At 39.2% G+C, this 144,179-nt stretch overlaps 1 long non-coding RNA gene across 1 annotated transcript; it reads right to left on the reverse strand.

Annotated features, from left to right (window-relative positions):
• Nucleotides 1-26,010: 26,010 nt before the first annotated feature.
• On the reverse strand, nt 26,011-109,110 carry LOC138835427 (uncharacterized). The gene is made up of 3 exons (XR_011374620.1): nt 109,018-109,110; nt 26,994-27,035; nt 26,011-26,123 (listed from the first exon to the last, which is right to left on the reverse strand). It is a non-coding gene; the product is annotated as an uncharacterized lncRNA (long non-coding RNA).
• Nucleotides 109,111-144,179: the final 35,069 nt, after the last annotated feature.

Here is a 144,179-nt window from a genome sequence, read left to right on the forward strand (position 1 = left end):
ATCAAGCCTTGTAGCCTCCTCCTTTGTTTCCCCATGGATTTCTCTTTTGAACCACGAAATATTAGATGAAGTTTATATAAATCTAATATTTGACAATGTTAAAAGAAGAGAATATGTCCAGCAAAGAAACCATACCTTAAATAACTCAACAAAAGTAGGTGCACTGAATCATTTTGGAATATTTTTTTTTCTACTTGAGAAGATTACTATTCACTTTGTCGTTCCTTTTGGGGAAACTTAAAGCCATATTTGCACTTTTTGTTGGTCATGGGTCTTTAACTCTGATACTGGACCCTATCCCTCAATTCTTCAGCTCAAGTTGAGAACTCTGCCACTTTTGGTACAGTACCACTTCTGGGTTTCATGTGGTTAATTAAAGATAAGAGTCTCATGGACTTTCCTGACCAAGCTGGTTTTGAACCACAATTCTGTGGTCTCATCTTTCTGAGTAGCTAGGATTACAGGTGTGAGCCACCAACATCCATCTTATATTTGCATTTATGTGCACTTATTGCCACTATGTAGACAAAGAATGGAAATTTATATCAAATGATGACATTGTAACTTTTTAGGAAAATCGAGGTAACAATAAATTTATCCCCCTTTTCCATGTTGTTACATTAATGATTCATGTGTTATGGGACTCTTATATTAGCATCTTCTTCTGTCTGCATTTGTCGACTTAGTATCAGAAATTGTTCATAGAGAAATAAAAAAGACTGAGATTTTTAGAAAGCAAAGAAGTTCAGGTATGAAAGTACAGCATAGAAGGATATACAATTTATCACACAGAGATAAAGATTTAGCCTAATTACTAGAATGCTAAAGGCAAGGAGGAATAAGCCTAGTTGATGACTAGTTCTTTAATAACCAAAAATGGTTCCCTAGAACATTTTGTGGTATAACTTAGTTATTACCATTTATTCCTTCTATCTAGAGTTATTCCTTGTCTTCTGTAAAAAGTATAATTAGCCTCTGCCTTTTTGGTGCCATATCTTATCAAAAAGATTTACAAATCTCACTTATACTATCCTTCTGATTGTGATTAGCAGTGACCACTCAAAAACCTGGAATCTTTGAATTTCCAGAATTAATCTTCACCTGATATCTAAGCACATTCCTGGCATTAATTGCCATGACTTAATGAACAAAAGTTTTTGGGTTTTTTCAATATTGTATACTAATATAGGTAAAGTACATGAATTAGGGACTATTGTCAGGTATCAGTATGGAAGGAGCAATTATATATTCTAAGTATGAGTTGTTTATTTTCCATTTACTAACTAAATATTTGTTGTTGTTCTTGTTGTTTTGCCAGTCCTGGGGCTTCAACTCAGGGATAGGGAATTATTCCTCAGCTATTTTTGTTGTTGTTGTTCTAGGCTAACATTCTACCACTTGAGACACAGCGCTATTTCCAGTGGTTCTTTTTCTGTTTATGTGGTACTGAAGAATTGAACCGAAGTTTTCATGCATGCTAATCAATCACCATACTGTGAAGCCACATTCCCAGAGCCCAAAATGGCTTTCTTAAGATGACATTACTTTTTCATTCCGTAACTATGTATCCTAATTTTAGCCAGAAATTTTTGCTAGAAAAGGACATTGAACACAATACTGAGTCCAGTAAGGCTAGATGGACAAGGAATAACCGTCACGGTCTAGCCAGAGCACAGAGGGGCTTACCTCATGGAGCTGGAACAACAGACTGAGCGAGACAACTCCTAACTCACAGCCCACCTCCAGAATGAGAGGGCCACATTGGTTCCAGCCACATGGGGATGCTGGGCCACCTCCTCTAGCATCCATTAAATAAGTTCTTCAGAGAGAGAGAGAGAGAGAGACAGAGAGAGAGAGAGAGAGAGAGAGAGAGAGAGAGAGAGAGAGAGAGAGAGAGAGAGAGAGTCATAATTACACTTAAGCCAGGTGCTGGTGGCTCAGGCCTATAATCCTAAATACACAGGAAGCTGAGATATGAGGACTATGGTTTATAGGTAACCTGGGCACAAACATCTGTGAGACACTTATCTCCAAAGAATCACCAGAAAACCAGAAGTGGTGCTGTGACTCAAAATGTAGAGTGCTAGCCTTGAGCTGAGGAGATCGGGGACAGTGCCCAGGCCCAGAGTTCAAGCTCAACGACTGACAAAAAGTGGACTTCCCACCACAAGAAGTGAACTGAATAGCACCCATTGTCCTAGGGAGCATGGCAGAAAAGTCAGGCTGAGCTTCCTGTCAGCTCTCTTATTTTTTTTGTTTATTTTTATTATGAAGGTGATATTCCAAGGGGTGGGTTACAGTTACATAAGTAAAAGTACTTTTTTTTTACAGTGTTATCACTTCCTCATTTTTTCCTGCTTCCCCCAACACTGATATCCCATTTCCCCAAAGTTGTAAAGTTCATTTCTAACATAGTGCTTAGTGTATATCACTGTTGCTTTGGTTAATCTTTGTCCGACCATTTCTGTGATTTCCCTTCCCTTCCCCAAATCAGATAAACTTATATGTAAGACAAAGGGTACAGAAATCAAAAACAGTGACTACAGGGAATAATCCAAAGGGGGAAAAGTAAATAGAAATATCTAAAAGCAGTTCACTATACAATCATATTATATCCATGTCTTGGAGCTCATTTCAATAAGGATCATTTTCTATGATGACATGCATATAACTATTGAGCTGTTGTGATCTTTTATAAGAATATCCTAGACATATTCTAGTTCTTTTAAATGAGTGAAAACATGTAGCCTATGATTCTTTGGGTGTGGTTTGTTTGATGTATTATGTTTTCCAAGTCTTTCCATTTCCTTACAAATGGGGCAATGTCATTCTTTCTGACGGAAGCATAGAATTTTGTTTTGAATATATATGACATTTTCTCGATCGATTCATCTACTGAGGGGCATCTGTGTTGGTTCCATATCTTTGGTATGGTAAATACTGCTACAATTGACATAGTTGTGATGGTAACTTTAGTGTGGCCTTGTCTTTGGTCATTTGGGTAATTGTCCAGGAGTGGGATTGCTGGGTTATAGGGGAGATCTTCTGAGGAACCTGTATACTTCTTTATGGAGTATTTGAACAAGTTTACTTTTCAACCAATTGTGTAGTAACATTCCTGTTTGGCTACATTCCCACCAGACCAGCCTCTGTTATTATTAGTTTTCTTCATAATGGTCATCAAACTGGAGGGAGGTGGAATCTCAATGTTGCTTTTATTTGTATTTCTATGGCCAGAAATGTTGCATATTCCTTCATGTTTCAATTGGCCATTCATATTTATTCTCCCGAGAGGTCTCTCTTTAAATCTTTAGCCCACTTATTAAGAGGGTTGTTTCTTTGAAGATTTGTTTTTTGGGGGAGTTAACTGCTAGGGCTCTAAATATATTTGATATGTAATGCCATTGCCTTTTGCAGAGCAAGTAACGAACTTCTCCCAACCAGTGTGCTTTCTATTTATCTTTCTATCTATGTAAGTTCTCTTCTTAGATTTGGTAAGGGTCTGCCAAGTCTGTTAATTTATTGAAACAACCAATTCTGTTTTGTTGATCTTTTTATTTTTTAGTTTGTCTTTATTTAGTTATTTCTGATTTAATTTTTTTATTTGTTTCTGTCTTCTGCTTTGGGTTTGGCCTCTTTCTTGTTTTCAAGAATTTTCAGGTATATAATTAAAACAAAACTTCAGATTTCCCCAATTGCTTGATGTAGGCACTTAGAGCTATAAATTTTCCTCTAAGTACTGCATTTACTGTTTCCCAGAGGAGTTGTTATTTTGTGTGTTCAATTTGTTAAATTTCAGAAACTTTCAGATTTTCATTCTAATGTATTCAGTGTCTGGTCATTCAGCAATGTGTTGTTCAATCTTCATGGGTTTGGGAACTTTTTTTTGCTTTAGCTTTTTTAATTCTAAGTTTATTCTGTTGTGGTCTGACAAGATATGGGAATTCAAATAATTTTTCTTTCAATTTGGATAAAATTTCTATGTGATATAGGATATGTTCTATTTTGGAGACTCTTTCATGAGCTGCTGTGAAGAATGTGTATACTGATGCTGAATGTATATTCTGTAGATGTCTGTTAGGGCTAGACATTCAATGTAGTTATTTAGGTCTTCAGTTTCTTGGTTGAGTTTTTCCTGCATGACCTATCCATGCATTTCAATGATGTGTTGAGAAATGTTTTTTTGGTTAAGTAATATTTGGTTGATGAAGTGGGGTGCTCCAGCCATTGATACTTAGACTTGATATATATACCTAATGGAGATGTGCTTTTATCAATATATAATGTCTCTTCCTAGTAATTTTATTTTGAATTCTATTTTATCTTATGTTAGTAATTCTACTGTGGCCTGTTTATGGTGTTCATGTGCTTGAAAATTTTCCTTCCAGCCTTTCAGTTTGAGTATGTGTTTTTTTTTTCAATAAAATGTGTCTCTTGTATATATTACATGCATGCGTCTTGTTTTATTATACTATTTAGTCTGTTTTCTAATTGGAAAGTTAAATCCATTGATATTGAGAGTTAAGTCTGTGAAATATCTCATAAGTCCTGCTATGTTATTCACCTGCTGTTAGGCTCTGTGTCTCATCTACTCTAAATATATTTACCTTGTTCACTGGTAGGGAGCATTTTATATAACCAGTTCCTGTTCTTCATGAGCTTCTCTATGTAGGATATATTTGATTAACTTCTATCCTGTTGATTTGGTGGAGATACATTGTTTCAAGATTTCTTTGGCATGAAATATTTTTATATATCCTTTTAATGTAAAGGAGAGTTTGGCTTGGGACCATATTTACGGTTGGTAGTTGATTGCCTTTAATGTTTGTCATATATCATGTGAGGCTCCCCTTTTTACCATATCAGCTAAGAAATTTGTATTTATTCTGACTGTATATCCTTTATATAATCTGTCTTTTCTCCTGACATATTTAAGAATCCCTTCATTGATGTCTAATGATCCTCTAATGGATTATGATGTGATGGTGGTTTGTTCTGTTCTTATACTGTTTGGTGTTCTAAAGGGCTTCTCTTATCTTAATTAGCCTCTCTGCTTGATTTCCCTGTCTTACAATTGGTTATTTTTTTAGGGCTTCTATCTCTTTATTAAAGCTTTATTTTAGGTTTGTATGGATTTTCTTTACAACTTTTTATTGGATGGTGGCTTGGGAGGTATGTGTTTTAGCTGTATGTTCTCTCATATCTTTTAACTTGGCATCCATTTTTCCCTTGGACTCTCTTGCCTTCTCAGAATTTATTTTTCTTTGTGTTTGGAGTCTCCATGAAATATTTTGCTGATCTTTGCTTGGTCTCATCTTGTTCTCAAATTTCCTTGCAGAGGTTTTGTATCTTTTCATTAATCACATTTTTCAGCAGTATTTGTAATGTATTTTGAAAAATATCTTCTAGATAATTGATTGTTCTAATGCCCGTTCATTTACTGTGTGAATTATATTACATTGGCATGACTTTTCTCATAATTTTCTGATTTGTTCTGTCCATTTGAAGTGTTTCTTGGCTTTCATTTGGGGGAATGTATGATTTTAATAGGTGACTATCTATGTTCTTGGATGATTTGTCAGGTGTTTCTTTGGTCTTCTGTTGTGATTTGTTTTTCAGGAATTAGGTTTTTGTCTAGATCATTAAGTGTAGGAGAAGAGATCAGTTGTGAGAGATGTTGTGAAATTAATACTTGTGGTTCCAACGACAATTCTGACTATCCAGTGGTAAGGTGAATTGTGCCTGTGTTTATATGTGACTGTCTCTCTGTTCATGATTTTTTTTCCCAAGTGGCCCTTTCATTTCCACACTGCAATTGTGTTTTTGAATATGTTGGCCAACACAGTCACAGCAGTCACCTTCCTGCCTGGGTAACTTTTCATAGATTTCTGTTTTTTTGTGAAGACAGTATAAAATATTCTTTTGAATTGTGTATCAATATATAATTATGCCTAACTTGGTGTGACACCCTAGAAATGGAGTACCTTCTAGGACTCTAAATCTCTGTTTCGTTAGGGAAATCTAGGGTACATTCCTGTTGTTATTCTGCCACTGTTTTTCCCCTTCCTCTGGTTCATTTATTATATTGTGGATTTTTTTCACATAATTTAGGATTTGTGATGGTTGTATCAAGTTATTTTTGTTTTTCAGTTTGTGTTACTTTTACATAGTGATTTCTGGCTTGTATGAAGAGACAGTAGTAATATGAAATGTGAAGAGCTAAAAGCTTAAAGAGGCACAATGAAGGCCTAAGTAACTACATTTCAGGCTAGCAACCATCTTGTGAGGTATGAATTATGAAAATAACCATGGGTTGGACCCAGAAATGACACAAAAGAAAAACACTTCCTGGACAACTGACACATAAACAATCCTCGGGAAAGCCACAGGAATTTTCTCCAAATGCATTGACCAAACATTGGTTGGCCATGCAGGACACGGTGACCCAGTGGCCAGACACTTCTTGTCAATAACACCTCAATAATATTAGCCAATCACATATGTATAGCTTAGTTTATTTAACTGTTAATCAATCACGTAATTTCTCATTTAAAACTTCCATAAAGTTGTTTGTTCAATACTATAAAAACTGTGCTGATTCTATGCTTGGGGTCTCTTAGTGTCATGGGTTACCGATTGCACAGAGCACCAGCCTGGAGCTTGCAAATAAAAGATGCCTTTGTTACTTGTATTGGTTGGGTGGTCTTCGGGGGGTCTTGAGTCTAGTAAAACAAATGTAAGTTATTACATTGAAAGAAAGAGTGCAGGCATTTTAACCTATTTGCCACAATTAAATTAATATTAAGCAAAGCTACTTAACTCTTATTTACTCTTCAGAGGATGAGTATAGTACTGTTGGATATCTTGGAGGAAAAGACTTTAGACTGATTACAACTGATGCCTTTCATTGAAATTACTGGCTAAACATTCTCCTTCAGAAAGGCAAATGCTCCATTTTTTTTCGTATTAGTATTATAAAATCATAACATCTGCATGTTGAATTGATTTCCTCTGCTATTTTCAATACCATTCTTCATCTATTAGGTATCTAGGGCTTGGAATGACCCGTTCTTTAAAATACCTATATTGCTTATATTGTGATATAAATCTCAGTAATATTAATATGAATTTATCACTGAGTCTCATCTTGAGCTACATTCATATGTAATTTATGCAGTCTCAAGCAAGAAACCTATTTTACTCTTTTCTATTCTTTAAACAATAAATCTATTATCTTTAGAAATATGTTCTAAAGAAAATATGTTCTTTTATATTGTTCCAGTAAACATCATTTATTTCTAGTACATTTACTGAAATAAATATAAAGTATGGAACATGCAGACAACCCCCCCTTATCACTTTAATGTATATCCTTGGGGACTATGTTATATATAAAAATAAAAAAGTGCAATGCACATGTTTATACATGAATCATCTAATGGTTATGTCAATTAGACACAAGAACTATCATACCACATCAAGTCTCAGTTTACTTAAAGGCACCAACATATTAGTGTTCATGAATATCACTCATCTTTAGAAAATGACAAGTCACAACAAAGTTTATATTTCAAATTTAAGAAATAAAAATTACACCCAGATTTGATGTGAATATCTTGTTTCCAGGAAAAGAGTTATTCAGCAAACAGGGAAACAAAAAATAAGGGCTTGTCATATAGAAAGAAAGATGTAAAAGCATATTGTCTTATTTTAAGATGATACATACATGCAAATCTTTATTCAAAGATACTATAAAAATTCATGAGCGGATTTGTGATCAGAAGTGATAGGTAAGCAAAGTAACTGGAAAACTGTATTTGTAAATAGTGCTTTCAATATATGATTACGTTTTCAATAAATACGCCTATAGATGATGATTTTGTATCTGTAACACATATCCAGTATTCTATATTTTAGACATACTCCCATTCTCTTACCTCGTTTCTTGATCAATCTTCTTCTACTTTCATGATGTCAATTTCTACTATAGTAACAAGGTGGGTGTTCTCTTGGTTTCTACATCCAAAAAATTTTAGTATTTTGCAACGGTGTATAAACTCATGGAGTTTTACTGGGATGTGAAGTTTGAGGATACTGTATTCAGGGTATTAATTGGCTTGAAGCAGGCAGGAACCTATTGTGAATACACAGACACTCGGTATACTAAGAATTAGGGACTTGAACTCGGGGAAAGATAAAGGTCCAGGAAAGATCTTGAAGCTGAGATAAAGCAATGCAGCAAACATTAATCAACAATCATTACAAGGGAATGGAACATATATCTGATGTGTCTGGGTGGAAGTGGTGTGTCTGTGTGCTTGTTTGTGTGTGTGTGTGTGTGTGTTTGTGAGTGTGTTTGTGTGTGTGTGTGTGTGTGTGTGTGTGTGTGTGTGTGTAGAGAATTTTAGTGTGGCTTCTATATTTACAGTCCATAGGGCATTAATTGTTAAGGAGAAGGTGCCCTTACCAGAGCTCTGATACCATTGTCATCACTTTTTACTGCAAAAAAAAAAAAAAAAAAAAAAACACTTGCTTAATCTCTAACTAAAAAGGGAAAAATAAACTAACATCTTACATGATTGTTCTGAAAATTAATTGGCAAATTGAAGGCCAAAGGGAGAAATTGGAGATTAATACAATCTTTTTCCTCACTTCTGATTACTAAACTGTAATAGCTGTGATTTTCAGGAATCTCCTGTAATGTACTTACTGCTTAATTATTAATATGTTTAATAATATGAAACATATGATAGAGAAATAGATCAGCCAGCAAGCACAAAGACCTAGTGATAAGATTGAGCTTTTGAGCAGGGTTGCCACATCTTTTAGTAAAGCAATTCCTTCATATGAATTTCAAAGGTTATGGCTTTCCCTGTGTGATTAAAAGGTAAGAAAGTACTGTAGAAACAAAAATTCCTGTTCAGCCAAGTAGAAAGTGCTCATGTTCTCATCCTCATGTTGCAAATTTCCATTCCGTAAAGACTCTTTGTTAGTGTGCTTTCATTTAATATACTTCAGTACATCATCCTTCCCTGTTGGAGACGGAAAAAAAAGATAATTTTTTTGAATATTATCTTACATAAGTTAGTGTGTACCGGCATGATTTGTATAATTACAGAAGTTTGTAATTAATATAAGTAGGGATCATATCACAACTAAAAAATATAATTAAAATCACATAAGACTAGAAGTTACAGAATTTTGTGCATGAAAACATACATTAGATTAGTTGTAGAATTTCTATTTTGAGACAGACTTTATATTAAAGTATAAAGCAGTTTACTAAAGGTTAAAACATTTTAATAAAAAAATATATTCTTAAAGATATTTTTGCTTCATATTTTAAGAAGAAAAATGGTCCCAAAGTAATTATTTTTAAAAAATTATTTTCTTGTTTCCATGTGATTAACCTCCTAATTAGAAATCCAGATATTTAATTTAATTTAATTTAAATTAACCAAAAATATTTATTGAGTATATGAAACTTCTGCTCTCTACATTCTTCACACTAACTTTACCAAATATGATGAGTCTGAAATAATCAGTCTCTTGGTGACCTGTGTTGATATTATTTACAATGTGAGCAAAATCTTTAAAAAGTAGTATATAGTTTAGCTTAATTTCTCTGAAGAGACAATAAATGATATAATCAAAGGCTGAAAATGATAAGATTTAATTTTCAGAATTCAGGAAATGTTTTGACCACACTGGTTATTGGAGCCTTTGCAACAACCTCATGAGATAATTTATATTGATGAAGCAAAAATCCCAGTGGTTAGACATTTATGAATACAAAAATTCTGTCATTCTGAATATGTGGAGCTACATATCAAACATAGAATTTTTAACTTTTAAATACTTGAATATGCTAATACATTTAATTGCAGGGTAAATACTTGTTTTGAAAGGAGATAAAATTGCATTTACATTGAAAAGTAAACCTAAGTATTCATTTGAATGAAAGACAATGTTTAAACATCACACATTAAAGAAACAAGATATACAGTTAGTTGTTTGTCATGCCAATATGTTCTCTAAAATAACTAGATTAGTAAACCTAAATTATTGCTTCATAGAGAAATAGAAATTTAGTTTCCTAAAATTCATGACTATAACTTTTTCTCAATTACTAAAAAACTGTTTTATGATTTTTTCATGGAATCTTATTTGATATATTTTTCTTACTAATAATTGACCAATAACAATATAAAATATGCATGAACAAAGTTTATCTAACACAAGTATTTTATTCACAAGACATATCATGGCTCTCTTAAAAAATACTAGACAACAGTGTGTTCTTTATTAATTTTTAGTTATTTTGTTAATGGTTATTAATGTCAGAAGTGGCAATTCCATAATATGTTTAAAGCATTTGATTATACTCCCACCTTCTATTTTCTTTTCATTACTTCTTCTTCCAAAGATCTTCTGTATTTCACATAAAGTTACATCTTTATATATGCACATATAATCTAATTTGGAAAAATAATTAAGGTAAACTGCAATTTAATTCAACTTGTATAGTGGATTAACAAGATGAATAAAAACTTGAATATTTTTATTAACTTCTGAATTTAGCTATCATTATTATTATGGTTAGATTTAGGATCCCAGACAAAATTAGAATTAAGGTTAGTGAAATAGGTTCAATACAGGATGACTCATTGCAACAATGATACTCAGAAGACCCTATGTTGTAAAGGGATTTTACACCAAGAGGAGGGAGGATTAAGGGAGGGGGGCTAGTAGGAGAACAACAAAGAAGGGTGTAACAATGCTCAACAAGAAATATACCCATTACCTTACTCGTATAACTAATCTGTCTTTAAAGCATCTTTACAATAAAATAAAATTTAAAAATATAATAAAGATGGGTGTCAGTGGCTAACACTTTTAATCCTAGGTACTCAGGATGCTGATGTCTGAGGATCAGAGTTCCAAGCAGCCCAGGCAGGAAAGTCTGTGAGTCTCATATCTCCAATAAACTACTAGAAAACCATAAGTGGCGCTTTGGCTTAAGTGGTAGAGCACTCGCCTTGATCTGAAGAGTGGAGGGACAGTGCCCAATGCCAAAATTTAGGCCCCATGACCGACCAAAAAAAAAAAAAAAAGAAAAAGAAAACCTGACAGGAAATAGAAAAACACTTAAAAAATGTAGGCTCAAAATGCAAGTAAAATTTAGACCTACATCCTGAGCAAGAGAATTAAAGTGCAATAGAGGCTTGCTATTAACATTATGATTCGGTTATATGTAGGTTTAGGATTAGGCAAGGTGTTCCAGTTAGAGCTGGGGTTAGCATGAGAAAAAGATGTAAGATTTAAAAAGGTGCAAAATTGCAACATATTTTAAGAAGAATGAATGGCATCAAGGTTAGAATTAATGAAAACCAGTGTCTTTGTAACTTTAAACATTTAGACATAATTTGGCTTAAAGGTGAATTACATTTTGTTCTCCTTAGGTTTAGGGAAGGATAAGCTTTAGTGTAAAATTTAGTTTTCCAATAAGAAGTAGAAACAAAAAAATGTGTGATTGAATAATCTAGACAATTTTCCTTACAGTAACTATTTGGTGTTAAATCAGATTTTGATTAGGATTAGGTTTCTGGTTAAAGGGGGTTGAGAATAGGATAAATAAATTGGTTAAACTAGTTTCTCGTGCCTATTATCTTAGCTAGTCAGGAAGCTGATTTCTGAGGATCGCAGTTCAAAGCCTGCCAGGGCAGAAAGTCCATGAGACATTTATCTCCAATTAACCACCAGAAAACCCAAAAGTGGTGCTGTGGCTCAAGTGGTAAAGTTTCACACCTACAGCTAATGAACTGAGGGATCATGACCTAGAGTTCAGGGATCATGCCCAGGCCCAGAGTTCAAGCCCCACGTTGGACAAAAAGAAAAAGAAAAGAAATGTGTTAAATGTTAAGTAAATCTGAACTTATTTTAGGTTCTAGGAATTCAGGAAAAGCTTGGATATTGGAAGTATAATGTATTTCATAATATCAGGATTTGAGATCAATGGATATAATGATTCCTGTTAAGGAACAAGATAGATTCAGAGTTAAAAGTGAGAAAATCCATAGGGTTTAGGAAAACCTGCAATTTATTTCAAGAATTACAGGTGAAATTTCAATAATGATGACACAAAACAGGCATTTTTCATCAATTTTAGAAGTGAGATACTGTTAGTGTCAAGGATATGGTTACGATTCTAGCCATGATTGGATTTAGAGTGAAGGAGAAAAAAATGAGAGTCAAATTGAAGGTAAATTTTAGAATAAGCCTGGCAGGAATTAGAATGAATGTGAACTAGAGTATTGCTATTAGTATTAGAATCTACTTGCAATTAGGGTTATGGTTATTCTTAATGTTCCAGTTAAGATTAAGTTTAGGGTTAGAAAATGACTAAGATATTGGAAAAAAATTGAAACATATTTTTGGAAAGCTTATTTGAATCAAGTTAGGATGAATGAAAACAAGTTTACTTGTGTTAGTGTTAGTATTGACATATAATTTGGATTATCATTAGGGTCAGTATTTTGTTCTGAGTATGAATAGTGTTATGAATAGTAAAGTTTTTAGTATAATATTAAGTTTTCACTAACAAGTGGAAGCAAAAATATGAGATTAAACAGTAACTAGACCATTATCATTATATTTATTTCTCAGTGATCATTCTTGTAATGATTAATGAGAGTTTTCCAGCCAGGTTTAGGTTGAGAGTTAGAGTTAATTAATGGACTAGATGGTAAGGAAATCTGATATTGTTTTAGGGCACAGGGGTTCAGGAAAAGGTAGGATCATTGGAAACTACAGTATTTTTCCTGATTAGAGAATGTGAGGACAACTAAAATAATGGTTCATGTTAGGGAACAAGATAACTTCAGAGGAAGAGTCAGAAAATTTGTGGGAATTAGGGCAAACAAACTCATTTCCAGAGTGCAAACTGGAGTATTCATTAGAATGAATAAAAACTAGAGTATTTTTCTTAAACATTAGAATTGGACTATCATTAGTGTGAAAGTTAGGTTTTAGTTCCAGCTGGAGTTAGTGTTAGCATTAGGGAAATGGAAAGTTTAGGGTCCAACTCAAAGTAAATCTTCGAATAACAAGTCTAGTTAGAATTAGGATGAATGTGAGATAAGAAACTGCTAATAATATTAAGATTAGGGTATGGTTATTGTGAGGGTTAGCTTCAATATTCCAGTTAGGGTTATGGTTACAAAAATGGCAAGATAATGAGTAAAACTACAAAGTATTTTTAGAAGGATGAGTTAAATCAAAGTTAGGATGAATAAAAACTAATGTATTTTTATGACCTTTAGAATCCAAAGGCTATTAGTTCTAGGGCTTGGGTTGCTTTTCTAGTTCAGGTTAGACTTAGGCTTAGGGAAGGGTAAGCTTTCAGGTAAAACTGAGTTTTCTGCTAACACTTTCAAGTAAAATAAGTGTGAAATTTAAAGAAAACTACAGAGTTTTCTTAAGTTTATTATTAAGGGTTCAATAGGGTTAAATTTAGAGTTAGGTTTCTAGTAATGTTTAGATATATAGTTAGGGTTAAGAACTAGAGTAGATTTTAAGTAAACCTGAAACTTCTTTTTGGAGATAGAGGAGTTCATTAAAAGTTAAGATTAGTGGAAACTACAGAAGTTTTCATGATATGAAGATTTGAGGTTAATGATTAATAATAGGGAACGATTTCAGAGTCCAAGTCAGGGAATCTGTAGTATTTGGAGCAAAGTCCAAATCATTTCAAAGACAATGAGTATCTGTTAGGATATATTTTCCATTAATTTTAAGATTGGGTTACTATTATCATCAAGGTTATTCTTAGTGTTCTGTCCAAGATTTGAGTTAGGATTAGGGAAATGGAAGATTGAGAACTTGAGTGACTTACTTCCCCTGTGTTTGTATATGCACTATTCTAAGGCGTGAACTTTAGGATTGGGTTCTGCCTCTGAGCTTTTTGCTGTAGGCCAGCATTCTACCACTTGAACCATGAGTCCACTTCCAGCTTTCTTTGGCAGTGTGTTGGAGATGAGAAACTCACAGACGTTCCTATCTAAGCTGACATTCAACTGAGATCCCCAGATCTCTGCCTTTTGATTAAAGGTAGGATTAAAGGCATGAGTTACCAGTGCCCAGGAAAGTGCCTGAATTTTACTGATTGTTTGTACTTTTGTTCGAGATTGAGACTTGAATTCATTATCTGACAGCTTTGCTCACTAAGTAGCATTTTGCCACTTGAGCCATATCTCCAAAATGATTACTATAAATAACTGAAAATCATTAAATTTTCTTCAGGTGATATGTATCATTGGTGTTGTTCTAAAACTTATCCTAACAAAAAAAACTTATAGACCCTGGAGTTGATCAGAGCAAATTTTCATTCTTTGCTTCTAATTGCATAACAGTTTAGGGACATGATTTTTTTATTATTATTTTAAGTAGAAAGAAATTTTAAACAGTAAGAAATTATCATTAAACAAAGCATTTTATGCGTACAATATACCTTGATCAGTGCCAACCCTTTCAATGTTCTCATCCATCCTTCCTCTATGCACTTCTTCCTTCACTCTTCTTAATATTGTAGGATGTTTATTGGATTCCTTTCTGCATTTTCCCCCTTTTCTCCTGGTCATTCATCTACCTTTTAACCCTTCACCCCTCATTTGACTACCCACTTCCATATGATCCAGCAACTCTACTCCAGGCATTTACCTGAAAGATTACAAACCAGGATATAGTAAAGGTTTCATCCAGACCATTCTTACTGAATATGCCCAGATAACCTTCAAGAGAAAAAAAATCAAGAAAATGTAATACACACACACACACACACACACACACACACACACACACACACACACACACACACACACACACACACACACACAGAGGAAATTCTACTTACCCATAAGAAAGAATATTTTAACATTTGTATCTCTCATTTCTAATTTCATCTGCCTAGTATCCCACTGTTGTCCTACTGTCCCTGTACTGCAGTAACTGAAACATGCAAACTGATGTAAAAGATTTTCAGGGTTATGGGCTAGCCATAATTTCCTGAATATGAGTTCTTTGCTCATTCTCTTTGTCTATTCATGCCTTTGAATAGTGATTATACAGATTCATTTGTACCATTTGCTACACAGAATAGAGATGAACCACTTGTATGTATGTATGTATATATACATACATATAAATACATATACATATATGTATGTATATATACATATATATACATACATACTTGGATATACATATATACATGGACATATGCACACATATGGATATATATTAAATACTTGAGTACATTTCATGTTTTCAAGAATTACAGAGCTAACAAAAATCACATGTATTTTCCTTTTCAATTTTTTCAAAATCTAAATAACTTTGTCTCTTTTGAATACCTAATTTTAAAGAGAATGTCATCATCTCTGATCTGTCAGGCTCCTTGAAATTAGATGTTCAAATAGGCTAAAATTATTTAGGATTTGGTGGAAGGGTTCTATTCAGGGGTTCCCTGTTTGCTAGATAGGACTCTGGTTGAATAGCATCAAGAAGCTCAACTACTTTTACCATACTTCTAGTCCATTTAATTACTTGAGGTCTTGAACTTTTTGCCCGGGTCTGATCTTAGATTGACTGAGACTTTGCTACCTATGCCTCCCACATAATTAGCTAGGAATACAGATGTGAACCACTATGGAAAGCTCATTCGTTAGGATGGCCGTCTTGGCAGTTTTTTCTCTGGCCTGGCCTCAGACCATGATCCTTGTCATCTCTGCTTCCCAATCAGCGGGAATTACATATGTGGGCTGCTATACTTGGTGTACATGACACCTTCTGTTTTATAAAAGAGGTTTTTACTGTAAAAATATGGTATAGAGGGGTTATAGTTACATGAGCAAGGTAATGAGTACATTTTCTATGAGGTATTGTACCTCCTCCTTTGTTTTTCCCCTACCCTTTCTTCCTCCCACCTCCACAACTACACACCCCCCTCTCCTCCCTTCCCTGCTTCCCCACCCATATTGTAAAGATTCTTTTTCAACATAGTGTCTTGTGCATCTCATTGTTACAACGGGTCAGCCTGCCCTATTTAAACATTTTGTTTTTTCCCTTGCCCTACCCAAGTTAGAGAAATGGTGTATACAAGATGCAGGGCACATACATTAAATACAGTGAAAAAAGGAGTTATACCTTGGTGGGGGAAAATACAAAAACAAAAACAAAAAGAAATCACATGGTAAATTATAAAGCCTATCTTGGGATTCACTTCGCTTAACATCATCTTATCTGTTGGTATGTACATAGCTTTTGAACTCTTATGCGTGTGCCAGATATACACTAGTTATTCCAAATAAGGGAAACCATGGGACCTATGTTTCTTTTGTCTGACTTACTTTACTTAATATAATTTTTTCCAAGACTCCACTTAGAGCTCCCCTATACCCCAGCAATCCCACTTTTGGGCATTTACCAAATGATAACACACAAGTCCATACTAAGCTACAGGCACAACTATGTTTATTGCAGCATTATTTACCATAGCTAAATTATGGAACCAACCCAGATGCCTCTCAGTAGATGAATGGATCAAGAAAATGTGATACACACACAAACACTGGAATTCTATGCCTCCATCAGAGAGAATGAAATCGCCCCATTTGCTAGGAAATGGAAAGATGGGGAAACAATTTTATTAAGTGAAATAAGCGAGGCTCCAATAACCATAGGTCCCATGGTTAACCTCACTTTCAGAAAGTAGTACATGGTACCATATAACCTTATAAGAGAATGTTATGTGAAATAAGATAGGGACACAAATGATTGTTTTTATTCCATGAGATTCTTATCTCTATGTTATCCCCCAAATAAAATTCGAAGGAGAGCTGTGGTTGAAATACAGAGCACCACCCTTGAGGGAAAAAGCTTAAGTGAGAAGGTAAGGTCCTGAGTTTAAACCATAATATCAGCACTAAAAAAAGTGATTTCTTTTCCTGGAGGTTTTTATTAAATTGCTCAGAATATAATCAACGTTGTATTTATGTTTAGCATTATTATTAAAATCATGTTACAATTATTGATGTTATTTTCTTAAATTTAACTTACACATTAATATCCAATACTGATAAGAGATGATTACTGTTTCACAAGTTTTTATGTCAGCTGAATATATGGATGAGAGGTGTATACAAGGAATTTGGGCTGAAAATAGATGTTTGAAAGCTCTTCACATAAGTAAATGATTGCTGAAGAAGCTGTGGACAATTATGAAATAAACCAAAGAAATTAGCAAGGAAAGATAAGGTATGATTCTGGAAAGCACACAATTTTGGAAGAAAAAAAACACAAGGAAAATATGTAACTTTTGGTAATAACGTTGTAACCCACCTACTCATTTGATTCCTTATTTCTAGTGGAAGGCATTTCAGTTAACTTCATTTTACAAAATTAAACATGATTGACATTTAATATTAACTGGCCTCTGTCTCAGGTAAGCAAAAAGCCAGGTGCCAGGGACTCAGGCCTATAAACCTAGCTACTCAGAGGGCTGAGATCTCTAGATCCTAGTTCAAAGCCAGGTTGGAGAGGAAAGTTGGTGAGACTCTTCTGTGCAACTAATCACGAGAAAACTGGAAGTGGCACTGTGGCTCAAACTGGCAACCCAATCTTGAGTAGTAAATCTCAGAGACAGAACCCAGGCCCTGAGTTCAAGCTCTCTGAAATTATTCTTAAAATACTTGTTATCAGGATTTCTTTAACTTGTTTAGAAGAATGTTTTAAACTTAGGGATTTTTAATTTCATGTTGTCAGCATTGATTTTTAAGATGTGCAGGGAAAAAATTATTTATAGTCAGAAAGGGTTTGTATTGTTTTGTATTACACATTGCCTCTACATCGAGAGATCAGCTAGAAAGCAGATGGCCAAATCCTGGCTGTTGGCAATGAAGATGGATAGGTATTTCTTTTAGCAAAGAAAAAAACTTATGAATTGGTAGCCTTTATATATAACACCTTAATAGTAACAATAAAATTAATATTATTACTATTACTATTTTTTGTCAGTTGTGGAGCTTGAACTCTAGGCCTGGGCATCGTATCTCAACTCTTCAGCTCAAGACTAGCACTCTACCACTTAAGCAACAGTGCCACTTCACATTTTCTGAACCTTTAGTTGGATATAAAGGTCTCACAGACTTTCCTGCCCTGGCTGGATTCGAACAGTTCTCAGTCTCCTTAGTAGCTAGGCCTGGCAGTAAAATTATTTTGAAAAAGAACAAACCCACGATTGTATACTTAAAAAAATCACAGTTTGGCAAGTGTATCTATAACATTGTTGTATCAATTAACTATAGGCACCAATCATTTTTACATCTCACTATGTTCTTTCCAATGCCAGATAATATTTCATTAATTTATTTTAATTTTTCCTAACAAAGTTCATTATGAATTCCCAACAGCACTATTTTCTAGTGAGTATAAAAATTCTTCAACATATTTATTTCAACAAACAGCATTTTGCACTTGTTTTTTTTTTTTTAATTTTGCCAGAGCTGGGGCTTGAAATCAGGGCCTGTGCACTCTTCCTAAATTTCTTTTGCTCACGGCTAGCACACTACCAATTGAGCCACAGCACCACTTCCAGTTTTTCTGCTTACGACATACTGAGGAATCAAATCAAGTGCTTCTTGCATGTAAGGCCAGCATTCTACCACTAAAAATACTCCCAGTCACTGGGTCTTTTGTTGTTGTTGTTTTAAGATAGCATTTTACTATATGTCCTTCTGATTGCCTAAAACTTAGGCTGGCCTCAAGCTAACTTCTAAATCAGCCTCCCAAGTTCGGAGATTACAAACATTGACCACTATATTCAGCTCATGATTCTTTGTGAGAGAATACTCTTTTCAGATATAGAAAGTTATTCGGTCTTCCTTTGGATGGTTTTTGCATTCAGCAATTTTAATCACATTTCTTGTCCTGGTATGTTTCCTCTTCTAGATGAATAGAAATATTTCAGGTTCTTAACTTGAAGCTGATCCCTACTATCCAACAACATCACATTCTGGTGAATAGCACCAGCTAGCCTCATGAGCATAGCAGCCAGCTGGAGCTCAGCTATCTGATGGCTTTGGGCTCCAATAATGTAATTATTTCTGTGCACAGAATGAAAACTGTCATAGGTAATTTTGATTTATTCCATTCTGTTCTCAGCTACTTGCCATTCTCAGCTTTGTATGTTTTAAATTCTGTTAAACGTTAATGACTATTTCCAGTCACTCTCAAATGTAACATATATGTATTACTTTAAAATTCATTCAAACAGGCAAAAATATTAACGTAGTTGATTTCCACCAGTGGCTCATATTTTAAAACCTATCTACTTTAGAGGTCAAAAACTGAGGATTCAGGTTTAAAGCAGCCCATGCAGAAAATCTGAGATATTTCTCCAATTAAGAAAACAAAATCCAGAAGTGGAGATGTGGATCAAGTGGTAGAGTGTCATCTTTGAGCAAAAAGACCAAGCAAGAATAATACATTTAATTCTAACTCCAATATTACTCATGGAAAACACACAGACACAGACAGACAGACAGACAGACAGACAGACAGACAGACAGACAGACAGACAGACAGACAGACAGACACACACACACACACACACACACACACACACACACATACAATCTACATTTTCCTAGATTCCCCTTCCTGAGCAGTATACAATGCCATTAACTTAATGTATGTTTTCTCCAAATTATTTTGGTAGGGATTAAACTACATTTGTATTTATGATAATATTTGTTTTGTACTTTTTGTTTTACAATTTTGTGTACTTATGTGAGAGAACAGTGTTTTGTGAAGACTAAACAGAAATCAATGTGTCAGTAAATAAGTAGGTGACAGGTAGACTGAAAGATGCAGATAAAAGCACTTGAAATTTTATTTCTACAAGTTTAAATATATATGCATATGTATGTATTTAAAATTTCTGCCAAGATTTTATTTTTATTAATAATGATCTATTTGTTACATTATATAAATTTAACATATTGTATGTTTCATAGTAGATTAATATTTATAGAATTTCTTTCCTTTGGAGACCAGGTTTTGCAGCGTAGACCAGGCTTTCCTCACCTGCTTATTCTCCTGTGTCAGGTTCCTGAGTATTGGCTGGTATTACCATGTGGTAGGATCGTACCATATCCAGTTATATTATTTACATTTTGTACAGTAGAATATTACTGTGAACAGCTTTAAGCCAAATATCTTCATGAGTATGAATGAATTTCTTGCTAATATGTTATAAATAGAGTTACTGAGTGAAGGCAATTATAGTAGGCTTGCCTGTACTCCCAGTACCCAGGAGGATTGTAAGTTTAGGAGCAGCCTGTGCTACACAGAAGTCCCTTTTAAAACAGAAAAAATCAGGTGAGCTTGGAAAAGGAAATATATTGTTAAGCAGGGTGATAGGAACACAAACAATTTAGTGTGTGTGTGTGCTTGTGCATGTGTGTGTGCTTGTGCTGGTCCTAGGGCTTGAACTCAGTCCCTTGGCACTGTTCCTGAGGCTTATGCTCCAGTATAGCACTCTACCACTTGAACCAAACTCCACCTCAATCTTTTTTAGACATCATTGGAGATGAATCTGATCCAGTTTCCTCCAGACTTAAAACCTTGATCCTCTTTTCTCAGCCTCTTTTGTAAGTAGGATTACAGGCATGTTGTATTACTCTTAAGTAATATAGTAAACATCATGCCAGTTTTTACTCCTTCCAGCAATGTTTGAGTGTTGCACACACACCAAAGATAAAACCGCTCCATGTTTGATGACAACCAGATCTCATAATGCTGTGAGGTACGTATTGTTATGCTCATTTTACCTGTAAAGAATTTGAGATCCAGAGAGTTTCAATAATTTTGAGCCCCCATCTAGTATACAGTGGAGCATGTATTCAATTCCAACTAGTTCTGTTTATTTCAGAAAACGTGGAGTCATCAAGTGGTCTAGTAAACATGTGTTCTAGTGAGTACTGCTCTTTGCAAGTACAGTTCTGTGCCTGACAGATTACCTTTCTCTTTCTTTAACTGCACCCCTTTTCATAAGCTAAGGAAAGCACAAGTGATAAGAAGAACCATTTTTGAAGGAGAAATTGATAAGGGGGTTGACCTTGGTATCACATACATATTAGTCTGACCTCCCATTTGAGTTATGGCTCCAGCACTACATTTCTGTTTTTTCTTTTGTATTGTTATTATAAATGTGAATTACACTGAGGTTACAGGCATATAAGTCAGGTATGGATATATTTCTTTTTGAAAGGTCAGTCCTTCCCTTGCTCTCTCAATTTTTCTCACTGGTTTGGTTTTTTTTAACTTCCTTCTTCTTCTTCTTCATCATCATCTACTTCTATCATTATTATTATTATTATTATTATTATTATTATTATTATTATTATTATTATTATTATTGTGCTGTAGAGGTTTTAGTTACAATCGTGTGGTAAGGATTACATTTCTTTTTTCTTGTTTTTGTTTTAGTCAGTAATGAGGCTTGAATCCAGGGCCTGGACACTTTCTCTGAGCTCTTTTGCTGAATAATGGCACTCATATTGCACCACAGCTCTAATTCCCTGAGTGCATTTTTTTGGACAATTTTACCCTTTCACTTTATCTCTTTTTCTGTTTTCCCATTCTTCCCCCAAAACAAATTTCATAGGTAATTTTCAACATAGTACCAATTGAATACCAGTGTTGCACATGTTCATTCTTTGTCCCTCCTTTTCTATGACCCCTTTAACTTCTGAAAAAAATGACAAAAAGGAAAGAAAATATATATCATCTTGTTTCTGTTTCCTGGTCACTGGTTATTTTTGAGAATGTGTGTGTGTGTGTGTGTGTGTGTGTGTGTGTGTGTGTGTGTGTGTGTGTGTGTGTGTGTGTGTGTGTGTGTGTGTGTGTGTGAATACTGGGGCTTGAATTCAGGGAGCTGACATTTAGCTTTTTTAATCAAGGTTGACAGTTTAAGACTTGAACCAAACTTCCATGTCTTGATTTTGAATGGTTAATTAAAGATCAAAGTTTCAGTGGATTTCCTAACTAGTCTAACTTCAATTCACTTTCCTCAGATCTCAGGTTTCTAACTAGCTAGAATTACAGGTGTGAGCCACCAGTGGTACTTGGCCTACCTTCTTTTTGTTAAGTAGTTGAAATGTAAAAGACAGTTGCAACCATAGTAAAAAAGAAATCAATTTAACTTTCCCAGCTTCATTAATTTTTAATATTTTGTCACATTTGATACATACAGAAAAACATTTTTTGTAAATGCTCCTGCAATTTGGTTTTCATATCAGATTTTTCGTCATGATGAACTTGATTTTTATAGCTTTTTACTTACTAAATATTGATGAGAATATGTTCAGAGGGCATTGATGACCTTTTGTTGGCTTTCATGCAGAAATGTTGCAAGCTAACACTTGATAAATTTGTGTGCAAGACCCCGATGATATATCCACATTCTTAGCCAGAATACAGTAGTGCCTGTTACAAATCATCTATATCTGACAAACCCTGACTCAGGCCTTGTTACCACCTTCATGAATGTCCTCTTAGTGTGCAATACTGACTCTCCAATGACCATGACAGAGCCCTGCTGCACGTTCTCATGACACAGCCAAGGTCACCAGTCAGGCGTGGCACCTACAGTATGATGGGAGACTGGTGACTGTTCCTATGGTTGAACGACACAGGAAATGTTAGGTCCTTAAGCTGTCATCAGTCCCCAGGGTTCTTCATGAGTATTCGATCCTAAGATTTAAGGAGACATCAAACTCTCTCTTCCTTGTGCAAGTTGTGGACAAGTTTTTCTTCTGGGGCTGTCATCTTCTGTGGAAAGATATGATCTGAGCTCTATAAGCCATTTTGTTTATTCTAGGCCCTTAGGGTAAGTCTGGCATGTATACTTAGACAAAAAGAAATGTAGTGATAAAAAATAGGAGACAACATTTTTCCTAGTCCATTTATTACTCAAATAGGTTTTCAGATTCTACCAATAATTCTTATTAGTAAGAAGCACTATCTCAAAAATAATCAGTGACCAGGAAACAGAAACAAGATGATATTTATTTTCTTTCATTTTTTTCATTTTTTTTACATTTATCTCTCTTTCAGAAGTTTAAGGGGGGCTGGGAAGGTGGCTCAGTGGTAGAGCGCTTACCTTGCATGCTCGAGGCCCTGGGTTCGATTCTTCAGCACCACATAAGAAAAAAGAAAAAAGCCGGAAGTGGCGCTGTGGCTCAAGCAGTAGAGCGATAACCTTGAGCTGAAGAGCTGAGGGACAGCGCCCAGGCCCAGAGTTCAGGCCCCATGACCGGACCCAAAAAAAAAAAGAAGTTAAAGGTGTCATTGAAAAGGAGGGACAAAGAATGAACATGTGCAACATTGAAACTTTGATCTCTAATTAACCATTCAAAATCAAGACATGGAAATTTGGTTCAAGTCGTAGACTGTTACCCTTGATTAAAAAAAGCTAAAGGTCATCTCCCTGAGTTCAAGCCCCAGTATTCACACACACACACACACACACACACACACACACAGACACACACACACACACACACACACACACAGACACACACACACACACACACACACACACACACACACACACACACAAACACAAACACACACACACACACACTAGTCCTTAGTGCTCCGGATCCTGACATGGAGATCAGCCTTTTCCAGCTCAATTTATCCTAGTTCTGGTAAGGACAGCTATTTAAGCTGAAGTTTGGTGGATAATAGTCATTCCTTCTCATTCTTTTTGCCTGTTGGTGTTGTTGAGTCCACTTCAGGGCAAAATCAGTGCCTGACACCTACTTGCTGCCATGGCAAAGTTGGCTGTGACATCCTAGATGTTATGGCCATTTTATTGTGAAGCCGTGTGAGGACACCCAACCCCACACAATTTTCCCCAAGGTATGTGTCTCCTTTGCCCAGAAGTGCATTCAACAATTCAGCAACCAAAATATCACCCAGTTCCTGATAAACTCAGAGTATGTTTCTATTTCCTTTAAAAAAATTCGACATGCCTTTGATAATTTGTCATTGAATTACTGAAACAGAGTATATAATTTTATGTATTTGTAAGTCTTTGACCATCTTTCTTTAGCTCTTGTCATATTTCTATGTGTTTGCAGCTTGCGAAGGGAAAAAGATTTAATTCAATATAGTCAGACTATCGTTCAGAAGGATCTTTTTAGAACCTTGTGGAGGGAATGCCAACTTTCCATCTGGTGTTCTAAAGATGGCCTTCTTGGTACAGGAACTGAGTACACAGTCAAGATAAGAAGCTTGTCCTGATTTCTACTGACTTTCCTCTGTGGTCAGGGAGTTTGATCCCATGGCATATGTTTGTTTGCTACACTGGAGGGCCCATGCCTCCTCTGAAAAATCTAGGGCTTGGGGATAAGAGATACTAAAACTCAAAACCGAGCTTCCTACATCAGTAGGATTACAGGTTTGAGTCTCATGTACTCAACTTTTTTATACATACTAAACTCAGTTTCATTATATTCACTTTCATTATATTCACTTCATAGACAGATATATACAAATATATGTATATAATATTTATGTATAATCAGTGTTATATCTAGAAACACACAAATATATATTCATATAATTATAATCAAATTATATCACTACTTTCTCCAATAACATTTACACTAATGTTTTGTGCAAAAAACACGCAATTCTAAAATTTTAAATGCCTTTTTACTTTGAAAAATCATATTGAATCTTATATATTACATAATATACTATGTAGAACATAAAGAATATAACATGTATTTACATATAACTGATTTAATTGTGGAAATTTTTCCTGATTTTGTGTTTGTTCATCTATGTAAGCCTTCTTTCTTCTATTGATGATGGCTTTTACTTTCCAGTATACATATCTCCTATATATTGTGTCAAATATTTTCAGCCCAAAGTAGACTTTTTATATTATTGGAGCCAAATTTTCCTTCCATATTTGCTCAAGGCAAATGAATGCAATGAAAATGTATACAGATTTGAACTCATTGTTGGAAGAGAGTCCCACTTAACGCTATAAGTATTGTGGTATTTGTCCCAATTTACAGAATAGCTTTCTAGGACATCTGATCTGCTATGTCCTAGACCTTTTGTAGCCACCTTATCACCCCATACAGGCATGGCCTGGCTTCCTTCTCACTCTTGTTGCATTTAACAGCTCCCATTATATCCAGTAGGCTCTCTTCTACAGCCCCCTGTCACTCTGCTTCCCCGCCTCCAGAACAGGTATGCACGATTCTTCAGTTTGTAGGTTTAAAAAGAAATATATTTAGGATTCATGAATTCTAGAATATGTCAAAAATATTTACATATTAATAAAGTTAGAAAAATAAATAGAATGAACCTTTTACAAAAATCAGAAAAAAAAGAAAAATAAGGATTTTCTTAGGAAGGGGAGAAGGAATCTCAAAATCTAGATTGGTCTCTAAGTTACCTTCAGACAGAAATTCTGCCTCAGAGTCTTCAAAGGGATCTACTTCCTCAATAAAGACAGGATTTTCTTCCTGAGTCCAGGGAGGGACAGATTCTAATTTATCAACTGGAAATTGGATCCCTTGCAAGAAGAGAGATTGGTCTGGGTATTCTGTGAGGAAAGATTCCCTTTCCTCAACTGAATCTAGATTTTGGACCTCACTTATTGGTTTTCCTAAACATAGACTGGAGTCATTTTCCATTAGCACATATTTAACCATCACACCAAGAAGTGTTTTTTTGTTGACTGATTTAGAGCTGATCTAGCTGGATTGTGAACATCAATGGAAGACATTCTGTATCGTCTTCTTCCTTGGTGGTATGTGTAGATACACCTGCATCACATGTGGGGTTCAGAATCAGTGGGATGTCCACAGGACTCAAAACCTACTTTGGCCTTTCTACAAATTGAAAAACACCCTCTACCTTCACAGGATTTCTGGAGATCAGCGATGGCTTCCAATCTCCATCAGTCACCATAGACGACATCACTGATGGGTTCTTTACCTGGAGTTCTGCAGAAGCTTTTCTACGGTGATGCAAACCTGAGAATGAAAATAGGTACAGGAGTCTTTGAGTAGACCCTCGTAGTTAAGGTGTCACTAAACTTCCAAGATGATCTAATAGGAGAAGCAGTAGGATTTGAGTTGGGACTGAACACTGATGAGGAGGTAGGCTTTTTCTAATGAGTGGCTACTTCCAAGTTCTTTCAAAAGGAGAACAGACATTACCTGGCAAAGAATATCCATAAAAGGAAATTTTGCCAAGCTGGGGAGTACTAAGGGCTCTTGGCCAATCAGAAACATCCCTAGAGACTCAGGTTCCATCCCTACTCACAAGCTCTGGGGCATCTAAACAAGGACTTCTTCCTCTTTTTCTTGGTCTCATGGGTTCCTCCAGCTGGTCCAGAAAAATATGTAAGCGGAAGAGCAGGTCTGAAGAGGCCATGATGAGGTTGGCATTCTGTGTAAGTTCTTTCAGGGTGTCATTGTTCTTGGGCTCATAGAAATCATCAGGGTAGAAGTCCATCCACATGGGGAGGATGAAACAAACAACGCTGTGGGCAGATTGAGTGTTGGGAAGTGGAAAGAGACTCCTGCAAGCAGGATGCTCCTCACAACCCACTTCTAGTAATTTCTCAAATATAATCCTCTAAAATTCTCCCTGTAATAGGAAGAGAAATTTTTTCCCCACTGGATCTGACTTGCTACACACAGCCCTCCCTGTCATCCATGAGAGTCCAAAAGCACAACCACAAACACAACTGTGTAATCTGCTATCCACTGATGTGCCAAGCCTCAACCCCCTGTTGAAAATCACAACTGGTGTTCAAAGAAGAAAGTTGAGTTTGATTCAGAAACGTCAAAGATACCAAGTTTTCAAGGATAGAATTCTTTGTGCCAGCGTCCATTTACTTCTTCACTTGTTCATCTTCTTCTCAGTTATGGTAGAAGTATCTGTACCAATGGGAGGAGAGAAGGAAGTTAACTCTATGCTTCTCCTTTTCTGAACTAACAGGACACACATAGGACTCGCTAAGTCCCACATGGTAATGTAAACATGACACACAAAATTGCAGATATGTATATACAACTTCATGGTAATTCTGTGAAGATGCTTATGTGCATCTGTCCAAATAAATGCACAATGGCTCATGCCTCTAATCCTACTAATCCGGAGGGTGAGATCTGAGAATCACAGTTTGAAGCCAGTCTAGTTTGTAAAAATCTAAATATACTTATCTTCAATTAACCAGTCAAAAGCCAGAATTGGACCTGGGGCTCAATTGGTAGTGTGTTAGAAATGGAACAGCACTCAAGCCCCCAATTAAAGTAAAAGTTGCCTCCTTTCTTCTGTCTATATTCCTTCAAAGGCCTCAAAGATAGTGATTTCCTAGGTGAGCGTTGACGTTGGGTGCCACTTGCTCCTTCCTTAAATCCTTTTCTCTCAGCAAGCAAATTACTAAGGCTCCACTAGCTTATGAGGCACATGAAATATTCTGGCAGCCCAGTCCTAAGGAATTAGCCAAAGACTGCACTTCTTTGTCTCAAGCCAAGCTCCTTTGACTAGACCCCAGTGAAACTGTCTCAGAGATGTACCTAGTATTCCAATATTCTGCCAGGGGGTATCATCAGCCCTGGGTTTGAAGGAGGAACACTAACTTCTTTTGTTTGTCATGGGGCTTGAACTCTGGGCTTGGGTGCTATCCCTCAGCCTTTCAGCTCAAGGGGAGCACTCTACCACTTGAGCCACAGCACCACTTCTGGTTTTCTAGTGTCTTATTGGAGAGGAGTATCATGGACTTTCCTGCCAGGGCTAGCTTTGAACCGTGAACCTCAGATCTCTGTCTCCTGAGTATCTAGGATTACAGGTGTGAGTTACTGGTGCCTGGCTTAGGAACACTAACTTTTTTGTTTGTCAGGGCTTGAACTCTGGGCCTGGGCCCTGTCCCTCAGCTCTTCAGCTCAATGCCAGCACTCTACCACTTGAGCCACAGCACCACTTCTGGCTTGTTTTCTGCTTATGTCGTGGTCAGGATTCGAACCCAGGGCCTCATGCATACAAGGCAAGCTCTCTACCACTAAGCCACCTTCCCAGCCCAGGAACACTCACTTTCAGAATATCCAGCAACTGCTCCATTGTCCTACACTCTGTGAAGTGGTGGAGGAAGTTTCCCACATAGAAGGGATCAGCTTTCTGGTAGGCAGGGACAAGGTCCATTACCAGAATTTCCAGAAAGCCTGAGTCCAGGCTCCATACATAATAAGGCACATTCAGGGTTTGGATGGACTCATTGTCACACTCAGGTGGTAAAAAAGAATGGATCTATGAAACATGGAAATGAGAGTACACTTCAAACTGAGTAATTGTAGTAGAGTGGATTGAAAAGTGCACAGCAAATATTTTCTGTCTACACATATAAAAGCACATAAGAAGAAGTTTCTAGTGTGGGCTAGGATGAGATTAAATAGGTTTACTGTCATAGTTATACCTGGCCTGAATTTCCTTGTGATTTCCTTGGTTTCTTCTTATAAAAAGTCCTGAGACATTGGATTCGTGGTTGGGCACTGATCGAATGTCTGCAGCATCGAGTGAGGCACTCACACCTCTCATGCTTGAGACCTGAGTCTCTTGACTTTGAAAACAGTACAGGAACATCTTTCTTGTTCCTGAGCCACAGGCCAAGTGAGCTGGCTTGAGCTAACTGTAGGTTATAGTTGCGTGGCTCTCAGAGATCTATATTCTATTCCATTGTGAGTGAGGTAGTGTCATCTCTCAGAGCCCAATGATCTAAGCTGCTTGCTCACATAAGACCATCCCCAAGACAAACTGGAGGCTGAAATCTCCCCTCCCACATCAATTTATACACATGTGGACATTGTCAAATCCCAATAGCCTCAGCTAGGCCTAGATACAGGCATGTCTCAACCTCAAATAGCCCTTCCTAGGTCAGATCCAGGCCTTATTTGTCACTATTCCTCTCATCCTGCACAAATCATTTTGCCTCTCAGGGCCCCCTCGGCCTGCCATGTGCTTCTTGCATCAATTTTTGACATCTACTTCCTAAGACATTATTAGGTTTTTGTTTCCTAATCTTACTTGCCTTTGAAACCCCAGTGTGCTTTCATCTGGAAAAAAGGCAAGTTCTTAGCGGTGGGAAAATCAAACAAGTATTGGAAAACACATGTATTGTTACACATATAGACAGACATTTTTACAGGTGTACATTCTTGTAAGATAAAAGAGTATTTTTGAATCTTTTGTCATATTTTATGACAGAGGGGAAGGGGAGAAGGGAAGAGGTGCATTGTTTTCTCATAATTCAATGATTTTTTTTAAATAGTATAGTTGAAGGAATGTAAGATTTAAAGATAAAAACCCTGCTCCTGTTCTTTTTATAAGCTAGTCGTTTATAAAGTATTCCTCACTAAAGTCTTGTCGTCTGTGTCCCATGAACTATCCTCCTCCATCAAAATAATCAAGGAAAATCCTTCACAAGTAAGTAGACAGTTGTCCGATCTCTGGATAAGTATTTAAGGTACAACTTTGCCTGGTAATTTGTGCGTGTACAAGTGTGTGGGAGTATGTGTGTATGAATGTGTGTCTGTGCATATTTGTGTCTTAGGGCTTGAACTCGGGGGCTATATGACAATCCCATGCTTCTTTCCCTTGACCTTATTGCTCTACCAATTATACTACAGTTCAGCTGCAAGCTTTTTTTTTAGTGAACTAGAGAGGAGAGACTCATAATATTTCCTGCTCAGGCTGTCTGAACTAAATATCAGTTATCAACCTCCTGATTAGCTAGAGTTATAATTATCAGCCTCCAGTACCTGGTGATAAAGCATTGTTAATGGAGGCAGTGGAGTTGCAAGTTTCAGTCCGGCTTCAAGACACTATATCATAAAACAGCAACAGCAAAATCCTATATCAAAATACAATAATAAGATGTAATTACAATACAATATAGTGATATAGTCTGCTAGCATAACTTTCAGGAAACCTTGGTTTTAATGATTTAGCAACACAAAACCAAACAAAATGTGCTAATTTTAGGAGACTCAACGATTTTTTAAATTCCATCTTAATAATTTCAAAACATAAGAAACAAGAAAAAATTCATACTTATGAGAATGTAAAAAGATTAAAAGATGGCAGATAATGAAATGGAAAATTCTACACTGCAGGAAAATTATTGTCATGGTGAATATATGGTGGTATTTTTATGGTGAATATATGATAATGTTCTTCAAAGCAGCAATAGATAAATATATATTTACTACACATAGTCTAACTTGTCTATATCTATCAACATTTAATCTTCTAGTGCACATTATTAATGTATTCATGTTTATGGTATATTCGAAAAAGTGACTAGCAGAGTGAGGAAGTTACCAAAATATATTAGCTGCAATGTTTTAGGAGATCAACTTGCTAATTATATTGACTATTCTATATATTAAACATGTAATGTGTTACCATTTTATCTCTAAGTATGTACAAACACTACTTCAAACTGAAACGGAATACAACAAGGTTTTGAAGGCATATGCCTGTAAAGCTAGCCTTTTGGGACATCATTTCAAGACCAGTGAAATTTTACCTGCAATGATCCCCACCCCTGGCTGTGCATGATGGAATACTTCTATCACCCTGGTCCATGGGGAGGTGAAAGCAGGAGGATTTCAATTACATGCCATACAAGGCAAGAACTACCACATGGCTCCCTCTCAACCAAAGAAGGCTAAACACTGGCTAGAACCTATATCCCCCACCAAGGTAAAAATAAAAATAAGAGCATTGTAGTATAAGAAACAAACGATATTAAATCATGCCAATGCAAAGCATCATGAACAACGCACACTCGGTGTTTGTTTCTCATACCTTTATTCTTAACTATAGCTTGGATTATATATGTGAGCCAGAGACACTAAGCAGTTCATCATTATAAAATGACTATTTGAGTGTCTGCTTTGACTCCAAGGTCTTTGATCCATTTGGAGTTGATTGTGGTGCAGGGTAATATATAAGGATCTAGCTTTATTTTTCTGCAAGTAGTAACCCAATTTTGCCAGCACCATTTACTGATGAGGCTGTCTTTCTTCCATTCTTTGTAAAGCTACCTTATCGAAGTTTAAATGGCTATATGTCTGTAGGTTCATTTCGGGGATTTCAGTTCTATTCCATTGGTCCTGAGGTCTGTTCTTTTGCCACTACCAAGCTGTTTGGATTACTGTGGCTTTGTAGTAGAGTTTGAAATTTGGTATTGATATTCCTCCAGCACTGTTCTTTCTGTTAAGGATAATTTTTGCTATTTGAGGTCTTTTATGATCCATATGAATTTTTGGATTACTTCATCTATTTCCTTGAAGAATGACGTTGGAATATTGATTGGTACCACATTGAAGTTATAGTCTTGGGAAGTATTGCCATTTTCATGATGTTGATCCTTCCAATTCAGGAGAATGGGAGGTTTTCCATTTTTACATTGTTTTGATTTCCATTAACAGGTTTTTAAAGTTTTCACCATAGAGGTCCTTTACTTCTTTGGTTAAGTTAGTTCCCAGGTATTTTTTGTGGTGCTATTACGAACGGAGTTGCTATCCTAATTTCAGCCACGCTTTTCTCATTGTTGGAATACAGAAAAGCCATTGACTTTTGAGGGTTAATTTTATACCTTGCTGCTTTGCCAAAGGTTTGAATCACCGTGAGTAGTTTAGGAGTGGAGTCCGTGAATAAGAGACTACCTAGGTCTCCTTGGCACACGCCGAAACTTTCTTAAGACACCCAGAAACACAACGAATCAAAGAAAGGTTAGACAAATAGGATTGCATGAAATTGCAGAGCTTCTGCATGGCAAAGGACATAGCTAGCAAGATCAATAGATCAACCACATATTAGGAGAAGATCTTCACTAACCACACAACGGACAAGGGCCTCATATCTAAAATATGCCTGGAACTCAAAAAATTAAATCCCCCAACAACAAACCCTCAAGGAAACAACTGCCCAATAAATAAGTGGGCTAAAGACTTAAAGACATACTTCTCTGAAGAGGAAAGGAGGATGGCCAATAAACACATGAAGAAATGCTCAACCTCCCTGGCCATGAAAGAAATGCAAATCAAAACAACATTGAGGTACCACCTCACCCCAGATAGAATGGCTATAATCAAGAACTCTAATAACAACAGATAACAACAGGGGATATGGACAGAAGGGAATCCTACTGAATTGTTGGTGGGTCTGTAAACTTGTTCAACCACTTTGGAAAATATTATGGAGGTTCATCAAAAGACACCACATAGAGCTCCCCTATGACCCAGCAATCCCAGTTTTGGGAATTTACCCAAATGATCACAAGACCATACCAAAGCTACCAGAACAACTATGTTTATTACAACATTATTTACCATAGCTAAGATGTGGAACCAACCCAGATGCCCCTTAGTAGATGAATGAATCAAGAAAATGTGGTCTATATACACAATGGAATTCTATGCCTCTATCATAAAGAATGACATTGCACCATTTGTTAGGAAATGGAAAGACTTGGAAAAAATTATATTAAGTGAAGTAATCCAGGCCCAAAAAACATAAGTGAAAGAAGCATAAGTCCCTTGTTTTCCCTTGTTTGCAATAACTAGTATATTTTTGAGACATGCAGAAAAGGTCAGATAAGTTGATGTTGGATGAGATATACCCCTAGAGAAAGATTCAAATACTTTTTTTCTTTCTTGCGATTATTTCAAAGATATTCATAAGATGATTTCTTTGTTGTTTTGTATGTCCTTTCCCCACAGTATATCCACTGCTTTCACTGTATTTGATGTTGGTATAATTTGTGGAGGGGAAGGAAAAAACACATTTTTAAAAAAGGATACAGGTGGACCCATTGCAGCAATGAAATATACAAGCCAATATTTTGAAAATCGAACTTTACAACTTTGGCCAAGAGGGGTGAGAAGTGGGGGTGGGGTGGGGAGGTGTGTGGTGGAGATAAAAAGGTATGGGATGGAGAAACAAAGGACAGGGCAACAATGCTTGATAAGAAATTTATTCAATAACTTGTCCATTTAATTGTAACTTCTCTGTATGTTATTTTCACAATAAAAAAAGTCTATGTGAAGCCAGGTGCCAGTGGCTCATGCATGTAATCCCGGCTACTCATGAGGCTGAGACCTGAGGATAGCGTTCAAAGCCAGCCCAGGAAGAAAAGTTCCCATAAGACACTTATCTACAATTAACAACTCAAAAGCTTGAAGTGGCTCCATGGCTCAATTGACCCAGTGTTAACTAACTTTGGCACAGAGTCTCAGAGTCAGTGCCCAGGCTCGGAATTCAAGCGCCACAACTGACAAAAAAATAAACATATAAATGTCTGAATTTCTTGTGAATTAAATTGACAGCTCTGGTATACAATTCTACAGTATACTACAGATTTCATTATATTTACGTTTAGAAAAAGTAGCAGCACTTGAATAAAGGACACTTTTTCATAAACTAGGGCAGATTGGTCTCTAATTAGAGGAAATTGCTGGGCTCATACATAATACTTTTGGTTGGTTTTTGTTTTGTTTTTAGGACAGGATGAGAAATCTTATTTCTACCAATGGCTATTTGGATATGTATGACATCATTCACAGGCCATGCAGAATTAATAGTAAAGACAGGACACAGTAAACTTGCAGTAAACTTATTTGTCTTTATGTGATATTCCGAATGATTTGTTTAGCTTATTTTTCCCTATGGCCTATAGTTTCCTATTCGTGCCTTCCTCAAATACAAGCATTTTCCACCAATTCAGATTTGAGCCAGGCAATATGTAGTATTAGTGCCAAGAGGTGAGGAAAATTGTAACACAACCAGGAAAGCATGAAACCAACTCTATATTAGCTGGACACTGGGGACTCAGGCCTAATCCTAGCTACTCAGGAGGCTGATGATCACTGTTCAAATCCAACTGGAGTGAGAAAATCTGTGAGACTCTTCTCTCCAATTAACAACCAACAACCATAAATGGAGCTGGGGCTCCAGAGGCAGAGTAGCCTTGCTTACAAAAAGTCAGAGGCGAGGGCTGGGAAGATGGCTCAGTGGTAGAGTGCTTGCCATGCATGCATGATGCCCTGGGTTCGAGTCCTCAGCATGTCATAAGCAAAAAGAAAAAAAAAACATAAGTGGTGCTGTGGCTCAAGTGTTAGAGCACTAGCTTTGAGCTGAAGAGCGAGGGACAGTGCCCAGGCCCAGAGTTCAGGCCCCATTAACGGACCCCCCCAAAAAAAATCAGAGGCAGCACCCAATCTTGAGTTCAAGCAGAAGGTCAGGCACAAAAACAAAAACATTCAACACACACAAAAAAACAGAAACTGGAGAAAGCTCAGGAAAGGATGGCCTTGTCTACAAGACAAATGTACACATTACATGAATTGTGAAATGGTAACCTCACTGTACAATTAGTAATAATTACATTTTTAAAAAATCTGAGAAATCCTGTAGCCATTAGCCCTTATGATGTGCATCTACTTTCTAGGATTTCAAAGTACCATCATCTGAGCTGGCAACACACAGGTTGTAGCCCGGGGTGATTAGAAAATATGAAACCAGAGATCCTTTCATATTGTCACGACAACTCTTATTATTTTAAGCAAAAAAAAAAAAAACACAGAGGAAAGTAAACAAAATAGATGTTATGGTGAATTAAGCTGTTATTAAGGATTCCTGGCAGAATTATAATCTTAAATGATGAGTTAATGCATGTGTTTTCTAGATACTGAACTCACATGTGTCACTAAAATATCCATGGATTCATAACTAGAAATTCTGAAGTGTAAAGCATACTAATTAGTTGAATTTCATTAGGTAACCAATGCCGAGAACACAACATGGTATTAAGCCAGGTAAAGTTGTTTATTTACTGAACTGCTGCCCATGCCATACATGGTGGAAAGGGATGTACAAAAAATAGGGCGACTCAACCTCGGGCCTGGATGTATCTAGGCAAAGGATCGGATGAGGTGTGGCAAGGTAGGGGGAAAGACTAGCAATACTGCATCTGGATGTGACTTCAGGGCCTGGGATTCACCTCCAGTCAGATGGAAAGTGTGATCAGAGGCTGACCAGGTCGTGACTTAGTGAGAGGAGGAGGTGGCTGCCTCCAGGTGTGCCAGATACCTAGATAACACATAAAGGGTGGAAACTTAGCGAAGAAGTGAAAAGGCATCTGCATAGGGTCTGCATGGCCTGGGGCAGACCTAATATTAAATACACGTAGTACTGCCATGTGACTCCAGACTCTAAAAAATTCATTCTCAAACATTTTCTTTCTCTCTTTCTTTTTCTTTCTTTTTTTCTTTTTTCTTCCTTCCTTCCTTCCTTCCCTCCTTCCTTCTCTCTCTTTCTCTCTCTCTCTCTCTCTCTCTCTCTCTCTCTCTCTCTCTCTCTCTCTCTCTCTCTCTCTCTCTCTCTCTCTCCTTTCTTTCACTCACCCTCTCTCTCTCTCCTACTTCAGTATTCTCAACTCTCAAATATTGAACACTTGCTGAGTTGAACTCACAGGCTGAGAAGAGCAGCTCAATTAGTGAATGTGAACTTTAATTTAATGTTCCTTTATACCTCTACCACAGATCACTGGAATCAAATCATGAACACTCAGCAGCATGGAATATTAAGGCATTTAGGGGAGTAAGTAAAGCAATCAAGCTTACTGCATTCTGTGAAGTCCAACCTAGGAAAGTGTGGCAGACTCCTCCCTCCTCTTGAGCAATCTCAGCCCAGTTTCTGCATCAGGAGAGTTGACTGGCTCCATGTGAGCCAGTTACCTAAGTGGCAAAGGTACTTGACAGAGACTTAGTCTCTGGTTGTGCTGAAATTAATGGCATGCTTCAAAATGATCCACTAATTTGTTGAGATTGGGACTTCCTAATTTTTTGGTTAGCCTATGATCAAATGGTGATCTATTTATTTCTTATTTCTAACCACGATCAGACCACTCAAAGTCTTTATCACACATGGAAGACATGAAGTTGATTTTCCCAAATGACATACAAGTTGACAGACAGCAAAAGTAAGTCCTTAATTTTGGTCGAGATGTGTTTTTAATGTGAAACAAAATTACTTAGCAAAATATCTGACTACTGTGATTATACTTGCAAACTCACCCTACATTTTTATATCAAATCACCTATATTAATCAATGATTAACTCAAATTACCTGTAATCATTTATTTCTGTCATATCTTTTAGAAGTAGGCAGAACTCACACCATAAAATAAAGTGGTAGAATTTGAGAGGATCACAGTTCTGAATCAGTCAAGGAAGGAAAAGAAACACTCATATCAACATACTAGGTAGGGATATTGGAATGCAATCATAATCCCTGCTTTCTGGGATGGGTGCAAAAATTGCTACTATAGGAGTAAAGTAACTTAAATGAGAAAGGATTGATGGAGTGGCTCCAGTGGTGGAGTACCTGTCTGGCAAACAGAACATCAAAACTCAAATCAACTTCCTAATGATAAAATAAGAAAAGGAAAGAAAAAACAACAATACTGACCATGTGTTCAATGTAAAGATTTACACTAAATTATCATAGTAATAAATGTCATCATTTATTTCTAGGGCTAAACATATTTTCTGTTAAGCCTAAATGAAAAAATAGCACACTATATATAAATCTTTGGTAAAACACAGGTCTAGCTTACAATGATGAACACTTAAGTTTGCATGTCCAGTGGTGTTGCAGGGTTGTTAAGGTTTATGGAAGTCCATCCTTTTGATGAACTTGACATGATGAAATTACCTAACCATACATAACCAGACAGTTTACTGGACAGATACTGCTGATACACACACACACACACACACACACACACACACACACACACACACACACACACAAACACACACACACACATACACACACACACTTGTATGTATTTATATATTAACATGTAAATAAAAATAAAAAATTTGTAATGAATAAATTAATTGAACAGATACCTTTCTTAAAGAATTATTTTATCTGAACCAATTCATGTCTTCAAGTCTCTAATGCTATATCACATTTACATAGTTGCTGATCGCTTTCAGCTTTTTTAGGATATTGTTTTTTCTTTGTTTTTCAGATGAAAAAAGCCTGCCAATAAACATACTTGTATGACATTCCTTTCTTTAGAAAATGAAAAGCACGTTGTGTTATGTGGCTCTATATGAATCATCAAAATATATTTTTTATAATTTCAAGTACATATTGTCTTAGACTTAAATCTCATTCATTCTCTTCCAATAGTATCTATGGGAAGGAGAAAATGAAGGATCATACTGTTACTTTGGGAGCTTTGGTTATTAATCACTGAAATAAATATTATGAAAATGAAAAAATTATTAAAAGAGATGACTTGAAAGTTATCTTTCTACACACTCATGCTACTCCCTCAACTATATCATAGAACTTAAAATAAGTACCATTTTAGCTGTGTGCCATTGGCTCATTCTTGTAATCCTAGCTACTCAGGAGCTGAGGTTTGAGGATGGTAGTTCAAAGCTATCCCTGGCAGGAAATCTGTGACACTCTTACTTCCAATTAACTACCAGAAAACTGGAAGTGGCACTGAGCCCAGGGACAATGCCCAGACCCAGACTTCAAGCCCTATGACCAAGAAAAATAAAAAAAAGGAAAAAAGAAGGAAAAAGTAACATTTTTACAATTAATGTGCACATATAACATATACACAAAAATTTTCTAGAAATAAAACTATAACAGTCTCTGGACTGGCAAAGAAAAAGAGATTAAAGTGAAATTGCCTTTAATCATTCATTTAGACAATCTATACTGAGGGCAGGCTACTGGAACTCACATCACTAATTGAAGAGCTATAACTTGAGAGCATCACAGTTCAGAACCAGTGTGCAAGGAAAGTAATAAGAGTCACATATCATCCCAAATCCTGGCATGTTGGAATGGATTTGTAATCCCAGCTACTTGACAGACAGAAATGAGGAACTTAGCCTCTGTTTGGCCCTAGCAAAATTGATAACCTATGAGCAAAGTAACTAAATCAAAAAAGAATGTTCTAATGGTAGAATACTTGTTCAGCAAACAAAATATCAAAATTCATACTCATTTCCTAAAAGAGGAAAGAAAAATGAAGAAAGAAAGAAAGGAATAAATAAAAGAAAGAAGGAGGAAGAAAGAAAGGGAAAAAGAAGTATAAACAAAAACCTCAACATGCGTTAGATGTTAATAATGACTTTAAGTAATTTTAGCTATAAATGTCATCATTTAATCCTGGACAGAGACATTTTGAATCAAGCCTGAATAAGCCATAGCATGCCCCATACAAAGCTTTGGTAAAATACTGGTCTGACTTACACTGTTGGACCAATAGGAATGTAAGTCTAGTGGGTGGGTTCTTCATAATAAATGTGTTATGATCTCAAAATGCGTCTTTATTTCTGGCATTTTACCTGAGTAATCTCACTTAAGTCTTTTCCAAAGGGCACTTTATTGGAAGGAGGAAAATCATTGATTCTGGTAGACAATTTCTGTTACTAAAAACTCCAGTATATAGTAAGGGAAGCAACTTCAAAATTATTCATTAGAGAGATGAGTTGAAAGTCATCTTTATACACACTAACTGTTTCCTCAACAAAGCCAGAGGATTTAAAATAACTAATATTTTTAAGTTAATGGGCACAAATGTGCATGATTTTTCCAGAAATAAAATGATCACTCATGAAACCTTACTAATACTTCAACGGATGTTTTCCAATTAGAGGAATCATCTTGATACATTTTCACACAATGTGTATCTGCTTGGTAACAGAACCTACAACTAGTCTAAGGCATCTAATAAAATTTATGAGGTGGTGTGTGGTTTCTGTCTGGTTCAAAGGAAGAGTTGGTATTGGCACAGTCCCTGCGGTGGAGCAGGACGGGGTTTTGAGGATGAAGGCCAGTCTGTGTAGGACTTTGAGAGAGTAGGGAGGGACAGGAAGGACTAGACTTGTGGAATAGGTGGGACTTTAGGATGGAGGCTGGCAGGTAGATGGGTTTTCAGTGTAAGAAGACTGGGTCACTGGGGAAGAGGCTGTTTGGGGAAGAGCTTTGAGAAGGAAGAACAAGGCTACAAAGAGGGAGGTTACTTAGAGGAGGGGTTCTGGTGGAGCACTGTGAGCTCTAGTAGGATATGTAGGGTGGGGTTTCCCATAAGGCAAGGAATGGAATGGAGGCAAGAGGCTGACAGAAGGTGGGGTTTCTGGTGCAGGAATATGGATCTATGAGGGAGAGGCTTTTCAGTGTCTGGCTTTAAGAGGACAGGGCAGTGCTAGGAAGAAGTGGGCTAGTAAGAGGCATGGTTTCTGGTGGAGAATGGCAGGTCTTTGGGAAGTGTGTTAGGGAGGAGGTGGGGTTTCTGGCGGAGCAGAATGTATTCACAATGTATAGAGAAGCTTTTCAGTACCAGGGCTTTGTTAAAGCAGGGATAGGATCCAATGGACTAGATTAGTTAAGACGGTTTTCTAGTGTAGCCAGACACCACTTCGAAAAGAGGAGTAAGGTTGGGTGGGGATTTCAGTGTTACAAGGCAGGACAAGGACTTTGGACAGGGTTTCCAGTAGTGCAAGGCAACTTTCAAAAAGAGACTACGGAGGGACAGGGATTTACAGTTGAGCATGGTGAAGCTTCCAGAAGGGGGCCAACTGGTGCAGTGGTTTCCAGTTAAGCAATGTGGGTGTCGAGAGATGGGATAGTGTGGTGGGAGATATTTAATGGGGGTTTTGTAGAGCAGGTCAGGGCTTACAGCCATGGGGCTAATTGGAGGAGGGGCTTTGAGAAGGAGTGGAAAGTCTACAAAGGTGTAGGATAATTATGGGCAGGGTATCTGTTGGAGTAGGGTGTGGATCTGAGGGAGCATCCAATAGGGTTGGATTTATCTGGGGAGCAATCCAAGGCATTGAGAGAGTAGGAATGGGAGGTGGAGAGACTTGTTGTGAAGCAGAGCTGGCTTTCCAAGCAGGAGATGGGCTATGTGAGAAGCTTCTGGCCAACCAAGGCTGGGCTTCAAGGGCAGTTATACGGAGGTGGAGGGTTTTTGTGTAGCATGATTGGCATTGTGGAAAGAGGTAGGGTTGGGGCTGTGTTTGACAAGTTAGGCCACTTAGAAGCAGACAGAGAGGGGCAGAGTTTCTGATGAAACCAGAAGGGACTGGAGGGAGAAGTCTGGTTGTGGGGTGGGGTATGAAAGAGAAGGGAGGAGCTTGGAGGTACTATGATATGGGATCAATGGGTTGATGAGGAAATAGTGTAGTTAGGGGCTGGGAATCTGGTGGATAAAGTGAGGATTCAAGGGAGAAGCCCGATGTAGGCTGGGTTCTTGTTGGAGCAAGGAGAGATTCCCCATTTGTTAGGAAATGGAAAGGCTTGGAAAAATTTATATTAAGTGAAGTAAGCCAGGCCCAAAGAAACATAGCTCCCATGGTTTCCCTTATTTGCAATATCTAGTATAGGTGTCAGTCAAGCCGAAAAGGTCAGATAATGTGATGTTAGGAAAACAAACCCTTAAATATGTATTTTAATGTTTTTGTTTCTTTCATGCATGTGTTTCTAACGCATTTATAAGATTATTTCTTTGTTGCTTTGTATGTCCCTCCCCCACAGTGTAACCCCCGCTTTCACTATATTTGATGTCAGTATAACATGTGGAGGAGATGGGGACAAACAAGTCGTTTAAGGATTCAGGTGGACCTGTTGCAACATTGAGAAGTACAAAATGTCATGTCAAAACCAGCTTTACAATGTCGTTGTGTGGGGGGGAGGGGGGTATGATTGGTTGGGGGGGAGGGAGGAGGCTGGGAAGGGAGGTGAAGGGCAAACAAAGGAGGAGGCTGCAATGCTTGGTAAGAAATGTATGCATTATCCTGCCCATGTAATTGTAACCCCTCTGTACAGTATGTTCTCAAATAAAATAAAATAAAATAACAAAAAAAAGTTGTTGAAGTAAAAAATTTTTTTTAAATGTCTCACAGTAATAATGGACACTCTATTGTCTTAAAATTGTGAATGAATGAAACTTTTACTCTGACCATTTTAGAAATACTAAAACTATGTAAGTAGTAATAATGTTTTAACTTTTTATAATATTGGAAGGTATACAAAAATTAATTAGGAAAATATAAACTGTACACAGATTGTTCATTCTGCAGCATCAACTTTAATCTAAAAGAATTTGAAACAATAAAATTGCCATATAGTGAGATTGTAGCATGGTTTTTTTTCCAGTCATCAAAATGGTGACTTAAACGATGTGTATTTATCTTTGGATGCATCGCTGTTAAAACATATCTAAGAAGGAAAACACTTCTATAGAGACCCTGAAGAGACTCAGAAGGATCTGTGAAATGATGTTGGAATAAAATTAATGACTAATTACAGTAGGAATTGATTTTCTGTAGGCCCAAAAATAATTTCCAGAAGAAAAGGCTGCATTGAAAAATAAACAAAACAACGAAAAGGAAGCAGGCAGGCAGACCTTGAAGTAAACATTATCCAATGAGCAATACCTATTGAGGCATGATTGCAATCTTCTTTTATTTAAGTTACAATTACTGACCTATGTTCTTCCCTAATGCCAAATAATAAAGCCATGAAAACGCAATAATCCTTTTCAAGGCCTTATACTTTACAAAAAAATTCGATGAATGTATTGCTAGAAAGTATAGATAAATGTCTGAGATGAAGAGTGAAGAACATATCCCCAATTTCAGGCTTCTCAAGATGAGAGGGGTACAAGCCAAAGCACAAGGGGAATGGACAGAAGTACATTAGTGCATACCTGTAGTTCCCAAGATGAAATAATTAATATAACAGGGGAGAAAATCAACATGACCATCACAGGATTTAACACTGGAGAGTAGAGAGAAGAACAGTGAAAAGGAATGGAAAATTACAAAGGATGCCCTTGCATATTTGGCAGAAGAGTGCGTGGCATTGAGGTCTAAACTATGTGGAGGTGTTATAGGAAACTACCTGTGCTCATTTGGTGCCACATGCAGTGAAGAACTTACGATTTACAAGACATTGAATAATCATAAAAGTCTTGCTTCAGTAGTACAGAGTTAAACCTTGATAAATTCTGTTTGGAAACACCTAACAGACTATAAAACCAAGACCAGAAGATTCAAATTGTATATAAGTAACTTGACTGTTCACAAAAATAGAGTTCAAAAAATCAAATCATATAGTGTGGATGCAAAAGCATAACATTATTAAGGTAACCGTTAAACCACACACATTTTATGGGAGTAGTCCTTATTATAAAAGATTTATTTTCCTTACACATTTTGGATGTACAAAACCAACAAAAAACAAAAGCAAAACAAAGAAAAGACAATTGGCAATAGAGCTGGATGCCAGTGCTTCCTTCCTATTCCTAGATAGTCACGAGCCTGAGATTGGAATATCATGGTTCACAGATGTCTGGGGTAGCAATCCATGAGACATTTCTGTTCAATTATTCAATCAACGACAGAGTTAAACCTTGGTTCAATACTACAGACTCAGTCAATCATGAGTGAAAAAAAACAAGCAAGAGTTTGAGGCTCTGAGTCAAGTTTCATTAGTGTACATGTGTGTGCGTGTGTGTGTGTGCACACACACAAATGGAATGAGAGAGGAAGAGGGAGAGAAAACAGGGAATATTAAGAGTTTAAGGACTATCCTAACCATATATTAATAAAAATGAGGGAAACCATGGAACCTATGTTTCTTTGAGTCTGGCTTCCTTCACATAATATGATTGGCTTCTAAGTCTTTCCATTTTATTATGAAAGGGTCTGTGTCATTATTTCTGATAGATGCATAAAATTACATTGTTTCTATATACCACATTTTCCTGATCCATTCATCTCTTGAGGGGCATCTTGATTGGTTCCAATAATGCTCCCAAAAACATAGTTGTAGATTTAATGGGTTTTAGCTTGAGATCATTTCGACAAATGCCCAGGAGTTGGATTACTGGCTCCAGAGCTAAGTATATTTGACCTTACAAAATGAAGCTAATTAAAATGAACTCCAAAACATGGTAAAAACTGTCTTTTTTCAGATGTCAACCTTGATGTCCGTAGAGTATCTAGATCTTATTTTATTTCATTTGTCTTTTACCATTGGTTTATCCCTGGCAATCTCTGTCTTGATTCTGGTTCCTTCCATCTTGTATATACATTTATCTGATTTGGAGAAGGAAAGGGAAAAAATATAATGATGAAAGAAGTAAAAAGAGTAACTCATTACAACAATGATATTCACAAGATACTATATAATGGAAATGCACTTTACAACTTTGGAGTGGGTGGGAGGTATAGGTGTGGGAAGTGATAGGAGAACAACAATGGAGTGGGTAACAATATTCAATAAGGAATGCAACTTGCTCATGTAACTGTAACTACCCTGTATAGTATTTTTGAAATAAAATAAAATTTTAATATTGAGCCTATCCTAGACAAAATATCGTTTTCAAAATAATACATCTGTCACAGACCTTGTGAGTGATTCTAAAGTCAAGCTATTAGACTTGGAAAAGGATAGATTGGGAAGCCATCTCAAACAGCAATCGAAAGGCTGAGAGCTGTGCTCTGTAAAGGCCAAGCAGTCAAGGGAAGACAGGGGTATGATTTATTACCTCAAGAGTATTTAAGTTCGAGCTGTTGGACACTAAAAGATTAAGACTTCGGAGACACAATGGATGTCTGTGTTATGGTTAGAATGACTATTGTTCCCTTCTGCTCCCTAACAATGAGGGAGTCAATTGTCACTATGTCTACAAACAATACTTCATGTTAATAGTTGTAACCACAAGCTATATTGATGTCTTTGCGGACATACCTGCAGCCACTGACCACCACCCCCGGTAGTAGAATGAATATAAAGTATGTCAAGCAGGATTTAAGGATCCAGAAGTTGGCAATGACGCTTTGGGTCCTCTAGTGTCTTCTTTCCTATCACTTCCTGTGATTTCTTAGTTCTTTGTTCAGGTATCCCATCATCTTGGTTGTCCCATAGTTGCAGTTAGTGACAGTACTGATATTCTGAACACCTCAAAACAAACTATGACAAACACTTCCTCAAAGAACATTGACAAATGTATAGGAGCACATGGAAAGATACCAAACATCAGCAGTCACCCTATGATCCTCTAGCAAGAAAGTACAATTCAGGAGTATCTTTACTTCTGATAATATGAGATAGATAATTGTCCCTAGGTATTTGGTATTGCATACATTTTCAAAAACACATATACATTGTGAAATAATGTCATTCATTTCATAGATCACAGACCATGTGACTGGAGTGATTACCCTAACATCTTATCTCAGTTTCCTGATTCAGAATTAGATGAGTGTGAATTGCCTAATTATGAGCATTTCTCCAAGAAACTCAAGAACACAAAATGAAGTGTCAGGGTCAGGCAGTTACATACCTGTAAGGATTTTACATATATTAGAGTAATATACGCCTACACTGATCAGCATTCATGGCACATTGGTGTGTTAAAATGGTATTCAGATCAGAAATATGCTAAAGCTTAAAGTAGGATGATGGGCTATACATTTTCAACGCAAGAGTGATGATCACCCTCTGCAATTATTCTCAGTGGAGAATCCTTCCTGTACATTTTACTGACTTAGCATCTATTCTGGGCTTTACCATTATCAGGCAGGGTCACACTGTACTGAGCTACAATACTGCAGCAACCTTAGCTGCCTTTGAATTTTATCTCCAATATTGATACCAAGGTCAACTCTGCAACTCTAATCACATAGTTAGTGAACACCTGGACTTTTCATGTGTGGCTAAATATTCAGCTAACACTGCTCATTGCCAGTGTTAAAGATCTCACTCCTTTAGATTTATTTTGTATCTTCTTGTATTTCCAACACTGCTTTAGATGTTGGAGTTTGAAATAGAGCTTTTAGTTTGCATTTGATTTATGGAGGTGCTAGTGGTGCCAGTTGAACTGCATATATTATAATGTAAGTAATTTGATGTTTTGACATATAAATTTAATTTTGGCAATTGAGGAGGGGAATATACATGACTCACGCAAGTTTTTTATGTGTATTCGTATTGCTATATTGTGAACTTCCTAAAAGCCATCCATGGGAGCACATGTCCCTAATCCCATCACTTCTGTCACTGAGATAAGGCTTGAAAGGTCCAGACCACTTGGCGCTTCATAGTGAGAACCTTTCTACAAAGAAGAGGGAGAGAACAGCGAAAAGAGAAAATGAAATCTTCCAACTGTTTCCTTACATTTTCTTTACACTTACCCATTGAGACCACCATAATAGTATTGTTTATGACTTCTTTCCTACACTTTTACTGTTCTTTGCTTTTTTATTTATGGATCTCTAAAAATCATATAAGAAACACATAAAAAATGTATATAAATCATATAAGAAATCATAAAAAATAGTTTGTTAGGGATATATAATCCAAAAAGAATAATTTTAGGAAAGTAGTAAGCACATAAAATGTAATGCATTGTCATTGTTGAAAACTTCAGCAGTTGTATTTTTTACTCTCATAACAAAGTTTATAAACTAAGTTACAATAGTATTCCAAATGGAAAACAGAACTAGAAACATGAAGGGTAGCACTAAAGAATGCTACTGCTACCACTAATAGAGTAAGAATGAAATTTAGGCAAAATTCCTTCAGAGTAAAAGCCACAGGACAGCCCCAACATTACTTTCATTGTTCATATGAAGAAAAGAACTTTTTTGGTAGAAAAGACAAATTTTCACAGATATTAATATCAATTGGGTATATATTTCTTAAGGCCTTCAGGAAGGATGCTGTGACCATGTTGGTGGAAACTGACTTCTTTGAGACCTACTTCACAATGTGCAGACACCATTCCAAGCACTGCACTTGCATTAGGGTAATTTTAGTGCTCATGTCTGTTGTTCAAGTTAGGAAATGAATTAAGTATTTTATTAAAAACAGAAGTAGGCAAGAAGGCCAAACAAATTTCCCAAGTACCTAAGACTGATCAGTTGTCGACCTATAATTCAAATCCAGGTTTCCACCAGGCATATCTGAGGCTATTTTCTGTAACATTCATTACCTTTAAAGAGTTATGGAGTGGATGAACTCACATTATCTTCCTAATTATGGTTATAAGGGCAATAACAATGCTACAGAACATAAGCATTTTTAAATAAAAAGGGTGTGGATAATGAGAGTGTAAGTGATCTTTATACCAAATAAAGATCGGTTTAATTTCTACAAAAATACCTGAATAAACATCACTCACCGTTCACTGTTTATTATTCCTGGAGTAATTCCTTAAGGAGAACAAATCCCCTTTTTCTGATGAACACAGGCTTTTATCATTAAGTACCTTGAATACACAGGGAATAGTTTTTATGGATATATAATACAAAAGAAATAATTTTTGACTAGTTACTTTCTTGTTGTACTAAAGAAAATCTATTCCCTATTCTAAAACTTATACCAATTTAATGGATATTAGTTTTATCAGTATAAATTAGGTGTGCATAATATATGTAATGTATTCTATTACATAACATATAAATGATATATTTATAATACATGTATCATTATTGATATACTATAAATAATATTCTATAAATATTATAAATAATATATGTATAAAACTGGTTTTAGTATTATACTGTGAAGGATACAAGGAATGACAACTTTATTTAACTAAATATATTTGTATGTTTTAGTCACATAATTTATTTTTGTGCCAGTACTGATACTTGAACTATGGTCTGGGTCTTGTCCCTGAGCCATTTCACTTAGACTGGCTTCATATAGCTATCTTCATATCTCAGCCCCTAAGTAGCTGGGATTACAGATATGAATCATGTTATATATTTTTTTTATTGTGAAAATACTGTACAGAGGGGTTACAATTGCATGGGCAAGATAGTGAGTAGATTTGTTATCAAGCATTGTAGCCTCCTCCTTTGTTTACCCTTCCCATCCCTTCCCATCCTCCCTCCCCCCACACCCAATCCTCCCCCCCCCCAAGTTGTAAAGTTCGTTTTTGACATGACAACTTGTACTTCTCATTGTTGCAACAGGTCCTCATGTTATATTTTTTGAATTCCATCCTTGGCATGTTCCTACATAATTATTTCTGAATGTTCAATTATGTTATGATATTCCATTTCTAAACCAATTCTGAATAAATAACTATTTATTGGGTAAAATGCTATGTTGCAATCGAACTTGTAAGGACCATACTTTACTATCAATTTTCAAAGACATTTCTAATTTAATTCCTGGACAGATGAGCAGAGAAATTAAATTATGTATGCATAATATACATAAACTACTATATTACATAAAATATAAATGATATATTTATAATATATGCATAATTAGGGATATTCTATAATTACTATAAATATTATATTATAAAACTGGTTTTAATATTATACTGTTAAGGATACAAGGAATGTCAACAACCCTATCTTAACTGTCTCATTTTCAACAGTATATAAACTATGCTATGAACATATAACTCAAGAAAGCACACACCTCTGTAATCACGTATTCACCTTCAAATATTCTCCTCAACATTATGAGGACAAGAAGTGGCACTGTGGTTCAAGTGGTAGAAGGCTCCCCTTGAACTGAAGAACTCAGTGATATGTTAACACCCAGGTCCTGAAATTAAACCCCAGGACCGACAAAAATACAATTTGAAGAATTAAAGCATTAGGGCTGGGTAGGAGACTCAGTGGTAGAGTGCTTGTCTTGCATTCATGAAATCCTGGGTTCAATTCCTCAGCACCACATAAGAAGAAAAAGTGGAAATGGCTTTGTGGCTCAAGCGGTAGAGCACTAGCCTTGAGATGAAAAGTTCATCAAGGACAGTGCCCAGACCCAGAGTTCAGGCCCTCCTACCACCACCACCAACAACTACAAATTAAAGCATCAAACAACCTGAAGTTGTTATCCAGAATAATGAGGGCAGCATTATCCGTTTACATGACTTAGTGACTTTAAGCCTAGTTTACCAGGGGAGGTAGTGGACAATTGTGTGTTTACCAAAACCTGCAAAATTCTTTTGTACTTTCCCAAGGAGGGAGAAAGGAGGGAATGTGAGGAGGAGGGGAGGTGTTTGGTGACCTTGCCTTTTGGTGCAGTGATTGTTTTCTAGAATAAATTCAGAGAAATTCTGCTTGCAATCCTAGTTGCATGGGGAATGAAGAAGCCATGCCCTGGAAGTGTTTTTATCCTGTCCTTGGCCTGGTTCCAACCACCACTGTATAATCCAAGTACCACTTCAGGACCAAGAAGCTGTGAAGACTACTGATCCACTGGACAGGTAGACCTAACCACAGCCAGAAAAGGCAAAAAATGCAATGCCCAGGGCAGCACTGGAAATCTACACCAGGGAAAGATTTTTTTTATATTTTTTATTGTAAAAATGCTATACAGAGGGTTTACAGTTACATGAGTAAGGTAATGATTACATTTCCTATTGAGCATTGTTACCTCCTCCTTTGTTTTTCCCCTACTACTTCCCTCCCCACCTCTCCAACTCCTTCCTCCTTGACTCCTGCCCGACATTATAAATTTATTTTCGACACAGTGTCCTGTATAACTCATCGTCACAATGCATCCCCATTTCAGCATTCTGCTATAACCTTTCCACTCCCCAAATTACAAAAATGTATATAAAAGATGCAGAACACTAAATCAAATACAGTGAAAACAGGAATTATACCATGGGGGTATGAACCTACAAAAGAATCGAATAGTGCATTATAAGTATATTAAAAACAAAAGGCAAGAAAAATAAAACCACTTGTGTCTCTGACTTGGGGTATATTTCGCTTAACATCATCTTATATGGTCATATGTACATAGCCTTTGATCTTTTGTGCTTGTTCTAGACATGTACTAGTTCTTGCAAACAAGGGAAAACATGGGACCTATGTTTTTTGGGCCTAGCCTTACTTCACTTAATATAATACTTACCAAGTCTTTCCATTTCCTAAAAAATGGGGCAATTTCATTCTTTCTAATGGAGGCATAGAATTCAATTGTGTGTGTGTGTGTGTGTGTGTGTGTGTGTGTGTGTGTGTGTGTGTTTGTGTGTGTATCACATTTTTTGGATCAACTCATGTACTGAGGAGCATCAAGGTTGGGTCCATATCATAGTTTTGGTGAATAATGCTGCAATAAACATGGTGGCGCTTGCAACTTTGGTATGATCTTGTTTGTGATCATTTGGGTAAATGCCTAAATGCCCAAAAGTGGGATTGCTGGGTCATTGGGGAGCTTTACCTGGAGTCTTTTCAAGAACTTCCATACTGGTTTACAAAGTGTTTAAACAAGTTTACACTCCCACCAACAATGCAATAAGAGTCTTTTAGACACATCCCCTCCAACATCTGTTGCTATTATATTTCTTGATTATAGCCATTCTAACTAGAGTAAGGTGCAATCTCAATGTTGTCTTGATTTGCATTCTTTTGTAGCTAGAATAGTTGAGCATTTCTTCATGTGCCTAATGGTCATTTTTATTTCCTCTCCAGAGAATTCTCTAAGTCTTTAGCCCACTTAGTTATTGAGCGGTTGTTTCTTTGAGGATTTGCTGTTGGAGAATTTAAGTTTTTGAGTCCTAAGTATATTTTAGATGTGAGACCTTGTCCATTTTATGTCTCATGAAATCTTCTACCAGAATGTGGGCTTTCTATTGATCTTGCTAACTATGACCTTTGCTTTGCAGAAGCTCTGATGTTTCATGTAATCCCATTTGTCCAAATTTTCTTTGATTTCTGTTTTTTTACTATTATAATATGTTTATTGTATACAGACTCCATTAGCACTTGGAATTTATAATTCCATCGCATCTTGTAATAGCAAATTACTAGTTTCATAAAGAGATTAATTAAAAAATTAATTTCTTAACTTATCTTTCTTTACTCTTTGTTTCTGGCTCTCGATAAAGAAATTTTCTGCCTGTACTAAAAAGCTCTCGAGTTTATCCTATTCCTTCATGCAATGTTTTCATGGTGTCTTCTTTTATTTTGAGGTCTTTGATCCATTTGGAGTTGATTCTCATGCAGGGTGATATATACGGATCTAGCTTTAGTTTTCTACAGGTGTTTAACCAATTGTGCCAACATCATTTACTCAAAATGCTGTCTTTCTTCCATTCTATTTTTTTGCTCCCTTGTCAAACATTCGGTGGCTATAGGTCAGGGGACTCATTTCTGACTCTTCAGTCCTATTCCATTGGTCCTCAAGTCTGTTCTTGTGCCAAACCAAGCTGTTCTTATTACTATGGCTTTTTCGTAGAGTTTGAAATTTGGAACTGATATTGCTCCAGTGCTGTTCTTTCTGCTAAGGATTGACAAACCTAAAGCCATCATTATACTTAATGGTGAAAAGTTAAGGACATTTCTTATAAATTCAGGAATGAGATAAGGATGTCTGCTCTCTCCACTACTCTTCAACTTAGTATTAGAATGCTAGATGGGGCAACAAGACAAGATGGGATCCAAATAGAGAAAGATGAAGTAAAACTATCCATCTTTGCAGATGAGCTGGTCTTGTATTCAAAGAACACCATGTACTCCACTCCCAAGTTACTTGAGCTGATCAGAAACTTTGGCAAACTAGCCGAGTATAAAATTCACCCTCAGAAATAAATGGCTTTCCTGTATTCCAATAACGATATGACTGTGGCTGAAATTGGGAAAGCAACCCCGTTTTAATATCCACACAAAAAATAAAATACCTAGGAATTAACTTAAGAGGTGAAGGACCTCTATGATGGAAATTTAAAAACCTGAAAAAGAAAATGAAAGCATAACTCAGGAAGTGGGCAACCTCCCACGCTCATGGATTGGGAGGATTAACATCATGAAAATGGCAATACTGCCAAAGGCTATATCCAAATTCAATGTGATACTTATCAATATCCCAATCTCACTCTTCAATGAAATAGAAGAAGCAATCCAAAAAGTCAGATGGAACAATAAAAGACACCGAATAGCAAAGAGGTCTTTGTGATAACCCTGCCTGTAGCTCACAAAACACTTAATTCTTAGGTCTGGACGATTGTTCCTAGATAGTGAATTACTTAAGTGTAATTTGAACGCATAAAACATGCATATAAAAATAGCATAGTTTCATCTCATGCGAAAACAACCTTTTTTCCATCTCAAATTTATTTCCTGAAAGGCATTTTTAGAGTGAATCTATTTTCATTTTTAGATGAAAGGCTTGTAGGAAACTATGTTCATAATCTGGCTCCTCCTCCCGCACCTCAACACCTAAAACACAAATTGCACAACGTATTTACAAGAAACAATAAAAAAAACCCTGGGAATGCTCAGATGCTGAACGTTTTTACAAAACCCAGAAGAAAACTCTGCTGACTGAGGGAGGGGCTCTCTGAATAAATTAACAAACAAACTCAAAAAAGCAGCCAGGAGTACAAGATGTGAGTGTCCCTGGTTGCTACTCCATGGACAAGGAGCATGGAAGGGCTTCCTGAGCCTACTGGAGAGAGCATGGAAGAAGTTTCCTTGCCAGCCTGAGTACAAAAGTTGGCATCACCCCTCCTGGGCCTGCCTTTCTTGTCTTCTCCCCACAGCAGAACAGAATAGTTCTGTGCTCCATGAAGGATAAATATTGTACAAGCTGATCCACAGACTGGCTTCTGTTTAATCTGTACTCTTTCCTAGGTGGGCAGCCCCTGCCCTGTAGTGTATGTGTGGTCCCAGGGGCTGATCCTCAGGGCCCAGGCCCACGGAGCAGGCATGTGCTAGATGTGAGTCAGTGACATTGTGTCATTCACGCAGCAGCTGCCGGGTTGCTGCCCTAGCCCAACAGCAGGTGCACCCTGATCTTCTCCCACAGTCCCAGGAGAGGTGCCCACAAGGGTCCGATATGGTCATGCTGCCACTAGGATCCTACTTCACCAGACAGATCAGCATGCCAGGTGAAGTGGCTGCCACCTGAATTACTAATTATTTTATAGAGCAGTATTAAACAAAGTGATACACATTACTGTATGATTTGTAATGCTCTATCCTTGAGTCTCTAGTCAAAAATCATTGAACTTTATACTAGCAAGAATGGATTTTATTGTTTGTATTCATAAAGCCGTAATGTAAAACTGAAATAAAAGTACAACAAATCTCTTAACCGTAAACACGTGATTAAATATCAGAATTTGAAAAATAATTGTATGTAAGTAGTACAAATAAAGTTATACTAGAATAGTAAAATACACACAAAATATATTACATTAGTTGTATTCAAGTGTAAAATAAGTAATTACAGACAGAATTCCTACTGGATAAAAATATTACAATGGTTTAACAAGTTGAAGTGATATAGTTTATATATTTTGTTTTTATAAAACTTATTTATATCTCTCAGTTCTGTTTATCTCAATGAAGGGAACTGTTAGAAGTAGATATTATATGTGGCACATCTTGCTTCCAGTACCATGAAGGGGAGTGGCACTTCCTTTTGGGAGTCCTGGGATGAAACCCACACCGGGCCCATGTAGACCGATCAGTGGTCCATGTGGTGACTCTAAGGGGTCCCAGGACACTGCATTGCTGCTGCAGCAAGTATAGCACTTGTTGCGGTGGGCTGTAGCCAACAAGGCTCCATTAGTGACCAAACCAAGCAACCCAGATTCAGATGTCAAAGCCAGGGGGAAGGCAGGGCAGACGCCAAGTCCTGCCTTCCATCAGTGCAGCCTACACTGCCAAAACTAGGCCCATTCCCCTGCTTTGGAGAACAACGATGGTAGGGGGTGAGCCCTTTGCCTCCAAATGGAGTATCCCTGGAATGGTACCCAGAGCTGGGCCCATATGGGCCAGAAGGGTGATGGAGGAGACTACACAGCAAAGCAAACGGGGCTTCAGTCCCTCGGTGCTGCAGCTGGTGTGCTGCAAGTCCAGGCTCCTCTGGCACGGTTGGGCATATGTAGGGTTGGCCCTGTACCTGACTCCACAGGGTCCAGAAAATGGAGGTCCACAGAGATGCTGAAGGGGCTCCAGGTTGCTGAGCTGCTGCAACTGTCACAAGCCAGCTGGCAGAGGGGCCAGCACATGGCTCCAGTCCCCCGCCCCCCTTAAAGCCTGATGATGTGAACCAAGGCTAGGCTACCTAGCCCTAAGGAGGCAGACTGCATTCTCAACCTTCCTTTACCCATGGACTGTGCAGTGTACAAACATGGTGTCCCCCACCCCTCACTCAGGGGACAGGCAGTGACCCCAGAACAGAGTCTCTCTAGGATGGGCCACACACTCAGGAGCACAGAAGACAAGTACCAGCACAGCTGGAGGAGGAGAGGGCAGCAGTGGCCTCAACTCCAGCCCCATGGCTGCCAGCTGCTGGGTGAAATGGAGCAACTGAGACTGGGAAGTTAGGTGGGATGCGTGGGCGGGGTTCATCTAGCAATTCTGGGGAGCATGCACACACATCCATTCACTGCACATCCACCATAAGGGAGTTGGCCCCACATCTCAATGGGTGACCTAAGAAGGCATCCACACCCATAGGGACTACAGAAATGGAGTTTCACATAATGACTTGGAAAGGGCTCCAGGGCACAGCCTTGGAGCAATGAACAATTGGCAAAAAAAAAAAAAAAAAAAAAAAGAAAAGAAAAGAAAAAAGAAAGAAAAACGAAAAATGTCCTGGAAAACTATTCATCAATGATAACCTATTACACTTTAAAAACAGTTTTGCTTTCCTCTTGTCCTATATTTTTGCATGGGGACTTCTGAATTAGTGTCCTGTTTCCCTCTTCCTTCTCTCCTACCTCTACTTTCTCCCTGTGCTCTCCTCTTCTCTCTCGTGCTATGACCTTTCTCCTCTCTTACCCCTTCCTCCTCCTGTCCTTTCCTCTTTCTCCTACACTTTCACTTTCTTCTACATCTTTATCGTCCTGGGGGTTGGACACGCACTAAGCAAATGCTCTGCTGCTCGCTACAGACCTCCAGTCTGGACTTCATTTCAATGACACTCTATTTCTTTGCTAAAAACCCAACAAAGTCTTTTGATTCAGGATTTAATTCATTGTACATATTCTACATCATGAATATGTGCTACTTCATACAGTGTGGCTAATAGGCTTGGATTATGCTTTGGGCTTCAGTTAAACTCATCAGAAACAATGTCTTTGAAGGCAAACTAACGTGATACTGTTAATCCCACATTAATGAAATGGTTACTTTGTATCTTGCACAAGTACTTCCATATTGATCCCAGTTTAATGAACTGTCACTTTGTGGTAGCACCCACAGTAATACTAACCCAAGGATTGCTGGGGATCAGAAGATTAAGTCCAGACAGGAAAATCCATGAGATATGCATCTCAAATTAACTATTGAAAAGCCAGAAGAAAACTTGTGACTACGCGGTATAGTGCCATACTTCCACAGAATAAGCTGACGACAGGACGAGGCCTGAGTTGAAGACCTGTGGTGGGTGCACACACACACACACACACACACACACACACACACACACACGCACGCACGCACGCACACACAATTTCCCAGCTAGAGCAATACAATATCTGTTTTCCCAATGACATATCTGAGTTCCAATCCTATGTGTTTGATGTTTTTGAAAGCTGTGTCATAAACTTACCTAATTTTAATAAATGACACCCTGCTCACTATTATTTAATCCTGGTTGGAAAATATTTTAAGACACATTTTCATGTAGAAAATTGAGTTTTTTCTCCAAATTGTGACTGTCTTGGTTTATAAGAAAGAAAGAAATGTGCCTTTAATTTATTAGTTCATACATTAAAAAAGTAACCCTAACCCTAGAACAAGTTGCCTCTGCATTCAAAAAGCCACACAATATATATTAAATTTATACATCCTATCTTTGATTCAACTCATCTTTCTTAAAATTATTTCTAGTTTTACTCAATATCTTGTCATTTTTCTAACACGAACCCTAACTGGAACATTCAGGCTAATCCTCACACTAATCATATCCCAATCCTAATATTATTAGCAGTTTCCTATTTCATATTCATCCTAATTCTATCTTGACTTGTTATTCGAAGCTTAACTTTCAGTTTGACCCTAAATTTTCCATTTCCCTAATGCTAACACTAAACCCAGCTGGAACTGAAACCTAACTTACAACCTAATCATAGTCCAAAATTAATATTAAAAAATACTCTAGTTTTTATTCATTGGAATGAATATTCCAGTTTGCACTCTGGAGATGAGTTTCAATTTGCCCTAATTCCAACAAATTTCCTGACTCTACCTCTGAAGTTATCTTGTTCCCTAACATGAACCATTATATTATTTGTCATCAGATTCTCTTATCAGGAAACACTGTAGTTTCCATTGATCCTACCTTTTCCTGAACCACAGTATTCTAAAGCAATTTCATATTTATTTATCATCTACTTATCAATGTTAACTCTCAACCTAAACCTGGCTGGAAAACGCTCAATAATCATTACAAGAATGATCACTGAGAAATATATGTATATATATATATATCATGGTAATGCTCTAGTTACTATTCATTCCCACATTTTTGCTTCTACTTGTTAGTGAAAGCTCAATTTTATACCAAAACTTTCCTATTCATAACACTAATCATAATCAGAACAAAATACTGACACTGATTTTAATCCAAATTATACGTCAATACTAACACTTACTAGTTAGTGTTACAATAGTTTTCATTCATCCTAATTTGATTCAAATATGCCTTCCAAACATAGGTTTCTATTTTTTCCAATATCTTAGTCATTTTCTAACCCTAAACTTAATCTTAACTGGAATATTGAGAATAAATATAAGCCTAATTGCAAGTAGATTCTAATATTAATAGCAGTACACTAGTTCACATTCATTCTAATTCTTACCAGACTTATTCCAAAATTCACCATCAATTTGAGCCTCATTTTTTTTCTCCTTCACTCTAACCCTAAACGTGGCTGAATCCTAACCATAACCTTAACAGTAATGGTATCACAATTCTAAAATTTATGAAAAATGCTGGTTTTGTGCAATCCTAACTGAAATTCCACTTGTAATTCTTAAAATAATTTGCAAGTTTTCCTCAACCCTACAGATTTTCTCATTCTTATCTCTGAACCTATCCTGTTCCATAAAAGTAATCATTAAACCAATTGATCTCAAATCCTGATATTATGAAACACATTTTACTTCCATTATCCCAGCTTTTCCTGAATTCCTAGAACCTAAAATAAGTTCAAATTTAATTAACCTTTATCCTATTCCTTTTTTTTCTTTTGGTTGATTGTGGGATTTCATCTCTGGGCCTGGGCATAATCCCTGAGTTCTAGGCATAGGCATGATCCCTGAGTTCTTTAGCTCAAGGTGTGCACTTTACCACTTGAGCCACAGCACCACTTTCTGATTTTCTGATGGTTAATTGGAGATAAAATTCTCACAGACTTTCCTGCCTGGGATGGCTTTGAACTGCGATCCTCATAAATTAGCTTCCTGAATAGGTAGGATAATAGGCGCGAGCCACCAGTTTAATATATTTCTTTACTCAATTCTCAACCCCCTTTAACCAGAAACCTAATCCTAATCACAACCTGAATTAACAACAAATGGTTAATGTAAGGGAAATTGTCTGGATTCTATTCAATCACATATTTTTTTGCTTCTACTTCTTAGTGGAAAACTTAATTTTACCCTAAAGCTTATCCTTCCCTAATCCTAACAAAAACTAAAACAGTAACACTTTAAACCAAATTATATATGAATGTTTAAGATAACATGCATACTTGTTTTCATTCATTCTAACTTTGATGTCATTCATTCTTCTTAAAATATGTGGCAATTTTACACAATATCTTACATCTTTTTCTCATTCTAACCCCAGCTCTAACTGGAACACCTTGCCTAATCCTAAACCTACATATAACCGAATCATAATGTTAATATCAAGCCTCTATTTCACAATTATCCTATCTCTTGCTCAGCGTGTAGTTCTAAATTTTACATGCATTTTGAACCTAAATTTTTAAAAATGTTTTTTTATTTCCTGTTGTTTTATTTTTCATTTTTAAATTTTATTTTATTGTAATGAGGCTTACATAGGGATTACAGTTACATGTGTAAGGTAATGAGTACATATCTTGTTGAGCATTGTTACCCCCTTCTTTGTTGTTGTCCCACTATCCCTTCCCTCTCCCACCTCCATCACTCTTCTCTCCCCATGTTGTAAAATTCATTTTCAGTACAGTTTTATTTTTGTTTTTGTTTTTGGTTTATCCTGATAATCCACTGTACATCTTGAATTAAGTTGCAGTTTAGCTTAAATCTTCCAAATTACTTTATATGTGCATATATGAAAATATAATTTTATGTGAAAAACAGAAGATCTTTGGAGAAAGGAGTAACAAAAAGGAAATAGAGGGAGTAAAATCAAATATTTTTAATAGATTATGGAAAGAGCATAATTAAACTGCCACTTCTGAAAATTAATAACCATTAACAAAATAACTAAAAATAAATAAATAAATAGCACACTGCCTTCCAGTGTTCTTGAAGAGAACCATGATATATCTTGTGAAAGAAATAATTGTGTTAGATAAACTTTGTTCATGCATAATTTATATTGTTATTGGCCACTTATTTAACTTAATGAATAAAAATTTATCAAATAAGATTTCATGACAAAAACATAAATCAGTTACTTAATAAATGTTTGAGAAAAAGTTATAATCATGAGTTTTAAGAAGCTAAATTTCTATTTCCCTACAAAGCAATGATTAAGGTTTACTAACCTAGTATTTCTAGTAAGTTTAGAGAACATAATTGGCATGTAAAACAATGAACTGTACATCTTGTGTTTTGGATTTTAAACGTTGTCTTTTATTCAAATGAATACTTAGGTTTAATTTTCAAAATAAATGCAATTTTATCTCCTTTCAGAACAAGTAATTACCCTGCAATTAAATGTACTAGGATATTCAGGTATTTAAAAGCTAAATTTTCTGTTATGTAGCTCTACATATTCAAAATGACATGATTTTTCTATTTGTAAATGTCTAACCTGTGAGATTTTTTCTTCATTAATATACATTATCACATGAGGTTGTTGTGAAGGCTCCAGTAACCAGTGAGGTCAAAAACATTTCCTGAATTCTAAATTTTAAATCTAATCATTTTTAACCTTTGATTATATCATTTATTGTCTCTTCAGAGCAATGAAACTAAAATAAATACTACTTTTTAAACATTTCACTCACATTGTAAATAATATTAACATAGGTTAAACAGAGACTAATCATTTCAAACTCACCATATTTGATGATCTTAGCGTGAAGAATGTAGAGAGTATAAGAACCCTATACTCAATATTTTTGGCTAGATTAAATTAAATGATATATCTGGATTTCTAAATTGGAGTAAATCACATGGAAATAGGAAAACAAGAAGAAAAATGATTACTTTGGGATCACTTTCTTCTTAAAAAATTTTTTATTGTGAAAATATCGTACAGAGGGGTTACAAATATATGGGCAACGTAATCAGTTCATTTGTTATCAAGCATTGTTGCCTCCTCCTTTGTTTCCCCTTACCATCCTTTCCCATCTCTACCCCTTCACCAGCCAAAGTGGTAAAGTTCGTCTTTCGACATAACGTCTTGTACATCTCATTGTTGTAATGGGTCCAACGGTATCCCTAAAATTATGAAACAAAAACTTCTCCAAGAAATGTATTTTTCAATAAAATGTTTCAATTCTTAGGTAAAGTGCTTTATCCTTCAAATATTGAGGGATAAAATTTTTCTCAAAATAGAAATTCTGCAAATAATCTAATGTATGTTTTCATGCACAAAATTCTATGACTTCTAGTCTTGTTATGTGATTTTCATTATATTTTTATTGAGAAATGATTCCTAATTATATTTATTACAAACTTCTGTATTTAAACAAATCATGCCTGTACATGCTAATTTACATAATTTAATACACAAACAAAATTATATTTTTTCCTGTCTCCCACAGGTAAGGATGAGGTGCTGAAGTATATTAAATGAAAGCACTCTAAAAGAGAGTCTATGTGTCTTTCCCCTTCTCCTCCACAAATTATACCGATATCAAATACAGTGAAAGCAGGGGTTATACTGTGGAAGAGGGACATACAAAGCAACAAAGAAATAATCTTATAAATGCATTAGAAACAATCGCATGAATGAAAAAAAAAACATTTGAATACATATCTTAGGGTTCATTTCCCTAACATCACCTTATCTGACCTTTTCTGCTTGATTCAGACATATACTAGATATTGCAAATAAGGGAAACCATGGAACCTATGTTTCTTTGGGCTTAGCTTACTTCACTTAATGTAATTTTTTCCAAGCCTTTCCATTTCCTAACAAATGGGGCAATGGCATTCTTTCTGATGGAGGCAACAATGAGAACTACAAGTCGTTATGTCGAAAACGAACTTTACAACTTGGGGGGGGGCGGGGAGGATTGGGTGGGGGGGCGGAGGGAGGATGGGAAGGGATGGGAAGGGGAAACAAAGGAGGAGGCTGCAATGCTTGATGAGAAATGTACTCATTATCTTGCTCATGTAATTGTAAGCCCTCTGTACAGTATTTTCACAATAAAAAATAAATAAAAATTAAAAAAAATAAAAGAGAGTCTATGTGGACTGGAAATTTGCAACATGAGGATGGGACTCATGAGCACTTTCTACTTGGCTGAACAGGAGTTCTTGTCTCTACAGTACTTTCTTGCCATTTAAGCACACAGGGAAAGCCACAAAATTTGAAGTTCATATGAAAGAATTACACTCATAAAAGTTGTGGCAACCCTGCTCAAAAGCTCAATTTTATCACTAGTTCTTTGTGCTTGCTGGCTGATCAATTTCCCTATCATATTTACATATTATTAAGCATATTAGTCATTCAACTGGCAGTACATGGCAGAAGACTCCTGAAATCACATCTATGGCTGTGTAATATTTAGAAGATAAGGAAAAGATTATATTGATCTTTAATTCCTCCCTTCTGCCTTCAATATAGTAATTAATTGTCAAAACAATCGTATAAGATGTTAGTCTATTTTCCAAATTTAATTAGAGTTTTTTTTTTTTTTTTTTTTTTTTTTGTCAGTCGTGGGGCTTGAACTCTGGGCCTGGGCGCTGTCCCTCAGCTCTTCAGCTCAAGGCGAGCGCTCTACCACTTGAGCTACAGCGCCACTTCCGGTTTTCTGGTGGTTTATTGGAGATAGGAGTCTCACGGTCTCTCCTGCCCGGGCTGGCTTTGAACCACGATCCTCATATCTCAGCCTCCTGAGTAGCTAGGATTACAGGCGTGAGCCACCAGCGCCCAGCTAATTAGAGTTTAAGCAAGTGTTTTTTGCAGTAAAGTGATGACAGTAGTATCAGCTCTGATAGGAGCACATCCTCCCTAACAGGTAATGCTCTATGGACTGTAAATATGGACGCCACACTAAATTCTCTCTCTCTGTCTCTCTTTTTCTCTCTCTACTCACACACACACACACACACACACACACACACACACACACACACACACACACACACACACACACACACATAGTGCTGCCACCCAGACACATCGGAGATCAGTTTCATTCCTTTGTAATTATAGTTGATTGATGTTTGTTCCCTTGCTTTTCTTTGATTCAGGATCTTGCTTGGACCTGTATGTTTCCCCGAGATCAAGTCCTTTCTTAGTATACCGTGTATCTTTGTATGTTTCATGCCAATTAACAGTAACTTGAATACAATATCTTCAAACTTGACATTCAAGTCAAACTCCATGAATTCATGCTACTATTCCAAAATATTAAAATGTATTGGATCTAGGGACAGAATGCCCACCTTGTTATTTTAGAAAGAATTGACATCATGAAAAATAAGAATATTAATCAGGTACTGAGGTAAGAGAATGGAAGTATGTGGGAAAATGTAGAATACTGTATGTGTGTTAGAAATAGAGAATAATAGGCTCATTTATTGAAAACTTGTCATCCTATATTGAAAGCTCAATTTATGTATACAGTTTTCCAGGTACTTTTCTTACCTATCACTTCTGATCACAAATCTTCTTATGAATGTTTATAGTATCTTTGAATAAATCACACAATTTGCACGTACTTATCATCTTAAGGAAACACAGTCTGCTTCTACGTTTTTCATTATATGTGACAAACCCTTATTTTTTGTTTCCCTGTTTGCTGAATAAATGTATTACTGGAAACAGAATATTGACAGCAAATCTGAGTGTAATTTTCATTTTGTAAATTTCAAATATAATATAAACTTTGTATTGACGAGTTATTTTTTTAAATGAGTGATATTCATGAACACAATATTTTGGTGCCTTTAAGTCAATTGAGAATTGCTGTGGTAGTTCTTGTGTCTTTTGACTTACCCATTATGTTATTCATGTATAAACATTGCATTGAACTTTTTTATTTTTATATATAAAATAATCCCCAAGGGTTTACTTTAAAGTGATAATGGAGGGAGGTTGTCTTCTTGTTCCAAACTTTATATTTACGTCAGTGAAAGTACTAGAAACACATGATGTTTACTGGAGCAATATAAAAGATGAGAACGTATTTCTAAAGAGAATGGATTTATTGATTAAAACATAGAATAGAGTAAAATAGTCAGGTTTCTTGTTTGAGAGTGCATAAATTTCATATGAATGTAGCTCAAGATAACATTGAAAGATAAATTCATATTTATATTACTGAGATTTACATCAAAATATAAGAAATATAGGTATTTTAAGAAATTGGTCATTCAAAGCCCTAGATACCTAATGGATGAAAAATGGACTTGATAAAAAGCAGAGGAAAACAATTAAACATGCATCTATTATGATTTTATAATACTAATATGAAAGCAATGGAGCTTTTCCCTTTCTGAAGAAGAACGTTTAGGCACTAATTTTAATGTAAGTTATAAATTGTAATGAGTCTAAAGTCTTTTCTTCCAAGATATCCAAGAGTACTATACTCATCCTTTGAAGAGTAAATTAGTAATTATTTTCATTAGCTTTGCTTAATATGAATTTATTTGTAGTAAATAGGTTAAAATATCTTCTTTCTCCCAAATTTAATAACAAACATTCTGTCTCTTTCTGTTTCTTCATACAAGCCTGAAATCACTACTTCAACGTAATATAAGCAGAAAAACAAAAATAACCTGATACAACAATCGCAAATCCTAAATTATGTGAAAACATCCATAATATAAAAATAAATCTGAGGAAGAGGAAAAACAATAACAGAATAACAACAGAAAATTACCCTAGTAATCTCTAATGAAACAGAGGTTTATAGTCCTAGCAGATACTCCATTTCTAGAGGGTCACATTAAATCAGCTATAATTATAGATATGCTATAAATATGTCTATAGATATGTCCATAAATATAGAGATAATTATAAACATATCATTCATAAGAAGATTTTATACTGTCTTCACAAGAAAATAGAATTCTATGAAAAGGTTCCAGCCAGGTAGTTGACTGCTATGACTGTGTTGAACAACACATTCAAATGCACATCTGCAGTGTGAAAATAAATGGGCAACATGGAAAAAAGCAGGAACAGAAGCGTACATCAGAGAAAGCCACATCAATACACATAGACAATTCACCATACTACTGGACAGTCCGAACTGTCACTGTAACCACAAATATTAACATCACAACATCTCACCACAACTGTTTTCTATTCCTACACTTAATGGACCTGACGAAAATGCAAATCCAGAAAAGCAAATCATAACAGGAGACCAAACAAAGACCTGGCAAATCAACCAAGAACATAGAGAGTCACCTATTAAGATCATAGATTCCCCCAAAAGAACACCTCCAAATGGACAAAAGAAATCAGAAAAATACAAGAAAATAGATGTCAAGGTAGTATAATTCACACAGTAAATAACCAGGCATTTGAACAGACAATCAAGGACCTAGAAGAGAGTTATCGAAACTTATTACATATACTGCTGAAAAATGTAATTAATGGAAAGATAGAAAACCTCTACAAGGAAATTTGTGAACAAATGAGACCAACCAAAGATTAGCAAAATAATTCATGGAGACTACAAACAAAAAAATCAATAAAGTCTGAGAAGTCAAGGGAGTTCAAGAAAAACTGGATGCCTAGTTAAAAGATATGAGAGAAGACACAGCTAAGAAAACAAACCTTGCAAATCCCCCACCCAAAGAAAAAATGTACAGAGGGATGGGAAGGTGGCTCAGTGGTAGAGCACTTGTCTTGCCTGCCTGAGGACCTGGGTTCGATTCATCAGCACCACATAAGCAAAAAAAAAAAAAAAAGAAAGAAAGAAAGAAAGAAAGAAAAATCCTGGAAGTGGCACTGTGGCTCAAGTGGTAGAGCGCTAGCCTTGAGCTGAAGAGCTCAGGGACAGTGCCCAGGCCCAGAGTTCAGGCCCCATGACCGGACCCCAAAAAATGTACAGAAAGTCCATAAAAGACCTAAAACAAAGCTTTAATAGAAAGATAGAACTCCTAAAAAATTACCAACTAGATGACAGGGAAATAAAAAACAAAGTAGAATGCCTCCACAGCAAATAGATGACATAGAAGATAATCTCAGGGCCAAATACAGAATAGATCTAATAGGAAAGAGGAAAAAATCACTTAGAACAAATCCAAGAAATAAGAAATGATCTTGCCAGAACGTCAAGACTCAGTTAGAAGATCAAATTTCGGAGAGATTGGTATCAAGGAGAAGAGCAGGAAACTAAATGGATGGGAAACATATTACAGAATTCTATCAGAGAACATGCCAAACATCCAAACAGATAGGCTCATTCAGAGAAGAGAAGCCTTTAGAACAAACACAGAATTCTAGAACTGAACAATCCACCATGACATCCTAATCCATTAGAGGATCATTAACGATCAAGGAAAGGATTCTTAAAGCTGCCATACAGAAAAGATTGATTATTTATAAAGGATATACAGTCAGAAGAAAAACAGATTTCTTAGCTGATATGGTGAAAAGGAGAGCCTGGAATGATATATGACAAACACTAAATGTAAACAACTACCAACCGTGAATAAGGTCCCACGCCAAACTTTCCTTTACATTTAAAGGATAAATAAACATATTTCATGACAAAGACAACTTGAAACAACGTATCTCCACCAAATCAGCATGATAGAATTTAATCAAATATATCGTACATAGAGAAGATCAAGAAGAACAGGAACTGGTTATATAAATGTTCCTTACCAGAGTTCAAGGTAAATTTATTAAGAGTAGATCAGGCACAGCTCCTAACAACTGGTGTATAACATATCAGGACTTATCAGATATTTCTGTCAACTCTCAATATCAATGGACTTAAATTTCCAAATAGAGGACATAGATTAGGTTGCATTTAAAAACAAGATGCATCCTTCTAGTATCTATGAGAGACACATTATCAAACACATTCTATGAAGCTAGAATTAGACTCTTCCCCAAATCACATAGGGACTCACCAAAGAAAGAGAACTATGAATTCAACTCTTTGATAAGCATTAAAGAAGAACTTCTTAATAAAATTCTCACTAACCAATTTCAGCAACTACCAAAGAAAAATCATATGGTATGATCAAACAGGATTCATCTTAGATACAAGTGGATTTAATATTCTTGTGAATAAACGTAAAACAAACTATCAGCAGAAGCAGGGACAAGAAACACATGATCTTCTATAGGGATGTAGAAATAGCTTTGAACAAGCTCCAGTACCGCTTTATGTTTAAAAGGTCTGAGAATCAATATAATACTGAGTATGTATATGACACAGATAATTAGCATTTACCTCACGGTGGAAGCCTAAAGACATTAACATCAGGAATGAGACAAGGATGTGCACTCTCTCTACTACTCTTCAATATGGTAGTGGAATTTCTTGCAAGAACATTAGACAAGAGAAAAACATAAAGCAGATCCAAATATGGAAGAAGTAAATCTATCCCCTTTTACAGATGAAATGACCCTGTATTTAAAGGACCCTGCGGCTTCCTCCCTCAAGTTAGTTCAGGTGATGCTACCCTTCAGCAATGTACCAGGGGGAAAAACCACAAGAAGCATTAGTTTTTCTGTTACCAACAATGGGAAGATCCATGGGGAAATCCAAAATACAACCTCATATGTATTAGCCTCAAAAACAAATCAAATCTAAACAAAACAAAACAACAACTACAAAACTAGGAATTAATTAATTTAACTAAAATTGTGAAGGACCTATATGTGAAAACTTTAAAACTATAAAAAGGGAAATTGAAGGAGATTCAAGGAAATAGAAAGTCTTTCAATGTTCCTGGTTGGAAGAATTAACATTTTAAAAATTGCAATACTGGGCTGGGATGTAGCTCAGTGGCAAAGCGCTTGCCTAGCAAGTGCAATCTCCTGGGTTCGATCCCCAGTGCCAAAAAAGAAAAGACACACATAAAAATTGCAATACTTCCCCCAAACAATTGGCAATGCAATACTCATCAAAATCCCAACAATATTCTTCAGTGCAGTAGAGAAAGCAATCCAACTTTAATATGGAATTACAAAATTACAGATGATACAAAATGCTTAGAAATGAATTTATGGGCCTATAGTCATCTTACACACATACACACACACAGAGAGACACACAAATACACACACACACACACACACACACAAACAATGGGATTACATTCAACCATCAGAAAGATGACTTTTCACCAGTGGTAAGGAAAATGAAAGGTTTGGGAAAATTACATTAAATGAGAAAGGAATGCAGACACAGAGCAATATAGGTTTCATGGATTCATTCACTTATTGAAACTAGAAGGTGCATACAAATCTATAAGTAAACAAGACAGATTCTACTTCGTCCCAGTTAATATGGCCATTACTAAGAAAACTAACAGTAGCAAATGCTGGCCAATTGGGAACTCTATTACACTGTTGGTGGGAAATTAAACTGGTTCAACTATTGTGGAATGCAGGACGGAGTTTCCTGAAAAGACTAAACCTATATCTCCCTTAAGCCCCAGTAATTTTCCTCCTGGGCAGTAATCCAATCAATAACAAACAGCCTCACATGAAAGCTCCCAGTATATCCATGTTCAGGGCCCAGGCCCAGAGTTGAAGGACTGGAAAAAATTTACCACTGCTGGTATTTGTTTCCGCAAATATGAACCGTTTGATATAAGATAACAAATGAATCTATTTCCAATAGCTAGTTTAGGACTTAAAGGTAGTGGGTGATAAAATGGCTCCTTTGTTGAGTGTTAAGAGAAGATGTAGGCAATCCATGAAATGGGGATATGTTGTTGTTGTTCGAGGTGCTTGAAGTCTGGGCTTGGGCACTGTTCTTCAACTCAAGGTGAGTGCTCTACCTCTTGAGCAACAGTGCCTCTTCTGGTTTTCTGGGGGTTAAATGGAAATAAGAGTCTCAGGGACTTTCTTGCCCAGGCTGTCTTTGAATTGAAGTCCTCAGATCTCAGCTTCTTGAGTAGCTAGGATTACAGCTGTGAACCACTGGCACCAGGTAAAAATGGGGGATTTTTAGAAAAGAAAATCGCCCTCTTCACCTGTATCTAAATCTCAGATATTACTATTAGAACACTTCACCTTTTACTCATTTCATCAGATATTTGTAAATTTTCTCTTTTCCTTCATGTGGGAATACTGCAGTCAGTATCAATTCAGCTGGGAGACTGGATCAATTGTATGGTAATTACTAGCACCTAATTTAAGAACTTTTACATCAAAAGAAATAAAACCCTCATTTGGAATAAATGTGTTTTCTTTTTATTACAAATCTGTGCTGGATTACTTCCTAATGTGATATTGGACCTTCTATGAGAATGATGCCATTTTCTTTCTCTTCAGTCTTCTCCCACATATGGTCAAATATTTAAGAATTCAAAGATTTGAATTGATAATTGATTAAGCTGACTTCTAAGAAAATGTGAATTTCTGGAATTTGGTCTGCTGTCTTTTTTTTACATGCACAGGATTTCTATGATTTATTTGTTCTACAAGGAATTCTACTTTCTAATCTTTGTGTGACCAATATTAGTCTCTCTGATCAGACTTTCTGACCCTCTCTCTGGAGTCTCATTTGAGTTTGCCTCATAAAAATATTTTAGCTATCGGCTAAATGACTCTCAGCTTCAGTTTTTTGCCTGACTTCATGTAGGCTGTAATAGCAACCCTGCTTGGCTGTGCTTACTGGAGTGCTTTTTGTGTGTGTGTGTGTGTGTGTGTGTGTGTGTGTGTGTGTGTGTGTGTGTGTGTGTGTGTGTGTGTGTGTGTGTGTGTGTGTTTTGTTTTAGAGGTCTAGGATTACTATTCAAGTTAGTAGTTTCTCTTGGCCCCTGTGATCCCCTGGCCTAGAGTCAATGGGTTTTTTTCTAAAACTACAAAGAACAGCTTACTAAATTCCTGTTTTAATTGTCCCACAATGAGGCAATCAGGCATCATTGCAAAGCCATCAATAGTGCTTTGTAACCACTTACAGAAGTTGTCTATCAAGATGGCTTTCCAAGGTTGACTGTGAAAATTGTTCATTTCCAACTAGGCACCATAAAGTACATCACATTCCTGGGATCAAACTTTTGGAAGGAAGGGTCCTCTTCTTTCCTTCTCTTATGATAAATTAAACCGTAATATTATTCAGTTGTGGAGCCTGGAGCACATTTTCTCAAGAATATTCTGTAGTGTAAAAAAGGACCAACTTTCAAAATAAAGGTGAAAATACTTGTCTACTACAGACTGATTTATCTTGTTTATATCTGTTGATATTTTCATTACCTCAAACACATGGATAATTTATATTGGTATTAGACAAGTGGCAAAGGATTAATGGAATAAGCATTCAGTTTACTTTTGTATATCCAATATAATACATTAGCCCATTATGGAAAATTAACTATAACTGTAGAAAAATGTCAGGAATATAAAATAAGCCTCAAGATAGGGTGTGGAAGATGGCGGGGGAGAAGCTGGAGGCTAAACAAACTTTAGCATAAAAAGCAGTTTTAGTGTTCCAGTGAACAGTACTAGGCCAGAGAATTACACCAAGTGTGCCATCACAATACAGAGAGTTTGGCTAGAGAGGGAAAATCAAGGCAAAGAGACAGATCTGAGCACTTGCCAGGAGCTGTGGCAGCGGCAGCAGCTGTCACACCTGCCACATGGTCTGGGACAAATGCACCAGATGCAGCGGGCAAGCTGATTCTACACAACACCAGCAAGAACTGACAAGGAGCAGATATCTTCACACTGCAGATAGCAGATCAGAGATAACCCAGGAACCAAGACTCTGGCATCATGAGTAGAAGCCTGACATACTCACTCCTTCTCATGGATCAGAGGAGGGAAGGCATTCATCCCCCACCCCACTACTGGAGAGCTCCATCTTTGATACTGACAAAGGCTCTGCTGAGCTGCCAGTTCCAATTCAGCCTTGGGAGATAACAAGACAGCTATTTGGCAGGTCACAGGAACCTGCCCAGACCTGCCAGGCTCAACTCCACCCAGGAAAAAGTTACCCACCCCAGGCAGAGGAAATCTGCCACCTGGGAGTGGCTTTCTTCACTGGGTAAACAGAGCCAGAGGCTGCCCCTCCCTATAGCAGCCTAGTCAGTTGAAATTCAGTAAACATAAACTCTGAGAAAGGCTCCAGGCTGTGCTCTGTGAGTGTCTCAGAAGCTAGCCCCTCAGGGAAAAGCTACTGTTTGCTGAAAGGCCTCAACTCAACCCAGAACCTAGCCTCATCAAAGCATCACCAAACAAGAGAAAACAGATATCTCCCTCTTTTGCAATACTCAAAAGAGATCCCTCTCCCACTGAACTAGCCTGAGAGGAGGATCACAAAATCCTCGCTAAAGCAGAGCATTATCTGCTTGCCCAAACAAACTGCCTTAACTAACCAATCAAGCCACAGGAAAACCAAACACCACAAGCAGACCAGGGACTCCACCAAGAGGCTCGTTACTGACACAAGGGAAATACAGAATCTTCCCATCCCTCAGCCCACAAAAAAAAATCAAAGTACTTTCTTATTGTTTTTGTACCTTATTTTTATTTATTTTTATTTTTTTGTTTTTTAAAATTTTTGTTTTTATTGTTTATTGTTTTCTTCCTCATATAATTTTTATTTTAGGTGAATATATGTGTGTGCTTATTTTTTAATCTCTACTGAACTTTTGATCCTTTTCTTTCTTCCTTTCTTTCTTTCTTTCTTTCTATCTTTTCTCATTCTTTTCACTTCTTCTCTTTCATTCTTTTCTGCATGACTTAATTGCTGTTCTGCTTAACCTCAAATATACCTGTCGTCGATTATTAGATCTTATACTCCATTGTGTACACACTTAATCCAGAAATTTATTACTCAATTCAAAACCTCATAGACTTAAATTCTTTAATAGCAGTATTACCTCTTTATACCCATATAATATTTTAAAACATTTTTATTTTTCTAGTTTTTCATATTTCCTTTCTATGCCTCCCCTCCTCTCATCCCATCACCATTCTTCTCTGAATACTGCTTCTTCAAACTTGCAGTTTTTAAGGGTTTCAATTTTTAATATTAAATTTTTGTTTTTCCATTTTTTCTTGTGATTTTTTTCCTTTTTCTTCCCTTTTCTTACTCTTTTTTCTCTCGCTGCTATCATTCTGTCCAATCAATTTCCCTCTTTGAGATGAGGACATGGTTAAATCCACTCTTCCTCACCTTCCCACATCCCTCCAATCCTATTGTTCCCCAAATTTTACCTAAACCTAATAATTTCTGGTTGCCAAATTCTCCTTTGCTGTTCTTAGTCCATTAAGACATAGTTGTTTGATGTTCAATAGATTGCATCTCTTAAACCAGATTGTATCTGCAGACTTTTGACTGTGCAACTAGGGACTTTGGTTGATGCTTACCTTAAAATAGTGTTCTAGCACAAAACATGTTATTCTCATCCCAAATGGGCAGAACAAGCCTGAAAAACACAAGAAAAATGGCAAGCCTGGGGTTCTCAACTCCCATTCATGACAATCAGGGGAGAGAATAGATAAATAATAATCCAGAGGAGAGTTCCCAAAAAGCTCTACAAACAATACAGGTAAACAGGGTAAATGAAAAGAGTTAAAACCTGCAAAACTCTCAGTGTGAGTATGATAGCGAGAGAGAGAAGGCAAACCAAAGATCAATACAGGAGACTCATGAGCTTGAGGAAGCTACTCAAAGATTGATACAGGAATTTCGTGAGCAGATTGAGAACACTCAAAGAGAAATAAAGGAATGGTGTGAGCAGGTTGAGATCAGACAAAGAGATAGACAGGAATTGTGAGTGTAGGTTGAGATCAGTCAAACAGATAGACAGCAATTATGTGAGCTGGCTGAGAACAGACAAAGAGAAAGTCAGGAATGGCGTGAACAGGCTGAGAACACTCAAAGAGAAATACAGGAAATGTGTAAACATGGGGATCTTAATCAAATAGAAATACAGGAACTGAGAGATCGGGATGAGAAAGGACAAAGATGAATGGATGCATTCATGGAATACAGAAACAGAGAGCTGAAAGAAATCAGGTAGACAGTAAAGGGAATGCTCATTGGAGAACAACAGAAGGAATGGGAGTCCTAGGAAACCATAACAAATCAACTAAGTGATTTGAGAATAAATACTGAACACCAAATTAAGGAAATAAAGAACTTCTTACAAGATCTAGAACAAAGGTCCAACAAAGAATTTGAAGTCATCAAAGTCGACCAATTAGAAGGAGAAGAAATAAAAAATGAAGTAGAAAGTTTGACAGTAGGTTAGACCATGTAGAAGATTGAATCTCAGGGATTCAATACAGCCTAGATACTATAGAGAAAGAACATAAGCCCATCCAAGACAAATCCAAGAAATATGATTTATCTATTCAATTCTATTTGGAAAACACCATCAGAAAGCCTAATCTGAGGATAATGGGTGTAAAGGAACACCTAGAGTCAGAAGTTAATGGTCTAGGAAATTTGTTTAACAGGATCCTAGCAGAGAACTTCAAACATGCAAAAAGATAGGGCTATTCAAATACAAGAAGCTTTTAGAACTCCAAATAGACCAGACCAGAACAGGACATCCTACTGTCAAATTATTATCCGCACAGGATCAATTCAGACTAAGAAAAAAATCCTTAAAGCTGTCAAGGAGAAAAGATCAATAACCTATAAAGGGAAACTAATTAGAATCACCTAAGATTTCTCAGCAGAGACAATTAAAGCAAGAAAAGCCTAGAATGATGTATGCCATAACCTAAAGACAAGCAACTATCAACCAACAATACTGTATCCAGCTAAACTCTCCTTCATAACTGAAAGTCAAATAAAAATCTTCCGTAGCAATGAAAAATTGAAACAATATATCTCCACCAAACCAGCTCTACAAAGATACCTAAAGATGTCCTACACATAGAAAACCTACAAGACCACAATAAACACCAAGAAACCACACCCAAACTGAGAATCCAAGAACCATAGGAAGAACCCTGTTGTGGCAGCCACAAAGAAGGTGAATAAAAGGGCAAGAACTCCCAAATACCTCTAAGTCCTACCTCTTAACATTAACGGGCTTAACGCTTCAATTAAGCGACATATACTGTCTAGTTGGATTAAAAAGGAAGATCCTTCTTCCTATTGCCTTCAGGAATCCCACCTTGTCCATTAAAAACTACACATTTTGAATGTGAAAGGCTGGAACAAAATCTATCCAGCAAATGGGTCCAATAAACAGGCAGAAGTTGCAATACTAATATCAAATAAAATAGACTTCAAATTAAAATTAGTTAGAAGAGATAAAGAAGGTCTCTTAATACTAATTAAGGGATCTCTACTTCAGGAGAGATTACAATTCTAAATCTCTATTCCCCAAACAATGGAGCATCCGAATTTATCCAAGAAACACTACTTTCTCTCAAATCTCATATAGATCCAAATGAATTAATTGTTAGGGGCTTTAATACACCACTATCCCCACTAGATAGATCAACTTGGCAAAAACTCATCAGAGAAACCACAGATATAAAAAACCGCATAGATCAACTAGATTTAAAAGACACCTACCAAATATTTCACCCAGCAGCATCAGAATACATGTTCTTCTCAGCAGCACATGGAACATTTTCCAAAATAGACTACATTTTAGGTCACAAAGCAAACATTTCCAAATTCAGGAACACTGAAGTAAAATCGTGCATTCTCTCAGATGACAAAGGAAAAAAATTAGAACTCAACACCAAAAGCAACAAAAGAAAGTCCTGTAACATATGGATGCTGAGCAACACACTGTTGAACCCCCAGTAGGTCATGGAAGCGATTAGAAACGAAATTCATGTGTTCATGGTATTCAACAAAAATGAGCACACAAACTACTAGCTCCTCTGGGACACAGCAAAGGTGGTACTCAGAGGCAAGTTTATATCTTTGAGTTCTTACATCAACTAATTCGATAGATCTGAAACTAACAATTTAATGAGACAGCTGAGCCTCCTTGAAAAAGAGCAAGATAAACCCCAAACCAGTAGATGGAAAGAAATAATTAAAATTAAATCAGAATTAAATGAATTAGAATAAAAAATAGAAAGAATCAACAAACAAAGAGTTGGTTCTTTGAAAAAAATCAACAAAATAGACAGACCCCCAGCAAATCTTATCAGAAAAAGAAGAGAACACACCCAAATAAACAAACTCAGAGATGAGAATGGAAATATCACCACAGAAACAAACAAGATTCAGAAAATTATAAGGGAATGATTCTCAAACCTTTATGCTAATATGTTTGAGAACATGGCAGAAATGGACCTTTTCCTAGCAAATATCAACATGCCAAAACTAAATCAAGATGAGTTAAACCATCTTAACAAGCCCATACCAAGCATTGAAATAGAAATAGCAATAAGAGACCTCCCAGCTAAGAAAAGCCCAGGACCAGATGGTTTTACAGCAGAGTTCTACAAGGCCTTCAAAGCAGAATTCACACCAATGCTCCTTCAAATTTTTAATGGAATTGAAAGAGAAAGTTTACTACCAAATTCATCCTATGAATCTATAATAACTCTCATCCCAAAACCAGGCAGGGACTCATCAAAGAAAGAGAACTATAGACCCATATCTTTGATGAACATTGATGCAAAACTTTTCAACAAAATTTTGGCGAATCGACTTCAACAATTTATCCAAAAAATCATAGGTCACAATCAAACAGGATTCATTTCAGGGATGCAAAGCTGGTTCAATATACGCAAACAAGATAACGTAATTCACATCAACAAGAGCAAGAATAAGAACCACATGGTTATCTCAATAGATGCAGAGAAAACACTTGACAAGATCCAACACCACTTTATGATGAAGTTTCTGCAAAGACTAGGAATCCATGCAACCTTCCTCAGTACAATAAAAGCTGTATATTAAAACCTCAAGCCCGTATTATGCTCAATGTTGAAAAATTAACTCCATGTCCTCGAAACTCAGGAACGAGACAAGGATGCCCACTCACTCCCTTGTTCTTCAATCTAGTATTAAATTGCCTAACTACAGCAATAATACAAGATGTAAACATCAAGGGGTTCCAAATAGGAAAAGAAGAAATATAACTCTCCCTTTTTGCAGATGACATGATCTTGCATTTAAAGAATCCCATGGACTCTGCTCCCAAATTCTTCAATATGATTCAAAACTTTGGCAAAGTAGCAGGGTATAAAATTAGCCTTCATAAATCAATGGCTTTTGTATATGCCAACAATGAGAAAAGTGTGACTGAAATCAGGAAAGCAACTCCATTTGTAATAGCCCCACAAATAATAAAATACCTAGGAATTAACCAAACAAGTGAAGGACATCTATGGTGAAAACTTTGAAAACCTGAAAAACGAAATCAAACCAGAACTTAGAATTTGGCAAAAACTCCCATGCTCCTGGATTGGAAAAATCAACATTGTGAAAATGGCCATACTTCCCAAGGCTATCTACAAATTCAATGTGATACCTATCAATATTCCAATCTTATTCTTCAAGGAAATAGAAGACGCAATCCAAAAATTTATATAGAAAAACAAAAGACCCTGAATAACAAAAACAATCTTTAACAGAAAGAACAGTGCTGCAGAAATATCAATGCCAAATTTCAAACTCTACTACAAAGCCATAGTAATCAAAATAGCTTGGTACTGGCACAAGAAAAGACCCCAGGACCAATTGAATAGACTTGAAAACCCACAAATGAACCTAAAGACCTGTAGCCATCTAATCTTCGATAATGGAGCTAAAAAAAACAGAATGGAAGAAAGACAGCCTCTTCAGTATATGGTGCTGGTAAAATTGGTTAACTACTTATGGAAAACTAAAGCTAGAACCTTATATATCACCTTGCACCAGAATCAACTCCACATGGATCAATGACCTCAGAGTCAAAGCAGACACTCTGAAAACATTACAGAATGGAGTAGGAGAAACCCTAGGTCTCCTTGGAATAGGCCTAAATTTTCTTAATAGAGCCCCAGAAACACAACAAATGAAAGAAAGGTTGGACAAATGGTATTGCATGAAATTGCAGAGCTTCTGCATGGCAAAGGACATAGCTTGGAAGATCAATAGAAAGCCCACGCATTGGGAGAAGATTTTCACTAGCCATACAACAGACAAGGGTCTCATATCTAAAATATACCTGGAACTTAAAAAATTAAATCCCTCCATAACAAATCTTCAAACAAACAATTGCCCAATAAATGACTGTGCTAAAGACTTAACGAGAAACTTCTCTGAAGAGGAAAGAATGATGGCCAATAGACACATGAAAAAATGCTCAAGTTCTAGCCATTAAAGAAATGCAAATCAAAACAACAATGATATACCACCACATCCCAGTTAGAATGGTTATAATAAAAAATTCTAGTAACAACAGCTGCTGGAGGGCATACTGACAGAAGGGAACTTTACTGCATTGTTGGTGGGAGTGTAAACTTGTTCAACCACTTTGGAAAGCAGCATGGAGATTCCTCAAAAGACTCCACATAGAGTTCCTTTATGAGCTGGCAATCCCACTTTTGGGCATTTACCCAAATGATCACAAACAAGACCAAACTAAAGCTACCAGCACGACAATTTTTATTGCAGCATTATTTACCATAGCTAAGTTATGGAAACAACCCAGATTCCCCTCAGTAGATGAATGGATCAAGACAATGTGGTATATATACACAATGCAATTCTATGCCTCCATCAGAAAGAATGACATTGCCCCATTTGTTAGGAAATGGAAAGGCTTGGAAAAAATTACATTAAGTGAAGTAAGCCAGGCCCAAAGAAACATAGGTCCCATGGTTTCCCTTATTTGTAATAACTAAGTTCAGATAAGTTGATGTTAATGGAATGAACCCCAAGATAAGTATTCAAATGTTTTTTTTTGTTTTTTTCATTTTACACAATTGTTTTTATCATATTTATAAGATGATGTTTGTCTTGAGCCTCCCTCTCTTTTTCGTGTTCTTTGTTTTGTTGAATGTTGCAGATCTGATGGGAGTATTCTTCTGCTGGTGTTCTCGTAGTAGTTCTTGTCCTCAGCTCTATCATGGAATCTTGTTGTTTCAGACATCTGAGAGCTGTGATGGGAAAGATGGGCTGGCCACATTCCCAGGCTCTGGGAAATCCTCTATTCTCCCACTCAGTGACTAAGAGGTCAATAAGCTCTCTCATGGAATCTTGTTGTTTCAGACATCTGAGAGCTGTGATGGGAAAGATGGGCTGGCCACATTCCCAGGCTCTGGGAAATCCTCTATTCTCCCACTCAGTGACTAAGAGGTCAATATCCTAACCTACTCCAAAGTTTCCTCGATCTCTTGCTCACCACTCAGCCACCTCTACTTTCCTCAATGGCTGGTAGTGGTGTCAACCAACAGAGGTAATTCTGGTGCTGCAGGGCAGCATGGAATGTGGGCATGGCCAGCATTCTTGAATCCCATTGGTCAGAAAGAACCAGGAAAGAATGGGTTTGTGGCCGGAATCCTGTGATGCAGGCAGCATGGGTGGAGTAAAAATGACAGCGGCTTCGCCAGACCCTTTCACAGGGAACTCTGTCCAATTCAGTTGGGTACAAAAGGGTGACCTGCTTTACTTGGATGGCTGCACAAATTGTTGTGTATGGCTGTTTGTTGCCAGTCTCAGACCTTGAACTCAGGATCTGGGCACAGTCTAAGAGCTGCATTGGATCAAGGCTAGCGTGAGCCACATGTCTCTTCTTGTGGCTTTGTTGCCACTTAAGTTGGACAGTGGTCTCAAGGACTTTCCTGCCTAGGGTGACTTTGAACATGACACTCCTTTCACAGCCTTGTAAGTATCAAGGAGGAGTGCTGAGAGCCACTGTTGCCTGCCTAATCATTGGTCTTGCTGATGTTCTTGGACAGACCGGTGAGTTCCCTATCCTCAGGTTTAAGTGGTGGTAGCTGGAACCCACAGTTTGAATCCTGGTCCTGCCACTTTCAAATGGCAGGAGATACTAAGAAACTCATTTTATCCATATGAATACCAATGGAATGTGATGTGAGTCATGATTGAATGGGCAGTTCTTTGAATGATTCCAGTATAAAATTATATACAATGATATTATAGGACACTGATCGATTTTAGTTAATACTTTATTAAGCATTTCAACAATCACATTCATTAAATGGAGGCGGAATGAAATACCTAAGAATTGGGTGTCATATAGCATAGAGATGTCATTTTTCTTGCCAGGACTGGGATTTGAACTCATGGTCTTGGTAACTGTGTTGCACCGTGTGGGAAGGGGAAGCTTGCCTCCTTGAAGTCAAGAAATACAAGTCTGTTCCTTAGGCCTGAAATCGATCATCTGCACTAAATAAAATCCTATTCATGTACATTTTAAATATATGATTTATATTTACAGATATATGTATGTACATATTGAGTTCAGTATATTTATTCATTTTATTTTTTGTTTTGTTCACGTATTGACTTTATTTTATTGTCTATTATGGCACATAGAACATTGATTACATTGATTACATATGTTATAGGTGTACATATGTATTCTGCTTCATATCTGACACCCAGGATTTTCACAGAAAAGGAAAACATGTGTCACCATCAGCTTTTTATTCCATGATTCGTTGTTTGGGAGTTCTGACATCTGATCTCATGGCCTACAGGGACAAATTCATGAATGGGTCACTGTCAGCATGGCATCCTGGGGCAAATTGAACTGACAGGAAGTTCCCAGGGCCTGAGATTGAGCCCCAGCAGTTGACAAAATAAGAACAGATTGACACTCAGATGGTAGTACGCTAATAAATATATATCTTTATAGAGTGCCAGAGATGTCTATCCATTATTCAGTTATATAGACTACATTACTACCATTCTTGGGTATTATTATGCCTCCATGTAATTAATGTTCTTGTTTTTATCCTCACTGAAATGTACAAGTCGTTATGTTGAAAACTAATTTTACAACTTTGGTGTGGGGGTGGGGTGAGGAAGGGGGGTTGGGGAGGATTGGATTTGGAGGCGGGGGAAGGATGTTAATGGATGGGAAAGGGAAACAAAAGAGGAAGCTACAATGCTTGATAAGAAATGTACTCATTATCTTGCCCATGTAATTGTAACCCCTCTGTACATTACTTTCACAATAAAAAAATAAATAAATAAACTCTTAAGTAAAATTGGCGCCCTGAAATCATTGCATCCCTGTAAGAAAGAGTATTCTTTTAATGTTTCATATTATATAAAATGAACCAGCCGACTAAAACCATGATGTCTAATTTTATACGAGTATCATTCATGAGCAACTCATTCAACAGTGACATTTATAACATTCCACCATTATTCTTATAGATTGAAATGAGTCTCTTAGGATCTCCCATCATGCAGAAGTGACATGACTGGGATTCGACTCTAGTCCTATATTGCCCTGCAGGACTATGGCCCAATAGCCCAATAGCCCACCAGCCTTAAGCAATGCAAGGTGAAGTACCCTTTGGAGCTTTGTCATTCAGACCCAGATGGTCATGGTGCAAAATCTAAAAAGGTCATCCCACCACTTATTTTCTCTGCATCCCCCCCCTTGTATGGCCTGGAGGTCTAGGATCCCAGGATCATCTGTGGTTCCAGTGGCTGCACTACAGCCTAGGGTGATGGAAGCTGAGGCAGAGTTGCCATGACCTGAGTTCAAGAAATTGCTTGGCAAAAAAAAATTTCCCTGGCTTGCAATTGTTGCCATTTTATCTGCCAGGCTTTGGATTTGAACTTAGGGTCTGGGTAACTCTGTAGCACTGTGGATGAAAGGGAAGCTCACCATGCTTGAGGACAAGAAAGTCAGGCCTGCTCCCTAGGCCTGAATTCATGCCCCAGCCCTGGGAAACACACTATTTATATACATTGTAAAGATAGGATTTGTACCTACCTATTGATGTTCAGTCCATATACTGTTTGTTGTGGTTATCTATTGTATTTCTGTTTTATTCATTTATTTACCACTTATTTTATTGACTGTGATAACACACATTCCATTTATTATATTGATGACATCCTATCACATATATCTAGATTTGTAGACATGTTCTCTTTTATGTCTTACACCCAGGACACTCAGAGAAAAGGAAAACAGGTGTTACACTCCACTTTTTACTCCACGATCCAAATGTTGGCAGTGCTGGGACCTGAGCTCAGGGCCTAGCAGACCCAATTCATGAATGGGTGTGTCAACATGGCAAACTCTAGCCCAGGAAGCTGCCAGGCAGTTCCCAGACACTGAGATTGAGGCACAGTGGTGGACAAAATAGCCATACATGGATAGGCAGGTGGTAGTTTACCAATAAATATATGTTTGTATAGAGTGCCAGAGACATCTGCCTAGGATTCAAGTATATCAACTAGGTTCCTACCAACTCTTAGGTAGTTATTATGCCACCATTGAAGAATCTTTTCATGCTTAATAGACTATTCATGAAGATCAATCAGCATCCTAGGATCATGGCATCTAATTTTAGACTAGACTGATTGATGCACTGAGAAACTTCTCATTCAATCATGAGTTTGCTCACATTCCATCGGTATTTCGATGCATAAGAACGAGTGTATTGGGAATTCCACATATTGGTATGTGTCAGGACCAGGACTCGAAATCAGGGCCTACATTGCTGCATGGGCCTATGGCTTCCCTTATAGCCAACTATCCTTCACCATTGCAAGGTGAAGTGATCTTTGTCAGCATGTCATTAAGACCCAGGATGGTCACCTTGGAAAGGAACAAAATGTAAAAATCCATCCCGCGGCTTTCCTCTCTCTCTCCCTTTCTCCCTCTCCCTCTCTCTCTCCCTCTCTCCCTCTCCCTCTCTCTCTCTCTCTCTCTCTCTCTCTCTCTCTCTCTCTCTCTCTCTCTCTCTCTCTCTCTCTCTCTCTCTCTCTCTTTCTCTCTCTCTCTTACTCTCTCTCTTTCTCTCTATCTGTGTGTGTGTGTGTGTGTGTGTGTGTGTGTGTGTGGCCCATGGCATCCCACCACCCTGAGGTGATTGAAGCTGAGGCAGAGTTACAACAAATTGAGTTTAAATCCTTTCCCTAGAGAGTCCAGGAAGATGACGGAGTTGGAGCTGGAGTCTAAGTAAGCTCTCACATAGAAAGCAGATTTAGAGTTCCAGTGAACAGTCCTAAGTCAGAGAATTACACCAAGTGTGCCATCACAGGACAGAGATTTAGGCCAGAGAAGGAAATCCAGGCAAGGAGACACTTCTGAGCCCTTGCCAGCAGCTGCGGCGGCGGAGGCAGCTGTAGAGGTGGCAGCCGAGTGCAGCCGCCACACCTGAGCAACACAGAGTCCAGGACGAAGGAGCCAGATGCAGCAGGTGAGTGGATTCTACTCAACACCAGCAAGAACCGACAAGGAGCAGACATCTTCATCCTGCAGTTCGCAGACCAGAGACGACCCAGGAACTAAGACTCGACGTGAGTAGAAGACTGACTTCCTCAATCCTTCTCAGGGAGCAGAGGAGGGAAGGCCACCCCTCCCCACAGCACTGGTGATCTCCATCTTGGATACCGAAAAAGCTCGGAGGAGCTGCTAGCTCCAGCTCAGGCCTTGGAATAAAAAGAGTCATTTAGCAGGTCACAAGAACATAACGGCAGCGTAACCTGCCAGACTCAGCTCCACCCAGGGAAAAGTCACCTAGCTAGGGAGCCAGCCGGAGGAGTGGGTTTCTTCACTGGGTAATCAGAGCCAGAGGCTGCCCCTCCCGCTAGCAGCCTCATCAAGCAATTGAAAATCAGTAAACAGAAACCCTGAGAATGGCTCCAGGCTGGGTTCTGTGAGCTTTTCACAAACCAGCCCGGGAAAAGCTAACAGAAACTAGCCTCATCACTGCATCCCCCTCTTTTGTGATACTCAAAGCAGATCTGTCTCCCAATGAACTAGCCTGGGAGGAGGATCGCGAAATCCTGGGTAAAGCAGAGCATTTTACTGCCTGTTCGAACAAACTGACCAAAGAAACCAACCAAGCCACAGGACCACAAGCAGACCAGAGACTCAAACAAGAAGCTGGTTACTGACACAAGGGAGATACAGGATTTTTCCCACTCCTCCCAAAAAAAAAAAAATCAAAGAAGTTTTTTGGGTTTTTTTGTTTTTTGTTTTTTGTTTGTTTTTCTTTTTTTTCTCTTCTTCATCTACTTTTTTAATTTTTAATTTTTGATACCTTATATAAAATTTTTTTTCTTTTCTAAAACTTTTTTCAATCTTTAGTCTTTGCCTTTTTTGATAAAAAAAAATGTTTTCCAGAAACTTTCTTTTCCTCTTATAATTTTATTTTGGGGATATGGGAGTGGGCATTTTTGCTTTCTTTTTTGGTTTTCTTTCTCTTTTTTTTTTCTCTTTTTAAATTATCTTTTTGTTTTTTGTTTAGCTCTACTGAACTTCTCATCTTTTTCTTCTTCCTTTCTTATCATTTTCACCTGCTCATCTCTTTCGTTCTTCTTTATGTGACTTAATTCTTGGCCTGCACACCCTCAGATAAACCCGTAGTTGACTATTAGACCCTATCCCGCATTGTGTACACACTTAATCCACAAATTTATTACTCAAGTCAAAACCTCTAATACTTAAATTCCTTAATAGCAGTACTACCTCTTTATACCTATATAATATTTTAAGCATTTTTATTTTTAAGTTTTTCACATCTCCTTTATATCCCTCCCCTTCTCTCAATAAATTCACGTTCTTATCTAAATAGATTGTTATGGATTCTACATAATTTTATTAATTTTTACCTTTCTATTTTTTCTGGTCTCTTTTCTTTTCCCGTTCCCTTTTTTTTCCTCTCTCTCTAATTTCATCCTACCCAACCTATTTCCTGCTTTGAGATTAAGACTTAGTTAACTCCCCCTGAGCCTCCCCACATCAATCTATTCCTATTTTTTTACCCACATCTCTCCATAACCCTAATAATTTCTGGTCTTCCAAATTCTTCTTTGAGGTTTGTAGCCCATTAACGTATAGTTGTTTGATGTTGAATAGATGTATCTGTTGAACTAGATTGTATCTGTAGAATACTGACTGTGCAAATTCAGACTTGGGTTCATGCTTGCCTTAAGATAGTGTTCTAGCACAAAACTGGGGCTATTTTCATCTCAAATGGGCAGAGTAACCGGGAAAAACACAAGAAAAATGGCAAATCCGGGTATCTCAATTCCCAATCCTGATAATCAGGGGACAGAACAGACAATGAATAATCCAGAGGAGAATTCCCAAATAGCTCTACAAACACTGCTGGCAAACATGATAAGTCAAAAGATTGAAAGCATACAAAGGTCTCTGTATGAGCATGATAGGGAGAGAGAGGAGGCATTCCAAAAGTTTATACAGGAATATCATAAGCTTGAGGAAGCTATTCAAAAGCTGATACAGGATTTGCATGAGCAGCTTGAGAATACTCAATGAGAAAAGCAGGAATGGAGTGAACAGGCTGAGAACACTCAAAGAGAACTACAGGAATCCCATGAAGGGGAGGATGATTATCAAAGAATAATATAGGAATTGAGAGAGCAGGAAGAGAATACACAAAGATCACTAATGGCATTCATGGAATCCATTAACAAAGAGCTGAAGAAAGTCAGGGAGACCACAAAGGGAATGCTGAATGGAACCCAACAGAAGGAATGGGAGTCCAAGGTAACCATAACCAATCAACTAAGTGATCTGAGAATAAACACTGAACATCAAATTAAGGAAGTAATGAAGTTCATACAAGATCTAAAACAAAGCTTCAACAAAGAAGTTGAAGCCATCAAAGCTGACCAATTATAAGGAAAAGAGATAAAAAATAAAGTAGAAAGTGTTGACAGCAGGTTAGACCATGCAGAAGATAGAATCTCAGGGATTGAAGACAGCCGAGATATTATAGAGAAAGAACTTACAAACATCCAAGACAAGTCCAAGAAATATCATAGATCTATCCAAGACTTGGAAGACAACATCATAAGGCCTAATCTAAGGATAATGGGTGTAGAGAAACACCTAGAAAGAGAAGTTAATGGCCTAGGAAATTTGTTTAACAGGATCCTAGCAGAGAACTTCCCAAACATGCAAAAAGATAGGCCTATTCAGATACACGAAGCTTTTAGAACTCCAAAAAGACCAGAACAGAATAGGACATCCCACTGTCACATTATAATCCACACAGGATCAACTCAGACCAAGGAAAATATCCTTACAGCTGTCAAGGAGAAAAGATTAAACACTTATAAAGGAAAACCTATTAGAATCACCTCAGATTTCTCAGCAGAGACAATCAAAGCAAGAAGAGCCTGGAATGACGTATGCCATGCCCTAAAAACAAACAACTATCAACCAAGAATACTGTACCCAGCTAAACTCTCCTTCATAACTGAAGGCCAAATAAAAACCTTCCACAGCAAAGAAAAATTGAAACAATACATCTCCACCAAACCAACCCTACAAAAGATTCTTAAAGATGTCCTACACATAGAAAACCAACAAGACCACAATAAATGTCAAGAAACTGTACCCAAACTGAGAATCCAAGAACCATAGAAAGAACCCCGTTTTCCCAACCCCAAAGAAGGTGGATAACATGGCAGGAACTCCCAAATACCTCTCAGTACTTTCTCTTAACGTTAATGGACTGAACTCTCCAATTAAGCGACATAGGCTGTCTAGCTGGATTAAAAAACAAGACCCTTCTATCTGCTGCCTTCAGGAGTCACATCTTGCCCATAAAAACAAACACATTTTCAATGGTAATGGGTGGAACAAAATCTACCAAGCAAAGGGCCCCATAAACAGGTGGGAGTTGCAATCCTAATATCAGATAAAATAGACTTCAAATTAAAATTCATGAGAAGAGATAAAGAACTCCGGTACATACTAATTAAGGGATCTTTCTTTCAGGAGGATATTAAAATTCTAATTATCTACTCGCCAAACAGTGGAGCACCCAAATTTATCCAAGAAACACTACTTTCCCTCAAATCCCATATAGATCCAAAGACATTAATTGTTGGGGATTTTAACACACGACTTTCCCCACTAGATAGATCAACTCTGCAAAAACTCAACAGAGAAACTGCAGATCTAAAGAGCTGCATAGATCAACTAGATTTAAAAGATATCTACCAAACATTTCACCCAGCAGCATCAGAATACACGTTTTTCTCAGCAGCACATGGAACATTTTCTAAAATAGACCACATTTTAGGCCACAAAGCAAACTTATCCAAATTCAGAAACATAGAAGTTATACCTTGCATTCTCTCTGACCAAAAGGGAATAAAATTAGAACTCAACACCAAAAGCCACCAAAGAAAGTTTGGTATCACATGGAGGCTGAACAACTCACTGCTGATTCACGAGTGAGTCATGAAAGAGATTAGAAAGGAAATTCAAATGTTCATGCTATTCAACAAAAATGAACAAACAAATTACCAGCTCTTCTGGGACACAGCAAAAGAAGTACTCAGAGGCAAGTTTATAGTTCTGAGCTCCTACATCAACAAATTGGAGAGATCTGAAACCAAAAATTAATGACACATCTAAATCTCCTTGAAAAAGAGCAGCAAGATAAACACCAATCCAGTAGATGGAAAGAAATAATTAAAATTAAATCAGAATTAAATGAATTAGAATCCAAAAAAACTATAGAAAGAATCAACAAAACAAAGAGTTGGTTCTTCGAAAAAATTAACAAAATTGACAGACACTTAGTAAATCTTATCAGAAAAAGAAGAGAACACTCCCAAATAAATAAACTCAGAGACGAGAATGGAAACATCACCAAGGAAAAAACCAAGATTCAAAACATTATAAGGGAATACTTCTCAAAACTTTATGCTAATAAGTTTGAGAACTTGACAGATATGGACATTTTACTAGCAAATATTGACATGCCAAAACCAGCTTAACAGGCCCATATCAAGCATTGAAATAGAAACAGAAATAACAGACCTTCCAGCTAAGAAAAGTCCAGGACCAGATGGTTTTACAGCAGAATTTTAAAAGGCCTTCAAAACCTAGTTCACACCAATTCTCCTCCAACTCTTCAATGAAATTGAAAGAGAAAATTCACTACCGAACACATTCTATGAAGCCATCATAACCCTCATCCCAAAACCAGGCAGGGACTCATCAAAGAATGAGAACTATAGACCCATTTCTTTGATGAACATTGATGCAAAACCACTCAACAAAATATTGGCCAAACGACTTCAACAATTCACTCAAAAATCATACACCATGATCAAACAGGATTCACTTCAGGGATGCAATGCTGGTTCAATATACGCAAATCAATTAATATTATTCATCACATCAACAGGAGCAAGAATAAGAACCACATGGTTATCTCAATAGATGCAGAAAAACATTCGACAAGATCCAACACCCCTTTATGATGAAGGTTTTGGAAAAATTAGGAATCCATGGAACATTCCTCAATAAAATAAACAGTGTATATGACAAACCTACAGCCAGCATTATACTTAATGGTGAAAAACTAAAGCCATTTCTTCTTAACTCAGGAACAAGACAAGTATTAGAATTAGTATTAGAATGCCTAGCTACAGCAATAAGACAAGATGCAGACATAAAGGGGATCCAAATAGGGAAAGAAGAAATAAAACTCTCCCTCTTTGCAGACGACATGATCTTGTATTTAAAGAATCCCATAGACTCCACTCCCAAATTACTCAAACTGATTCAAAACGTTGGCAAAGTAGCAGGGTATAAAATTAAACCCCAAAAGTCAATGGCCTTTCTGTATGCCAACAATGAGAAAAGTGTGGCTGAAATTAGGAAAGCAACTCCATTTGTAATAGCCCCACAAATATTAAAACACCTAGGAATTAACTTAACCAAAGAAGTGAATGAACTATATGATGAAAACTTTAAAATCTTGGAAAAGGAAATCAACACAGAACTTAAAAAATGGCAAAACCTCCCATGCTCCTGGATACAAAACATTAACATCATGAAAATGGCAATTCTTCCCAAGGCTATCTACAAATTCAACGCGATACCTATCAAAATTCCAATCTCATTCTTCAAGGAAATAGAAGAGGCAAGCCAAAAATTCATATGGAACAATAAAAGACCCCGAATAGCAAAAACGCTCCTCAACGGAAAGAACACTGCTGGAGAAATATCGATACCAAATTTCAAACTCTACTGTAAAGCCATAGTAATAAAAAGAGCTTGGTATTGGCATAACAGACCTCAGGACCAATGGAATAGAATTGAAAACCCAGAAATGAACCTACAGACCTATAGCCATCTAATCTTCGATAAGGGAACTAGAACAATAGAATGGAACAAAAATAGCCTTTTCAGTAAATGGTGATGGCAACATTGGTTAACTACTTGTAGAAAACTAAAGCTAGATCCTTATATATCACCCTGCACCAGTATCAACTCCAAATTGATCAAAGACCTTGAACTCAAAGCAGACACTCTGAAAACATTACAGGATGGAATAGGAGAAACCCTAGGTCTCCTTGGCTCAGGCCGAAATTTTCTGAATAGAGACCCGGAAACAAAAGAAATCAAAGAAAGTTTGGACAAATGGGATTGCATGAAGTTGCAGAGTTTCTGCATGGCAAAGGACATAGCTATCAAGATCAATAAAAAGCCCCGGATTGGGAGAAGATCTTTACTAGCCATACAACGGACAAGGGTCTCATATCTAAAATATACTTGGAACGCAAAAAATTAAATCCTCCAACAACATATCCTCAAATAAACAACTGCCCAATAAACAAGTGGGCTAAAGACTTAAAGAGAAACTTCTCTGAAGAAGAAAGATGTCCAATAGACACATGAAGAAATACTCAACATCCCTAGCCATAAAAGAAATGCAAATCAAAACAACATTGAGATATGCCCTCACTCCAGTTAGAATGGCAAAAATCAAGAACTCTAACAACAACAAATGGTCGAGGGGATGTGGACAGAAGGGAACCTTACGTCATAGTTGGTGGGAATGTAAACTTGTTCAACCACTTTGGAAAGCAGTATGGAGGTTCCTCAAAAGACTCCACATAGAACTCCCCTATGACCAAGCAATCCCACTTTTGGGCATTTACCCAAATGTTTACAAACAAGACCACACTAAAGGTACCAGCACAACTATGTTTATTGCAGCATTATTCACCATAGCTAAGATCTGGAACCAACCCAGATGCCCCTCAGTAGATGAATGGATCAAGAAAATGTGGCATATATATACAATGGAATTCTATGCCTCCATCAGAAAGAATGCCATTGCCCCATTTGTTAGGAAATGGAAAGACTTGGAAAAAATTATATTAAGCGAAGTACGCCTGGCCCAAAGAAACATAGGTCCCATGGTTTCCCTTATTTCAATATCTAGTATTTGTATGAGTCAAGCGGAAAAGGTCAGATAATGTGATGTTAGGAAAATGGGAAAATGATCCCTTAGATACCTATTTTAATGTTTCTTTCTTTCACGCATGTGTTTCTAAACCATTTACAAGATTATTTCTTTGTTTCTTTGTATGTCCCTCCTGCACAGTATAACCCCTGCTTTCACTATATTTGATGTCAATATAACTTGTGGAGGAGATGGGGAAAAACAAGTCGTTTAAGGATACAGGTGGTCCTGTTGCAACAATGAGAAGTACAAGTTTTCATGTCCAAAATGAGCTTTACAAAGTAGGTGCCGGGGGTGGGGGGAGGGAGAAAGTTTGGGACTGGGAAGGGAGGGGGGAAGGTGGGAAGGGATTTGAAGAGTAAACAAAGGAGAAGGCTGCAATGCTTGGTAAGAAATGTACGCATTATCCTGCCCATGTAATTGTAACCCCTCTGTACATTATGTTCAAAAATAAAATAAAATATTAAAAAAATCCTTTCCTTGGAAATAATAATAATAATAATAATAATAATAATAATAATAATAATAATAATAATAATACTATCTGGCTCAGAACTCGCACCATTTTTCTCCCACAGCTGGGATTCCAACTCAGGTCTGGGTAAATCTATAACACTGTGGGGGAAAGGGAAGCTCACCATCCTTGAAAATTATAATATCAGGCCAGGTCACAGGTCCTAAATTGAAGCCCCAGCACTGGAAATAATAATGTACCACCTATTTTACACATAGGATCTCTATTTACATATATGTATAGAATGCATCATGAGTTCAGTTTAGTTACTCTTTTTATTGTGTGTCTTAGTCATGGATGCATTTGTGTTTTATTGAGTATGATGACAGACATAACTGTACCGACACAGATAACAACTTATTCCTATGGTTATAGAGTTGCCTATATAGAATTCTCCATCCTCCCTGAGACCCAGAAATTTCACATGACAGGAAAACAAGTGGATCGATGGGCTTCTCACATTAGGATTAATCTTTTGGCAGTATTGGGATTTGAACTCAGAGCTTAGCAGGCCCAATTGGCGAAAGGGTCTAGGTGAGGATACCAACCTGTGAGCAACTAAGTAGCTAGGGGTTTCCCGGACCTGAGTTTGAAGCTCGGGGTGGAATCCCATCTACCATGTTGTCGGGTCTTCGTTCATCCCACAAAAGATGGACAGGGTCTGTGGAAAGGTAAGTGCGACCACTCGCCCGTTTCCAAGCCTCCCTCATCGCAGGAGACAATCAGACGCAGCAGGGAGTCAACTCAAGCAGGAAAACTCATTTATTAACACAGATCAAGCCGTTTTTAAAGCAAAAAAGAGTGGATGGCATGAGAGGGGAAGAGGAACCAATCACTGTTAAGGTCACATACTATCATGCACCTAAGCTTCCATGGTCTGGTTACATACACATACTATCATGCACCTAAGCTTCCATGGTCTGGTTACATACTGTAAAGCAAATCGGGCTCTGCCCACTCAACTCCCTATCAGCGCCATCTTTACTGTCCATGTGCTCTATAGATTCCCTCTTTTTTGTTTAAATGGCAGACCCACCTCCAAGTTAGTTATCTTTTTCCCTCCTCTGTAAAGGTTATTTTAAAAGGATTCCATTGGTATGGATAGCATTGGCCATCAGTCCCACCACAGTTAGAAATGTCCAAAGCAGTTCAATTAATTCCTGGGCATAAATAAAAGTCAGTATCTCGTAAGGCCATCCTCTTCAAAACCTGGGAGCAGCCTGGGTATTGGGAGTTCCACACATGTGGCATGGTGCATCCTCGTGGGCCCCCATACTCAGGCCATTCTACTATAGTCCAGAAAAACAAGGAAAATTTAAAACAAACTGCAGACATAGCAGAACAATCCTGGGTACCTGGTGTCTTTTAAGTAAGCCAGTTCCTTGTACGTGCCTTTAAGCGAGCACAGTGTTCAAGATGACTTTGAGCTTTACTTTAAGCTCCAAATGGCTCCCAATATCTTCCCCTGTCTTTGTTTAAGGAAGTGAACCCACCTATTTTAGTTTGGGTGGATCGCCTTGTCTGCCTGACCCATCATCGAGAACTTCTTCAGAGCAAGGGACAGACTGACACCCCCTCTTACCCATTTCTGGCTGCGATTCCTCCCTGGGAGAAATTTATTCACTTGGAGCTTGATCTTATGTAATTGGCTGGCTAAACTCATAAGAGTTTTGCAGTGCACATATAATGCAAGTAAGGCATAGAAAAACAATCAGCAAAAGCATTCCCAGGCCGAGTAATGTCATTAGCAGTCTTTTAGCATTAGTCAGGGATGGGATAGCAGTCTTTGCCACTTCAGAGTCCAGAGGTGGGGGTTGTTTTGGAGCAGATTTTAGACATGTTTACAGGAAAGCATAACAAAAGGTGGTTGTACAAGCAAGTAGTAAAAGAACAATTAGAGCCAGTAACATTAAAATAAGTGCTCCTACACAAATATTAAATGGTCCATACATAATGACATAGGGTGGTGATCAAAATGAAGGTCAGGCCTCCAGGTCAAAGGAACAGCTTCTCTTGAAGTCTATTGATGATTTCTGCATTGTCAGTGCAGATCACTGTCCAGGTCACCTGTTGGGGTGAGGGACTTGAAAGAGAGACACTTTAAGAAGGACTGCTTACAACAATCCCCCCGCCAAATGGCTGAGAGGGGGAAATTGCCCCCTACACCCTGCAAGTCCCTCTCCACGATGATCTTGGGGTTCCTCGGCCCTGGGCTGCCAGCGCCTGGGTAATAGCCTCAGTCATGGCAGATGTCTGAGCCTGTAAAGCTAAAGCTAGTGATTGGGACTGGTGCTGTTGCATTCCCACATCCTGTGAGGCCACCACCCATCTGCTCAGTGAACTCTCTCAATCCCGCACAGGCCGTGCAGTGGTATGAATTCATCCCTTCCCAGACCAGTAGCTTTACAAACTGATCCCGGAGGTTCCCTGCTGGAAGCTTGTAATGAATGCTCTGTTGGACTCAGTCTACAAACTCAGCTAGAGGCTCACCAGGTTTTTGCCTCACTCCTGCTATAGGGGACTCAGTAGGCCTATCATCCAGTTTGTACCAAGTGACAAGTCCTGCTTGCCTCACCTAGTCATGGTATGGACCAGGTATTGCCTCCTGTTGGATGCCAGTGGAGTACCCTTCCCCGTCCCTGTTAACAAGGCATAAGTAATAGGTATCATGGGTTGAGCCTGCCGGTTATTTTCTACTTGCCCTCTACATTCCTCCTTAAAGAAAGCACACATTTAATAAACTGAGAACTAGTGAGGACAGCTTTAGCCACATCCAGCCAGGCTTTAGCAACACCTGGGTGATAAGCAATGTCCTGTAATAAGCTCTGGGCCAAAGGAGAGTTTGGGACATCCTCCGCCACCACGTTGCAGAGCTCTTTAAGATCCTTAGCTTCCCATCGATACCATTCCAAGGGCCTGTTTGCTCTTGGTGCCAGATTGAACGTTTACACTTGGGGTAGCAAATCCTGTGGCCTAGGGTCCATGCTCTCAGGTGGCCCTTCCTTTCCAGGGTAGGCCTCCTAGTAGGTTACTTCCCCCGCCCTACACCCCTCCGTGGATGGTTTGTAGGGGTCCGATTCTTGCAGGTATCTCTCACAGATCGTGTAGGGTTCCGTACCTCCCCTCCAATCGGGGGAATAAGGAGAGGGGCTATGACCATCAGGGGCATCTGAATCAGAGGGACTAACTTTCATCCTCGTTTTGACTTCCATGGTGCATGTTTCAGTGTGTTCTAGGTCAAATTTGACCCATTCCTTTTCCTTCTCACTTCCCAAGTCCTCCTTTTCTCCTCCTAGGCCTAATATTGCCTCCTCCTCCTTCTTCTGTAAGATAGCATTACCCATAGTAAGGGTTTCACTTACGCTGACACACTGCTTAGCCTCTGCTGGTATTTTTTCCTTTCGTGCCCCTTGTTGGGAGCCAGATGTTGGGTCTTCATCCATCCCACAAAAGACGGACAGGGTCCGAGGAAAGGTAAGTGTGGCCGCTGGCCTGTTCCCCAATCTCCCTCAGCCAGGGAGACAATCAGATGCAGCGGGGAGTCAACTCAAGCAGGAAAACTAATTTATTAACATAGAGCAAGCCATTTTTAAAGCAAAAAAGAATGGGTAGCATGGGAGGGGAGGAAGAGGAACCAATCACTGTCAAGGTCACATCCTATCATGCACCTAAGCTTCCACGGTCTGTTTAAGCACTGAACATAAAGCAAATCGGGCTCTGTCCACTCAACTCCCTATCAGCGCCATCTTTGCTGCCCATGTGCTCTACACCATGTGAGTACTGATTCTTGGATCTTTCCCCTTTCCTCCAATTTCTAAATGTGATCCTTATTGTCACACTTCATGAACTCTTAATTAAAAATTATTGTTGTGCCATACGTCTTGCCTATCATTTCCTATGAGAATCATGCATGAACTAAACTCTTCCCTAGGCCTGAATTCAAGAACCTCATAACATTTATAGACATGTTAAATATACGAGTTATATTTACATCTATATATTAAGTCTATATTGTGTTTGTTGGAGTGAATCATTATGTTTTATTATTGATTTATTGATTAAGCATTTATTTTACGAACTGTGAGTGCACCCATAATATTTACTACATTTATTCTAATCTATTCCATAGCATGTAACTTTACAGACATATTATGAACTTGCACAGAAAAGGAAAACAGGTGTCACACTTGAAAACTTACACCAGGAAGAAATTTTTGGCAATGATGCGACCTGATCTGAAAGCCTGAGAGGTCCAATTCTTGAATGGGTGAGTGTCAGCACCACAGCCTCTAGCCCATTCAGCTGCCAAGTCGATCCCAAGACCTGGGATCAAGCCCCTGTTTGGCCAAAATCGCAGTAACTTTCTATGACGATGATGGTACATAAATAAATATAAATATCTAAATTTGGCCAAAATCACAGTAACTTTCTATGACGATGGTGGTACATAAATAAAAATAAATTTAGATATTTAGGTACTGCCAGAGGTGTGTATCTAGTATTCAATGACATATACTACGTTCCAACCGATTCTCATGTATTTAGTGGGGATGCCATTTAATCAATAATATTGTTTTAATGCATAATAAACTATGAATTAAAATCAATCTGTGTCCTGTGATTATTGGGTCTAAATTTATTCTAGATTCATTTTGAGGGACTACTCATCCATCCATGACATTTATCACATTTCCATGGTATTCCTATGGACAGGCAATAGTTTCTTAGACTCTCCAGCCCCTTTTAAATGGCATGATCAGGATTCGAACTCAGGGCCTAGCATCCAGGTTGGCCTATGGCTTCACTGACAGCCCGCCAGCCTTCAGCAATGCCAGGTGAACTACAGGTTGCAGCCATGTCATTCAGACCCAGGATGGTCCCCGTGCAATGAAGAAAAATAGAAACTGCTGACCTTCTGTGGTTCGTGGCTTTTTTTTTTGATGGTGTTTTCATTTTGTTTTCCTGTTAGTCCCTGAGGCCTAGGACCCAGGATGGGCTGTGGGTACAGTGACTGCACCATCCCAGCCTAGGGTCATGGAAACTGAGGAAGAATTGCCATGACCTGAGTTAAAGCCCCGTGCATGGCAAAAAATAAATTAATTAATTAATAATATTACTGAAGCTCCCTGTCTTGGATTTTGTGCCATTTTGTTGTTTGCATCTTGGGATCTGGGTAATTTTAATGCACTGAGCGGGTAGAGGAAAAGAAAGCTCTCCTCCCTTGAAGACAAGCAATTCAGGCCTGTTCCCTAGAACTGAATTCAAGCCCCAGCCCTGGAAAACATAACATTTATAGACATGTTTATTATATGATTTATACTTACATCCATATATTCAATTTATATCGTGTTTGTTGGAATGATTCATTATATTTTATTATTTATTTATCTACTTACCATTTATTTATAGACTGACTGTGAGTGCACCTATAACATTTATTACATTCATTCAAATCTATTCCACAGCATGGAGCTTTGCAGACATATTTTTACATCATACCTGACACCCAGCACTCGCACAGAAAAGGAAAACAGGTATCACATTTGGAATCTTTCTCGAGGAAGACATTTTTAGCAATGCTGGGGCCTGAACTGAAGCCCTAGGAGGCCCAATTCATGAATGGGTGAGTGTCAGCATGGCAGCCTCTAGCACATTCAGATGCCAGGTGGATACCAGGACCTGGGATCGAGACTCAGGTTTGGCCAAAATAGCAATACTTTTCTATTCAGACAGTGGTATAAAAATAAATATATATTTAGAAATTTAGATACTTCCAGTGATGTGTATCTAGTAGTATTCAATGCCATATACTACCTTCCTAGTGATTCACAGGTATGTAGTGAGAATTCTATTTAATCAATAGTATTCTTTTAGGGGCTGGGAAAGTGGTCACTGGGAGAGTGCTTGTCTTGCATGCACGAGCCCTGGGTTCAATTCCTCAGCACCACATGATCAGAAAAAGCCGGGAATGGTGCTGTGTCTCAAATGGTACACACTATCCCTGAGCTTAAAAGCTGACGGAGAGTTCCCAGGACCAGAGTTCAGGCCCCACTACCGACAAAACACACACACACACACACACACACACACACACACACACACACACACACACGTATTCTTTTAATGCATAATAAACTATGAATTAAAATCAATCCACAGCTTGTGAATACTGGGTTTAATTTTATGTTAGGCTGATTGACAAACTACTCATCCAACCATGACATTGATCACATTCCTCTGGGGTTCCTATGAACAGACAATAGTTTCTTAGGTTCTCCAGCCCTTTCTAAGTGCCATGACCAGAATTCAAATGCCTAGGTGTTCAGATTGGCCTATGGGTTCGCTGCCAGCCTGCCAGCCTTCAGCAATGCCAGGTAACCTACAGGTTATAGCTGTGTCATTTGGACCCGGCATGGTCACCATGCAAGGAAGGAAAACCGAGAAACCGGCGACTGTCTGCAATTCGCGGCTATTTTTCAGTGCCATTTTCAATTTGTTTTCCTGTCATCCCCTGAAACCTCGGATCCCAGGATGGGCTGTGGGCCCAGAAGCTGCACCATTCCAGCTTAGGGTGATGGAGGCTGAGGCAGAGTTGCTACGACCTAAGTTCAAGCCCCGTGCCTGGCAAAATAAATGAATAAATAAATAAAATAAAATAAATTTTAATAAAGTATATAAAAAGTAAAATAAAAAATTTTAAAAATTTAAAAATATTAAAAATACTAATGGAGCTCCCTGGCTTGGAATTCGTGTCTGCTTTTTTCTGCTAGGCCTGGGATTTGAACTCAGAGTCTGGGAATCTCTAATGCACTGTGGAGAATGGGGAAACTCACCCTCTTTGAATACAAGCAATTCAGGCCTGTTCCCTAGGCCTGAATTCAATCCTCAGCCCTGTTAAAGTAATATTCATCCACACTTGAAAAAAATTTTAATATCTACATAATTATGTTTACTGTATATTGCTTTCAGGGTATTTATTTTGTGTATTATTCATTCATTATATTTATTGACTATTACTATACTTATTACACATATTAAATTTATTACATATTATGAGAACTATACAGATTTGCATATATATTATATATCTTACTTCAGACCCAGGACATTCACTGAATTTCTATATTAGATGATCCCATGCTTAGAAAAACAGAAAGAATACACCAACCAAAGTCTAATTTATCCCTAGGCACCCCAGTTGCCCACATCTGTAATCCTAGCTACTCAGGAGGCTGAGAACTGCACGATGAAATTTCAAAGGTAATGAAGGCAGAAAAGCCTGAGAGAACTCATCTCCAATTAACTGGCAAAAAGCCCGGCTACAGGTATGGCTGAAGTGGTAGAAAATCAGCTATGAACAACAAAGGCAAGAAAGACCAAGCTGAGTTCAAGTTCATGGAGGGAGAGAGGGAGATAAAAGGGAGAGAAATCCTCCAAAAACAGAGAACAAAACAACAGTAGAAAAATCCCACATAATTTATGGTACCAACCAAACTGGAAAAAAAATAATGAAGTTATGCAGTTGTATAACTTTACATGAGCATATATGCTCTTAGGTACACTTCAAAGCTACATTTTTAATAATATATGCATATATATTCATAATGAATATATAATATATCTTTAAATAAACTAAGAAACCAGCCAATGAATAAATACTTCTGAATTAGTGCCTTAAACATAGCATTATAAATTATTTATACTAAAAGTATATTCCAGGTTTATTTTCTCAGAATCAATCTTTAAGAAGTTTGTTCACGTGCCTGGCAGAGGTGGCTCATGCCTATAATCCTAGCTAATCAGGAGGCTGAGATTTGAGGATGGCGGTTCAAACCCAGCCTGGACAGGAAAGTCGGTGAGACTCTTAATTCCAATAAACCACTAGAAAACCGGAAGTAGCATTGTGACTCAAGAAGTAGATTGCTTACATTGAGCTGAAGAGTGAAGGGATAACCCCTGAGTTCAGGCCCACGACCAAAAAAAAAAGTTTTTTCATACAGATCATAAAATTCTAATACTTTGAGCTTTAGGAAACTCAGAGTCTTATGCCAGAGTTTTATGCTCTTTAGGCGAATACTCCACTACTGACTACATCCCACTCCCAATGTTATTGTTTTTCATTTTACAATCTAGTTTATTCCCAAAATGCTTACAAGTACCTGCTGTCCTCACAAAAGTGAGTTTTTATTCAGAAACACAACTTTTTGTGCTATGACTCCCCTAGTGTATTTCGTTGTAGGCACGGAGGAAAACTAACATGACACAAATGTAGAGTTTATAAATATAGAAATAACTCTAAATATAAATAAAATCAACTGTCCCAACCTTCTAGGGAGAAATGGTGTCCTTATTTTCATGTTCACTCTTCATAGAAGATGGTCAAAATAGAAACACCAATGTGCTATGATGAAATGTAAAAGTTTAAAGTCTTTTTTTGAAAAACTTTAGTGTTATAAAATCAAAATATATCAAATAAAGGTGAAGTGAACTGAAAAAATATTAAAAATGCTAATGAAGCTCCCTTGCTTGGAATGTGTGGCATTTTTTTGTCTGCAAGGCCTGGAATTTGAACAAGAGGTCTGGGTAACTCTGTTCCACTGTGCAGGAATGGGAAGCTCACCATGCTTGAAGAACAGAAAGTCAGGCCTGTTCCCTAGGCCTGAATTCAAGGCTTATCCCTGGAAAGCATATTCCTTATATACATTTCAAAGATAGGATTGAACTTCCATACAGATGTTCAGACTATATTATGTTTGGGGTGGTTATTCATTTAATTTTTTGTTTTATTCATTTATTTACCATTTATTTTATTGACTGTGATGACACCTAATAATGTATTATATTGTTTGCATCCTTTCACATAGCATTTAGATTTGTAGATGTCTTCTCAATCATGCCTGACACCAAGGACTCTCCCAGAAAAGGAAAACAGATTGGCTTCTTAATTCAAGATTAAATTTTTGGCAGTGCTAGGATCTGAACTCAGGGACATGCAGTCCCAATTCATGAATGGGTGAGTTTGAGCACGGCAGCCTCTAGCCAATGAAGCTGTCAGGTGGTTCGCAGCTGCTGAGATCTTGCCCCAGGATTGTACAAAACAGCATTACGTGGATAGGCAGACAGTGGTATACAAATAAATATATATTGGTAAAAAGAGCCATAGCCGCCTATCTATGATTGAATGACATATATTACGTTCCTACCAATTCTTAGGTATTTATTATACTACAATTAAAGGAATAGTATTCTTTTCATGCTTAATAAACTATTAATTGGGATCGATCCGTGTCCTAGGATTATTGCATCCAATTTTAGACTAGACCGATGCACAAACTTCTCTTTCAATCAGTATTCCTATGCATAGGAATGAGTCTCTTGTGATCCCCTGTCATTGGTAGGTGTCAGGACCGGGATTTGAAGCCAGGGCCTATGTTGACAGGTTGTCCTATGGTTTTCTTGATAGTGTGCCAGCCTTCAGATATGGCAGGTTAGATCAACTTTGCAGCTATCTGATTCAGACCCAGGATGGTCACTGTGCAAACTAAAAAACATAAAACCCCAGACTTCTGCAGCTCCCCACTTTTTGTTCTATCCCACTTTTATCCTCATGCAAGCCCTCTGGGCCTAGGATTCCAGGATTGGGTATGGGTCCTGAGCAGCAGCTAGCCTAGGGTGATCGAGCTGAGGCAGAGTTGCCACGACCTCAGTTCAAGCCCCATGGTTGGCCCCCCAAATAAAAAGAAAAGAAAAGAAAAATTAATTAATTAATTAATGAACTAAATTTTTAAAAAAAGCTCCCTAATTTGGAATTTCTGTCAGTTTTCTTTCCTAGCCTGGGATTTGACCTCAGGGTCTTTGTAAATCTGTAGCAATGTGAGGGAAAGTGCAGATTTGCCACTACTGGGGTTCATACCCCATGCCAAGCCAAAACTAAAAATAAGTCACTCAGATTGGCAGGATGAGTAGTTTTGGAGATGGGAGGGAAGGGATGGTAGGAGGAAAACAAAGGAGGAGGCAACAATGCTCAATAGGAAATATACTCATGACCTTGCTCAAGTAACTGTGACCCCTCCGTACAACATTTTTACAATAAAAAAAGTACAAGAAAGAAACAATGTAGTGTTCAGAGAAGCACTTTGTGAGTAAGGGACGGACGTCTGAATAGTTGTACAAAATTCTACACTGCTTTTTTAATGTTCATTATGTAACTGAATAAACATAACTCCTTTCATTAAAAAATTAAGTCACTATCTTGGAACTGGCCAATATTTTTACCATTGGTTGGATTTGATCTCACCCTCCAAGTAACTCTTCTGTACCATGGGTGAAGGCGAAGCTTACTGTCCTTGACAAAATGAAATTCAGGCTAGAGTTCCCCTGGCCTGAATGGAGGCCCTGCAATGGAAAAGATATTTCTACACATATGTAATATAGGATATATACTTACATAATTATGTTTATTACATATTATGATTTTTATTATTGATTTTGTATTTATTTTTTATTTGATTCATTTATTTATTGAGTATTTTATTTAGTGTTATCATACACATATTTATTACATTTTGCACATCTATTATAAAATTATACACAATAATTTAGGACATTGACTCATTTTTCATTAAAACTTTTTGTGTTGAAACATGATACATAATTAAATGGCATTTGTAATAATCTTCACATGTTTAGGGTCTCTCTCAAGTATGAACTTTGTCTTATTTATCTTTGAACACGTTCCTATAGGGATTTCTTTAATGATTTATACTCAGAAGCGTTTTTTTTGGACAGACAAGTTGTGGGATAAGATTGTAAGGGTGAGCCTAGAAATGTGGCTTACAGGTAAAGAGCTGGCTCAACATGCATGATGACCAGGGCTTGAATATTCAGTGCCACATACTCAGAAAAAGCCAGAAGCAGTGGAGTGGCTCAAATGACAGAGTGCTAGCCTTGATAAAAATAAGCCCCAGGACTGTCATAAACAATTGGCCAGATGCGGGTGGCTCACACCTGGAACCCCAGCTTCTCAGGATGCTGAGATTTGAAGACCACAGTTCAAAGACAGCCTAGGCAAGGAAAGCCTGTTAGACTCTTATGTCCAATGTACCACCAAAAAAAAAACCCTAGTGGCGCTGTGGCTCAAGTGGTAGAGTGTTAGCCTTGAGCTGAATTGCCCAGGGACAGGGCCCAAGCTTGATACAAGACACACAACTGGAAAAAAGTAAGGGTTAATCAAAGTACTTTTCCTATCTGCTAATTAGGAGAACGTTCCCTGGAAAATAAATGCTGATGTAAACCAGAATTGGAGTCAGAGCTTAAGGTTGAAGTGTAACAGATCCACTTGCCCAGGCTCTCAGACTCTAGCATTATAACCTTGTGTGCTAAAGGGATCTGAATGGTCCAATGTTGAAAGGCTTAATATGCTCCCCAAGCCCTTTGTGATAAGCACTTGACTTGTATTGTCAGTGTCATTACAGTCCTAAACCTAGCAGAGCACCAGTAGCTTAAACTCATCAACCTAGCTAAGGAGGCTGAGGTCTCAGGATTACAGGGTGAAGCCAACCAGGGCAGGAAAGTCTATGACACTCTGACTTCCACTTCTGAAAGGTCAGGTGTTCAATAGTTTCTTATGTTTCCTTTGGTGATGAGAAATTACTTGAACTCTAAATGTTATTAGAATTCTTGTGCTATAGAAGAAGGAAAGAAACATCATTGACCCATCCAAGGTTCAAATGAAATTCTCAGGATTCAAGCCCTAGCCCTGTTAGCAGGGAGAACTCCAGTGTAACACTGTATTTGAAGGACAGAAAACAGTATCAAAAGCCAGGCTAGGTGGAGAGACCTAGGCTTGTAGGATTAGGATGCAGAAGATACACACTCAACAGGGAAGTGAGCTGCAAACCACTTCATTATATTCATTCCAGACACATCCAGCAATGAGGGGAAACCTGAAATATTTGTTACAGTTACACCACGGTCAGGCTTTCTCAGCCTCTTCAAACGATGCATAACCTTCCTCCTTTAGGTGAAGGGAGCCTCAGGCTATCTTTAGGTTACCAATCGAGAGTCAGTTTAGTGAGAGAGAGGGCAGGAACAGAGTAGAAAAACCATGCTCTCTGTTCTTAGGGAGTGGATTTTTACTCTACATCTGTCAGATTTGAAGGCCCTTCTTCTACCTCTGCCAGTCCATTCTCCTTCCTTCATTCTCCACATCATTAATGCAAATCCCCAGTCGAACGTCAGGCAGGGCCGTTTCTCTTCTATTTCCAAGCACCTGAGTTAGAACTTGGCTTTGCCTTCTTGGTTCTGGGGCCGTCATTCTGCCTGAGAAGTGAAAAAGAGACAGTCTTCCTGCTCTGTGGTTGTGTGAAGGCGATGCTGGTGTCCTGGCACACTGCAGAAGGACTCATGACTGGGAATTGTTCCCTTCTTTCCTCCTGACATCCAAGACCAGATTCATGTATCATTTTTCTATCTATCTATCTATCTATCTATCTATCTATCTATCTATCTATCTATCTATCTATCTATCTATCTATCTATCTATCTATCTATCTATCTATCTATCTATCTATCTATCTATCTATCTATCTATCTGTCTATCTATCTGTCTGTCTATCTATCTATCTATCTATCTATCTATCTATCTATCTATCTATCTATCTATCTATCTATCTATCTATCTATCTATCTATCTATCTATCTATCTATCTATCTATCTATCTATCTATCTATCTATCTATCTATCTATCTGCCTGCCTGCCTGCCTGCCTACCTACCTATATATCTCTTTGACATTTCTTAGATTGAACTCAAGGACTGGGCATTGTCTCTAGCACTCTACTACTTGAGCCACAGCACCAATTCTGGCTTTTTCTCTGTATATACTACTGAAGAATAGAACCCAGGGCTTCTTGCATGCTAGGCAAGCATTCTCTCACTAATCCACATTCCCTGCCCCCTCATCTTTTTTTCTTAATGGTAGTTTTTACATAAGTATGCTACAGTTTGTGTCCTCAAGTGTAATTTTCTGAATACCGGTTATTTCTATAAACCCTGATCTTCTCTTCCCTTGCCTTATTTGTGACTGTTCCTGGATTGGCCTCATAATAAAATGTAACTATAGGCTGCTGAGAGCTGCAATGTGCATTGTATAAGGACAGAGGCCTGGAACCCTGGAAGAGCAAAGCGATGGGGCTGAAATAAAAAGAATGATGCAGTATGCGTAACAAGCATATCTGAAAAATCAATCAGTATATGAAAGCAAAAGCTTTGCATACAGTCTGTTTGCACTCAAAGAATTAACATACACAAGTAAGAAAGTAGGGCACTGATACACAAACTTGGCCTTCTCTTTTTGAATTTTATTTTTTGGACATCTCAGTGCTTAAACTCAGGGTGCAATGTGTTCCTCAGCTGTTTTGCTCAAGGCTGAGCTTCTCATACTGCCATAGCTCTACTTCCAGCCAACTGGTCGTTAATTGGACTTAAGCAACTCCCAGACTTTCCTGCCTGGTCTGGCTTGTGTTTCCTGCTAGGCTTTCTCTCCCAAAACTGGAGCTCTATCTTCTAGGCCACTACTCCACTTCTGGTTTTCTGGTGGTTTATTGGCAATAAGAGTTTCACAGACTTCCTGCTTGGGCTGGCTTTGTAAGGCGATCTCCTGAAGAGGATTCAAGCAGCTTTCCTCAGGGATTTACCAAGGAGCCACTCCACAAAAACCTTTAATCTAAATCTCAGGAGGTACTAGATAAAAATAGAAACGTGCAGATACTTGTAGTGTGTCCTAGATAGTTAAGGTTGGAGACACACAGCACTCATAATTATCAGATCATTTTATAGGCAAAAGGAGCAATGCAGACAGTATGACGATCGTTCCAGCTTTTGGTCCTCTCATCCTGAGACAGTAAATTCACTGCAGCTCAATGCTAAGTGACAGAACTGGCATGTCCTGTGGACATTTGCTCCTCAATCCTGTGACACTCATTTCTCACTTTTGTCTTCCAACCTGTGACCAGAGTGGAAGATGAGGAGAGAAAATCCTTCTCTGAGAAAGCAGCTATAAAGAACATTGGGTAGTCTCTTATAAGTTCAAACCATTGGAATGACCCACTAAGAAGTCAGATTGTCCAGATTAAAAAAAAAAATTAAGAAAAGAAAGATGGTACCAGTGGCTGCTGACTGTAATCCCAGTTCCTCAGGAGGCTGAGATGATGTAAAGAATCTGAATTTGAATCCGGCCAGTGTAAGAAAGTCCTTGACACTGTTATTTCTAAGAGATCACAGAAAAACCCAGAAGTGGGCTTTGACTCGAGCTTAATGCACTACCCTTGAGTAAAAGGAGCTCAGGGACAGCGCACAGGCTCATAGTTCAACCCCAGGACCTGCCCCCTCAAAAAGAGCCTGTATCTCCACGTCTTGGTCTATGTATGGATGTATTCCTACAGGTGAATCTCCAGAGTAAGAGTAGCTATGATGAATGGCACCAAGCGAGGAAATTTGTATTCAAAACTATGAGTTCATAACACAGAGGATGCTTTTATGACATTGCATGTTCAAGGGCTCCACTCACTGCTCCCAGGATAGCCTGAAGGTTGCTCTGCATCCCAGTCCTGCTGGAAGAAGTCTTTCTCATTGTCTGGACAGGCAGACAAAAGTCCTCAATCCTGTACAGCTGTGTAACAAGCAACTCTATCTGGGCCACTTAGTGAGGAGGAGTGTGGGCAGGCTCTGAAAGTCAAACGATCTCTCTCCCAAGTGCTCTATTTTGACAGGAAACCTTCATTTATGCCACCTCCCATGGAAGGCCAAGTTCTGTGCACTTATACTGCCTTTGTGAGACTATATTCTGATGTTCAGATACAGGGCTCAATATAATTCAGGAGTCCTTCTGGCAAACAACTAGGGCACTTAACTTAATTAAATGTTTCATAACCTGCGATGATGGGCCTATGATGCCTCTCCTAGCTTTCCGGAAGGTTTGGAAATCCAAGAACATCTCAGATATCACAAAATTTCCTGTCATCTAGGGCTGGTGAAGCGCATCAAGTTTTGAAACCTTTGACCTCTCCTAGTTGGGCTCTGAGAGGCTAAGTTTTGTGGTTAAACCCAGGGCGTGGGTGCTGACCATGATCTCAGAGCAGAAGTCTACTGCCTTCCCATTTTGTGTCACAGCTTCACTTCTACTTTCTGTGTGTGTTTGTGTGTCAGTAAGCGAACGCACGTGGGAGTGTGTATGTGCATACACTAGTCCTGGAGCTTGAACACAGGACATGAGCACTGTATCTAGTTTCTCTTGTACAAGGATTGCCCTCTCTTACTTGAAACACAGAGCCATTTCAGGCTTTTTCCTAGTGATTTGGTCCAGAGTATTCAAGCCTAGGGTTTCATGTATGCAAAGCACTCTACCCCTAAGGTACATTCTCAGCCCTCTACTTCAGGTTTGTTAATTGGCTTATGTCTTTTTTGTTGTTGTCAGTTGTATGAGTTGAAGTCTGGTTCTGGGTGCTGTCCCTGAGCAATTCAGCTCTAATCTTGTGCTCTACCACTTGAGCCACCGGTTTTCTGGTGGTTCATTGGAGCTAAGTGTCTCACGGACTTTCCTGCCCAGGCTAGCTTTGAACCATGATCCTCAGATCTCATCCTACTGAGTAGCTAGGATGATCAGCATGAGCCACAAGCACCCAGCTTCCACTTCACGTTTCTTAGTGATGAATTGGAGATAATAGTCTCATGGGACCTTTTGTGTCTGGGATAGTTTGGAACCCAGATACTCTGGTCTCAGCTTCCTGAGAAGCCAGGAAGACAGACCTTGGCGATACAACCCTAGGCTGTGGCACTCTGCTGCAAGAGGTTCCTTGGCTACACGTGGTGGAGTGCTGGCCATGAGTCCAAGAGTTAAGGATCAGCGCCTAGACCCTGAGTTCAAGGTTCATGACTGAGAAAAAAACAAAACAAAACAATTGTCCGCAGTAGACAACTCACTAGTCTTCATTAATACATAATTTTGTCCCTGCCATGGGGACATATCTGAGCCTCAATATTCTTGTCTGCCTAATCATCCAAGTTGTGGAGCTATTACAAGGGCAAGATGAAAGAATGCACCCTTTGAAGGACAAAACACATTACACTCTTTACAGTATTCAGCACACAACATCCAGTGAGACTCATCACCCAGCACCCAATGCAGGACTCAGAACACTGCACCCTGTGAAGGACTCAGCACATAGCATCCTGAGCAGGACTCAGCACACAGCACCACACGAAGGACCCAGCACCTCAGGAAGAACTCATCACATAGCTGTATCCCACAAGATGTCATTAGTATTGGGTGCTTTCATCAGTATCACCATTTTTTCAGAAACACATCACAAACTGCACAAAGTTCACATCTAATCATTGAGATTGGTGGGGGTTTTTTTGGGGGGGAGGGAGTCAGCCATAGGGATTGCACTAAAATGTTGAGGGTACTGTCCTATGAACTTTTGCTTGAGCCACAGCACAGAATTTCACAGACATCCTGCCAGGGCTGGGTTTTAAACCCATCAGTGTGAGATCTCAGCCCCCGAATATCTTGATGACAGGGGTGAGCGAGGCAGCAGCATGTGGTTCTGTGGAGCTGGCTTGCAGTGGCATAACTCTGGCTAAGTCAGGTTAGATGGCAGCTGTCAGCACCAGACTCATGGCTTGCTCTGTGATGAGGTATTTGAAGTCCTATACTTATAGAGTTGCATTCACAACATTCAATCATATTTTGGTGCCAGTCCTGGGTCTTGAGTAAGAGTCTAGACACAGTCCCTATGGTTTTGCACTCAAAGCCAGTGCTCAAGTGCTTGAGTGACAGCACAACTTCCGAATTTTTATATGCATGTGGTAGTGGAGAATCGAATCCAGGGCTTTGTATGTACAAGCCATCACTATACAACTGAGCCCCAGGAATGACAAGTGTATAAACAAATAAATATGTAGATTGACATATATATGTATATATATATATGTATACATATGTATAAAATAAGAGAAAGTTGTCTGTATATTATGAAATTACATATATTACTAGTAATTATTGACAAATAAATTATTCCTTCAAGTTTTAAGTATCATGGTTGAATATATAACAAGGTATTAATTGAAAATTAGTCAAAGTAGTATAATTATTGTGTATAATTTTATAGTATACTCATACACTACTAATTTAATGGTTACTTTTATAACATTCCATTTGTATGGATGTATATTGGCATGCATTTCTTAGAATCTCCCAACAATCATTAGTGGAAGTCCCAGGATTCGACCTCCAGGCCTAAGTTGAAGTTTCGGTTATGGCTTCCCTCATAGCCAGCCAAACGCAAGATCATGTACACTTTCTGGGCCTTTTAATTTAAGCCCAGGATTGTCAGAATGCAAAGGGGAAAAAATGTAAGACCATGTTATTGAACTTCTCTGTTTTATCCTTCTCCTTTTTATTTTTTGCCAACCCCGAGATTTGAACTTGGGTCCCAGGAACCAAGGGTCAACTGTGGCAGAGATGCCAAGACCTGAGTTCAAGCCCTGTGCTTAGCCAAAGGAAAAAAAGCCCTGGTTTTAAATTTGCACCACTTTTCTGGCAGGCCTGGGATTTGAACTCAGGGTCTGGGTAACTCTGTGGCACTGTGGTTCAAGGGGAAGCTCACCGTTCTTGAGGACAAGAAATTTTAGACCAGTTCCCAGGGCCTGAATAGAAGCCTCAAAATGAAATAATAATATTCATATATGAGATTTATTTACATGCATGGGTTTAGTGAGTATGACGTTTATTACACTTATTTCTTTAGTATTATAATACACATAACATTTCATTTATTACATCCTATCACACAGGATATATTTGCATATAGATTATATATCATACTGAAACCCAGGATATTTTTCAGGAAAAAAAAATGTGTAAAAAGTGGCTTCTTACTCCATGAATAAATTTTTGGCCATGCTGAGATTTCAACTCATGGCCTAGAATGCCCAATCCATAAATGGGGTCACAGTCTTGGCTCACCATCCTCTGGAAAACTGAGCTGCCAGGAAATTCTGAGGACCTGTGATCAAGCCACAATAGTGCCCAATATATAGAGGATATCATTAAATTATATATATATATATATATATATATAGTTACCAATTATTAGTTTAAGTTATTTCTCCATTTAATGAAATATAATGGCTGAATACTTATGAAAGAATTAATTAAAAATTCGTCAATATCCTTCCATTAGAGGAATCATACCATGGTGTTAGAATGGAAGATTTAAGTTCAATAATTTTTCTGTGGCATTCTAAAATAGAATCATGAATTAACTGCAAATTTAATTATTACTTTGATTACTTTGATAATATTCCATTAGCATTCACATAAATAGGAATGAGTTTGTCAGGATCTCCCTCCATTTGTGAGTGGCAGTCCTGGCATTCTAACTCCAGGCCTAGATAATTTATTTCAAGTGTAAACAATTGGAATAACACTGTGAAGATTTCAGATTGTCATGATTTTAAAAAGAACAAGAAGAAAAGAAAGCCAGGTGTCAGTGGCTCCTGTATTTAATGCTAGCTCCTCAGGAGGCTGAGGTGTAGAGAATGCCAATTTGAATTCAGCCAGGGCAGGAAAGTCCTAGACACTCTTAATTCTAAGAGATCACAGGAAAATATGCCCATGGGTTGGGCCTGTACCTCAAGGGCAGAGCTCTACCCTTGAGCAAAAGGAGATCAGGGATAGGGCTTAGTCTCCTATTTCAACCTCGGACCTGCCAAAGAAATAAAAGAATTCAGTAACTCCATGTCTCTGTGTGTAGATGTATGGACGATGGGCTTTCAGCAGGCTGCCCATGCCCAGACCCCTAACCTGGGCAAGCTGGGAAAAGCCCTCAGAGAGTACTAAGTATGAGCCAGTAGCTTGAACAAAGCATCCTTCTCTGGTATTTAATAAGTGAAACCCCGAAGGCTTGCCTGGGCTGGTGTATGCAACAGATGCATTACATTCTGGCTGAGGTATTTCATTGGGACATCTAGCAGCCAGCCACTACCTCCAGGGAGACCACAGTTGCTAGGCTATATGAGTTGTGGAAGGTTCTGGCTCCATATTTCCTATCCCTCTGTAGGATGTGAGCCTAGATCTCTGAGGCCTGGTGGCTATCACTCATTCACCATTCCTCATTGCCGAGTCTCAGGCTGGTCCCAAATCCTGGCAAAGATATAAAATGGCCAGCGATTTCTGTGCTGAAATCCCACCCTCCTAGATCCTGTTAGAAGTGAGCCTTGGGCTGTGAATGTGGCTTAGTGGTAAAGTGCTTACCTAGAGAGCATGAAGCTCGAGGTTCGATTCCTCAGTACTACATAAACAGAAAAAGCCAAAAGTGGCACTGTGGCTTAATCCCAGACCCTTAGTTCAAGCCCAAGATTAGCAAAAACATGTGAGCTTGGTGAGACATACTCTTCTGGGACTCAGAGGAGGGCCGAGGTTATAGGTAAGAGGGAGATGGCAGGTGCTGATGGCTCACCCCTATACTCTTAGCTACTCTGGAGGCTGAAATCTGAGGATTATAATTGCAAGACAGTGCAGGCAGGAAAGTCTATATGAGAATCTTTTCTCCAATTAAACACCCCAAAAGCCAGAAGTAGAGCTGTGTTCCACGTAGTAGAGTGCTAGCCTTGAGCATAAAAACTCAGGAATAGCATCCAGGCCATGAATTTCAACCCCAGGAATGGCACACACACACACACACACACACACACACACACACACACACACACACACACACACCAATATAGAGCATTTGCCAGTCAGTCTACCAAGTTCCATCTCTAGGAACTCAATATTTTTTAAAAAGAGAGAGAATGGAAGGAAGGGCTTGCTCCAGGAGGTGATATAACTAGTGCCAAAATTCCACAGGAGTTCTAAGATGTGGAACAGGACAGAGAGCCTCAGGCAGAAGGTACACAGCATGGGCAAAGGTCCTGAGGTGTGGTGTAGAGCAGGTGGTGTGGGAGGAATGAAGGCTCTGTGTCTTCAGGCAAGTATGGCTGAACACTCAAGGCTGGGTCAAGGTTTGTACTTGAGTCACAGGTAGGGCAGAGGGTAGGGTCCAGAATGGGGCCCAGGGGAAGATTAGCTTGATTTTTCACCATGGACCCCAGCCATTTCCTGTGGCTGAAAGCCTATTTTTCACAGCCATTGACCCTAAGGCCTCCTTTGCATGGAGGAATCAGGGCAAACGCAGGGAAGAACACTTGCTTAAGAAAAGCTTCTACCCAGTGCCACCAGTAACTCAACCCTTGTAAATCCTAGCTGCTCAAGAGATTGAAATCAGAGATCGTGGTTCAAAGCCAGCTCAGGGGAAGAAAGTTAGTGAGACTCTTCTTGCCAATGAACCACCAAAAGCCAGAAATGGAGCTGTGGCTCAATTGGTAGAGTACCAGCCTTGAGGGAAAATATTAAAAGACCAGAGCTTAGACCCTGAATTCAAGCCCCAGTATAGGCACAGAAAAAATAAAGAAGATTTCAGAAGCTCAAAATCCAATGTGGAGAAAGGCCATTATCAGCTGGGCGAAGGTGGATCAAGCCTGTCATCCTAGCTACTCAAGACTGAGACCTGAGGATCAATCAAGATTCAAAGCTATCCTGGGCAGTATCTTACCTCCAATGAATCACCAAAAAGCTGGGAAGTTGAGCTACTGTAGTTAAAGTGGTACCGCACGAACCTAGTGTAAACAAGCTAAAGGATAACATCTAGGCTCTGAGTTCTTGTCCCGGTAAACACACACACACACACACACACACACACACACACACACACACACACACACACACACACACACACATACACACAGACTAACATCATTAGCAGGTGCCAGCAATTCTAGCTACTGAGCTCTTAGGATGGCAGCTTGAAGCCAGCCCAGGCAGGAAAGTCCATGAGACACTTATGTCCACCAAACTACTAAAAAAGATGAAAGTTCAGCTGTGTTTCAAGTGGTAGAATGCTACCTTTGAGCAAAGGAAGCTCAGGGACAGTGCCTAGGCCCAGAGTTACAGCTCAAAGATTTTTTTAAGACACACTTTGCCAGCCCCGCAGGCCATAAATCCAGATTTTGGTCATCCTAGATCTCACCTCCACTTCCGCCACTTCCACAGTACTGCCACATGTGGCCAGTGTGTGGCCAACACTGGGTTAAGAAGTGAACATACACAAGGGGGGAGGGGCATAGCCAGGTAAAGACTACTACGCCAGAACATTGATTCTCTCATCTCCCAGCTCCCTGGCCCTGGAATCTAAAGTCTGTGCCTCTGTATTCTGGGCATCCGAAATTGTCTAGAAGGCCAAGCTGGGGCCAGAAGATCGACTTTCCTGTGATAAAGTACATTTACATTACCTAGACACCGACCAATATTTCCAAGCCACCTTGGTCTCACCTCCCATGTAGCCCTGGATCCTCCTTGCTCGGGTGGCCTTCAGTCAGCTGTCAAGCTTGAGTTGGCCAGACCCACCAGCAAACCCCCATTCCCCACTCCACTGCCAGCCTGTTGAGAGGGATGTCAGAAGCCCAGCTGAGGAAAAGGACAGGACATCATATGACTGAGGCCCTCCATCTGAGGCATGAGAGACCTATGCCAGCTGGCACTGCTGTACCAGAATCTGCTGGAGGCGGCCAAATATTTGGACAGCCAGACTTGTGCCCCAGAGAAAATATGGAACACAGGCCACTGGCAATTTTCGACTCATTGTAGATGCTGATAGGGAGCTAAAGGCAAGGTTGGTGTGGAGGAAGGGCACCATCTGAAGTCAGAAAGAGGAGGACAGGAACCTAAGAAGGGGGCAGAGAAGGATGAGGGAAAATTACACACACACACACACAAACACACAGACACGTAAACAGACACACACACACACACACACACACACACACACACACACACACACACACACACATACACACACACGGACATTCCAAGGCCTCAGCTGTTCCTGAGAACAGAACCACGAACTCCCTCCATTCGGATCATATCTGACCAGTGAGAAGATGGCACTATCGTACTCAGTCCAACTGTAGACACAAGACTGAGCCTCTAACATATCTGGAATGTCTCATAACCCAGCATGGAATTTCCTACCATACACACTGCTATGTTGAAAACTCAGCCACCTCTTTGTTTATTGCTGGTCATGGGGTTTGAACTCTGGGCCAGGGCACTGACTTTCAGCTCTTCAGCTGAAGATGATCACTCTACCACTTGAGCCACAAAGCCAGTTCCTGTTTTCTGGTGGTTCATTGGATATGAAGTATCACCAAGCTGGCCTTGAACTGTGGTCTTTACATCTCAGCTTTATGAGTAGCTAGGATGACAGTTGTGAGCCACCAGCAGCACCCTGCTTTAGCCACGTTCATATTCCCAGAGGAAACTCAATTTGTCAGGACACGAACTTCTTGCAGCCCTTGACTTCAAACTTTGACACTCAGCATCCAAACCCATCCTTCAATGGAGAGAATACAGGCACAACACTACGATCTCTTCACCCATTTACCCACTCACTGCCTGCCAAAGGCCTCGTCCTCTTGAGTTCTTGGTAAGGCACCGCCCATCCTACTGTGGCTTCAAACTGGGGAAAACTTGGGGAGTTCTTAGAAATGTCTGTAAAGTGAGGCCAGCACCTGGTCTCCACAGCACCCACACACACACACACCTCCACATTTTTGCAGGCAAAGATGTTTTACTTTCTTTCTTTTTTTTGGTTGTGTGGCTTGAACTCTGGGCCTGGGTGCTGTCCCTGAGCTCTTCAGCTCAAGGCTTGATCAACAGCACCCCTTCTGGTTTTGTGATTGTTTGTTGGAGATAAGAGTCTCAGAGTCTTTCCTACCCAGGCTGGCTTTGAACTGGGATCCTCAGATCTTACCTCCTGAGTACTGAGGATGACAGTCATGAGCTACTGGCACTTGGCCAAAGATAATTTTCCATGATTGTCATCTTATCCCCTTAGGAAACTAAGATCTGAGGACTGCAGTTGGATGCCACCCTTTGCAACAAGTCCATGAGAACTCTTTGTTTTCCAATTAAACCCAAAAGAGCTAGAAGTAAAGCTCTGGTTCAAAGGTTATCTTTGAGCATAAAAGACAAAACACCCCCTAATTTTAAGCATTTCCTAGCAAAATCCACCCAAGAAAGGGAAGCAGGTGGGCACACGGGTGCTCAAAACTCACACATAATAATCAAGACTCTCAGAACTCTCCCACCCTGCTATGATTCTCTAGATAATTTGTCCTACACCATGGCAGTCTTAGATGGGCCTGACCATGCACCAAATTAGGACGTTCAAGTACGATCTCATACTGAGGATCCCCTGAAATTATCAAAGACTCAAGATCTCTCAGAGTTCTGCCTCAACACTGGACAGTAAAGTGAGATCTAGTTATCCAAACACATGATATGGGAACCAAAGGGTTTCTTGGTCAAGGGACTGAGACTGGGGAGCTCTAGGTCCCTCTCTCTTGGGAAGGTGAAAATGGCTAATCTATCCCAGGAATGTTCCTGTGTTTGAGTATTAACAAAAAAAGCAACCCTGCTCAGAGCCCAGTGCCTCTGGTTTTCCCACCAGTCTCTACCTAGCCCTGCCTCACCTTCAGCCTGCCCTCTCTGAATCCCAAATCTGCCATCTAGATTAAAGACTGAGCCACGAAAGAGACCCCCTTCTGCCACTGAGAATGGAAGTCACAGGGCCCTAACACCTTCTAGATGAAGTCTCAGAGCAACATGGGTCCCAACTCCCGCCCTCATTCCCAGGCTGCCCTGTGCCAGTGGCATGCTTACCTCTGTCTCTCATGGAGGAATAAACACCAGGGGTGTCATCTTCAGATTGAGCCCAATTGAGCACTCGAAAGTCCCAGCCCCCAAGGATGAACTGCACAGGCATCCTGCAGTGAATGACAGCCAGGTCGTCAACGGTGATACCAAGTTGCCAGGACTTTTAATAGTATTGTGGCTGGATCAAAGGCTCGATCACTGGTAGTCTAGGTTGTCAGGTGAAATCATAGCTAAAATATCCTGACACCCCTGACCTGGAATCATCCTCCCTCTTCATCATCCTAATTATCACTTGCCTCCACCCTTCACACTCCCTCTCCCCAATACCTCCCTAGCCCTTGGACATTTTCTTCTTATCTGACCAGAAAATAAACTCGTTGGGGCCAGGGATGATTAAACCTGGTAACCCACCCTGATCCCTAGGGTCTACTGAGGCTGCTTTCCTCTGCACTCGGTTGAGTACACAGCTCTTGGATGTCATGTACTTGCTCAGGGGTCAGTGGCTTGATCCAACATACTGGCTTTAATCTCTGAAACTGTCCCCACAGAGATTGTGTGAATGGTTGGCTCCCTTGATCCAGGGACTCCAAAACAAGTCTTGCATGTTCTCCCTTCTTCCTTCCTTTCCTCTTTTTCTCCTTCTGTCCTTCCCTCCTCTCTCTCTTTCTCTCTTTCTCTCTGTCTGTCTCTGTCTATGTCTCTCTCTCTCTCTGTTTCTCTCTCTCTCTGTGTGTCTTTCCTTTCTTTGTGTCAGTCATGGGCCTTGAACTCGGAGCTTAAGTGCTATCCCTGAGACTTTTACTCAAGGCTAGCAGTCTATTGCTTGAGCCATACAACTTCTGTTGTTTTGTTTTTGGTAGTTAATTGAAGACAAGAGTCTTACAGGCTTTCCTGCCCGGGCCAAAAGCCTCCATCCTTGGATCTCAGCTTCCTAAGTAACTAGGATGACAGGCTAGAAGCACCAGCATCCAGCTCAAACCAAGTTTTCTTCATGTTCTGTGGAAACAGTCCTGGAACCTTTCATTGTCTAAGACCTCCCAGAGCATGGTGCACACTGTATAGGTTTGTTGGATAAATAAATGAGCATCTGTCTATGACAATACTACAGAAAAGTCCCATCTGATTCAGGTATGTATCCCCTGTAATTATTCCTCTGATGAAGCCTGATGAAGCTCTCCCACAGTTCTCTCTCTTCCCTCTTCATGCCCTCCTGGTGGCACCACACTTAACTGTTTTGACTCCTAGGATGTGAGCTATGATGTACTCACTGGATTCCAGGGCCTCTAGGATGCCTATCTTCTCAAAGATCTCTGTCCAGCGGCTGACCAGCTCTGTGGCAATCAATTCGCCACTCAGGTATGAACGAGTTTGCCATGAGCTGAATGACTGGCTCAAGAGGCCTCCTCTCCTCCCCCTGGGACCAGCCAGGATGGTCTACCAAATCCCGCCCCCAAGTTTCATGGTGCAGACAAAGGATCTTTGAGGCAGCCTGGGATCTCAGAGTCTCCCATAATCCAGTGCAGTTACTGGGAATCGTCTCTGCTCACAGCTGCAGGCTGAGGATGTCAAGGTCACAATCTCTGCTCCCCAGGACGTCCCCGACTGAGGTGGTCACCCTAGAGAGAACTGAAGGAGATTCAGCAGCTGCCAGAGAAAGGCTTAGTCAAGGCACAAGGTTCAAAGCAAGAAATAATCTGGCCTGGGAACTCTGCCTGTGACGCTTTGAACGTCATTGTTTGGCAGCTGAAAACGTCCATCCAAGGCATTAGTGGAAATTGCCAGCTTAAATAAAAAAAAACCTGGAAAATGTAGCATTTAAATTGTCCCAATCAAACTTAAAGTGTTCCAAAATCAGTGGTCCCCTTTTGCTTCCAGACAGCCTACAGCAGGTTATGGAAACTGGGATTTATCGATCCCTATCTAATTGCCATATCCTGATAACAAGCGGGCTCCAGCAGGGGGAATGGACTTGCCTACCACTGTCCAGCTTGAAACATCCCAGATAGGACACAGATTGGAGTCTGCAGGACTCCAGGGAGGATTGACCACTGGTGCACTGCCCCGGGAGAGAAACCAGGCCACCAGTGGGGCCCCGGAGCCCTGGGCCTGGATGTCCACAGAGGCCATAAACGCCCTAGGTAAGGATCCCCTCTCATCCTCGGTCATGGTGAAACATCTTCCATGTCACACTGTACGCCAGCCCCCAAAACCTCATAGCTTCACAGCCCCTGCCCTATCCTTTCTCCCATCTCCTTCCCTAATTATGTTTGGCAGACACATTCCCAACCCTTGAATTAGCTCCAACTATACACTGAGAGCAGCGTGTCTGTCTGGAAGAGTGTGGCTGTGGACACTCTTGCCTCACCAAACTTCTGGCCTGGGATAGAAGGACAGGTGTCCACTCGAGTTCACACAGGTCTCCTAGTGGAGGGCCACGAGAGCCCAGCAGCTATTGTGGGTTACAGGAAAAGGGGAAAAGTGAGGTGGAAAGGGGAGGAAAGGAATGTCTACTGAAATCTTCATAAAGGATCCATGAAACTGTGAAGGAGAAAACAAAAATTGTGGCTGGGCTCATACTTGGTACTGATGAAAAAAGAACAACAACAAATACATACACACAGAGAAATAAAAGGCTTTTGCTATTTTTAGACATGGTGACACACACACACACACACACACACAAATCCAGAACAGTGACAGAAGTGTCTTCCATGCAGTACCTGCAATTTGTCAAATGATCACTCACCTGAGCACAATCAGGCTGTACAAGGAGAAAGATGATCGATCTCTCTCTCTCTCTCTCTCTCTCTCTCTCTCTCTCTCTCTCTCTCTCTCTCTCTCTCTCTCTCTCTCTCTCTCTCTCTCTCTCTCTCTTTCTCTCTCTCTCTCTCTCTCTCATACACACACACACACACACACACACACACACACACACACACACACACACACACACATACACACACACAGACTCAGAGTAGTGCCTCTCTTAAGTTTGTTGGTTACTCATCTGGGACAATGTACAGCTGGAGCATGCAGGTTCCCATTCCCCATTCCCTTTTCAGAAGCAAGGGTTCCCACCCAAGGGGAGCACCAGTGTAATGACACAGCACCACCCTGCCTCTTGCCTTCTCCAGGGCCAAACTCCTCCCCTTGGGTACAACCAGCATTAAATCCCCAGACAGGTGGCTCCTCATAGCAAGAACTGAAAACAAGCAGGGGGTCATGGGTCCCCAAATGGGTGTCTAAGCTGGGGTGGGCATGGTGTTGAGGAAATGGATGGGGTTCTAAAGACTACAAACATGGACACATTCCCTACTTCCAGCCTAGATGCTTCTGGGCAACTGGGTGGATTCTTGGAGGGACAAGGAGAACAGATGGACCAGGAGCACCAGCAGATGCTGGAAGAGCTGGGAAATGTGACCAACCTGTGAGTACTGTTGACAGCTGGCATAGGGCAAGGGGGGGACAGGCCAGGTGTATGGGTGTCAGAGAGAGTGTGTTCCTCCAGATATTCACCTTTCATCTGACCCCCAGTGCTCTCACCTCCCTAGTCGGATTTTCTGATACCCTCCTCAGGTGAGAGGATGACTGAGAACAGAGGACAAGAACTCACACAGCAAAGGGTCTCTATCTTCTGCATCCAACACCGCCCCCACCCCCAGAAAAAAGGAAAAGACCCGAGAAGGCAGGTGTGGAGTTGCTGCTCCCCACCTCTTTATAAAGCCACAAAATTCCCACCTAGGAGAGGAAGGGTGAACATGTGGGGTTGTGTGGTTCCCACTGCTCCAGGCCAGGGGCTTGGTGATGCCACCTTCTCACCCAACCCTGCATCTCCCCATTTCCTTGGACACTGACACTAGTGATAGGGGTGGGATCCTTGGGTCGACACCAACTCCCCCACCCCCCACTCCTGGGGAGCATTTGTGGCAGAGCCAGGGCTGGCCCCTGGCACTGGTGAGGCAAGGTTAGGATGTGAGAAGGGAAGTGGGAGTCGCGAGTCTGGGTTGGGGTGGGGAAGAGGGGATTTGGAGAGGTCACAAGGTGCGGGCCCCTGGGACGGCCACTCATGTGTGCTGCTAGGAGATGCTATAGGCTGCCATTCTGGGTGTAGTGGGCAGCAATGGCAGCATCATGGCAGATGCTCAGGCCCAGAGCAGAGGATGGGGGTCAGTACATGGTCAGGGCCACAAGCTGGCCTGGGGCACATCACTGGATGACTCTGAGAGGTGCTGCAGGTCCGAGCCAGCAGCCCATGTTTGAAACGTAATGCCACGGGTAGAGCAGGAAAGGGGGCCAGGACAGGGGTAGGAAGGTGGCAGGACTGAGCCCGCCTTAGGCTCAGCTGAGCTCCTGGCACTGGAATCTCAGACTCAATGCTTACTTGGCCTCTGAGCCTCCAATGGCCTGTGGGAGGGATGTGCTTGCTGTGCTGGCTTTGTGTGCTCTGTGCTCCTAGCCCAGACCCGTGATCCTACAGGAGCAGAAGCCAGACATTGATGCCGCCTCCCATGGTGCTTGTGCCTGCTCTTCTGTCTGCTGTCTCTCTCTGACCCCCACTTCTCTCCCGGGCCGCCCCACCCATGCTGCACAATTGAGCCAGCCCCCATGTGCCCCTGGCTGCAGCAGATATGTGCCCCCTCGGCCACGTCCTGTCCTCTCCTCAGTCACGCCCCCTCCCCACTCGACCACACCCCCCATCCCTGACCTTGTGGTGCCCTGACTCCCTAAGGCTAACAGGCCATGGAAGAAGCAGCCTCACCTCAGCTCAGGGCTTCTTCTGAACCCCAGCAGCTGCCCATGGCAACGAACCCCTCCCTCAGTCCAACAGCTGGGAGAGACTATTCTCTATCCACCTCACACACTAAGCAGGTGCACGGTTACCCTCTGTTAGTGTGTGTGTGTGTGTGTGTGTGTGTGTGTGTGTGTGTGTGTGTAATTTTCAGGGATACCTACCTCACAAGGACTCAGAACATAGCACCTTTTTGGATGACAACAAACAGCATAGTTTAAAAAATTAGCACAAAGAAACCTGTGTAATGGACTCATCACAATGCGCCTTTTGAAGGACTCAGCACATAACAACCTTTGGGATCCTCATGGTAATCTAATGACCAATAAAATTAGACATGTCATTTTGACATCACCAAGCTTAAATATCATAGAATTATGACAGCATGTCATAGTGAAATTATAGACATATTGTGAATGCCTATTTTGTGATTTCATTCTAGTTCAAGCAAGCAATATTGGTGGATATCAGAAATCCATTGTGACATGAAAATCCTTTTGTGATATCACTGTGCCATTGTGATATCATTAATCTGTTGTGACATCACAAAGCTGTCCTGTCCATTGTGACCTCCTCACCAATGTGACATCACAAAGCCATTGTGATATCACATTGCTGTTGTGACATTACAATCACCCTGAGACCTCCCAAACCCATTATGACATCTTTAGCACTTTTGTAAAAACACATGGCCTTTGTGACACCACAATCCCTTTGTGTATCTATATCTTCATTGTGAAGTGTCAATTGAGATCAGATATGCCATTGTGAGATCACAAAACATTTACAATATAATCACAGGTGTGACATCACATTGTCATTATGACATCAGGTCATTATGATATCCCAAATCTATAATGATATCATACCATTATGACATCACATTTTCATTGTGACATCATATTTACATTATGAATGCCTATTATGTGATGTCATTATATTTCAAATGTGGCATGCGGGTTCATATAAAAAACACATTTTGACTTCATAACCATTGTGACATCACAATCCCTTTGTGACAAAACTTTGCCATTGTGATATCTCTAAACAAATGTGACAACACAAACATGTCCTGCCCTCGTAAGTTTTGACATGTTGCCAGTGTGTTATGTTAGGCCCATTGAGAGCTCATTCTATTTTTGACCTCATATTATTTCAGGTATGACATAAAATATTAATAATGTACTGTGACATCTTGAGTATTGTGACATCACACTGCTAGATGTAATGACCATTGTGTCACATTGTCACATCACAAATCTATTCAACTTCATCACATTTGTGCCAACAAATGCCTTGGAATCCTCACAATCCCATTCTAAACTCATATACTCATTGTGAGCTATTGACAATTGAGGTGTCAAATGCCATTGTCACATCACCAATCTATACTGCGACATCATAAAACGATTTTGAACTCATCACTATTATGGCATCACCAACTAATTGTGATTATAACAACATTCTTATGACATTATAATTTGACATCATATTGCAATTGTGATATTACTGTACCATCATGCTTTCACAAACCTATTATGACCTCATAACATCTTAGAAAATGCACGATCTTTGGGACATCAAGCTCCTTCTCTGAACTTGTATCATTGTGAACTTGTAGCAATTGAAATTTGAAATAAAGTGTGATATTACAAACTAGTTTGACATCACTTATGCATTTTTATATCATTAACACTTTGACAAATGAAACCTGTTAGGATCCTTAGCACTTTTGACAAAAAAAATGGCCTTTGTGTCATCACAGTTCATTTGTGTATGTCATTGTGACTTCATTCTCATATACTCATTATAAACTAATGGCAGTTAAGATCTGACATGCCATTATGTCCTCACAAACCCTTTGTGACATCATGAAACTGTCGTTATGATATCATCAGCTCATTGTGACATCACCAAGCTACAGTGACATCATAGCATTATGACATCGCATTGCCATTTTACTGTCATAGACACATTGTGAATGTATATCCTGTTATTTCACTCTATTTCAAATGTGGCATATCAGTTGATATCAGAAACATATTGTGACCTCATAACCATTGTAACATTATAAACCCTGTGTGATGTCATAATCATTGTGACACCATATTGTTGTTATCACATTTTGGCTTATGGTGACAACACAAAATGAGAATGACATTATAGCATTTGCCATTATGTCATTGTGACATCATATTCACATTATGAATGCCAAATCTGTGATTTCATTGTATTTGAAATGTGGCATGTGGGTTGATATCAGAAACTCATTGTGATGTCATAACCATTGTCACATCAGAATCCCTTTGTGACATCAATTTGGCACTGTGACATCACAATAGCAATATGATGCTACTAAAGCACCATGATATCACAATGGTCATGAACTCACAATGGGTTTCTGATATCAACCGACATGCCACATTAGAAATACAATCAAATAACATAATAGGCAAACACATGTCTATGATATCAGAATGACATTGAGATGTTACAATGCTATGATGTCATTGTAGTTTTACATGTCCGTGAGCTGATGGTGTCATAATGGCAACATGATGTCATAATTATGATAATGTCAGAAAGGATTTTTTTATGTTTAAATGGTATGTCTGATGTCAGTTGTCAGTTCCCCATGAGGATATGGATACAAAAATGTTCTGTGATGCCACAGAGGCCATGTGTGTTTTCAAAGGTGGTAAGAGGTCATAATAGGTTTCAAAGGGCACAATGTGATCCATAATGTCACAATGAAAATGAGATGTCCCATTGGGTTTTTGATGTTACAATGGTGATGAGGTCAAAATGGTTTAGTGATGTCACAGTTTGTAATATCAGAATGATACATCCAATTTCAATTACTCATAATTCAATATGAGGATACCGGGTGATAGAAGGAGCTTCATAATATGTGGTCATACTATGTGAAAACCCAATGGAACAGTGATTTCACAATGACAATGTGATGTCTCAACATCATGTTATAATAATTTTTTGATGTCACAATTGGTGATGTCATACTGATGAGGGGGTCACAATAGATTTGAGATGTACCAAGGGGTTGGTGATGTCACAATGGCATGTGGGATCTCAATTATCACTAACTCACCATGAGTATATGAGGAGTTTGGGAAGGGATTCTGATGTCACCAAAATATTTGCAGTCAAGATAGTGAAGAACTAACAGGTCTGAGATGTCACAAAGTGACACAATGGTTATGATGTCCAGGGGTGTGTTATCATGATGTTAAATTGGATTTTAGATATCTCATGTCATATTTGAAATATGAAGTCGAACACAGATTTTCAACTCACAAAGGGCCTAAGAAATCACAATGGCATTTCACAAAAGTTATGAGGACAGGAGAGGTATTTGATGTCACAGTGGATTAATGATATAACAAATGCAAAGTGTTGTGACAAAGAGATTTTGATGTCACAAAGGTTATGAGTTCACAATGGTTTCCTGATATCAACCCACATAGCACATTTGAAATAGAATGAAATCAAAGTATAGGCATTCACAATGGGTCTATGACATTAAAGTGACAAGGGGATATCAAGGCAGCAATGTTTGATAGGATATGTACTCATTACCTTACTCATGTAACTGTAATCCCTCTGTACAGTACACATACAATAAAAAACGTACGGAAGAAAAAAAGAGAAAAATGGTATTGTGTCATTGCGGTTTTGTGAATCACAATGAGATGATGGTGTCATGATGACAATGTGATTTCACAGTCATAATTATTGTACAAAGTATTTGTGACGCTACAATGCTATGTGTGATCACAATTTTCATTAGTTCACTATGAAGATATGGGTACTCAAAGGGTCTGTGATGACACAGAGGTCATGTGTATTTTAAAGGTGCGAAGAGTTCATTATTGCTTTGTGATGTCACAATGTGATTGTGAAGGCACAACAATAATGTGATGTCACAATGAGTTTGTGATGTCACAGTGATGATGAGGTCACAATGCGTTTGTGATGTCACTAAGAGTTAGTATTATTACAATGACATGTCCAATTTCAATTTCTACTAGTTCAAAATGAGGATACAATTTCAAAGAATCTTAAGCTCCAAGGACCATGAACTGTTAGTCATACGTGTGATATGCTGCCATTAGGATATTTTAGGGCTTTAGTAAGCTTATATTCTGTTTTGACTCTGACAATATGAACATTGTGACATCACATTGATAGACATCAAGACCATGGTGTCACATTGTGAACTCACAAATGTGTTAAGACTTCATCACATTTGCCTCAACACATGACTTTGGAGACAACACAGTCCTTTTGTGAACTCATATCTTCATTGTGAATTAAAGTTATTTGAGAATCGGCATGCCATTGTGACATTTCCAACCAATTGTGACAGCACAAACCTATTATAGTAGAAACACATTGTGATCTAATAGCCATTGTGGTAGCACAATCCTTTTGTGACCCCATATGTCCATAGTGATATCACTAACCCACTGTGAAATTCCAATCCTCTCATACCCAATCCAGGTATGAAATGTGATACCCGAATGCAGTGTGACATCTAGATCATGGTGACATCACACTGATAGATGTTCTGAGCATTTTGTCATATTCTGACAACACACACCTGTTAGGACTTCATCATTTTTGAGACAACGCATGACTTTGGAGACATCACAGTCCCTTTGTGAGCCCATATCCTCATTTTGAGTTGACAATTGAGATCACATGTGTCATTTTGATATCACCAACCCATTGTGATATCACACACCTCTTGTAAACTATCACCAGTATGGCATCACCAATTGTGGCAACAAAACTTTATTAAATCATCATATTGCAACATCCCATTGCCATAGCGATATCACTGTTCCAATGTTTTTTCAAAAACCTAGTATGTCTTCATAGCATTTTAGAAAATTCATGGCCTTTTATATTTCAGTCTTCTTCTGTGAACTCATATCCTCATTGTGAAATAGTAGCAACTGAAATTGGACATGTGAGTATGAGATGTGACTTCACAAAACGTTGATTTCATCACCAATGTGACATCACAAACCCATTGTGAGCTTTCATTGCCACTTGATATCACTATAACATTGTGACATCCCAAACCTGTTTGGACCTCTTAGCACCTTTGAAAAAACACATGGCCTTTGTGACATTACAGTCCCTTTGTGTAACTATACCATGATTATGAACTGACAATTGATATAAGACATGCCATTGTAACATCATGAACTCTTCGTGACATCACCAGTGTGACATAACATTCTCATTATGACAGGACCAACTACTTTTGACATCACAAAACTATGACAAGATAGCATTATGAGATCACATTGTCATTGTGATGTTATAGAGAGATTGTGAATGCCTGTTTTTAATTTTTTTTTTTTTCGGTCATCGAGCTTGATCTCTGGGCTTGGGTTCTGTCCCTGCTCTACAGCTCAAGGCAAGCAATCTATCACTTCAGTCACAGCACCACTTCTGGTTTTCTAATGGTTTTTATTGGAGATAGTCTCATACACTTTCCTGCCTAAAGTGGCTTTGAAGTGCAATCCTTAGATCTCAGCCTCCTGAGTAGCTTGGATTACAGTCATGAGCCACTGGCTCCAGGCTTTTTCATTCTTTTTTCAAATTTGACATGTGTGTTGACATCAGAAACATAATTTGAACTCATAACCACTGTAACATCATAAATAAGCAGTGACATCAAATTGTCATTATGACACCTTCAGCTCGTTGTGACATCACCAAACAACAATGGCATCATGGCATGATAAATCACAATGACATTGTTACATCATAGTCATAACAGTGTGAAGGCTTATTCTGTGAATTTATTCTATTTCAGAAACCCATTTTGACCATATAACCATTGTGATATCACAATCTTTTGTGACATCATTAATCTGCTGTGCCATCACAAACCAGTCCTTATAAGTTTTGTGACATGCTGCCATTGTCATATGTTAAGCCCTTTGTGAGCTCATAATCTGTTTTAAATCTCATATTTCTGGTATGACATGTGATATCAGAAATCCCCTGTGACATCATACTGCCAGCTATCATGAGTATTGTGTCACATTGTGACATCACAAACCTGTTAGAACGGCATCACATTTGTGACAACAAATGCCTTTGGAGACATTACAGTCCCTTTTTGAAATCATATATTCATTGCCAATTAATGACAATTGAGATCTGCCATGCCACTCTGACATCATGAACCCTTTGTGACATCACAAACTTATTGTGACCTCATCACAAGAATGGCATCGACAACTAATTGTGGTATGAAAGCATTATTTTGACATGATATTGTGGTATTGCCATTGTGATATCACTGTCCCATTGTGTTTTTTACAAAACTATATGGTCACATCACATCTTAGAAAATTCATGGCCTTTGAGACTTCAAGCTCTTTCTGTGAACTCGTGTACTTATAACTTCTAAGGCAAAGAGACAAACCATCAAGTCACATTTAGTATAATAATCCAATTTACACTAGAAAGCGGACTGTGATTACCTTATCCTGGACTGGATACCCAGGTGCAATAGCAGCCTTGACCACCAAACCTCAGAACTTCAATGGGCAGCCCCACCCTTTCTTAATTGGTCTGCAAACCACCAGTCAAAAATTATGATCTCCAAAACTCCAAACCTCAATGAGCAAGGTTTTTTACTTTTCCATTCCTCCCTCCTTCGCTACAGACTTGTCCTTCCTTCCTGGTCTTTCCCTATTTCCCTTCCACCACTTCCTTCAGGCCTCTCCAGTCTCCACAGGCCTGCCCTCCTCTGCCCCAGTGACCTCTTGCCAACCTTCTGCTCTCCCTCAACTTCCTCTTTTCTCTTTTCCCTTCCTGCTGTCTCACCACTTTCTTCCATCTGGGTAGCTCTCATTTTTATGTCCCCTTCTAATGCTCTGAAAATGCAAATTATATATAGGTTGTACCCCTCCTCACACCAATGTGTCGTCTGCCTAACAGTTTTCAATCGTCACTTCCCAAACTGCCCAATGTTCAATTACTTCTTGACAGCTCACCATGTGAGGCTTGACACCACCACCTTTAGCGGTATTCCCCTCACTCTCCGGTGGGCCAGGCCAAGAATTTACAATGATTATGGGCTACCACAGATAATTCTGGCCTCACTGGTTATGATAGTTTCCTCATAGTGAATTAGAAGAAATTGAAATTTTATATGTCATTGTTATATTACTTGATGAGACATCACTAAACCGTTGTGACCTCATCACCATGGTGACATCACAAACTCATTGTGATGGGCTGGGAAGGTGGCTCAGTGTTAGAGCGCTTGCCTTGCATGCCTGAGGCCCTGGGTTCGATTCCTCAGCACCACATAAGCAAAAAGAAAAAAACCGGAAGTGGCGCTGTGGCTCAAGTGGTAGAGTGCTAGCCTTGAGCTGAAGGGCTCAGAGACAGCGCCCAGGCCCAGAGTTCAGGCCCCACGACCGGACCCAAAAAAAAAAAAATCTCATTGTGATATCACATTGCCATTGTGTCACCATGCTCACATTGTGACATCCCAATCTTAATATGACTTCAGAAGCTTTGAAAGAAAGCATGGCCTTTGTGTCATCACAGGACCTTTGTGTACCCAAATCCTCATTTTGAGCTAATGACAATTGAGATCAGACATGCCATTTTAACATCTCAAAACCTTTGTGACATCATCACCACTGTAACATCACATTGTCATTATGACAACATCATCCCATTGTGACATCATAAAACAACAATGACATCATAGAATTATGACATCACATGGTCATTGTGATGTCACAGATACAATGGAATGTCTATTCTGTGATTTCATTCTATTTCAAATGTGACAGGTGTGTTGATATCAGAAATAGATTGTGAACACATAACCACTATGGCATCACAATACCTCGATGACACTACATTGCCATTATGATATCACTAACCCACTGTCTCTCCTACCTCATAAATGTTTTGACATGCTGCCAGTGTGATCTCTGGCCTCTCTAAGCTCATAAATTGTTTAACTCATAATACTTCAGGTATGACATGTGATATCAGAAATCCACTCTGACATCATGACCAATGTGACACCGCACTGCCAGATATCATGACCACTGACTCACATTGTGACATCACAAACTTGTTAATACTCATTGCACTTGTGCCAACATATGTCTTTGGATACATTATGCCTTGTGAACTTATATATTTATTGTTAATTGGAGACCTGGCATGAAATTTTGACATCAACATCCCATTGTGAAATCACAAATCTATGTGACCTCATCAGCTGTATGGCATTACCAATTATTTGTGACATCAAAACAATACTGTCCCATGTAATGGTAACATCACATTGCCAGTGGGATATCTATGTCCCATTGCATTTTCACCAATCTCTTATTTCTGCATAATATTTTACAAAATCCATGGCCTTTCTGACTTCTAGCTCCTTATGTAAACACGTATCTTCATTGTGATCTAGTAGAATGAAATTAGATATGTAATGGTGATATTACAAATTCATTGTGACATCTCTATCCATGTGTGCCTTTATCAGCACTGTGACATCACAAACCAATTGTGACATCACATTTCCACAGTGATATCACGATCACCTTGTGATATCCCAAATCTGTTGTGACCTCTTAGCACCTTTGAAAATGGACAAATGACATCAAACATGCCATTGTACCATTACAAACGCTTTATGACATCATCTCCAGAGTGAGATCACATTGTTGTTAGCATACAATCAGCCCATTGTGATATCCCTAAATGACAATGACATCATAGCATTATGACATCACATATTCATTGTGATGTCCTAGAGACAATGTGATTGCCTATTCTGTGATTTCATTCTATCTCAAATGTGGCATATAGTTTGATTTCAGACACCCATTGTGACCACATCACCATTGTGACATTACAAACCCTTTGTGACCTCATATTGACATTATGATATGATTAATGCAATGTTGCATCACAAATCTGTCTTGTCCTCCTAAATTTTATAACAAGCGACTAACTTGACCTTGGCTGGATGCCCAGAGCTACATGCAGCCTCAACCATGAACCCTCAGAACTCCACAGAGCAGCCCAGCCATTGGTTAACTGGTCTTCAAACAACCAACCCCAAAACTAATGATCTCCAAAGCTCCAAATTTCAAAGGACAAGGCTTTTTCTTATCTCCTCATCCTTCTTCACTACAGACCTGTCCGACATTTCAGGTCTTATTTTTTTCCTTCCACCAATCCCTTCTTCTCTTCAGGCTGTTCTACACTTTACAGGCCTGCCCTGCCCGATCCAAGTGGCCAGGTGCCATCCTTCAGCTCCTGCTCTCCCTCAATTTCCTTTCCTGCCAGCTCTTTATCCTTCTGCAGTCTCATCACTTCTTTCCTTCTAGGCCTTTCCGCTTTTTCTGTCTCCTTCTGTTGCTCTGAACCTGCAGCCTATATTTAGGCCGTACCCTACCCCTACTGCAATATGTTTCCTACATAACAGTTTTCAATCATCACTTCCCAAATGTCCATGCCCAATCACTTCTTGGCAGCTCACCATGTGGGACTTGACATCCTATCACCTTCAACAGCATGTCCTGCCCCTTTCAGCGGCATACACCCCTCTCTATGGTGGTCCATACCAAGAGGTCATGATGACTATCTGTTCCTGTGGATTATACGAGCACTGATGGTTATTACAGTGTCCTCATGGTGAAGTAGGAGCAATTGAAATTGGACAAATAACTGTGATATTAAAAACTCATGACATAACTAACCCATTGTGACCTCACCAACACTGTGACATCACAAACCCATTGCGACATCACATTGATATTTTAACACCAGGATCACATTGTTATATCCCAAATCTATTATGACCTCTTATACATTTTGAAAAAATACATAGCTTTGTGACAACACATTTCATTTGTGTACTCAAATCCCCACTGTGAAATATTGACAATTGAGAATCAGACATGACATTTTAATATCAAAAACAGTTTGTGAGTTTATCACAATTGTGACTTCACATTGTCATTTTGACACCATCTACTCCTTGTGAAATCACAAAACTAAAATGATATGATAGCTTTATAACTTCACCATGTCATGTGACTTCATAGACACATTATGAATGCCTTTTCTGTTATTTCATTCTATTTAAAATGTGGCCTGTAGGTTGATATCATAAGCAAATCAAGAACTCCTAACCATTGTGACATCAAAATCCCTTTGTACATCACTCTTCCATTGTGATATCTCTAACACACTGTGACATCACAAACCTATCCTGGCATCATAACTTTTGTGACATGCTGCAATTCTAATACCTTTGGCTTTTTTGTCCTCATAATCTGTTGTCGACCTCATTAGATTTCACATATGACACTTGATATCACAAATTCCCAGTGACATCATGACCATGGTGATATCACACTGCCAGATTTCATAACCATTGTGTCAAATTTTAGCATCACAAACCTTTTAGTATTTCAATATATTTGTGACAACACATGCTTTTGGAGAAACCCCAGTCCCTTTGTAAAATCCTATACTTATTGTAAGTTAAAGACAATTGGGAACCATCATGTCATTGTGACATGCACAACAAATTGTGACATCACTAATCTTTTGTGACCTCATCACCAATTGTGACAACAACACAATATTTTGACATGATGTAGTGAGTTGACATTGCCATGATGATATCTGTCCCATTGTGTATTCACAAACCTAATATGATCTCATAACTTTAAAAAAATTCATGTCCATTAGGCCTTCAAGATCCTTCTGTGAACTAGTATGCACATTGTGAAATACTAGCAATTGACATTGGACCTGTGTTTGAGATATTACAAAATTATTATGTCATCAAAAACCTTTGGTGACCTCATCACAACAGTTAATCATAAAGCTATCATGACCTTAAGTACCTTTGAAAACACACATGGCATTTGTGACATCACAGTCCCTTTGTATGCCCATATCCTCATTGTGAACACATGACAATGGAATTCATATATGCCATTGTAACATCACCATTTGTGACCCCATCACAAATAAGACAACAAATATTCATTATGACACCATTATGTCCTTGCAATATCACCAATTTATAATGACCTTATAGCATTATGACATTATATTGTCATTGCGATGTTATAGACACATTGACACATTGTAAATGCCTATTCTCTTAGTTCATTCTATTTCAAATGTGGCATGTGGGTTGATATGAAAAAACCATTATGATCTCATAAATATATGGCATCACAATCACTTTGTGACATCACAGTGCTATGGTGATATCATTAACACACTGACATCACAAACCTGCCCTGTCCTCATAAGTCTTCTGACGTGCTGCAATTGTGATGTCTTAGGCCTTTTATGAGCTCGTAATCTGTTTTCAGTCTTATAATATTTGTTATGATATGTGATATCAGAAATCCACTGTGATATCATGACAATTGTGACATCATACTGACAGATATCATGCACATTGTGTCACACTGTGATATCATATTCCTCCTAGGACTTCATCACACATCTGACAACACATGCCTTTGAAGATACCACAGTCCGTTTCTGCACTCATAGTCTCTGTGATTTCATGACAAATGAGATCCTTTATGCCATTTGGATATCACCAACAAATTGTGGCATCATAGACCTATTGTGACCCCTTACCTGTATGGCATCACCAACTAATTGTGACATCAAAACCTTTTGTGATGTCACATGACAGAATGATCATGACATCTGTCAGCGTCATGTCACATGGTCATAATGTTAGTGGATTTCTGGTATCTCGTCATACATGAAATATGAGCTTGAAACAAATTATGAGGGCAAAAAGGTCTAAGATATCACAATGTTAGCATGTCACAAAAGTTATGAGGACAGGAGAGTTTTGTGATGTCACATTGTGTTAGTGATATCACATTGGCACTGCTATATCACAAAGTGATTATGATGTCAAAATGATTGTGTAGGCACAAACATGCGTTTCTGATATCAACTCTCATGCCACATTTGAAATACAATGAAATCACAGAATAGGCATTCACAATGTGTCTTTGATGTCACAATGAGAATTCTTTTCATAATGCGATTATGTCATTGAGTTTGGTGAAGCTCTCATAATGAAAATGTGATGTCACACTGTTGAGGATGTCACAAACACTTTTTGATGTTATAATGGCATGTCTGATCTCAATTGTCATTGGTTAACAACAAGAATATGGGTACACAAAAGGACTATGATGTTGAAAAAGGCATGTGATTTTTCAAAGGAGCTAAGTGATCATAATTGATTTGAGATGTCACAATGGAATCATGATGTCACAATGACAATATTGTCACAATGGGTTTGTGATGTTGTGTTATGATGATGTCAAAATGGGTTTGTGATGTCATAACGAGTTTGTAATATCACAATCAAATTTCCAATTTCAATTGCAAATAATTCACAAGGAGGATACTGTAATAATCATCAGGGGCATGATAATCTATAGGGTCCGATAATCAGCCAGGCACTATCTCCTGGCCAGCTGGAGAGGACAAAGTATGCCACCAAAGAAGGTGGGGCATTCTGTGGGAGGGGCTGTTGCATTAATCCCCACCTATTGAGCTATTAAGAAGTGATTGGGCTTTGGGCAGTTTCTGATGTGACAGTTGAAAACTGTTAGGCAGATGGAGTGGGGAATGGGTACAGATTTTTTACAGGCTACTTGTTCAGAGCAATAGAAGGAAAGAGAAAAAGAGAAAAGTCCTGGAAGGAAGGAAGTGGAAAATGTGTTCATATCTCTGGAGTAACATGAAAAGGAGCTTGGGGCTCTGAATTCCAATTGTGTTCAATTTAAAAATCAGCCCTCTGAACTTAAGAAGAAATGAGGCAAAGAAAAATTCACACACTTCTACCTCAAAATACAGGCTTATAAAAGACTGAATCTCCAATATGTGCCAGTCCAAACCCACCAAGAGTTTAAAAGCACTGGACACTGGAGAAAACAGGGAGAATAATTTGACGTGAAGAAAAGATTTGAAGATATATTCTTGTGAGAGTCAAAAATGAGAAGAAAATCCGCAAAAGGAACTTAGAAAACACAGAATAAAATGAAATTCAAGTACATTAGCCTGGGTGAGCATGAAGCAAATTAGGGGACCACAGATCAGAGGCCAACAGAAGCACAAGACAGCAATGTTGTCATCCTTGCTAACAACAAATGAGGCCAAGAAGAGATACTGATGTTGCATTAAGAAATTGTGGCCATGAAAATGGAGCCAGACCTGATATAAGAATGTATTAGGGTGAAGTACATGTCTGTGGAGAGCTGCAGGAGCCACGACCAAAGACGGCGCGGTCGTAAGGCGCGGCCGCAAAAATGGCGCGGCCACATGGTGCGGCTGCGACCAAAGATGGCGCTGGCTCCCGCCTTCCGTCTTCCCGGTGACGAGTGTTCTCTGTAAAAACAACTCCTTATATGGCTATGACTTGGCTCCTAGTTTGCTTCTGTGTTTGCGACCCTATCGGTATATGCCATGTGGTGCTTCGTGATTGGCCATCCAGGAGGCTTATAACCGGAGCGCGGGTGGTGGGGGAGGGGGAGGGAGAGAGAAGTGGGAAGAAGAGGGAAGAAGAGAAGCGGCAGAGAAGCTTGTAGCAAGGTCCTGAATAAACTGCATTGAGAAGAATCCCGGGTCGCGTCTTCCTTCCTGGTCGAGGTGGTCGCGACAGCTGGTGGCCCATACGGGGAATTCAGTTCTCTCTGTTGTCAGGGTGGTGCACCGGTAAGTTCCCAGGAAAACGGGGAATCCTCGACAGGAGCGGGGCTAAGTTCCCAGGTGAAGTGGGAATCCGCGATTAAAGCGGGCATAGTACGGGGCTCTTCTCTGTAGATAAAAGAGAGAGCAGAAACTCGGGAAGAAATAAAATACAGGCCTAAAGTGAAAGTAACAAAAAATAAAATTTTTAATAACTGAGATGGGCGCCGCGACGTCACATCCAATTTTTCTGGCCCTGGAAGAGCTACTACGCTCAAAAGGACTAAAGTTAAAGAAGGGTACTTTACAGAGGTTCCTTGAAAAATGAAACATTGTAGCTCCTTGGTTCATAGTGTCCGGAAGCCTTACAATAGCCTCATGGGATAAATTAGGGAGGGAGTTGGACTTTGCCTATGAACAGGGCACATTAAAGGCAGGAGTCTGCCCCATTTGGAGATTGATTAGTGGCTGCCTTGGAGGATCAGATCTGCTGTGAGATTATAGAAAATGGACAGCCAGCACTGGAGCAGTTACAGGAGGAGAGGTCAGAGAAGGCAATCAGTGAAAAGGGAGACAGTGAACAGGGCAAAAGGGGGCGACTATACCCAGATCTGTCCGAGCTAAAATTGGAAAGAGCGAGTTCCAGCGAGTTAGAGGAGGAAGAAGTGAGAGCACTTATTCAACAGATGAAAAGGAGCCGTATAAAACAAGGGGAACGTAAGCTAAGCCAACCTGCACTTAATGAGGACTTAGAAAGAACTTCCGGTCCGACCCCTTTAGCTCCTCCTCCATATCAACATAGAGCCAATGGGCACACGTTTTGCCCGGACACTTGGCGAACTGCTCGAGCAGAACTCGCCTTCCCAGTTTTTCAAGACAATAATCAACAGAGATTCCATGAGCCTCTAGAATTTAAAGTAATTAAGTCCCTGGCTGAGTCTGTTCGGACATATGGGCTTACAGACTCTTTTACCGTAGCTCAAGTGGAAGCTATAATGAGATATTGCATGACCCCCTCTGATTGGGCGAGCCTAGCATGGGCATGTTTGAGTCCAGGCCAATACTTGGATTGGAGGGCATTTATGCTAGAATTTTGTAATGAACAGGCAGCCATAAATCAAGCGAACGGACGTCAGGTTTGGGACAGAGACATGCTCTTAGGACAAGGTCGCTTTGCTAATGCTCAGATAGGATATTCCCCTGAAGTGTATCAACAGATAAATGATGTTTGCATTAAGCCGTGGAAATCACTACCAAATAAGGGGGAAGTTAGCGGCAATCTCACCAAGATCCTGCAGGGGGCTACGGAGCCTTTTTCAGATTTTGTGGCCAGAATGGTGGAAGCAGCAGGCAGAATTTTTGGGGATCCTGACATGGCTATGCCTCTTATAAAACAATTAGTCTATGAGCAATGCACCAAAGAATGCAAAGCTGCCATTACCCTGTTTAAGCATAGAGGGTTGGAAGCATGGATGAAAGTGTGCAGGGAGCTGGGAGGACCTCTAAATAATGCAGGCCTTGCTGCCGCTGTATTCCAGTATTCAAATAGGCCGTGGGGCTCTGGAGTGACATCTGGAGTATGTTTTAAGTGTGGTAAGGCTGGTCATTTTAAAAGAGATTGCCCAGAGAGAAAAGGAACCGGAAGGGCTGGAGGAGTTACAACGGGTAAACAACCAGGGCTGTGCCCCAGATGTAAGAAAGGAAAGCATTGGGCCAATGAATGTAGATCAGTCAAAGTTGTTAACGGCCAGCCCTTGGGCCCCATCATGCAGCCAAAAAATGGGCAGAGGGGCCCCCGTCCCCAGGGCCCACAAATGTATGGGGCAATGGAGAGCCCAAATGAGGAAATTTCCCAAGAAGGATGGCCTACCCTGAGGCATCCCAAGAACCGCGGAGAGCCACTACAGGCTCGGCAGGACTGGACATCCGCACTACCACCAGACTCGTACTAACCCCACTAATGGGCGTTCAGTTAATAGAGTCAGATTTTCAAGGTCCTCTAGAACAGGGCACAGTGGGGTTACTACTTGGCCGGTCTTCCGTTACTCTTAGAGGGCTTAAAATTCACCCAGGAGTTATTGACCCAGATTATACAGGTATACTTAAAATCATGGTAGAAGCCCCAAAAGGTATTGTAGCAATTTCCCCTGGAGACAGAATTGCCCAATTGTTACTCCTGCCTAGCCTACATGAAAAATTTCCTGCCATACAGTCTGAGAGAGGTAAAAAGGGTTTTGGCTCCTCTGGAATTGGGTCAGTGTACCTAGCCCTGGATTTAGACCAGAGACCCACGCTTGAGCTGGAGATTGAAGGAAAAGGATTATAGGACTGTTAGACACAGGGGCTGATCGTAGCATTATTGCTAAAAAGGATTGGCCGAGAGGGTGGCCATTACAGGCCTCAGAACAAACCCTGAGAGGGTTGGGCTATGCCAAAGCCCCTGACATAAGTGCAAGACCCCTCAACTGGAAGGATGGAGAGGGACACTCTGGAAACATCCAGCCTTATGTTTTAGAATTGCCTGTCTCCCTGTGGGGTCGAGATTTACTAAAAGAGATGGGGTTTTCCCTTAGTAATGAATATTCTCCTACCTGAAAGTAAATGATGTTACAAATGGGCTACTGCCCAGGGCAAGGACTGGGAAAAAACTTGCAAGGCTGTAAAGAGCCTATTGATGTCCACCAAAAACCCATTTTCATAGGGGCTGCTGAAAATCAAGTTCCCATTACCTGTAAGACGGAGGAACCGGTATGGGTAGCTCAGTGGCCTCTATCCTCCGAAAAGCTTTTAGCCGCTCATAAACTGGTAAAAGAACAAGTAGCCCTGGGCCATGTGAGACCCTCAGTTTCACCATGGAATACTCCAATATTTGTGATAACAAAGTTGGGTAAATGGTGATTACTTCATGGTTTGCGTGCCATAAACGCACAAATGCAAATTATGGGCCCTGTACAAAGAGGGTTACCTTTGCTTTCCACACTCCCTGCCCATTGGCTTATTATGGTAATAGATATAAAAGATTGTTTCTTTTCTATCCCCTTGCATTCCGCTGATTGTGAGCATTTTGCCTTTACTGTGCCCTCCTGTAACCATGAAGAACCTGACCAAAGATATGAGTGGGTCGTGCTGCCTCAGGGTATGGCCAACAGCCCCACTATGTGTCAGCTGTTTGTCGGCAGGGCTATATCTCCTGTTAAAGAACGGCATCCTAAACTCAGGGTGGTCCATTATATGGATGACATTTTGATAGCTCATAAGGAAGAAGCTGGGTTACAAAAGGCCTATGCAGGATTGGTTTTTGCCTTAAGGGAACAGGGTCTTTATCCAGCACCAGAAAAAATACAAACAGGCAGAGTGGTGGAGTACCTGGGAGCTAAGATACATCCCAGGTCGATCATGCCCCAAAAATTGACCCTGAGAAAAGATAACTTAAAGACTTTAAATGATTTTCAAATATTGTTGGGGGATATTAATTGGATAAGGGGGTATTTGAAATTGCCAAATTATGAATTAAAACCCTTATTTCATATGTTAAAAGGAGATATAGATTTAAACTCCCCAGGAGACCTGACTGAGAACGCCCGATTTGCTCTTAAAAGGGTGGAGGAGGCTTTAAGTGCCGCCTGTTTAAACAGGCTACAAGATGGCCAACCCTTTGATTTATGCATTCTTCCCACTGAGACCCAACCAACTGGTGTACTTTGGCAAGAGGGGCCTTTGATGTGGTTACACTCTCATGTTTCCCCCGGAAAGGCGCTGGAGTATTACCCTGAGGCGGTAGCAGGCTTAGCTCTGCAAGGAGTTCAACAGAGTTTACAATTTTTTGGAATTTATCCGCACTCCATCATTGTTCCCTACAATGCCTACCAAGTTCAGACCTTATGTACCACTATTGATAATTGGTCCATTTTGAGATGCATGTTTCCAGGAGATATTGATAATCATTTGCCCAAAGACCCCCTACTGAGATTTGTAAAGGAACATCCAGTGATTTTTCCAAAGGTAACTGCCCAAAAGCCTATTGGAGGGGCTATAAATATTTTTACAGATGGTTCCAAAACGGGTTGCGGGGTATACGTCGCAGGTAACCAAGACCCCGTGCAGCATCAATTTGTCCCTGGTAACCCACAGATTGTTGAGTTGATGATTGTAATTGAAGTATTTAAAGCTTTCCCCTGTCCCTTTAATTTAATATCAGATTCAGCCTATGTAATAAATGCTTTAAATATATTGGAAGCGGTTGGTTCAATAAAGGCTACCTGTTCTGTTCTAGCTCCCTTTACCTTGCTACAATCCCTTATATGGCAACACAAGGAACCCTTTTTTCCAATGCGTATTCGAGCACATACGAGCCTCCCAGGACAACTGACAAAGGGTAATGCCCTGGCTGATGCACACACTAGTGCTGAGTGGGCGCTCCATGCTTCTTCTGTTGACTTAGCAAAAGATTTTCGTGCCAAATTTCATGTAAATGCCAGGACTTTACAAAGCCGCTTTTCCCTTTCTAGAGCGGATGCACGTCAAGTGGTAAAGGAGTGTCCCCAATGTATTATTTACCATAAGCCCCCTATGTTTGGAGTTAATCCATGTGGTTTAAGACCCTTACAAATATGGCAAATGGATGTAACTCATGTACCAGAATTTGGCCGCTTAAAATATCTACATGTTTCTGTTGACACCTTTTTGGGTGTTATACTTGCCACCCCCCTGTCAGGGGAAAAGGCTACTGATGTAATATCTCACTGCCTGGAAGCGTGGGCGGCCTGGGGAATGCCAAAACAGCTAAAAACTGATAATGGTCCGACCTATACTGGGCAGTGCTTTGTTTCCTTTTGCACTCAAATGGGTGTTACCCTGGTGCATGGACTGCCCTATAACACTCAAGGACAAGGAATTGTGGAAAGAGCTCATCGTACTATCAAGGAAATGTTAATAAAACAAAAAGGGGGAGCTGGACCCCTGATGGCCACAGCAAGACAAAGAATAGCCATGACACTTTTCACCCTAAATTTTTTTTTAAATTTTATTTTATTTTATTTGAGAACATACTGTACAGAGGGGCTACAATTACATGGGCAGGATAATGCATACATTTCTTACCATGCATTTCAGCCTCCTCCTTTGTTTACCCTTCACCTCCCTTCCCAGCCTCCCCCTTCCCCCCACCCAATTATACCCCCCTCCCCCCCCACACCGACATTGTAAAGCTGGTTTTGACATGACATTTTGTATTTCTCATTGTTGCAACAGGTCCACTTGAATCCTTAAACGACTTGTTTGTCCCCATCTCCTCCACATGTTATACTGACATCAAATATAGTGAAAGCAGGGGTTACACTGTGGGGGAGGGAGGTACAAAGCAACAAAGAAATAATCTTATAAATGCGTTAGAAACACATGCATGAAAGAAACGAAAACATTAAAATACATATTTAAGGGTTCATTTTCCTAACATCACATTATCTGACCTTTTCCGCTTGACTCATACCTATACTAGATATTGCAAATAAGGGAAACCATGGGACCTATGCTTCTTTGGGCCTGGCTTACTTCACTTAATATAATTTTTTCCAATTTTTTTCCATTTCCTAACAAATGGGGAAATGTCATTCTTTCTGATGGAGGCATATATACCACATTTTCTTGATCCATTCATCTACTGAGTCACCCTACATTTTTTGAATTTGGATAACGCTGGTCTCTCAGCGGCGGATAGGCATAATTGTTCCACTCCTTCAGCCTTAGGATCAGCTTTGTGGAAGGATGTGCTCACGGGCCTCTGGACTGCCTGTACTGTGGGTGCCAATTGTCATTTTAGTAAGAATTATACGGTATTTAGCAATCAGCCTACACCCGTGTGTGTGGTTTCCCCTTTTGTGTTTTTGGTAATTAACAACACCTCTGTATGCTCAGATGATGTATGTGCTTGCACTAATGAAACCTGCTCTTATGCTACCTGCTGGAGTTCTCAGTATCCGTTAGCTATAGTTGCACGCATCCCACTTTGGGTGCCTGTGACAGTAGATGCTTCTCAAGCTGTAACCTTGTTTAGGCATAAGAGAGATTTTGGCATCACTGCGGCCATTGTAACTGCTATAGTTGTGGCTGCTGCGGGTGCGATGGCTGCTGCTGTCACCATGTCACATACTGTGCACACGGCTCAGACTTTAAATAACTTATCGGCTACTACAGCAAGAGCTCTGGATTTACAACAAGCAGCCAATGCACAATTTAAAGGAGGACTGATGTGGTTAAATCAAAGGGTTGACCTTGTGCAGGAGCAGGTTGATATCCTGTGGCAGTTGGCTCAGCTGGGATGTGTTCAAAAATATGAAGGGCTTTGTATTACTGCTATTCAGTATTATAACTATACCCAAGCAGCAAATTTGTCTAAACAACTGTCAAGTTATCTTTTAGGCAACTGGACGGGGGAATTCGACCAATTGATGTTGCAGCTACGATCGGCCATTGTCGCGATAAACTCTACCCGGATGGATGATGCCCTGTTACAAGATGTTTCCTCCTGGATTTTGACAGCTGTGGATCATTTGAAGGAGTGGGCGGGAATGGGCTCCCTTATTGGTATCCTGGCATTGGAGATCTTGCTGTGCCTGTGGTGCATATGTCAGATTAGGAGCTCGCAGCGCAGGAGTATGGCTAAGGTAGTCCAGGCCTTCACTGCCATTGAGGCCGGACAGTCCCCCTACGTGTGGCTTGCCACGTTAAAGGAATAGCACAGGGTGCGAGGCAAACGCACTGCACTTGGGAATCACTCCCTGGCGTGAGCCCAAGAAGGGCATGTTGGGTTGCAAGTGGGTTAATGCCCAAGATCCCACCTCTGCAAAAAAGGCAACGGATGGGCCTGATCATCACTGGGGAAGGCGCCCCTCCGCCAAAGACCAGTGCAAGGTCCTCTCATTAAAGTTTTAGACAGAGGCCCAACCTCTACTCTTACCTGTTGCTTAATAAAACAAAAAATGGGGAGCTGTGGAGAGCTGCGGGAGCCGCGACCAATGATGGCGTGGCCGTAAGGCGTGGCCACAAAAATGGTGTGACGGCATGGCGCGGCTGTGACCAAAGATGGCGCTGGCTCCCGCCTTCTGTCTTCCCGGTGACGAATGCTCTCTGTAAAAACAACTCCTTATATGGCTATGACTTGGCTCCTAGTTTGCTTCTGTGTTTGCGACCCTATCGGTATATGCCACGTGGCGCTTCATGATTGGCCATCCAGGAGGCTTATAACTGGAGCGCGGGGTGCGGGGGGGGGGGGGGGGTGGGGGAGAGAAGCGGGAAGAAGCGGGAAGAAAAGTGGGAGAGAAGCTTGTAGCAAGGTCCTGAATAAACCGCATTGAGAAGAATCCCGGGTTGTGTCTTCCTTGCTGGTCGAGGTGGTCGCAACACATGTCTATTATAAGCTTTGAAGAGTGTCACCAGAAATTCAAAGCAACAGAGAAAGAGGGGAAAAGTAGCTAGCAGAGAAGACGAGGAAGGGCTGTGTCATAGAAGATGAGGCCAAGAAAAGAGAAAAGGAAAATATCAGCCTCAAGAAAGAGATTGTTACTCTTCAGAAAGAGTTATAGGATCACATGCTCTGATAGAGAATTCCAGGCAAAAGGAAAGAGCATTAGGAAGAAAAACAGAAGAGCTAAACAAACAATTGAAAGATCTGTCGCAAAAATACACTGAAGTCGAAAACTAGAAAGGGAAACTAATAGAGTAAAAGCCCGAAAAGACTGCTGAGATCTTTACCATAAATGTAATGCAGAACCATCTTGTCCCAATGGTACAGGAAGAGGTGGAAAAAATACCTCTCAGTAGCACCTTTGTGAACTTAAGGGAGGAGCTGTAGAGCAAGCAAAGGTGTTGTGAGAAGGAGCAGCAGTTGTCCAAAGGAACTCTCCTGTGACCCTCGAAAACACTTGTAGGTTAAGGAGCTCATTGAGAAGGAGAGTGGGATCATGAAAGCAAGGTTGAAAGAAAAGGAGAATAATATGGAAGAAGTATCCAAGGTTCAGAGTACTATACAGGAATTAAAGAACCTAGAGACCATAAGATACAGGAAAACATTTGAGCTGATCAGGTAGCTTGGGAGACCACTCTAAAACCAGTGGGGTCTCTAGAATTACTAGTTGTTAAGATTAAGGGAAGAAACAAAAACAGTCGTAATATGTGGGCAAATGTTGACACTGGACTTGTGAAAAATGTAAACAGGTTCAAGCTTTCTTTCAGTTTATGTGTAGATATTTGCACCCTGGTAAATTGCTCCAGACAACTGCCTAAAACTGTTCGAAAACCAGTGGGGCCTCAGGCTGACAATCCTTTGTAATATGTGTATGTAATTTCCAAACAGGTAAATGCTGAAAAGCTGGAACATATGGAAATAATTCATATGTGAGGAACCTCAGATGGTGAATTTGGGAAAGTGGACTTCACAGAGGTAAAGCCTGGAAAGTATGGGTATTCATATCTGTTAGTAATAGTGGACAGTTTTTCAGGCTGAGGTGAGGCATGTAATAATTTCTTGATTTGGCTTACCCTTATTTGTGGTGTACAAAGATGGCCCTGCATTCATGGTCCAAGTTCTCAATTATTAACTAACGCTCTAGGAATAAATTGGAAGTTACAATCCATTTATAGAACTCAGAGTTCAAAGCATTTGAAAGAATTTAATTTATTTAAATTAAATTAAATACACAGACTAACTTAAATACAGAGACTGTCCATGGCTAGGTGAGCCTCCTCCACTTTGCTCTCCTTCGAACAAGATGTGGCCCTTATGGTAAAGGATTTAATCCCTTTGAAATACTTTAGGGTAGACCAAACCCTTTGGTTCCTAAATTTGGGAAGGCTATATTAACAGAAATGTCTAACTACAATCTGCAGGCTTTACAACATATTCTTTTATGTACCTATCCTTTGGTAACTAAGGCCCACCCTCCACCTAAGCAAAACTCCACCTGAAGGGGAGAGGCCAAGATGGTGATGGAACAGCAGGTAAACACCACAGGTCTCCCCAACCAAATATAGTTTGAATTTCAATGCTCAGTTTTTCCAAGTGACCCACCAAAAAAAGGGATTACTCAGAGAGGTACAATAAGTGAAAAAAAAGAAAAGGGAAAAACCTACACAAACAGTAAAGTGGAAATAACCTTCAGCCACCCCTTGTTGGTGATGGGGCTCCACGCTGAGCAGCTTAAGTGGTGGAGCTTCTTACCAGGCTGCTTAAGTGGCCTGGCTCTGGACCCTCAGAGGACCACATATCCACAAGCATTCCAAGACATCCAGAAGACTCTCACTTGCTGGTGCCAACCCAGAGAATAGAAACAAATCTCAGAAGACAGAGCTGGCATGAAGACTCCCCTCAACCTCCCTGGCATGGCGCATCTTCCTGGCTGGTGCAAGCAGCACCACCCAGTCTGGAGCAGCAGCAGCTGTCAGCAGTGGCAAACGACGCTATAATCACAGCGTTGCACCTCTGTCCGTCTGCTGTAAACAACCTAGCCTAACCTGGAACAGCAGCAGCAGCTGGCAGTAGTGGCAAAGCACTCAGACTCTGGGCACAATGCTTCTTAGCTCTAGCTCACAGGAACAGCCCAGACAAGCCAAGGGCTGCAGCGGTAGCTGGGGCAGGGACAGTTGCAGTGAACAACTCCAGACCCATGTCGCTTTGTGCCTCTCCATACTGGCCCACATAAGCAGCCCAGCCCAGCCTGAGGCAACAGCCCTGGTTAACACCTCACTCCTGGTGGGGTGGAGGGCCTCTCCATACTGGCTTGCATAAGCAGCCTAGCCCAGCCCATGGTGGCAAAGTTGGTGAACAAACCCAGACATGAGGCAGGGTTTGGTGCTGAACAACCCCAGAAAAAGCTCATGAACTTTCCTACCTGGGCTGGCTTTGAACCTGAATACACATATCTGAGCCTCCTGAGTAGCTAGAATTACAGACATTCACACCAGCAGGGTCTTACTCTTACCAAACCCCTAACATTTTCTACAATAGATCACAAGGAATTTAAGCAAATACAAGAGGATCAACATAATACCCTGTATTCAATCTGACCATAGTGAGATCAAACTAATTCTCAATAACAAGGCATAAAGTAGGAAAACCTTAAACACATGGAAATTAAACAGCACTCAGTTGAACAATAAATGGGTTACAGAAGAAATTAAAGAAGAAATTTAAAAGTTCCTACAATTCAATGAAAATGAATAAACATCACAAAGAAATCTATGTGACCAAGCGAAAGCAGTCCTGAGGGGCAAATTTATTGTTCTCAGTGCACATATCAAGAAAATAGAGACCAAGTAAACAATCTTATGAAGTAACCAAAACTGCTAGAGAAACAAGAAAAAATTGAACCTAAAGTTGCTCGGCAGACAGAGATAATCGAAATAAGAGCTCAAATTAATGAGATAGAGACTGAGAAAATTATAAATAAAATTAATTTTAAAAAGCTGTGTTTAAGGAAAAAATCAATAAACCTGATGGACCACTGGCAAGAGTAACTAACAAAATAAGAGAGGAGACCCATTTCAATAATATTAGAGATACCACAGGGAAAATTACAACCAACATCAAGGACATGAAGAAATAATTCCAGACTCTACTCACAAAGAAAGGAAAACCTAGCAGAGATGGATATACAGAAATAGAAATTGCTATCCCCCCTTTCCTTTTCAGTCATGTTTCTCCACCATGTATGGTGGTGGCAGCAGTTCGGTAAATAAACGTCTTTTCCTACCTTAATAGTGTGTGGCATTCTCTTCATAGGCTACCGAATGAAACCTAGCTTTTTAATATATCTTACATATGGGGCCATGACTTGGATACGGTTTTTGATTTGGAAATGTTAGAATTTCCTAACCACCCCTTTTCTGTGAACCAAACTGTCTTGAGACACCACGCGAGACTTTTCACCAATACCATTGCTCGCCTTCACATCCATGTCCACACCACTTCTCTACTCTGGTGAGTGAAACTACTCTCTATTGCTCTATGTTGCTCAATCTCTGTTCAGATGTGGCACCACACCAGAGAGCTCCTATGGCCTTTAACCGAAAGGCTGGTCACTTCCGAAGCCGAGGATACTTGGTTTGGGGGGCATGGCCATTAATCTCTAGTGGGCTATGGGAGAAGTCGCAACACTGCTTCTGCCTCGTGATCTCTCCTTCATTCACCAGACTATCTATCCTACACATTTAATGGGGTGCTGCAAGTCATGCCTGAGCTGTGAAACCCCTCTGAAATGCCTCTTGTGCTCCTTGGGTAGGAGAGCACCTAATATTTTTATGTTGTTGTCTGATTTAGACAATTTTTGCCTCTGCAATGGTCAGAAGTCTGCTTACAATCAGGCTCTCTTTGCTCTCTGCTATTCATGTCTAACTTTCTATATATCTCCCTTGCTTTTCTACAATTATTTGTATTGGGCCCTGAAGAGTGTGACATAGGCTAGGTTCAAGGAATCCCCTCTAGATTCCCTCTAAAAGGCTAGCCAAACTAGGCTTGATTTTTGTTCAGGCTTTCTTTGCATTGTTTAAGAAATTTGCCATCTTGAGTTCATCAACTTGGCCAAATGGTGGGTTAAGCGTTTGGCCCCCTCCAATCCTGACCCTTCCACCAAGCTTAATTCTCCTCCATCCATCTATTCAAATGTGTCCTGCTAACAAGTTGCTCTTTTCACAGACTCTGGTAACTGAGGCCCAACCATCTGATGTGCTATGTTAGCAAAGATGTCTAAACATTGTTGTCAAAACATTTTAGGTTTTGAGTTTTGCCTTTTTGGTTTTGTGTTGTGTAATCTAGAACTGACTACATGACTCTTTTTTTTGGGGGGGGGTCCGGTTGTGGGGCCTGAACTCTGGGCCTAAGCGCTGTCCCTCAACTCTTGAGCTCAAGGCTAGTGCTCTACCACTTGAGCCACAGGGCCATTTCTGGCTGTTTTCTTTTTGCTTATGTGGTCCTGAGGAATAGAACCCAGGGCCTCATGCATGCAAAGCAAGCATATTAGTATATGTGTGCTAAGATTCTCCCATCTAACAATTTTGTCATTGCAGAATATTTGTTGGTCAGTTCTTGATAAGGACCATGTAAGCTCTACTTATTCTATTTGATCACCTTGTTGCTATAATGGGAAATAACAAAGGCCTTTTGTGGCAAAGATTGCAACTCAAAGCCAGCCTGGGCTGAAAAATCCCTAAGAATCCATCTCGCAACTAACCTGCAAAGAGCCAGTCTGGAAGCATGGCTCGAGCCTCTCATCTCTAACCAGAAAACACTGCAAGTGTTTCTATAACTCAAAATGGTAGAGTGCTAGACTTCAGTAGAAGTGCTCAGGGACAGTGCCCAGGCCTTTAGTTCAAACCTCCTTGAATACCAACTGGAACAAACCATCCCAGCAATGAGCACTTAGACTCAGCCAGTCTGGGGAACAAGTGAACATGAAAAGGAGTAAGAGGAGATGATATCACATCAGCCATTTTGTGCCTCCCCTGTCAAGACAAACCAGAGCCAGGAGGACAAGAGAAGAAAGAAGACTGCCCATCTAATGTCCACATCTCTCTAATTTTCAAATGGACAGGAATTTATCTTCTTGCCTTTGTCACTTGACTTCTTCTCTACCTAGTCGCCGGTTGTCAGAAGTAGCTAGGGACATTTCTACCAACATTTCCAGCCCCAAGTCTTTCCTCTTGCCATTTATTTTCTCTCTCGTATTTTTTTCAGTCCCTCAATGCCTCATGAGACATTGGCATACTTCGTCCAAGAGACTTGCCTCCTCCAGACTTCATCTAAGGACTCATTGACCAAGTGACAGCTGTTGCCTGCTGCCTTCTCCCAGAGGGGATCACAGCTCAGCCTTTTACACCTATTGTTGACACCCCTTGCAAAGAGGAAGTAGTTGGAGAGAATCTTCGACCTTTTTCATAATTATCAAAAGGCTGGAATGTAAGGTTTGAACAGTGACACCTCCCCACTTCTTGGCTAAGTTTCCACCCAATATCTGTTACATAGGTAACTGGCAGACCTAGAAGCAGTAACCTTCCCCTCCTGCTAGGACACATCCTGGGCCACTTCTGGTCACCAGAGTCCCATCTGACCTTAGGAGGGTCCCAGACCATAAAGTCACATTCAGATCCAGTGTGGCCACACCTTTTCCCCACCTGGTCACATCTGTTCCTGTCCCTGGCTTAGATAAGTCCGGGCCCAGAGGTGGGTCGCCCCCCTTCTTTTTCAGCCATGTGTCTCCACCATGCATGATGTGGGCAGCAGTTCAATAAATTAAATTTTTTTCCTGCCTGAGAAACAAAGAAATACAAATTGCCTAAACAGAACTAAGAAGAAATAAATCAATTAAACATTTCTATAACATACAATGAGATAGTAGAAATAATCAGAAACCTTCCAACAAGAAAAGCCCAGTATCTGATGGATTCACCACAGAATTGTAAAAGGCCTTTAAAGAGGAACTAATACCCACTACCCTCAAGCTCTTCAGAGAAATAGAAAGAGAGGGAGTAATCCCAAACTCATTCTAAGAAGCCAATAACACATTCATCCCCAAACCAGGCAAAGACCCAACAAAATAACTACATACCAATCTCTTTGATTAAGACAGTTGCTCAATAAAATTGTAGCCAACAGAATCCAGAAATATATAAAAAAATCATTCATTATGACCGAGTAGGCTTCATTCCAGAGATGCAGGGATGGTTTAACATATGTAAGTCAATAAATGTAATCCATCACATCAACAGATCCAAGGACAAGAACCAATGTTAAAGCTCTAAAAAGTATGAATAGAAGGAACATTTCATAAGATAATAAAAGCCTTACATGGCAGATCAAAGACCAATATTATACTTAATTGGGAAAAACTACTACCAATTCCCCTAAAAACAAGAACAAGTCAAGGATGCCCACTCTCTCCACTCCTCTTCAATATAGTTCTGGAATTCTTAGCCAGAGCAATAAGGCAAGAAAAAGACATTAAAGGGATCCACATAGGACAGAAAGAAGGTCAACTATCTCTTTTTGTAGATGGCAATATTTTATAAAATAACGATCCCTAAAGCTCCATCCCCAAACTCTTAGAGCTTATAAACCAATTTGACAAAGTAGCAGGATACAAAATTAACCCACAAAAATCAGTCACCTTTCTGTATGTCAACAATGTACAAGTAGAAAGGGAAATCAAGGAAACAACTCCAT

Source organism: Dipodomys merriami, unplaced genomic scaffold, assembly GCF_024711535.1.
Source record: "Dipodomys merriami isolate MVZ:Mamm:240054 unplaced genomic scaffold, mDipMer1.0.p SCAF_238, whole genome shotgun sequence".
In the NCBI taxonomy this organism is placed as follows: Eukaryota; Metazoa; Chordata; class Mammalia; order Rodentia; family Heteromyidae; genus Dipodomys; species Dipodomys merriami.